At 42.0% G+C, this 144,179-nt stretch overlaps 1 protein-coding gene across 3 annotated transcripts; it reads left to right on the forward strand.

Annotated features, from left to right (window-relative positions):
• KLF7 (Kruppel like factor 7) lies at positions 6,172–109,746 on the forward strand. 3 transcript variants are annotated; one of them, XM_018060367.1, is made up of 4 exons: positions 6,172–6,743; positions 47,908–48,541; positions 95,475–95,598; positions 103,633–109,746. In XM_018060367.1, the coding sequence occupies exons 1-4, from the start codon at positions 6,642–6,644 to the stop codon at positions 103,682–103,684; spliced, it is 912 nt and encodes a 303-aa protein (XP_017915856.1). In that variant the 5' UTR covers positions 6,172–6,641; the 3' UTR covers positions 103,685–109,746. The 3 variants fall into 3 exon arrangements, with proteins under 3 accessions (XP_017915856.1, XP_005676483.1, XP_005676486.1); XM_005676426.2 differs by having other exon boundaries at positions 47,908–48,538; XM_005676429.3 differs by having other exon boundaries at positions 47,908–48,336.

The raw sequence follows: 144,179 nt of genomic DNA on the forward strand, positions 1-144,179 counted from the left end.
TTCCGTTACTAAATCTGAGATGCATTCTGCTGCTAAATCCCATTAAGTGTATACCAAACCCTTTGGAAATGGCATGTTTAAAAGAAAAATGATAATATCCTGAAAAACATTGACAGTGATATTTATATATTAATAGTAATGCTGGGCTGTATTCACCATGTCACAATAGAAATTGTTCAGGATGAAACGTGACACAGTCCTATAAATTGCCTTACATACTGCAAAGGGCAATAATCCCTAAAACATGAGCAACTTAATTTTTCACTAGCTTCACAACTGCCTTGGCATTTCTATCATTACACAGCCAAAGAAATCCTTCTTTTCATTATTTAAAATCTTTTCTCATTTTCTATTGGCCTCTTTTCCAAAATCATTGTCCAGAAACCCCTGAATAGCTTGTGACTCTATTCTCAGATGGGGAAAATTAGCCAGACTCGATCGTAGTAGTTTACTCCAGTGCCTGCTGGGATTTACCCATCATTGGAGCATCTCCTGGAAGGAATGTTGTTGAGGGAAGTGGTAGCTCTGTGAAAGTAGGACTGGAGACTTCAAATGCTTTTTTCTCACGTCTGAAATACAGTTCAACTACCTGACATTAGTAAAGTGTATGTGCTTACCATTCTACTTTCAACCTATGCACTTTGTATAATGTTAAATGACCAAATGTTTTACATAAGATATGCTGAACAACTGAATGTTTTGCATAATATATGTTGAATGACTGATTGAATTTAGGTGATGATTTTGCTTTTCATTAGAAAATATTGACAGTTCTAAGTGCTGGTAGCTCAGGCTGGAAAAGTGGCTGTAGACATTAATCTTCACAGGCATTATGTACCAAAGGTCATAATGGCATTACATGTCCAACAGTCTAAGGTCTGGACAGGACATTCCTGACAGTGATTTCTTGCTGAATTCTTGAATTCCCTACCGACATCATTATGGTAAGTCAATTTTTATTAAGCAATAAATTGACTACTTAAATCAGAGTAACATGCCCATCACTGGTGATGTACCTCAGGTGTCCCCTTTAATTCCTTTAGTATAATCCACTGCAGTGCAGACTCAACATTCAGGGCTGACTTAAACATCTGATTAAAAAAAGGAAATGTTTTTATTAAACTATGACATACCCACAGAATTCTGAAAAGTCAATGGCAAGAGGCTACATGTTAGTTTACCAAGAATTCTTTTTGTTTCTGTTGTTTTTTTACTCATCATATCCAGAAACCTAAACGTGTTAAGAGTCTCAAAACTGGACACACCCAGGGAATCAGACCCATACTAACTAAACTCACAAGGAACACATGTACAACTAAAAGGACTGTGTGTGGACAAAAACAACCAGAACTGTCACAATGACCACCAGACTCCTGTGGTTGTAACCAGCACATTCTTTCCCTGGAGGCAGAACAAGTAGGAAGCCAAATTATGAGCTGAGAGTAAGCGAAGAATGAAAACAAGAAGAGATGTGTATTCTCAAGGAATATTTTATCCGGAACATGAGAGGCCTGATGAAGCTGCCACTTCTTTTTTCAGTCATGAAATAACTCTCTGGTTGTATGTATGTATGTATGTATGTCACTGTGTGTATGACCACATACATTTTCTTTTAGATTCAAATTGCCTCTCACAGAGTCTCTGTAGCATCTCTACTTCCATCTCCTTGGCACTCTTGTTTTCTCTGATACAAGTAAAGCCTGCTTCCTAAGTTCACATTTTCTTCTGTTATAGTAAGACTGTAAAGAGAAGCAAAAGTGAATACTATATGAAAGTATTATTAATGACATGGCCACTTATAAATTAGTGCCCCCTTCAAACATCTCTTTTAAATACCACACTCCTCGCCCCTCCCCCTACGATGGTAAACATTTATGTGTGTGTGTGTTAGTTGCTCAGTCGTGTCCGACTCTTTGCGACCCCATGGACTGTAGCCCACCAGGCTCCTTTGTCCGTGGGATTCTCCAGGCAAGAATACTGGAGTGGGTTGCCATTTCTAGTACAATGCAAATACACTCAATTCTGTTACAAAGTGAAGGGGCAAATCTTGCAAAAGGTATAAGATCAATAAAAGTGAGATCGGTAAAGCTAGCAGATGAGGATTTACAGAGTTAAACAAACAAATGAAGGTAAAATCAACGGGGATGACTACATGGGTTCGTCAGAAGAGAATAGTTTGAATATCAAAGGATTAACTGAGACCCTTGGGAAAACTGAAGAAGCTCTCACACATTTTTACAAATGTTTTTGATGATCCTATTTTTGATTATTCTCTAAAAGTCAAACATGAAATAAAGCATGTTGTTAGGTGCTTCATATTGTCCAGGAAAAATTAAGCCAACAATAATCGTCTTGATGTACTATTTATTCATTCCACAATTTGCACATAGTTGTACTTATAAATTTTGTCCAATATAGGATAGAATGTGTTTTAAAAACGTTGAGTTTTATTTTCAAAAAAAGTCTTGGCAAACCTTTTTTCACTAATGGCTCTGAAATTTGGTCCCTGTTTCAAGTCGACTTACTTTAAGGAAGCTTTCTCAGTGCTAATCACACTAGGAAAATAAGCACTTCCTGTACTTATGGCACAAAACTTTTCTGGTAGTAACAGTCTGATGTCTTGACTGTTTCTATTTACATATAAAATTTTTACTATTTTGGTCATAAATATCCTCATAATAAAATAAACTTATTATTTAATCTTAGGTGTTTCCTATATGATGATTTTCAAAGGCTGATATTTTAAAAAGTATCATCAGTGTCTTCTAAGGCAACACATGCGGGGGACATAGATTTTGGAGTGAACTTGGAGTCAGACCTATATTTCAATCCCCTTTTGCCACTGAGACATGTGACAATGGGCAAATTATGTGAACCCCCCGACTTTGGTATTTTCATCTGTGACAATGGAGCAATAATAGCTCCCTCAAAAGACTGTGGTGAAGATCAGACTTGAACACATTTAAAGTACCAGGTATAGAGAAAGCATTCAGTATGCAATAGTTATAGCAGTGCTACTTATTTTTGCTTTGTTATTTTGTTTGACTGCCAAAGTTCCCTTGTGATCTTAATTTGTTGATTATTTTGTACCTTCAGATCCTTTGCATGTGCTTTGCAATATGAACCAAGTGTCTCTAGGCTATTAAAGTTAGCTAAACATGACTAATTTTGAAAACGTGCCTTTAGGAGAGCCTTGTTGGAAAAATCTCTTAGAATGAATTCTAGAAACTTTGAAAAAAGTCATAATGAGTATTTTAGGATTTACACTAAGATTTTGGTTGACTTCTTCTATTAGTATGGCAATTTACATGAGAAAAACCTCAGTGGAAGCCTCCCTTTTCCACACTGAATAAGTTTTTTATAAACAAATCTTGACTTAAAATCAAGAAACTCAGTCTTTTACCTTGCAGAAAGCCCCATTCAGAACAGTCTTGGAAGTCAGGTGCTCCTAGGTTTGAACCCGTTTGGCTGCTTCCTGGTTGTGTAACCTTGAGCAACTTAGTATTTCCAAGCTTGGGTATCTTTACCCATAAAGTTAGGAATAATAAAAACACTTACCTTGGGATTGTCATGAAGATGAAAGGTGAAATTGCATATAAAATGTTTATGTGCCCATGCAGCTTGGCACATTGTGCTTAATAAATATTATGTGCAAAATCTTTGGACTCCTAAGTTAACAGGTATGTCATATTTTGTTCAAAATGGTAATAGCATAATACAAAAACAAAAAAAAATTTCACTTGAGTTTCCAACATCAAACTTAGGTTCTTTGGTCTTCCCTTGTCTTTTGCCTCCTGGGTTTCCTATATTTAGCTTCCTTTTCTTCCCCTATTACTTTTGAACATATCTTCTGCCCCAGTATTTCTGGGTGGTCTCCTCCCTATCCCCACCCAATGAGAATAGCATGTGGGGTGGGGGTGGGGGGTAAGGGGAGACAGTATTCCAAATAGGCAAGCGGTTTCTATCTTCCTCCTTCCCTAAGACTCTGGTAATATCCCCCACATGAGCCTGATTAGTTCAGATTTATGTACTCAGCTAAAGCCAGGAGATAAAAACATCTAACATTTAGTATTCACCTAATAGCACCAGATACAGTATGTCAGGTGAGTTACAAACATTATTTTAGGACATCTTGACTGTTCATAAGGATCAGGCAAGTAGATCTCATTATTCCTGTTTCTGAGAAAGGTAGTCAGAGGGTCTGAGCCAGTAATTGGCTCAAAGACACACAGCTAGAAAGTGGCACTATCAATGGTCATAAGGAGCCAGTTAATGCATTAATTGGGGTGTGATGGCTCTAAGTGGTTTTCTGCTTACAGGAAAGGCCCACATAGCCTTTGCATACCGGCACTTATATGTGTGCTATCATAATATCACCTTATTCACGTAGGACTTTGAACCTTTTTATACCATTTACCTCCTAGTACCACGAATGTGTATACATAACACTAAGCGCACCAAGATCCTTGTGCATTTCTTGTGCATACACTTGCAGTAAGCGCACCAATTTTATACACATACACTGGATGCTGTAGATCTGACCAACAGAATTCAGGACATCAAAAAGTAAATAAACTTTCCTCAATTCAATAATTCCTGTTTAATTTCCCCTGGCAAATATTGAATTTCAAATTGTGTTTGTCCTATAAAATAGAATCTTTCAAATATTGTGATGTGGAGTTCCACATTATCAGGAGAGAGTTGAGAAGGGCGATTAACATGGATGCGTTTCTTCCATTATGAGCTGAATTAGGTTTCTCATTTCTGAATAAGTACCAAATTCTGCAATCATTCCAAAAGTGGAAGTTCAGCTCACAGTGCATTTTGGGGAAGCTTCAGCCACACTAACCATTTAAGGTCAAGCAAAGAACTGGTCAACCCCAGCAACTGGCATAGCGCAGGGCTTTCAGCTAAGAGATAATAGGGTCTAGATCTATACATCTCTATACGTTAGGTGTATCGAAAACACACTCTGGGTCCTCCTCTCACCACCGCAGCTTGGCTGACACTTTATCTCCAAGTCACAAGAGGGGCCTCACGTTTTAAGACCCCAAACAAGTTGCCTGCTTCTGCCAGCACCTCACGTCTACCCGGATTCCCTCTAATGCCTTTAACACACACTTCTTCTAATACGTCCCCTTCCAATTAACTCTAACTGGCACTCCGACCCTCGCCGGGTCCCCAGAGCCGGGTCAGAGGGCTGGGGAGGAGGTGGGGGGCGCGGCGGCGCGCTCCGTGGCGCCGGCGGGCTGGGGGCGGGGCCTGCGCGCGGGGCGGGCCCCGGGCCGCTGTCTGCGCCCCGCTCCCCTTTGTTCTGCTCCATTGTGTGGCACTTCCTCCTCCGGCGCTTCTTCTCTGCACTCTGGTAGCCGGTGGGGAATTCGTGAAGGGGTTTTGGTGACTTTTTCTTTCCCCCCGCCTCCGGTTTATTTTTTAGGAAGTGTGGAACTCTTCTGCGCTGCCCCTCCCTCGCGGTTCCCCGCCTCCGGGCCTGGGAGGGAGGCGGAGTGGGAAGTGGCTGGCCCTCTTCCCCACGCCGGCTTCCTCGTCCTCCCACCTTGCTCTTCCTCCAGGAGGCATCCTAACCCCGCATTCTGGACTTTCACCTCCTGACCGGCCGCATCCGAGCCCGAATGGTTATACGCGACCCTCTCCCTTCTGAGGGGCGCCGGCTCCGGCCGCCCGGGGCTCCATCTGGCACCAAAGCGAAGGTCGAAGGCCGGAGTGCGGCCCGAACCCAGCCGCCTCGGAGTCCCGGGAGCCGGCGAGAGTGTCGCCGCGACCCTCCCCGTCCCTCGCGCTCACGCTACCCGGCCGCGGTGCGGCCGCCTCAACCCCCTTATATAGCCCTCTAAAAATAGCTCGCCTCGCACCGCCTTGTAAGGCAGCGGGGAGATTCGCAGCTCGCCAATCGGCGGCCGCCGCCAGGGCCGAGCCCCGCCTCAGGTCCCGCTCCGCGCTCCCCATTGGTCCTGAGTGACTTCATGAGCCCCCTGTTTACCTTACATGGTCACACGCGGCCTAATGGACGCCCTCCTCCGAGATCCCACGGCTGCGCGGAGAGCGGGGCGGAGGGAGGGAGTTTGGGGAGGGGGAAGAGCAGGAGGAGGAGAAAAGGAGGAGGAGGGGGAGAGACTACAAACTAGCAAGGATGGGGTGGGGGGTGGGGAGGGAAGGAAAGGGGGGGAGAGAAGCGATCGCGAGAAAAAAAATGCAACCTCCCAAAATAAAGAGCAAAGATTGCATTAGGAGCGAACAGCGCTGCAGAAATAGATGGCAGCTTCGTATCAGTGAGTTTGCATCCCCCTTCCTGATCCACGAGCTGGAGTGATTAGAGCCCTGGAAGGGAATTGTTACTCCCGTGGAGAAGTCCCCTTTTCCTGGCAGCCGTCTGCACTGTACACGCTGGATGCTTCTCTCCATCCACCCCACTCAGTCTCTCCTCTCTCACCTCCTCTCTCCCTCTCTCCTGCATTGATTTTTTTTTTTTTTTTCCTTTTTAGTTGACTGAAACAAAACAAAACAAAAGGGCCACTGGATGTCTGCCTTCTTGGGGGGTGAGCCAGACAGACTGACAAACAAACAGACCCAACTGTGTTCGGGGGAGGGTTTCTCCTCCCGTTTTGCCCGGCAGCAGCAACATGGACGTGTTGGCTAGTTATAGTATATTCCAGGAGCTACAACTTGTCCACGACACCGGCTACTTCTCAGCTTTGCCATCCCTGGAGGAGACCTGGCAGCAGGTGAATGATTTAAATTACTTGTGTAAATCGTGTGGTGGCGGCGGACTCGCAAGGGGCTGCGTTGGTGTGGGCTTGGGGTTGAATTTTTTTGTTTGTTTGTTTAATTTTTTACCCCCTTTTGGCTGTTTGTTGTTGAAAATGTTTTCGGAAACAGTCATATGCTTACCTCTCCACCCACCCCCTAACCCCGTATAGTGTGCAGAGCTGAGCAGCCGGTCCGAGCTGCCTGCGTTTCAGTCACCAACACACATCCTTGTGCACATTTTGTTGGGCTCACTGTCCCCCAGCAGAGACCTGCCTAACTTCTGGGGTTCGGAGGAGCCGGGTGGGAAGGTGGTTCGGGGCTTAACGAGCCATCGCAGACAGCTGCCGCGTCCCTACATGCACTAGCTGTACCTGCTTGGTACCTTAAATCAGGTTCATCTCTTTCAACTGGTGCTGACGGCCGTCAGATGCGAGGGGGTGGGGGGTGGTAAGAGCAAAGCGGGGTGTTTTCCTAGTAATTAGCGAGTGTCAATAAAGAATAGGAACTTGATTTTAAGATTAGAAGGTGGGCAGGAGGACGAAGAACCCAGTTTTAAAAGGTACTCAAGGATATCGTGGAAGAGGACGGGAAGATATATCTATCTAATGCTGACCATGCATTTTTAGGTTTCCCCAGTGCAATATCCACGGAAAGAGATCACTCTCTGCGTGTGTCCTTGCTTCCCTCTTTCGTTTGGTGTCCCTCTCCACTTAGCACAACCTCCGACAAAGGGTGGTGTGTGCTTCCATGCCTCTGACTTTGTCTTAGAGGACTAGTTAAGAAACTCCTAAGATGCTGAAGGGCACCAATGCCAAGTTGGCTAGATGTCCCAGGGAGGGGGAAGTGGGGCTGGTGACAAGTTCACTGGGCTTTGTGAAGTGGAATAAAGAAAGTGCTGGTCAGTGGAAAGTGCCAGATCTGCTGCAGAAACAGTGGTTTTTCTCAGTAAGGATTGGGAGCTGCTGAGGGGACATTCTTCAGGAAAGATGGTGGATGGGGGGAAGGTGGAGGGACACGAGTATGCTTTAGTATTCTTTCAAAATTCTACAATGTGTATCATGGAAAGTCCAAGAAGACAATTCAGATTTGCACGGTGGAACTGTGAACGTTCACAATCCATCTTGGAGAAACGTGCTTGCCCTTGGGGAGGGCTGCGAGAGGCTTGGTGTGTGGCTGCTCATGTAACTTCTCTGCTTCCTGACAGCAGCTTGTTAAGGCTAATGAACGGCTGGATTTCCTCTGCCAGGATCCAAAGCGGGATTTGCCGGCTTGAGTCTAAGGATGTAACAGTCGCTGCTTTAGCGAGTGAGGTTTGGTTTTCGGTGTAAGGAGGTGATCCTCTGTACGATTGTTACTAATTGCTGTTATTCCCCTGATTCTTCCAGGCTGGAGTTTCTCTGGATACTGGTCTCTGGTGTCTGTGGGTCCACACATGCATTCCTGCCTGAGGATGCTGGCAGATGTGTTTGACTTTGTCTTTCTCTAAAGGCACACACAGCGCACGCTTTTTCAGCATAAGGCATTTCTCCAGTGCATCTTTTCTTCCATCCTTGATGAGACTGCCTCATGAAGGGTCTCACTGGAGCTTTTTCCTCCTTTTATTTCACATGCTAATTAAACCAAAAGGTTGCCAGAATTTCATTTTCAGAAATAGTCTTCATTTCACACTGTCAGCCCACTGGTGTTGAATTGGTTGCCTATTAACAACAGTCTAGACTGGTTAGGGAAGAGAATCTGTTGATTTAGGCAGCCCTTGTTTGTGACTAACTGTTAAGTAGGCTTGGAGGAAAGAAAGTTGGCTTTATTTGTTACAACGTTCCCCCCTGATGAATCACCCAACTTTGTTTTGGTTCGAGTTTTCACAGTAGTAAAGCCTGTCTTGGGGGGAAGGCCTCTCCAGAGGAAACCTGCCTTTCTAGATCTGGTTAGACCATCCATGAGAACATCTAGATCTATAAGGAAATGTCATTGGTTTGATAATTAGAGGATGTATTAGGTCTATTGTTTCCTCAGAAGACTTCTCTCCTTTTCTCTCCACCTCCCAACCCCCCTCCTCCTCATTTCATCTCACCCCCTGCAAGGGACCTCTAGTTTAGTTTCTATCTGTGGGCAAAGGAATTTCAGCCCACTGAACCTCCTTCCCTATTTCTTGCCTTAATCCTGTCCTACTGCCTGTTACCCTCACCTTCAGATCCTTTACCACGCTCTTTCAGAAGCATGCTCATAGTCCATGCTGAAATGTAACTTGTGAGGACACAGTCCTAAATGAGCTGTTACTCCAAGGAGCTTTCTTCTCTGGACTCCTTAATCACAAATGCTTTCTGTAAAGGTGGCTGTGACTCCCAAGTTCGTACTGGTGACATATCTCTGACTTCTATCTCTTCCTCTCTCTCCCTACACCCTCCCCTGTGCCGCTTCAGAGTATAAAGGAGGGAAATGTGGTTACATGCAACTGTTGGTTCCAAATCAACCATCAGATGGTGAAATTTTAAGTCTCCTTTGCTCAAATCAGCTCAGGAAGGTTGCTACAAAGAACCCCAGGCCGGAGGAAGTTTCCTGATGCTCTGGGGTAATCAGATTTTAGAGGTCAAATGAGGAGCAATTATTAGATGTACTCCTGAAAGTGAACAGTGTACCTTGAGATGAGCGAAATGCAAAGATTCCAGTAATCTGATTTGGTTCCTAAAGACTAGCTTGGATGATAAACCCAAGAACATCTGTGCATTTGAAAATTCAGGATGGAGGTTTTATTTTAAACTCTTGCCTGAGATAATTGTCCTGCTTAACTGTCAGTGAGCTTGTCATGGATCTCCTGTCACAGGGGTCATCATTTTGACATTGGGTTTTGGGACAATCGTGTCTTCTCCACATCCAGCGCCAACTCTGAAAATCGTTGCCGGTATAATTTTTAAATCCAGATGGACATCCTACATTAACAGTTCTCCATTCCTGGGCTCTGACTGCATATTTAAGCACTTGGCTCAAGTAACATCATCCCTGCCTGTCATATAACTGTAAATTACGCTGTGCTTATGTGGTCTATTATTTTATGGAATTCAGCTGACGCGCAACTCCTAAGGCCACCAGCCTTAAGCCCTTCGGAAACTTGCAGGAGATTTTCCAAGAGCTGTCTGAGCAAAAGTAGAAAAAAGTCAACGATAGGACAGAAGCTAGCGCAGTGCATAGGGTACCACTTGATGGATAATAGGGGACCCATTCATGAGTTTTGTCGCCATCAGAAATCATGGTTTTTCTGGATGCGGTGCTGATTTGGAAGAGGAAGAAGGATTTAATACAATATTGATGGTTATTTTTCTTTGGGAAGCTACAAGCATTTCAAGAATTTTGATATATTCTTCACACCTAGACTGCTGTTTCATGAGTACAGGTCAAGTAATGATGTTCTAAGTCTTATTTACACTTAGCCTTGCTTTATGCCATTGAGGAGCATGGTGTGTTTACTGGAAAACTCTTATGGAATTATGTTTGTTGTTAATGCTGATTCATAATTGGCAGATGGGGTCAGTTTCAGGCCTCCCTTGTGCTCAGAGAAAATTTTCCACTGCTACTGGAAACAAATAAATAAATCATAGAACATTCCTCCCTCCTCCCCCACTCCCCCATTGTTTTAAACTAATGGCATACTTGGCTACTGTAAGAACTGCAGCGTCCCCATAACACTGCAATTTCATCTTGGTGACAGGCACCCTGAACCACTTTTTACAAGGGCCTTTGGTATGAAGCATCTCTAGGGGACAACCTATAAAAATGGTTGCCTTCCAAGAACAGCCTCATGGTGCAAGGGATAGGATTTGGTCTGTGAGCTACATTGCTTCTCCTACACAGGGATCGTGCCTTCACACTGCCTTCTACAGGCCCGAGCAGCCAGGTGCTGTCTCAGCCAGAAAGACAAAGCAAACTGTAGGGTCCCTGCACCCGCAGGTTTGCCTCTGTCCCCAGTTTGCAGAAAACCTTGTCGTGAATTAGAATTTCTTGGCAACAGCACCACCCAGGGAAATTTGTAGACACAAAGGAGCCTTGCTAACCACACTGAAAGGATAAAATAGCTGGCTTTTTATTTATTTATTTATTTATTGTGTGTGATTTGTGCGTTCTTTAGTTACCATAAGCCTATTTTTCAAAAAATTTGAAACAGTGACTTGGCAGATGAAAAAAAAAAAATTGGAACTGCCCCTGTTACCCAGATTTCCTTTATAAGGATGCAGTCACTAAATAAATGTAGCTTTGCAAATGAAAGCACGTGTGAATGCCATCAATCACACACTTAGCCTTTCTTTAACAGATTCATTTCCATGTTCTTCTGAATAGATACATCTCTCTGTAGATTTAGGGTCTCTCAAACATGATCATTAAGTCTACCTGTTTCAGTTTGGTATTTTAAAGTGAATGAATGTTACAATGCAGATTTTTTTTTTTTTTTTACTACATCTGTCTTTAGTTGCGGGAGAGGGGGTAAAGGAAGTGGTGACTTCTTTGTTCTCCATGTAACTCCCACCCCCACTCCCTACCCTGAGGAGAATGTGATGTTGGGGTCCAATCCATTTAAAGGGCAGAGCAGAAGATGCACTGTGACACCTCACCCTGAAATGATTTATGTATGGGTATGTCAGAGACCTTCAGTGTTCAAAATGCGCTCTTCCTCTCTCTCAGCCCATTCTAAATATAAATGCCAGTGGGGGCTATTTGCCTCTCCACTTAAATGGGAATAGTTTAGAGAGGGTCCTAATGGCGCTTTTAGTTGCCATTCTCTTATAAATCTTCAGATTCTTCTCCCATCAGAGAATTCCCGCATTTTAACTTTGTGCATTCAAGAAGGCAATGCAGAGTTCTTTAATCAGCCTATGCTTACTGGGGAGGGAAGGCAGTTTCCTCCAGCCAGCCCCAAATGACTCATGTTGATAGGGTAGCTGGCCACACGGGGTGGCAGACACCCCCTATCTCTGCAGTTTGGCAGTAGCACACCAGGAGTGTTCAGTCACCTTTGCTGGCCTCCATGATTGGCAAATGCAGAGAATGCCTCTGTGATTCCAGTACACTCAGTCTATCAGTTAGCCTGTATGTTGGGACAGAGATTTGCTGAAAGTTTAGGACAGCTCCCCAGCGTAACCTGAGTAGTGCCAGAAGGGTGAGGGGTGGAGATGTATCTCTCTACAAATAAACCCCTTTGTTTTCCTAGATGAGCTGAGTGCTTGCTTTGCATGAACAGGTAGAAATATTTTAACCCAGATGGCCAGATCTTACCAAGAACAGTGATTAGGAAGCTCTACAAGCACTAAAGGTGTTAAAGTCAGTGGAACAAGATACAGCAGCTAATCATTAATGTTACGTGCAACACCTGCAGGTTAAGAAATACTCCTCTGCCCAGATACATTGTGTGCTTATTTTATAATATCACACACCCACAGGAGAAACCCTCCTCATTCAATTTTAAGTGTTCCCCAGATCAGGTCCTGCATTACTAGGTCAGGCTTTTACTTAAAATTGGTCATCATCCTGTTCCTCTCCCTTCTTGTTCTTTCACTTTGGTTTTCTGCTGCTAATTTGGAGAAGCATTTCTCCTGCCTTGGTACCCTTTTGTTTTCCTCACTTGGTATTTTGTTGTGACCCTGAGAACTTGGTCCTGCTGAGTGTATTGTGTCTGCTGCACTCTCCATTAGAGCAGCTTCCAGCTGTCCCCATCCACCACGTGCGTGACATACAGAGGGACAGCTGAGGGTCAGCAGCAGCTTCGAGATCCATCTAGGATCAGCCTGCTTGACATGGGAGTGACATGATTTCATAGTGATTCACACTGCTGACTGAGCTGGTCGAGGCACTCAGTCACACCTTGTGGGCTTTTCTCTATAAGAAAATATGGAAAATATTTCACAGTCAGTACTTCATTCCTTTACTTTGGTTATGTGCAAAATACTGTTTGGGTGATGTGAATTTGAATTGGCTATAGGCTCTGCCCTGTATGAGCTTGATTCCAGTAGGGGAGAGTGAGCATGTTCAAAATTAAGTAATGCACTGTTAGAACACCATTGCCAAAAAGAGAGATTTTAAAAGTAAGCCCTGAATTTGAGTACTGACCCATGCCTCTCTATATAGCCTCAGCTTGTTAAAATCTTGTTTATAGAACATACTTGAGATTTACTAAGTTCTGTTGTGCTTTTGTTTTAGCTAATGGGGTAATGGGGCTGGTGGCCCTTTGGCAGATGAGTAGACAGTGTAAATACACATGTCCGTAATGGCCAGGAAACAGCATCCGTGTCTGTGTCATTCGGAAATGATTATAGGTAATTAAAATAATTAATGTAGAGCTGTATGCAATATCTATTTCTGAATATGGGTTTATTGACATTTCCTAAGGGTCATATTGAAAGTCAGGCCCCAGGCCTGTTATCAAAGCTAGATGCAGATAATCTTAGAATTTCAAATCCTGAAAGACTGTTGGTTTCTTTAAAACACTAAGCTAGGACCAAGTGATTGTTGAAGCGAGATGAAGCACTGAACCTTCCAAGGTCCCCCAGCTGTTGTTAACATGGATGGCGGTCCTAGGCCCCAGACTCTTTCAGATGTGCACATGATCCGTTTGCTTGCTTTTCATCATGTTGTTCTGAATATATTTTGAGTGAGTTCTCATCTTTCCTCCTCTTTCTTTCCCTGTTTCCCCTTAAAAGGAGGCAAGAAAATCCCGTTTTTACTTTGAACAGCACTTGTACATGGAATTTGGGGATTATCTGGGCCCTAAACCAAGCTATTGATATCTTGGAGAAAGCTTATGTGTATCATTTTATCTCTTTTCCACTTTTAATAATGTGTGGTAACCTGGAAAATGTACACTGTACTAAAAAGACAAAACAAAAGCCCCAATTACAACTCCAGCCCTATGAAAAAAAGTGCTGTCACTTAAATGATAACAAATGGAGTGAGAGTAAGGAGGTGCATTGAGATGGATGTGGTAGGGAGCTGGATGGATGGTGGAACTGGGGTTTTATGTGGAAAGCGTCAAGTGCGAAATGGCGAAATGCTTTGTCTCTGACAACTTGCCAACTAAGAGACTGCGTGAAACTGTAGCAGTTATCATGTGCCAATTCAGGAAAAGCTTTTCTGAAGTGTTTTAAGATTTCTTGAGAGGGTTGGATGGGCAGTGAAGTTGTAATGGTTTACAAATTTAAACAAAAAAATATTGCACATTGTGATAAGCAGTTGGGAAGAGAGTCAACTTCTGTGTGCTTTTTAAAAAGTCCTGTGGGGCTGGAAGGATTGTGCTGGCCTAATTTTGAGTGACTCTAGTGAGGAAAGGAAACTCGGAGTGCTCTTCACTCTACTTCCCAGCAACTTTTGGCCCTTCTCCACCCAATCTCTGGTACTGATGATGGTGAAAATTCTCTGTTGGAACTTGTCTCACAGACTGGCTTCATCTCTAAGATCTTAGAAACTGAAGTTTGCTTCCCAAATGGAGACTTCTTTATGTCGTCAAAGCCGTAATCTACATGTCCAGCTCCAATATCTTCTGAGTTCAGGCTCACAGTTTGGAATTGGAAACATGGGGGCTGACGCTAAAGACTTTTGGGATTGTCCTGTTATGACCTCAGCTGAATATGCCCCGAAGTGTGAGCTCATCCAGTCTGTCCTCCTTTTCCTGGCTTCCCTGTTTCTTTTACTAATCGCCTTTCTTATGGGATCCAGGTTTGAAGGTTCTAGCATCTTTGGCTCCTCTCTTTCCCTTAACTGTAATCGGTTGAAAACCCCCCTTGACTTGGTTCTTACCGTACTGCACCTGGTCTCCTTTCTTCTTGTTCTGCCATTGCCCCAGGGCAGCCTGGCTACCTCGCCTGGATTGACTTACTACCTCAATCACCCTGTTTCCGATCGTAGGTGTTTCCCTCTTTTGCGTATGATGAAGCCAAACTTCTAAGAGTCACAATATTCCTGGACTGAGTCTAGGTAGTAGTCACAAGTTTCCCCCCTTGTTACCATGTGCGCTGCCATACAAATTGAATGATTGTACTTTTTCTGCTTCTGTCTTCATTTATGTCATTTCCTTCAGACTTCTCCCTTCTTTTTCCTTTTCCCTCGTGAGTCTCTTTGTCCAAATTCTACCCAGCCTTTGACTTTCAGATGGTTGCCACATCGTCCAGGAAACTCCCTCACATTCCCTTTGCCAACAGTAATTGCTACTATTTCTACACTCTTGTGTAGAACTTTCTACTTCCTCGTGATGCTTTTCAGTTTTGTCCTGTAGTATAGTTTTTCTTTTTTCCCCATTACCCTGTTTTTCCAGGTAGGTTGTATGATTTGGAGCAAAGTCCATGCCTTGGTTATAATTCTGAGAATAAACTTTTAATACATAACCCTTGAGGTTCTTAGAAAGCCATGTACATGGTAGACAATCAGTGGATATTTAGGACTTAAGATATGACTGTGACTTAAGATTTGACTATGTGTGCAGTAATGATTCACAACTGTGGTTGTACCCCAGACCAATTATATCAGTATTCCTTTGGGTGGAACCCAGACATCAGTGTTTTTTTTTTTTTATTTTGTTTTTTATAATCTTCTGGGTGATTCCAATATGCAGCCAAGGCTTTGAGCTCTTAATCTATGGAAGGTTAATATCAGATATATCAGAGTAGTAGTTGGCTACTCCTTATATGGAAATATTTTATTTCTTGTATAACTTGGAAGCTAAGTGTAAAAGAGGTTTATAGTAAAGCAGGGTAGTGGTGGGTATACTTCATCCAGCTCCTTGGTTAATAGCAACTGTCCAAGTGTTGTTTGATCTTTCTTGTTTTGCTTTCCTTTACCCTAAAGTGTTGAGTACAGTCTCATTTAGCTTACATTTCCTCTGACCCACTAGAGGTTTGCTTAACCTGGTCAAATTCCATTTCTGGTACTTTTGTGGTGGTGGGCACTAAACTCCAGCCGTGCCGTGCTTCAAATAATTCATTCTCGGCAGGCTCTCGACCATGATTTTCCACTTACCTCAGCCCGCTCTGTGGTTTTAAAGGGATGGATGCATGCATGAACATCTGTTGGATGATGCCAGATAGGTATTAGGTAGCAGTTCAACAGATTTCTTCCTGACCTCACTGTTTGCAAGTAGACTCTGTTTATAAAGAATTTCAAAGGACCCATGTTTCTAGTAAGAGGAGCAAAAATAAACTGTAGAAGAATTGCCACTGAGGACATTCAGGCAAGGAGGCCGCCTCCTCGTCCATAGAAGGCTTTAGCTCTTGTGGTAATGACTGTAGGCATGTGGTGATTTTCACAAAGAAACCTTAGAAAGGCCTCGATTTCAAACTGTGATGTTTGCAAAAATGTATGTGCTGTAGCTGCATCCTTTCATCTATAAACTGTCTTTGATGGGGGTATGGTTGGCGAGAGAGAACATCAGGAGAGGAGCTCAGAGCTCAGGGTTGAAGGATATCTTTTGGAAAGCTCAACCCAGCTGTGAAAACGGCAATTAGCTGTGGAGCAATCGCTCGGCAAGGGAGTGCCTGCCTGCTCCTGACCCTGCGTTCATGCTCACCTTCCAGAGCTCAGGTTGCGGGAATTCAATGGCCTGGTCACAGTGCTGGCTCTTATTTTTGGAGAGGCGGCAGATTTGCTTGGCATACAAAGGAGTGGAAATAGATGGCCCCATCCCTCCCTTTTGAGCTCTTAGTGTTTGTTCATAGGGCCACTGTAGACCCTGTTCATAGAGCACAGCTCCTGTCTAAGAGGTGAAGGATGTCATCCGCGAGGAGTCCGCGAGGAGCCCCCTGTGCAGAGCTGATTCTCCTGTGAGCTCCCTGAGATGCTGCTCAGTGTCACACTGAGTCTTTGGCTTTGCCTTCTGCATTCCAAAATGACCCCGCCCTCCCCTGTGCATTTACCTCCCTGTATTAAGCTTCTTTCTTTCTTTAATATGGACCAAGAGATGGTTTCCTCTGTGATGGGGATGTTCATGTTGCCTTGTAAGAGTCTAACAGACATCTGTATTGAGCTTTTGTTCTCAAGGACTCAGGGTGTTTTGATCAGGATCTCTTGTCACTGGCACATTCTTTCTGTAACTAAGGAACACGCAGATATTACAGAATTTCCCATTCAGAGGTGAGAAAAATGGGGCAGAGGAAGATGAAGCAAGTTGTCTTCATGTGGCTGCAAAGCAGATGAGTTGCAAAACCCTTGGTGGAACATTCTTTCCTCTTCCTTCTTTCAAGTTGGCCATTCTGTCTATCACCATAACAAGCATCATAATAATACCTGTGCTAAGTTGCTTCACTCGTGTCTGACTCTTTGTGACCCTGTGTACTGTAGCCCGCCAGCCTCCTCTGTCCATGGGATTCTCCAGGCAAGAATACTGGAGTGGGTTGCCATGCCCTCCTCCAGGAATAATATCTAATAGATATCAGATACTTCCTAGAGATGATCTCATCTGAGCACGTTATATACATCATTTCATTTAACCCTCACATGAACCCTGTGAGATACATTTTCTGCTTAATCCTCCTTTTACAGATGGATACATTGAGGTGAGAGTTATTAAATGACTTACCTAAAGTCACACAACTTGAAAGTCTGGTTGAGCCAGATTGGGCTCAGAATGAGCCCAGGCAGTATGCTCAGGAATCTGAATTTCCACATTTATACTGAATCCTAGTTAGGAAGGAGACACCAAGGCAGAAACCAAAGGTCATGGCTTGGGACTCAATGGGGCTGTATGGATTTGAAGGCTTTCTGGCCTATCTTCTTTCTGGGACTTGGTTTTCTCATCTGAAAAAGAACTGGATTATATTCAGGCTCCTTAATGGCTCAGATGGTAAAGAATCTACCTACAGTGCAGGAGACCCGGTTTGATCCCTGGATCAGAAAGATCCCCTGTAGAAGGGCATGGCAACCCATTCCAGTATTCTTGCTTGGAGAATCCCATTGACACAGGAACCTGGTGGGCCACAGTCCATGGGGTCACAAAGAGTTGGACATGACTGAGTGACTAACACTTGTGCTAGGGTTTGTTAAGGTCATAGCATTTGTATTAGTCAAATTACATGAGGTGTTGAAATCAGGCAGAGCTGGAGCCTTGAGAAAGTCACCCAGCATCTCTGAGTCTATTCTGTCGTGGGTGGAATGGAGATAGTAATGCCTCAGTAAGGGCAGGCATGTTGGCTCTCTGGCCCAGTGTCTGGCACATAGGATCCACTCAACATATTCTTTTCCCATTTTCAACCATCCTTCCTTCCACTGAAAACAGTGCTCTTTTTCTAAATAGTATCACTGGTTTCTCTAAGGCCCTAGTCATCTCGAGTGTCTAAGAGAAGGTGAATGATGGAAAGGCATGGTATTTCCTTTATCCATCCCACCAGAGCAGCTTTCATGAAATCACTTGTGCTTAGTAGTGGGGAAACACTCGCAATATCCATTGCCCCCCAAAACTCAGCCTCCTTTGATACTGTTGGAATTTGCTTGGCTTGCTCATGCCCATGTCCAACTCATTCCCTCTCTTTCCAGTCTGTCTTAGGACTTTTCCTAAGTTTCTCCAGCATGTGGATATTTTTCTTTGTGAGTCAGAATTAGGCACATATACTATAATACAGTGCCGGTTACTATACCTGCCTTTTCTGCCTTACCTGATGACTGAGCTTACAGCAGCTTATGAGAGTGAATCAGGTTTTATGAGATCTATAAATATCTCCGATAGGATTTTTATTTCATTTTCCCCCTTCAAATAAGACATAATAGAAGCACTCACATACACAAGGAATATTCTTTCTGTGATAAAGTGGGTGTTTTTGAATTGGCCTCTGAAAAGCAATAATTTGATGTGGTTGTTCACGTTGGGAGTTTTATGCGGGAGGGGGAAGAATCATGCATATGCTGCTATAAAACTTGAAGATTATTTCCTCATATTGAAGGTTTAGCCCAGTACCTATGGAGAGATTTATGTCAGAGATGCCAGCTGTGTGTATAGACTACATCTCTTCCTTCTGAGGAGTGTGTGTTTGTGTGTTTCTTAGACACACAGAAACCAGGGAAGGAAAGTCCCATTGGCTGACAGAAGGGGGGCTCCCAGAAAGAAGACTTCTAGTTCTTTGTCTCATTTGCTTCTAGCTGCCCCATGGGAGGATCTCGTCATCCTTCTCTGGACTTCATGAATTTCCTAGGGAGATTTCACACCACTTAATATATCTCAATGAAATTTTTTCCCTTGGAATTTCACTTTTTTTTTTTTAAAGAGTCTTAAGCTTACCCAATTTTTAAAAAATGTACATTCCCCAATACCAAGAATGGAAAGGATTTTTCTTACCTTGCTTTTTGAGGAGTATCTAGAAGGAACCTTGAGCATATAACTTTAAAGAATCCATTAAAAATAAAACTGTGAGGGTTCTATGTCCCTCGTTTTTACTGCCTGGAAAATAGAAGTCAGGAACTCCACTTGCCATCTTACTCAGGACTGTTGTGACAAAGATAATTATGGACTTAACACTGGTTTTTGAAAAACTGAATATCTGACTCTGACTACTTAGGATTTTTGTTTTGTTTCTTTGCACACCTCTTCCTTGCATACATCTTCCCCCAATGCTCAGTAGCTTTATGTTTTAACTAGATGATAATATAATTTGGCCTCTGAAAAAATAAACTATGTGAACTTAGTACACCTGACCTAAAGGCATGCAGGATTTTTGCCTTAATGTCATTTCATTTTTTTCCATTTAACATCATCTCGGTGTGTAATATAATCCTAGCATTTTGGCTCTGCTACATGCAAACACTATTGCATGCTTATCATCAAATGATATGAGTTCTCTGGTCCTCAGTTTCCTCATGTGTAGACAGTAGGGTAGAGTTAGGAGCAGTCAGATGATCAGATACAAACAGGAAGCTCCTAGGCTAAACTGGCTTCAAGAGCTGTTTTATTTGGCCAGCATACCTATTTCAGTTTTCTTTTTAATTGACATGCTTTCAGACACATCATACACTCTTCAATTAACCTTGTCTCCACTATTTCTACCTTGCTTTGTTTCTGATCTCTAGCCAGGTGAGCATGCATTTGAGTTTGTGACCCCCAGACTGTCAGCTCTCTAAGTCACCTTCCCCTCCAAAAATGCTGTGATTTGGGGGACAGCCTCAATTTCTTCATGAGTCTCAAGCTGGCTTGATTTCTGTTCTTACCCGGAATCCATTTTCATTCGTTTTTAGACTTCTCTGCCTTGTTGAATGTCTTTGTTTGGGATTCTATTTTATAAAGCAGATTCCAAATTGCATCTCAATTTCTCCGAGTCATCCAGGTTCTGTTGTAGATGATCGAAATCTGGGTTGGAAAAGACCATCTGGTTTACCCCTCTCCCCGCCTGGGCTGAGCAGTTGCTGCCTAGCATGTTTATTCCTTATTGGTATTTGCAACATTTTCCAATTTGGAAACTGACTCTTAAGTTTCCTGAGCTTGCAGCCTCTTCTTGGTGGAAATGGGAGTGAAGTGAGACAATACCAAGAAAAAAAGTTCTTCTGGTCAGACAACCCTCATTGACAAATGACTGCCATTGTCTGGGTTTCTTTTGTCACTCACGAGACACAACTGATCAGAGGTGGGGAAAAGTCCTTTTTGTGGAAGAAAAACGTGTATCCATTGCTGAGGTTTCATAGTCTTGATATAGAAGCATGTTGTATAGAAGAACCCCATCATCTGCTTTAACTGCTAATTTTTTGTGGAAGTGGATTTTATGTGACTTGTTTCACTGAGGAAGTGATGCTTTTTGTGTGAAGAACTCTAGGGTATTATAATAAAGTACTTTCCTGAGAAGCAAGTAATTGGCTTTTTTTTTTTTTTTTTTTTTTTTTTTGCCCTTGGCACTCAAATACTGCCAGCAAGGCACTTGGCCTTCATTTTCTAATGCTTTCAGGATGCTATTCTACATTAGGGGCGTTTAAAAAAATTTATTCTTTTGTATTGGCTCCCTGATATTACTAAGGATATCATTTAGGTTGACCGGCTGGTGATTTTCAAGTCATTCTTTTCCTGTTAAAAAAGCCAGTCATTCCATTGAATTACTTGATGCTGGGTATACCTCCTTTGCTACAATCTCCAATTACTTTTTCTTTTTAAAAAACTCTGAGTGTTAAGTAAAAGTCCAGCGTCATTATCTTGTTAGCATATATATTTATTAATTTTTAAAAACTAAATAGTTGTTTATCTTACTATGTGAATTGACAGCTATTAAAATATTTCTGGAAAGTATCTTTAGAAAGGAAGAAAGAAAGGTAGAAAATAAAAGCAAGAAGAAAAAAGCAGGCAGACCTTATGTGGCCCTCAAATGTCCTTGCACAGTTCTTCTGTGAAAGAGAAGCAGAATGCAAATCGTTTGTCTTCCTATCCAAGATGTGTCTTTCCCTCGTTTCTGCATTCATGATCTCTTTTTTTATGCACCCTATTCAAAGAGTTTAAGATTTTACAAATATTAGAATCTGAGGACTATTAGACATCTCATCGCAATCTCTTTTCTTTCTCCTTGATTTGCAGATAACCTGCCTGAGCTCTGTTGTTTCAGTCGCAAAGTCGTGTCTGACTCTTTGCGACCCCGTGAACTGCAGCACACCAGGCTTCCCTGTCCTCCACTATCTCCTGGAGTTTGCTGTAAAGCCTGAGCTTTAGAGAGCATTATTTAAGTCCAAGCCAGTATTGGACCTTCAAGTAATTTGCTTTACTTGAAATAATTTATTTTAAAATTTTTATTGTAGTATAGTTGATTTACAATTTGGTATTAGTTTCACGTGTATAGCAAAGTGGTTCAGATATATATACACGCATATATATTTTCAGACACTTTTCCATTATAGATTGTTATATGATACTGAGTATAGTTTCCTGTGCTATATAGTAGGTCCTTGTTGGTTATCTATTTTATATATAGTAGTTTGTATATATTAATCCCAAACTCCTAACTTATCCCATTTCAATATTTCAGATGTCTTCCCATGTTAACTTAATGCATGGTGAAGCATGGCTCAAGGCAATGCTTCTCAAAGGATGAGCTACCCTCTGTGGGCTCAGGAGCACAGTGTTAAATAACAAAATCACCTTGGGAGGCCTTATTATTATTCCCCGTTCATTTTTTCTTTCAGTCCTTCTGACTAACTCCAGGAGAAAGTCTCAGCTTTGTGTCCTTAAGGCTTGATAATCTTTTCCTTCTCTTCCTCCTCCTTCTCTGTCCTGTCCTCCATCCTGCCCTCTCTTTATTCCATCCTTTTTTTTCATTTTTCTTCCTTTCTTTCTTTTTAATGAAGAGAAAACAGAAACCAAACCCAGAGTTTTTGACAGTCAAATGTCCAGCTATAAGTTAATATTATCATTTTGGTTATATTGTTTTTAATTTTATGGTTATTTTTTATTGATGATCATTTATAGGAAAAGTATTTTAAAATATATTCAGCCTTAAATTTTTACTGTAGTATAGCTGGTTTACAATGTGGTGTTAGTTTCAGGTGTACAGCAAAGCGGTTCAGATACATATACACACATATACACGTATACTTTTTCAGACACTTTTCTGTTAATAGATTGTTATAAGATTCAGTGCCTTCATGAGGCAGTTTTAAATAATAGGGAAATGATTATACAGATGGAAAGCTGATTTGGTAAAAATGTATGAACGGGGGATGAAATGAAATATGAAGAACACTGATGTGGTAGAGAATTCAAGGGACTTGGAGTCAGAAAACTGGAATTTAGTCCTGACTTTGTAAATATAAACCAGGGCAAATCGCTAAACTGCATTTTCCCGTCTGCAGTGTGGGGTTTATAATAATAGGATTATTATAATCAAATGATACATGGCTGTGAAAGTGCTTTGTAAACTATCATATGCTACATAATGTTATTGTTTTCTATTCTGTGGTAGCGGAGGCTTTAGTTTCAGACTTAAACTAGCACTCTCTGTTGACTTTCTTCTTCCTTATGATTTCTATTCAGTGTTCTGAGCACGGATATAGTAGCTTCTTACTTGTTCAAGTGGGGCTCTTACTTGTCCCCAACTTGCAGCACTTTGAAAAATCTTCCTACTTGTTTTCTAGTGGGGACATAATTTCTAATTTCTTTGTGTGTGTGTTAGCTTTTAAATAAATTTTGAAAAAGTAAATTTAGTAAATAGTTTATAGTATGTCAAAGCTAGATTAAGATAATACATTTGGCTTAATTGATTCTTTTCAGATAAATTTTTAAAACTTAAAAAATATTTTATCACACTCATGAAAGAATTGTGTGTGTGTGTGTTGATGCCCAGAGATGAAGGAAGTTTGGATTTTGTGTAGAAAGGAGAACCTTGGGGACAGTTTGCTCCTGAAAGTAGAAGTCTGTGTGGCTAAAATGACTCATTAACAATGTCTGTCACATGTGGTTCAATGATAAGATGGGAACTTGACCTGGTTAGGAAGTCCTAGACTTGCCAGGACCTTTCAGCTGACTTCCAGAAAAGCCTAGCTTATGCTGCACAGTGATTGGAGTGACGGAGCAGCATTCATGGTCTCAGGGACATGGACTTTTATCCCACCCTAGACAGCCCAGGTCGGAGATAACTGTAGATAAGAAGGGAGGTTGATCTGTCTGACACGAGGACCACACTGACTGCGTTGGTCAAGCTCCATGAACTCTTCAACTCAGGATGCTCAGATCTCCATGCTGCTTCAGATGGGTGCCATTTTGACAAGAATTTGGGAACTCAGACTGTGAGGTCCAAAGGCCCTCTCTCATACTGCCTCATCCTGAGCACTGGTGGAAATGAGGGAGTATCTGGATCCCTGTCTAAGAGAGGGCCACTAGGGTTTTAGCCCATCCCTGTTTTAGGGGATTGAGTAGCTCTGTCCTTATTCAAAGACATCCATTCAAAGCGAAGGTTTGCAGGAGCAGCCCATGTGGTGGCTTAGCACAGGCCTCTCTTACTCTCTCTCATCATGGTTGGATGGCAGACATGGCCCTCCTCTCAGCCTTGATAGAGTTACTGCTACTGCTGCTGCTGCTAAGTTGCTTTAGACATGTCCGACTCTGTGTGACCCCATAGGTGGCAGCCTTCCAGGGCCCGCCATCCCTGGGATTCTCCAGGCAAGAGCACTGGAGTGGCTTGCCATTTCCTTTTCCAATGCATGAAAGTGAAAAGTGAAAGTGAAGTCGCTCAGTTGTGTCCCAACTCTTCGTGACCCCATGGACTGCAGCCTCCGTCCATGGGATTTTCCAGCCAAGAGTACTGGAGTGGGATGCCATTGCCTTCTCCGTTAAGGGGCTTCTTAAAACTCACAGCTTCCAGTTTGCCCTTCTTCGGACTTTAAAGCGGAAGTGGAAATGGAGAGGGACAGAAATCTACTTCTGTAGGGATCTGTCAGGACATACCTTTGGCTCAACCTCCCACATGAGAAATTTGATTCTGGGGTCAGGAATGTGACAAAACACTTGAGTATGCAGCTGGATTTTTGCCATCAATATGATTTGCAGGGAAGTGTGGCCATAAAATGCTTGAGATCATGAATTGGATGGACTCCCCATCTGGAGAGCCATACCTTTCTCTGCAAACTTAAATATTTATGTACTTTTAAAGTTTAGTTTTGATTTTTTTTAAAAAAGAGGATAGAAACTTAATCATCTATTAAGAAAAAAACAAAACAAAACAAAAATTGCTTCAGATCTAGTGGTAACATTTTCAAGTTTGCAACAAACAGTTTTATTGGAAAATAATGTTTTGTTCTTTAAGGAAAATCAAACCTGTCCTAAGACATTGCAAGAACTGGCCGATGCTACAACCCTGGCCAGTGAACAGACACAGTGGAAAGAAGCAACAGAGGCTGGGGCTGAAGTTGGCACATTGTATTATCAGAGAAATTTGTCATCATCTGTTGCTTATTGTCCTCTTACTTTCAGGTTCTTCCACTGTGGTTTTCCCTGTTGAGTGCTAACTTATTTCATTTTAAAAATGCTTTTTATTTTGAAATAATTATAGACTCACAGTAAGTTGCAGAAATAATAAAGTCCTCTGTTCCCCACAGTGAGGGCATCTTACTCCATAGCCATCAGATGACTTAGTTCTATTTGAGGGACTTGCTCTGAGGGAGTGGGGTGGATGTGGTAAGTGGGGATACCTTGGAATACAGGGATGATGTTATTATGGGGCAAAAGGGGCTGTAGGCAGAAGGCAGGGGTAATTGAGAAGGAATCCAGGTCATACCTCCCCAGCTTGTTTGTAGCTGGGGCCTCTTGGCTGTTAAAAAGCCAATTAGCTTTTGTGTAAATGAGAAAAAAGAAGAAATAAAATTGTCTATATATACATTCAAATAAAAGGATATACTTATTGACAGTTTGAGGGGGAAGGAGGAGAGGGTGCTGGGAATTAGAAAGGGAGATTTTATTTTTTAAACCTTTTCTGTTCTGTTTAAATGTTTTTGACCTTCACGTGTGTTCATTACCTTCAATTTTTTTAAGAGCAATCCTGTGATGAAGTGATGGGCCACTTGCATTTTCTTTGTGTTATTTTTTTTCTTTCAGTCTTATGTTCATTTAAAAGAATACCCAGCCTCTTGAGAGGATCAATAATTTGGACTGCTGACAATTGTCTATAATTATACCATGATTGCTCTTCTTTTAGTGGGGCCAATAAATTAACTCCACTTCTCCCCTCCCCAACCCATTTGAGAAAATAGATACGGGAACCAGACAGATTAGAGGTTAAATATCAGGTTTCAAGTGGGTAAAACTGGATTGAGACCCAGTTGGGAAGTGCCATCTCATCCTGGCGTCCCAGTAGCTACTGTGGAATCCTCTCCCCACCCTCACCCATGGCTTGTAGGCTGCTCATCCAGGGGAAGGAAATGTGCATCCAACTGAGCAGGTCGCCTGCACCTCACTGCCCACCTGGCCCTTCAGGGCTTCCCTCACAGCAGGGGGTTTCCAGGAAGGGGTTAGGATGAGAAGAGAGGAGCACAGGCTATAGTGTTTTTTTCTTTTTTCTTTTTTCTTTTTCATCTTTTCTCTTACAATACCTTTCTTGGGCAGGAGTGAGGGAAGGTGGTAAAAAGAAATTTGGAAGCTTTACTTGCAGGACATCCTGGGAGATACTTACCTAAAAGAGGGAGCCCCGTGCCTCTGAGGAATTCCAGGGGAGGAAGGGAGGAGTCTAGTACAGCGCGGGACAGGCTCCAGCATAGAAGGAAGACTGGAAGCAGCAATGATGGTTTTATCTTGGTCTGACTCAGGGGAAGGGGCTCAAGGGACCTTGGTCCTAGGCCCTGCTCCTTGAGGAACACTGGCCAGAAAGGGACTGGGAGCAGCTAGGGAAGGGGAGTGACCCAGGGTGTGTTCAGTTCTAGTCTGTCCTGAATTCCCCTAACCTCACCCTGCAAGTAAAAATGGAAAGAATTTGAGGACTGCAGGCAGGTATCCTCAAGGAAGAGTGGTGGAGGTAGAGAGGGGAACAGAAGAATCCTGCGTCTCCAAAAATGCTGGTGTGGGGACTGCTTTGTCCCTTACCTGTCCACCTGTACACTTGCCTCTTCCTGGCCACTTCGCATCAAAATAGAACTCACTCCTAGTCCCTGAAGTCAGCTGGCTCTTGCCGATCAGAGTCTGTCATCCACTAACAAGGGATGAAGGAGTCGGAACAGTCATACTCCTCTGTAATTAACCATTGGGATGCTTGAGAAGGAAGTAAGGAATGCTCAGGTTTGTAGTTATGCTTCATTTTTCTTCTGTGACTTTTGTTTGGTTCTCTTTCTTTGTGATTTACTCAGTTTCTATCTGATTTCTCAGATAACAACTATTATCTCATGAATAGTTGATAGTGGCACTTCTTGTGAAGCCGGGAACCACCTATGTTGCTATCCTGGTGACATCACTCTCTTGGTTCCTTTTCTTTAATTGATTAATTTAATTCACCCCTCTCTCTTTCTCTTCCTTCCTCTCTTCTTTTCTTGAAGGCTTTTGATATGCCAAGCATTGTACTCGGTGCTGAGAATGTATTAATGACCCAAACATGAATACTGTCCTTGCTAGAGTCTAGAGGTGGACCCACAAGATAAATAGATATGGACAGATGCATTGTGATGGGCATATAAGGAAAAGAACAGGGTGTCAGGAGAGAATATTTCTTCCGTGACTTTCCCAGTCACATCTGAAATAGTTAAGGAATTTTCCTGCTCATCTCATAGCTTTGTTATATACTCCCCAAAATGTTCTTCTCAAAACTTTTTCCTGGAAGTATGTAGTTGACAGTCGAAAAAGAAATCTAAAATGGAACAAATATTTTGGGTTTAGTATACTTATGACCTTTGTTTCATTTATTGCATATATTTCATTTATCATGAGTCTCCTCTTGAGTGTGTAAATTTCTTGCTAAACGAAAAGGCTGTCACACTCCATAATACTCTATGTATTGTCAGTGTTTGAGTAAGTGTATTATTGTTTGGAGGTTTTTTTTTTAACTTCATCTTCTTTTCCAATAGATTTATTTTATTCCTTTCATAGGAAAAAGTGAGGGAAGTAAAGAAAAGGAAAAGCTAATGGTCTTTTCATGTCACAGCAAATCATGGCAGGCAGGAGATTCTGACTAAGCATGTCAGTTAAAGCTTTAATGGTACGTTACTATGCAGCACTTCCTTATAAAATCTGTATACGTAAAAGCAGGAGGTAATTTATAGTCATCAGTGGTGGCAGTTTTAAAAAATATAGATGTGATAAGCATTCTGTTCCTTAAGTTCTGCCTCAGGACTGATTGGTGAGTTGCCATTGTGTCCTGTTGAGTGATGTGAATAATACTGATTAAATATATCAGGTCGTATTTGTTTGATTCCAGCTAAAGGAAAAAACCTTTCTGGAAAGAGTGATGCTTCTTTAATAGCAAATGGATTGAATTGATGTAAGTATGGTTTGCAACAAGGGATATTTAACCTTCTATCTAGAATCAAATGCCAGAATCAGAGGCGCTGAAGACAACGATGACTTTACAGAGAAGACTTTCGCTTAATCTGCATGGTGGGAGGAAGGCTTTGGGGATAAAGATGCATCTGAAAACTTACTTTGCTTACCTTTGGGCTGTGTGCTTAGTCGCTCAGTCATGTCTGACTCTGCGACCCCATGGACTGTAGCCCGCCAGGCTCCTCTGTCCATGGGATTCTCCAGGCAAGAATACTGGAGTGGGTTGCCGTGCCCTCCTCCAGGGGATCTGCCCAGCCCAGGGATTGAACCCAGGTGTCCCACGCTGCAGGCAGATTCTTTACCGTCTAAGCCACCTTTCAGCCTTGTAGTGACAGTTACAGGCATTCCTGAGAGATGGTGGCAGGATACTGTAGAGACCAAGGTACAGCCTCACATGAAGGAAGGGTGAAATGAACCCTGTTCCTCAGGCATGCCTGAAATGTGTTGGTGAAACTGACTTGGTGATAGAGGCAGTTGAATTGGGTCACGTGACCTCTTCGAGGGAAGCTGTGACCCAGCTGGTTGGGAGTCCTAAGCAAATCAGAAGGGACACAAGGATAGGGCTGGTGGTTTCATTTCCCTGCAGGTATAACAGAGGCTCTGTGTTCTCTTCTGCTGACATTTGAAAATGTTCATTTTGGTACTTGTCGGTGACCCAGGAAAACAAGGTGAAAAATTAGCAACAGTGGGATGCTATAAAGCCTGTGACTGAACATTTCTATGACGTTTTTGAAACTTTTGCCTTGGGTTAGCCCCCTGGCGTGACTTTTTGGAAGTCTAAACCAAACAATAACTCTTTGTCATTCAGACCTAACTTGTCTCCCTCTGTGACTTCTCCTTGACCAAGGGCACACTTTTTATGGGAGTGGAGGAGGTGCCGTATCAATACTGGGTTCATCTGTAGAGCTTAGATGAATTTGCCTCCCGAGAGTTCAGACTTTAATGAAGCATCCTTTCCCTTGGAGCCAGCCTGCCTTTCTGCTGTCTTCACTCTCCACTAAGGCAGAGAGCAGAGCCTTCTCTTATGATATTGCCGAGTTAATAATGCTGCTCTATTGATTTTGTGAGCCTCTCAGTCACAGGGGAATGTGGGGGCGGGGATGGGTCCAGTGCTCATAGTACGCTTCCTCCAACTCTCTTTCCAGCCTGGAGCTGTTGTTTTGAATCTGGAAGCTTCTAACCAGGGCTGGATTTCCAAAGGTCAAATGTGCCTGCACATTTTGTCCTTAATGAGTTAGCTCTGCCCTGGAGTCCTCCCTGAACTTGCCAGCGTTCAACCTGAGCAGTAGCAACAGCAAATTCATAATCAGGTCCAATTGCTTGACGCTCCACCCTTGAGAGGTGCCAAAAGGAGCCGCTTTGTGTTATTGGCCAGGAGAATGTGGTCATAAATGCATGTCTACAGGAATGGGTGAGGTTTCCTCTTTGCTTAGAAAGCCAGAAAAACATCAACAGAAAGGGGCTACAAAGGAGAAAAACACATCCAGGCGCTGAACCTTCGGTCCCCTCACCAACAAAACATTTGATGGTTTTAGTGAGGAAATTCCTTTTTTTTTTTTCCTTAAAAAAATAGGGAGATATATTTTTTAATCATCTCCTTTTTTCCTCTTGTTCTTTTTGTTTTATTCCATATTTTGTCATCTTCCAGCTCTTGCTTTAAACCTGGCATACACAGATCAACTGATAACTGATGTTTCTTTTTCTTGATGATAAGTTCTTAACTTATTGTTGATCATTTTGCCTTGACTGCCAGGAAACTCAGGGCTGAATTTCATTTTATGCTTCATATACTAGCATTTTTTAAGCTTTCTTTTTAATAATATTTATCTCTTCTTTCATTCTCATTTGAGGGCTTATTATAGGTGTGTCTTAAACTATGAGTATAAATCTGAAATGGAAAAAGCCTCAGATAACTTTGTAAAACATTTGGTTCAGAAGTATTACTTGGTAGCATTAATATGACCATTGGGCCTCACTAGTGTTTTTTGAGCTCTTCATCTTTCCCTGAATTATCCCAGATGTGCTAGAGAAATAGCCATTGCTGTTTAGTAAATTATACTGGTAAAATTGAGCCCAGAGTAAACAAACAGCATCATTTTCAGCCGGAAGCTGCATTTTCTAGGCCCTGGGGATGCTGTTGCTGCCCCTTTATAGCTATCCCTGTGTATCAGAATCACTAGTCTGCTCATCCTTTCCAGGCACACAGTGGGGCTTTCATGCGTCCGTGTGCTCTTTCTAGGATGTCATTATCCCCTTTCTCCACTTAACAGAAGCCTGCTTATTTTTCAAGGTCCAGCTCAAATGTGACTTTTTCACGTGGCCTTTACCAACCTCTCCAGGAAAGTGAGTTGGTTCTTTTGCTGCAGTGCCATCATACGTGGTTAGTCCTAATTATCAGTCGTACACATACTTTCTTAGAGTTGAACATATTTCTGTCCCTCTGTCCCTGCTATACTGTGGGCATCTTGTAGGCAAATATTGAGCCCTAGGACTCCCCAAAATCTCTAGCAAAGTGTCTGATGTAAAGCAGAGACTGAGTAAATAATAATTCAATTAATTTAAAAGAAGGACAAGACACAGTACCTGCCCCTAAAAGGCCAACCGAGTTCAAATGGGTGTAACCTGCATATCCCAGCAAAGTTCTTTCTCCCTGGCTGTTATCCTGCTTGACAAAGCTACCAGTTTGATCTGGTCACTTCTGAGAAGAACACAGAATGATAAGTAATAGTGGCTCCTAATCAAGATTTCTTTTAAAAAAAATTCATTTAAGAAGAATTTACTGAGCAACTGCTGATGATACCGAGCACCGTGCTTAGCCCGAGGGAGGTTTAAAACCTGGTGCCTGGCCTCCAGGCTCCTGTAGATTTGTCCGCGCTTGCCTTGGCCTGCTTGACATTTCTTGGTGACATCTCTGCACATTTCCCTTTTTGCGTCAAGATTCTTCTCGAGAGCAGGGATTCCAGCTGTGTGGTGCTGGGCAAGGGTAGCTGAGCAGAAGGTGAATGAAAGTGCTGCTCACTTGTGATTTCCTCCAGATGGGTCTCTCCTCAAGTAAGCAATTTCATAGGAAAACTGGGTGGAAGGTTTACTGCAGTTCCCACCTATCTCTGTTGTCACATTCTTCCCACTAAATCCTGGCCCCTGTAGGTGTTTGAGTGTGTAAATCCTGACCTAGATTTATCAGGAAAGGCATTGATACCTACTTGAAGTGTGTGTGTGTGTGTGCACACGCACGTGTGCACGTGCACGCTCAGTTGTTCAGTCATTTCCAACTCTCTGTGATTGTATGGACTGTAGCCCATCAGGCTCCTCTGTCCATGGGATTCAGTTCAGTCGCTCAGTCATGTCCGACTCTTTGCAACCCCATGAATTGCAGCACGCCAGGCCTCCCCGTCCATCACCAACTCCCGGAGTTCACTCAGACTCATGTCCATCGAGTGAGTGATGCCATCCAGCCATCTCATCCTCAGTCGTCCCCTTCTCCTCCTGCCCCCAATCCCTCCCAGCATCAGAGTCTTTTCCAATGAGTCAACTCTTCGCATGAGGTGGCCAAAGTACTGGAGCTTCAGCTTTAGCATCATTCCTTCCAAAGAAAACCCAGGACTGATCTCCTTCAGAATGGACTGGTTGGATCTTGAAGTGCAAGGGACTCTCAAGAGTCTTCTCCAACACCACAGTTCAAAAGTATCAATTCTTCTGTGCTCAGCTTTCTTCACAGTCCAACTCTCACATCCATACATGACCACAGGAAAAACCATAGCCTTGACTAGACGGACATTAGTCGGCAAAGTAATGTCTCTGCTTTTGAATATGCTGTCTAGGTTGGTCATAACTTTTCTTCCAAGGAGTAAGCATCTTTTAATTTCACGGCTGCAGTCACCATCTGCAGTGATTTTGGAGCCCCCCAAAATAAAGTCTGACACTGTTTCCACTGTTTCCCCATCTATTTCCCATGAGATGATGGGACCAGATGCCATGATCTTCGTTTTCTGAATGTTGAGCTTTAAGCCAACTTTTTCGCTCTCCTCTTTCACTTTAATCAAGAGGCTCTTTAGCTCCTCTTCACTTTCTGCCATAAGGGTGGTGTCATCTGCATATCTGAGGTTATTGATATTTCTCCCAGCAATCTTGATTCCAGCTTGTGTTTCTTCCAGTCCAGCGTTTCTCATGATGTACTCTGCATAGAAGTTAAATAAGCAGGGTGACAATATACAGCCTTGACGTACTCCTTTTCCTATTTGGAACCAGTCTGTTGTTCCATGTCCAGTTCTAACTGTTGCTTCCTGACCTGCATACAGATTTCTCAAGAGGCAGGTTAGATGGTCTGTTATTCCCATCTCTTTCAGAATTTTCCACAGTTTATTGTGATCCACACAGTCAAAGGCTTTGGCATAGTCAAGAAAGCAGAAATGTTTTTCTGGAACTCTCTTCCTTTTTCGATGATCCAGCGGATGTTGGCAATTTGATCTCTGGTTCCTCTGCCTTTGCTAAAACCAGCTTGAACATCAGGGAGTTCACGGTTCATGTATTGCTGAAGCCTGGCTTGGAGAATTTTGAGCATTACTTTACTAGCATGTGAGATGAGTGCAATTGTGCAGTAGTTTGAGCATTCTTTGGCATTGCCTTTCTTTGGGATTGGAATGAAAACTGACCTTTTCCAGTCCTGTGGCCACTGCTGAGTTTTCCAAATTTGCTGGCATATTGAGTGCAGCACTTTCACAGCATCATCTTTCAGGATTTGAAACAGCTCCATTGGAATTCCATTACCTCCACTAGCTTTGTTCATAGTGATGCTTTCTAAGGCCCACTTGACTTCGCATTCCAAGATGTCTGGCTCTAGATTAGTGATCACATCATCATGATTATCTGGGTCGTTCCCAGGCAAAAATACTGAAGTAGGTAGCCATTTTCCTCCTCTAGGGAATGTTCCTGACCCAGGGATCAAACGTGGTTCTCCTACGGCTCCTGCATTGACAGGCGGATTCTTTACCACTGAGTCACCTGGGGATCCTTAAAAACAACACCTGTCTACCCCAGTACCTCAAGGACAGCTGTGTGGCCTTGTTTCCTGGGATCTCACCTGGGAGTTTGGGAAGAAACTGCAGTCTACAATCTGAAATGGAGATACCTGAAGACTCCTGTAAGCGGAGGGATCAGAATAGTAAAATTTCATCTTCCACATGCTTTGCTTCCTTTAGACAAGCAAGATTTGGTCATGAGAAAGCAAGGACCAAACAGGATGTGACTTGAAGAAGGCCACAAAGCTAATTACATGGGAGGAGCTGGTTAAAGTCCTCCTGATGTCGGTCTGTGTTCTCTCTGTGACCCCACATTGCCTTTGATATCTGTAAAAAGGTCCCAAAGTGGAAAGGTTTTGATATCCAAGATTGATTAGGTACCCCATCCCAATAAGATCCTTAATTCCTTGATTTTTTAATAAAGATGGTCTTCCACAGTCACACCTTTCTGAATCACAATAATGTTCCAGCCATCTTTCTTCTTAGCTGACTACCAAATCATTATAGACAAAACCACTTTAAAATTAAGGTTTAGTTTCCATGTGGGGAGCAGGGCCAAGTGTCTGTTTTACCCTTGAGTTGATTTGCTGCCCAAAGTTTGACGGATCTCCTTGGTTAGAGGTATGTCACCTAAGAAGAGGTATTGGCATCCAGGGTTTCTACACAGGAGTGAGATGCTTGCTGTTCATCTGTTTTGCATGCTGCTGTTTTTCCTCCTCTTCTTGCTGCTTCTGTTCCTTCTATGTCCTTTTTCAAGCTGCATTTTTTTATTTGAATCTTAAACAAAAGAAATGAGTGATTGATAGTACTGGTGTTGAAAATAGCTTAAGATTGAGTGTTCTGAAGGGCACTGGTTGAGAGGGATGTTGAATCTGGTTTGGTCAAATGTGCATTTTTATGTTTATTACAACCTATGAAAATTTTTTTTAAAATGTTGAATGGCAGGTTCAACTACCCTTTTAAAAAAATGTATCACTTATAGTTTCCATATATTTGTCATTAATCCAATAAAAAAATAAAATTAGGTTCTTAGTAAACCATGATTATAAATTTTCTTAGTTCAGATCTTAATGATACTGATTCTATTTCTTTTTATTTCATTGATGACACTTGATGTTGACAGATTGGAATGACTAAAAATCTAATTACTTTTAACAGTCCAGCCAAGGTTTGGAACAGCCAGAGAAGACTCAGAAATTTCCTAATAAAGGGTGTCATTGAAACTAAGACCTCTTGTTTCCTTCTCAGCAGGAAAAATTACACAGAAATTACACAAATAGTTGAAAAGCTTGTGGAATGATATTTGGGTATTGTGCTTACAATTTGGGAAGATCCTGAGCCTTTGTCAGGAATCCTATTCCTTCAAGCTTATTGCGAATGATTTGTTGAACTTTCTGTGTTTTGAGATCGTGATAGAGGGTTCAGAGTTGGATCAGAAAAACAGCCTAAGGGAAAAGCCCAAGAATCCTTTGGTTCTATTTCTGGTTTTGTTGGTAGTACGGCTACAGAAGTATGGAAAACCCGTTTTCTTTACCAGAAAGGCTTCCCCATTAATAGGAAGGGAATTTTAATCCTTGTTGTCTAGTTAGACTCATAGGAGGACTTTAAGTTTACATGAAAACATTGACAACCATTTCAGAAGCTTTGCACAAAACAGTTCTCTATAAAAAAGTTATATGTCATTTCATATGGATTGGATTGGAAAAGTCCCAGTTTCACCTGGCTGCTATATTTATGATTTGTTCCTGATTCTGTTAGCCTGTTTTCTAGAGAAAATGGAGGGTTTCTGTGGATCTCTGATTCAGTGAATCGTGGGTTCAGAGCTCAGAGTGTGTTTTCAAGAACAACATAGATAATATATCCCTGCCTCAGCAAACATAATCCTTTCATTCATATAATTGTTTGCAAATCCTGATTGTGTGGATGTCATTTTTATTTTCTTTTTCCAAAAAGCACATTCAAGATCTCAATTTGTTGAAGAGCAAGCCAGATATGACCAAATTTTATGACAATTGCAAATATAGACACAACATCAGAATATCTCCTTAATTAAGGCTGTGGCTCTGCTGGGGCCCACATTCCGGGATTCTCAGTTGAGAAAACATGTTTTCTTTATAGGGGAGTTTTATTAGCAGCAATGTTCCGGTATGTGGTTCAGGTTAATTAATGATGTAGTCACACTGGTGTCTTGCCATGAGTTTTATCCCAGTAAGCAGGGCACTAGGAAATCTCATTGGCATATCCTGTCATGCCAAAATGGAATCCTTAATTTGAAGTATTAAAATACATCTCAGTGAGGTCTGTCCACAATGTAGTTTTAAGAATTTTTAATGTGGATACCACCTTACACTGAGATTTCATCCACCATAAACTATTAAAAAGTATGTGTATTGATGTCAGTAAATATATGCCATTTTGAAATATTTTGTTGGCTGATACGATTGAGATCTCAAAGACCGAGACCACCCACAAGCTCTGGTGGAGTTGACCTTCAATTGTGTAAGGAGATTTGTACCAAAAACCACCTTTTCCCCATGAGAGTTTTTATTAATTTTAAATCATGGTGGCATTTTAAAACTTAATTTATGTTGTGCATATGTAGCAACCTTTCTTGGAGGTTGAAACAACAAAGCAACTGGATTGGAAATTAGATTTTCCCCCTTATGCTGCTAATGTAGTTCTTGTTCCATTGGGAGTTCCCCTTTGCATGGGCTGATGATTTCTTTGAAACTGTATGGAAATTGGTTCAGACAGGAACAAAGAGGAGAGGGGATGGCGGTGATGATTCAAATTAGTGTCTCTTCTTCAATGAGAAGAATGGTGTGCCTGAAAGTGCGTGTCATGCCGTACCAGGCCAGCCACCTAGGGTTAAATGAGATGCCAGAGCTACTGGAAACCAAACTTCAGGGCCTCAACACTTGATTCCTGCCTGTCAAGTTGGGTTGAATTGTTAATTTGAAATCTGCAACACTGGATTGTGGTTCAGAAATGGGCCGGGCACAGTTTTCTTTTCTTTACATGGTGGAAAACCATCTCTTCCTTTCTCCCTCATCTGTTCCCAGCCATCGTTGAAAGCTTCCTATTGCCTAACATAATAAACAAGAAAGGGAATGGCTCTGGGATTCTGGAAACAACAATGAGTTTAGGGAAAAACATCTGAAAGACATGAAAAAGACTCTACATTTCATTGTCGGTGACACGTGCACACGCTCACATACACCGGGACCCTATACAGCTATATTCAATATTTTCACCCTTAGCTCTTGCCTAGTTCAAACGCCATACCCTCTTAATTGGATTTTGGCTTACTTCCAGGTTCAGTATTTGAGAGCTCGGTATCTCTGAGATAATGATACTGGAATAAATAGCATCTCTCAGTAGAGATATCTTTTTATGTAAAATTCTTAAAGGGAATGGAGAGGAACAAAATGTTTTGTGTTTAGGAATTTATGGGAAGGTCACCAGAAGGGGCCAAAATAGGAATTTCCCAGGGCCTCACCTATGTAAGTGGAGTGTGAGGCTATTTAAGGTGACAAAACACAGGATCCTCGCTGCCTGTGAAATTGGAATGCACTCTTTCATGGAAAGACTAGTGAATATGGGGAGACCCACATTGGGGACCAAATGGATATGACCCTCAAGGGCTGCAGAGACCAGTGACCAGAGTTGCCTTTCCCAGGGAGGCCCTTTTGGGTGTAGAAATGGGAATAAATGATATAAGGTGCTTGAGCCTCTGCCCTTAGTCTGTTCCCTTGGGGCACCAGTTAACAAGCTCCTTGTGCGGCAGCCTGGAGGGGGTGGGTTTGCTCATCTGAGTGACACTCTGAACACATGATGCAATACCGACTTCTGAGAAGAAATGCCCTCCTTGCCTCTGTTTGAAATGGGCAAGTGTGGGACCCAAGACTGATCCCTTTGTCTTGAGCAGAGACTCCATTCTGCTCTGTCCGATGAGAATGACTCATCAGCACATGCTTTCTCGGTGCTAACGTGAATGGAGGAGAAATGTTGGTGGAGCCCTTTGACCTAGTAAGGTACACTTTTTCGAATAGATTTCTTGGCTAGAGAGACCAGCTATCATTCTCTGTAGAATTTGGCATTGACTAATGGCTTCATTGATTCCTTTACCCATTAAACTAGTATGTGTAGATCGCCTTTTCCAAGCCCTGTGTTGAGTGTGGAGATTCACTGGCACATAAGCTGGAGGTCCTTGCTCTGCTGGAACTTCCTTAATAGTAGGGAAGATAGACAGTAAACATGAAAACAAATAATTTGGATCTTTCCAGGGCTTGGCAAGTAACTGAAAAACAAATAAAACAAGGTAGTCTGATAGAGAATGAATAGGATGTTTGAGTTATTTAGGCAGATCAAAGGACTCTGAATAGGTGGCAATTAAACCAGAACATCATGGGTTAAAAGAAAGCAGGTAATAGCAGGCGCTGCGGCTCTGAACTTGGTGTGTTTGTGTACATGGGAGAAGGGTAAGAGGTGAGGAAGGCAAGACAAGTTCACGTAGGATCTGATTGGCCATGGCAAGTAAGTAAATGTGATGGCAGGCCACTGAAGGATTGTCAGCAAGTAATTTGAGCTGGGAGGAGTCTCTTCGAGGATGGTTCACACATTTTGCAGAGAAGGAAATGAACTCTCTGCTCAGGGTTAGTAGTTTAGTGGGAAGGGGAGAGGCAGCATCAGAAAGGGAGTCATTGAACCTGATTCCCAGACCAGGCCCTTTTACCAACAAAAAGTGAGAATTGGACATAGCAGCTTGTCCACTTGTGTTTTTCTGGCGTCTCTTCCTGGTGGTTTCCGGAGACCAGAGGAGAAATGATGAAGTGGCCAAAGGAAGAGGAACATTCTCTGAGATGAGGAAATGACTTTTACTTCCTACACAGGGCTGCCCTATGGCCTTTTAGGAATCTAAATATGCCTCTCATTTAGGAATGCTGGGTGTATCCCAGATAGTAAGCAGTTTGAGAAGTGGATTCCAAGTACCTCAAATGAAGTCAATGTATAACCTTCTATGTCAGGAAAGGCAGCTCAGGGCTTGGTTTTCATTATGTTTTTGGTTGTCACTTTTGCAGTCTGAGGAGCAGAACAAACATTCCTTAGTACCTCCACCTTTAACATTCCACAGTGGAAGTTCTTGAAAACTCTCTTGGTTTTGAAAATACCTTCTGTGATCACCGGTCAATAAATTGCATCTACCACTGAGGGCCCTGGTAAGAACTGCACCCGTTGTTCTTGGGAGATTCAAGCTTTGACTGGGTATGTGTATGTGTGTGTACTGTACACATGGGCAACTGTGCTTCAGGGTAAAAAGAAGCAATCATATATGTATATGTAATTTTTATGGGAGGTAGTGAAAGGATATATTTAATATACCCGACTGAGGAGGATATAACAGTTGTCCAGAAGGGAGTCCATAAAATGAGTTTGCTTTAAAGAAGAAAAAAAAAAATCCCAGTAGCCTGAGTCAGCCTGTGCAAGTGATTTGGGAGAGGAAGGGGAGATGATGTCATGGGTTCGGCATGTTCCCATCTTGGCCTCTCGGTGCAGAGGGGCCCAGGGAGTTTGGGGAGGGTGTGTGCATGTGTGTGCAGAGTTCACGGGAGTGAGTGGGGGAGTGAGTAAGAGCGCCTTGTGAAACAGCATTAATAACCCCTTGTCAGACCTTTCTCTGTTACTGTGTTTTTCAGCAATTTTGGTTTGAATGAAGGCTCTCTAGCCAATTAATGTTTATTTGTTTCCTTTGGCAAGACCCGTTGGGGGAAGGGATGAGATTGGTGAGTTGAAACATTTTTGTTTTGTTTTTGCATTTTGGAAGAAGAGGCAAGTAATGTGAGTCTGGGTTTTCAATGAAGGCTCCCCTGCCCACCCCGCCCCTCAGCCCCAACCCACCCCTTTAAGAGGCAGGAGGCAAGACATGGCCAGCTGGTGCCTTGAACTGACACAGGTGCAGAGGCTGTGGGGGGTGGGGAGCCAAGAATAATTACAGGTTTCTGAAGCATCAGGCCCCTCCTGACACAAGCGCTCGTTGCAAAAACTGCTCTTTATGGAAAATTAATGGTGAAGCTGAGCAACTGTCAGGATCACTGTTGTTCCCAGGAAGCATCACTCCTTGGACGGCATGCCTTCTCCCAGGTCCGTGGGCCCTTGTGAGTCACTGGGACAGGACTTAAAGCAAGAACTGTTGGCACTGCCCTACATGGGGGTGGGCTTTTCCTTTAGGGGTATCTCTTCTGCAGTTTTGTCTTTCTTAATCCACACTCTCAGCCCAGAGCTAGGTCTTTGCTCTAATGGAGGATGATTTTTAATTGACTATTATTAAGGCATGAATTTTATTTTGTCCATGAAAGTGTGATGACTGAAGCAGAGACATCTAATGAAACGTCTTTTCAAGCTATAAAGTAACAAATGGGATTTCCTCCAGTGTGTGTCAAGCTAAATTGAGGCTTCTTTGGGAAGTATGTTGATAGCAGACCCAGGCATCTTCAGTGATCTAGCTATGATGAGCAGTGGTGTCTCTCTACCACTCGTAAGTTCAATTTAGTTTTAGTTCAGTGGCCAAGTAATAGTGAGTACCTCTCCTAAAGGGCTGATGGAGGGTAGTTGCAGTAATTGTGGATAGAAGCCAGAGTGATAGACTTCTAATTGGTGTGTTCTGAAAAGTAACATGGAAAAACAACCCTGAGCCAGATAGGAAGACCTCGTATGCATGGACCTCCTTATCCCTGCTGCTGCTGCTCAGTCACTTCAGTTGTGTCTGACTCTATGTGGACCCCATAGACGGCCTCCCACCAGGCTCCCCCGTCCCTGGGATTCTCCAGGCAAGAATACTGGAATGGGTTGCCATTTCCTTCTCCAGTGCATGAAAGTGAAAAGTGAAAGTGAAGTCGCTTAGTCATGTCTGACCCTCAGCAACCCCACGGACTGCAGCCTTCCAGGCTGCTCCGTCCACAGGATTTTCCAGGCAAGAGTACTGGAGTGGGTGGACACTTAATTTTAAGGATTACAGACACTGTGAAGGAAGAAAGTGCTATTCTAAGTTGTTGGAGGTGTGGGGAGCCTTCCTTCAAGGAGTATAAGACCTGGATCCCAACTCTGCCTAGGTTATGTGACTTTAAAACTCGCCTTAACACTTAATTTGGATTTATGTTGAGGTTTTTTTTTTTTTAATGTACCACAACTAAGACATCCTTGGGAGATGAAACGGATATTTGAGGCTGTTTATTTTGAAATAAACAGACATCACCCTCTCCCCAAGCCTTTAATCTGGTCTCTCTTCTCCCCAGACTCCCCATTGAAAAATATACAATACTTTTTTGTATGTTGAAAATAGTTTGGGGAGGAGAAACACTGAAGAGGTTTTGGTAGAAATTTCCCAACTTTGATGTTTGTTTAGAATTCAATTAATTTTCATAGTACTGTCTCTCAGAATGTACAAATTACTAGAGGGAAATATTTAATTTGGTTTCAGCTCCAGCAACCAGTTGATGTGAGAAACAGTGGAAAGGAATGCGATGTTACAGTGATTTTAGTACTGTGGTTATTTTGTGGAGTTCAGCAGTTCTGGTAGTGATGTGTAATTCTGTTGTACCTCTGGGGTGTGCTATTGATGTGGTTTTTTTTTTTTTTAACCTAATAACTGAAAAATGCAGTAAGAGATTTTCACTTACACCGCATACTTGCTTACCCACAATATCTAGATAGAATTTATTCTCTCCTAACCTCCCACCCTAATGTTTTCCTGCAATGGAAGTCAAGAAAAAGTGGATGTTGGTTTAAAATCATCAGAGAAATCACTTTCTAGATCCTACAAGGTTAATTCTTGTCACTGGTTCACGCATCCTGCCTGCCATGAGTTAGGTTCAGTGTTACCCTCTCCTCCTCAAACCTGCTTTGAAATGTTGAAACCCAGGAAGATGGGCAAAGAGTTGAGGTGCTTCTTATGTAAGATTCTCCCATATGCTTACTGAGCTTATCAATCATGGTGCTTCCTTTCCCTCCTCTAGTTCCTGAGAAAAATGGTACCAGAACTCTCTGGCCATGCTTTCCACTTCCTTTTCTAAACTCTAACCTAATTTTAAAAGACTAGAAATATGACAGAACCATTACATCATATCATCCTTTGAAGGGAAAAAAGAAATCACAAAGTTCCCATAAATATCAACTTTGCAATCCTATAGAGTTTTCAAGTTGGCTGTAGGAGTTAGAAGAATAAAGATTTTGCTAAAAAGTGTAAAGTGTGAGCATAGCTAATAATATGTTAGAAAGAATGAGTATTTTAAAAGATTGCTTTACAGAAGGCCAAATTACTCTACTACAAGTAGGCTTGTTTTATGTCACTTTGAATTTCCATTCTGGGATGTGTGTGACGATTTCAAATCACAGAAAAGTAATTAAGCTTTGGGATACTCCCAGGAGAAAGGTAAGAGGTTCTTCTCCCTGTTTCTATACTTCAGACTCTTTGGGGACTGTGGCACCATGGTTAATAGCATGTGACCAAGCCACACATAATAAATGTCACAGGGAGGGACTCCCACGGGCAGCCAAGTACAGTTCACTTGTGTGTGCAGTTACCTGGGTGAGCATTCTTTCTGGGAACCAAGGTTCACCTCTTTCTTCCTAGAAGCATCGTCATCATCATAACCTTCAACATCAGAAGGTCAAGGTCTGACCTCAGAAGAAGCATGACTTTGCAAGTTTCCGCAAAGGAGAATGCTGTGTCTCCCCATATTTTTGCATCTGTATTCTTTCCCCAGATTGTTTTATCTGTTTGTATTTTTAACTCCTACATTTTTTAGATCAGTGAAGTAAGTGGGATACTTGGAATGAAGGGCAGATGGCTAACGGGAACACAAATGACTGATGATTGAAAACATAGGTAGTAGTAGGTAGCATTTTATTTTGATGACTGTATGTTTCCAGAAAGAAATCATTAGCAAAATGCAATTTCTTTTTCTTTTTTACTCACTAACTCAAGTATATGTGGATACTTGAGTAAAAGTACAAAGACTACAAATAGATATTCCTAATGACACAGCTGTTGAGTGGTGCCAAGAATATTGGACCACTGACTTTGTCTTATGTTCTAATTAAAAGATACAGAAATATTTACAGTGGTGGCGATGGATGGGGGTTATGAGGTCAGGTTAATTTTTAGAAAGTTCTTAACAACTCTACACCACTTCAAATACTTAGATATATCTCCCATCTGAGATAACAAAGGTAGTGTTTAGCTCTAAAAGATTATTTTTATTGTTTGAGGCTTAATTGATTTAAACAATATGATTATTGCTTTTAAAGAGATCATAAATCTTAATAAACCAGACATGTCACCAATTTGTGGCCCCTTAGATTCATTTTGGAGATACTATTTAATTGTCCAGGATTGAAGAGGAATGTTTTTCAGCACTTGACAGCCAGCATATTTTCTTAACTGTATTTCCTAGACCAGGCTCCTTAAAGAGACAGACTTTATGTTAAACTTTGAATGAAAGGGTAATTAGTTGGGGAGAAAATAAAAGATTGTGTCAAGTATATGGGCATGAGGGAAAGTTAACGAGAGGAAAAATAGGTGAGGGAAACCCTTTAGGAGAGATGGCAGAAGTGCCTGGAGATGTTTGTAGTCTTCCCTGGCAAGTTTCGTGTAAATTATGGTGAGATAAGGACTGGTTAAAAAAGAACTGTTTGGTAACCTTGGCATCATCTTGCCTGCATATGACAAGTTTCTTGCATACTTCTTGATCCTATGAAAGTAACTACCGCAGGGAGATTTTGGTGAACTGAATTTGTGCTGCAAGACTTGGATTATCTTGTTTTCTATCAGCTTATGCCTTTGGAGCCTATCATAGAAGTTGCAGATATGGCAGTAATAGATTTGAATTTTTTTTTCTTTTTTAGAGACTAGATCTTGGATTGGGGCTTCCTTGGTGGCTCAGATGGTAAAGAATCCACTTGCAAGGCAGGTGACCCAGGTTCGATCCAGTATTCTTGCCTAGAGAATTCCATGGACAGAGGAGCCTGGCCAGCTACAGTCTTTGGGGCCACAAAGAGTCAGACATGACTGAGCGAATAACACTAATAACCCTGGGTCTTGGATGATGGTTTTTAATAAGTATGTTTCAACAAGAGGGCTATGAAGAGAATGGAGAGAGCATATTAAAATATTTCAGAGTGATCAGTTCAAAATCAAATTCAAGTGATATTTGTTAGAAAACTCAAAGAAGCCATGCATTTTGAAATCAAGTATTAGAGAGCCTTCACAAAACTCATCTGTGACTAATAAATAATAAGAAATTCACTTTGCACTTGGGCACCTTTCCTTCTCACTGCTAACGTTAGTAGATTTTTGAGATGGTGGAGGCTGATACAGTGTCTCAAGCCTTAAGCTGTACTGTAAGCTCAGGCTGAGCAAAGCCTCATTTCTCCAAGGTGAGGTACCAGACAGCCATGATTTATGTCATTAAATTGACATCTGCTGACTCCAGTTTGGAGTTTACTGGCTAGAGTGTCTTTGGGACAGAGTAAATCTCTATTTCTGGTAGAAAAACAAATATTCAAACTATATCAAAATTGACAATCTGGAGACGTTCCTAGTTTGCTGATGGGTATTTCTTTTTTCTTTCTTTCTCATTTGAAATAATTTAGACTTAACAGAAGTTGAAAAAATTGTACATAGAATTCCTACATACATATTCCCAATTTACTTTGATATTACATAACTGTAGTACAAGTCCTCTGGAGGAGGGCATGGCATCCCCACTCCAGTATTGCCTGGAGAGTCCCATGAACAGAGGACCCTGATGGACTATGGTCCACAGGGTTTCAAAGAGTTGAACACTACTGACATGACAGCATGCACACATGCATGCTTGCAAATCTCTGGTTCTGATGGAAAAACAGACATTCAAACTCTATATCAAAATTTGCAATCTGGAGACACTTCTGGTTTGCCAGTCAGTATTTCTTTTTTCTCTCTATTTGAAATTATTTACATTTACAGAAGTTGCAAAAATTGTACATAGAGTTCCTGTATACATATTCCTAGCTTACCTTCATATTACATAACCGCAGAACAGATATCAGAATAAGAAATTAACACTGATAAAATACCATGAACTAAATCTATACACTTTCTTTGAATTACATTGTTTTCCCACCCCTGTTCTTTTTCTCATCCAGGATCCAGACAGGGATCTGTTGCATTTAGTTATCTTATCGTCTTAGTGTCCTCCAGTATGTGACAGTTTCTCAGTCTTTGTTCCTCATAACCTTGGTACTTTTAAAGAATACTGGCCAGTTATTTTGTAGAATGGCCCTCAGTTTGTATTGGTCTGATGTTTTCTCATGATTAGATTGAGGTTATGGAACTTTTGGCAAAGAGTGGCATAGAGTAATGTTGTGCCCTTTTCAGCCTATCGTACCAGTGGAATATGATATCAATATGCTGCTAAATTTCATCATATGGTTAAGGTGGTGCATGCCAGATTTCTCTGCTATAAAATTATTACGTTTTGTCTTTATAATTAATGTCTTATTGGGGGGATACTTTGAGACTAGACAAATATCTTGTTTCTCATTATACCTTCATCTATTAATTTTAACATCCATTGGTGATTCTTGCTGGAAGTCATTATTTCTTTGTTATTTGACTAGTAGTGATCTTCTATTTCCATCAATACTTCTATGTTTATTAATTGTCACTTAACTATAAGGAGCTGATCTGTCTCCTCCATTTTTTTATTCCATCATTTTTTTATGTCACTGAATTTCTTATATATTAATTTTATTCCATGGGTTAGAATCTGTTATTATCATTATTCATTTTTATTGCTCAAATTCCTAAATTTGGGCTTTGAGAACTCCTTCAGGTTGGCTCATGTGTCTTTTTGACATACACTCATCACTTTATGAGTACTTCTTTATCTGATAGTACAACAAGGTATTGCAGACTCATCTTTATTTTCTTTGCCTCAGGCCTTCCAATCAACTTTTCCCTCCCAGGTTCTCTTTATTGGATAATGATATTTAGAAATGATATTTAGAAACCAAGATCTTGATGCCAAGTGTGCTAACTACTACTGGGGTGTCTTTGCTTGTGGATTCTTCTGATTGACAGAGCCAGGAAGTACATACATGTATACACATACATGCAAACACTCCTTTGTTACTATATATATCTCTGTGTGTATATGTATTGAAATCTCTAAATAAATACTGAAACCACAAATTCCAATTAAACATCATAGGTGTTTCTTAAGGGACTTCTTGTAATTATTTTTTTAAAGTATGGGAGATAAATGATCTCTTTTGCTTGGAAATAATCTAACAATGAAATAAATACTCCTCATCCTTAACATTTTATTCTCCAGCACTCCTGATGAGTTTCTAATTGACAAAATCTTCTTTTCTATCTAAGCTTCATCACCAGCAGATATTACAAGAAGTAGATTTCTCAAGACAACAATATTCCATAATGATTTCAGAGGGCTATCCAGCATTTTTTTTTTTTATCCAGCATGTTTTGATGGGTTCTCATGCTTCTGTAGCTCTCAGATGGAATAGAATGCCTTGTATTAGGACTGCAAGAGATAGCCTCTCTTAGTGATCCAGATTTTCCCATATTTAAGTGATGAGAAGTATCTCCATCCTTAGATGATTAGTATGATCCATGTGTTCTGGGATTCAAACGAGGGCATACTGGGTAGGTTAATGTTTATCCTCCCTGAAGAGTGTGTAAATGCATTTAGAATATCTCAGTTCCTCAGAACTTTGAATATGAAGAGATCTGAGCCTCCTATTAGTAACAATCACAGTTTGTTAGTGACTTTTGAACCTTTGAGCTAAAAACCATACAAGAGGGTAGGACATCCAGAAGCCCTATCGATAGACACTGGTGACTGTGAAATAGTTCCTGTGTGTGAGGACCTGTCCCAAGGACCTCTTCTAACCCATGACTCAGCTGACTTCCCCCTGGAACATATTTGTATCTCAAAGGTCTGGTTCTACTCTTTGAACAAAGCTAAAGGAGGATTATGTTCTAGAAGACATGTATTAGTGGTCATATCTAGCTTCAGTGTAGTCCAGAGTAAGGTCAGCAGGTAGCTTTTGTACAGTGGAGTGGAATAGAATGATTAAAAGTAATAGTATATAGTTGATTTATCTTTGGTTGATAGATATTATGTACCTGATGGGTGCCAGACACTGTTCTTGGTAGGTGATGGTTTAAAAAGAGAAGGGGAGGCTAAAGGGAGGTTTTTTGGGGGTAATATAATTCAGAAGTGAATTGACTGGGGCTGAGACTGGGGGTTTTAATACTGGAAAGAAGTAAATGATAATTTTTAGCAATGAGGTGGAAAAAGGAAAAATCTTTGAAACATAGAATTCAGAAAAGGGACAAATAAGGATAAGAGAAATTTCTAGACCAGAGAAGATGGAAGTATTGGTTTTAGATATAAAGTGGTGGGAAGCTACTCAGCAAGAGCTATTATTTAATCAATAAGCAAAATAGAATCAAGCTTAGTTTTCCAATAAGCTTTCCTTGATTAACACCTCCATAACATACGAGTACAGAATTCATTGTCCACTCGTCCCTTAAGAACTTGTCAACCTACTTTATTATATTATCTGGTATCACCTTGCTTGTAAATTCATGTAAATTTTAGCTTGTAACTGATTATTCTGTATGTATGTCACATGGATCTGTTACTGTGTCATCCTCTAACACAGAAAGGCTTGTACCTTGCTGTGAACACAGTCGTTGAATGAACACTTGTGACATGAGTATTGAATGAAGATTGGAACCATTCATTAGTTTATACTATTAAAAATCAGCAGTGAGACCCAAAGGTGATTCATCGTTAAAAATCTGCTCTTCTTATTCAGTAATGCAGTTTTACCAGAAGGCTGATTAAAAACCAATCTTTTGAAATGTCACCAAAATAAAATCGTTGACAGATACAACACAACCAGGTATATCATTAAAATATATTCTTAACAGAATAAAAGCCTAGAATCAGAACACTGGTTGAAAACAAAACTGCTGGAGAGCCAGAGAATTAGGAGCTAGTCAGATTTTACATTTGCCAGCAGTGTTTCTTTGTTGAAGCCCCAGAAGTTACAACAAATTGAACTGATGGCATGAGTTAGGACTGGGCTTCCCAGGTGGCACTATTGGTAAAGAACCTGCCAGCCAATGCAGGAGACATGAGAGACACGGGTTCAATCCCTGGGTCAGGAAGATCCCCTAGAGGAGGGCATGACCCCCCACTGCAGTATTCTGGCCTGAGAATCCCATGGACAGAGGAGCCTGGCAGGCTGCAGTCCATAGGGTCACAAAGTATCAGACACCACTGAAGTAACTTAGCACACATAAGTTAGGACTATGGTTTTCTACCACATTCTGAAAGAGCAGGATTAAGTGAGGAGAGCTTTCAGATTATAAACTTAAATATCCATTTTTGCCGTAAAAACACTTCTACCATCTTACAAAGACTTACGAGCACCATGGATGAAGATTTGTTGAAACTCTGAACTTTTCTGATTATATTTTTCTTGCCTCACTTCTTTACCAGGTGAAAACTTTATATTGAAATAGATTAGTGTCTTTTTCTTTAACAATTCAAATAGCTGTGTTTGAACTTATTTTTATCACGTAGACGGAGATGTCAGACTATTGTAATGGGACTCATGCTTCTTGCCTTGCAATACGTAACGATTGTGCTTAGTGATTTGCCAAAGTCTGTTTGAAAAATGAAGTTGGACTGTGGGGAGTCTTACCTTGCTATGAAAACCTCATCTGATTTTGTTTGCTTCTTGCTTGCATAGTGGCTCCTAGGGAGGCTAAGAGCATCTCACCTACCGAATTGGATTGTGGGATGTGAGATCATTTTAACATTGAATGTTCTCAGGGAACTTGATGGTGTGAGATAGCCTTTCTGGGTTTCTAGTTCCCCATTAACTGTAGTAGTTGAGCTCATATGATGTGACCCTTTTGAACCCCTCAGAAGTGTCCAGGGAGAAAAATAACAAGGTCAGACCTTTCACCAAGAAAATTTCAGATATGAGCCAGGAAACATCCTCTGTTCCTTCCTGTAGATTGCTCCTCTGCCTGTCAACATGTGGTCCCCTGGTGTTCTTTGCTTCTGATGGCTGTTTCTCTCGCTCCCCCCTTGCCCTCTGCAGACATGCCTTGAATTGGAACGCTACCTGCAGACGGAACCCAGGAGGATCTCAGAGACCTTCGGTGAGGACTTGGACTGTTTCCTCCGTGCTTCTCCTCCCCCATGCATCGAGGAGAGCTTCCGGCGCTTAGACCCCCTGCTGCTCCCTGTGGAAGCGACCATCTGCGAGAAGAGCTCGGCCGTGGACATTCTGCTCTCTCGGGACAAGTTGCTATCTGAGACCTGCCTCAGCCTCCAGCCAACCAGCTCTTCTCTAGACAGCTACACAGCCGTCAACCAGGCCCAGCTCAACGCAGTGACCTCATTAACGCCCCCATCGTCCCCTGAGCTCAGCCGCCATCTGGTGAAAACCTCACAGACTCTCTCAGCCGTGGACGGCACAGTGACGTTGAAACTGGTGGCCAAGAAGGCTGCACTCGGCTCAGTCAAGGTGGGAGGGGTGGCAACAGCGGCGGCAGCCGTGGCGGCAGCTGGGACAGTAAAGAGTGGACACAGCGACAGTGAGCAAGGAGGGGTAGGGGCTGAGGCGTGCCCCGAAAACAAGAAGAGGGTTCATCGCTGTCAGTTTAACGGGTGCCGGAAAGTTTATACAAAAAGCTCCCACTTAAAGGCCCACCAGAGGACTCACACAGGTAGTGGTACAAGTTGGCCGCACGTGGTTTCTTCGTTTTTGTCCTTTAGCCTTGGGGGGGAAGGGCTTCTCTCTGCTCTGAGAAGTGGCATCCATGCCAACGAGGAGGTGTAGAGAGGCAGGCGGGCCTGGGAGGGAAGCCCAGCGACTCACCCATTAACCTTAGGATCTCCAGGTGTCCCGGGCATCAGACGTGGGTTTGCCACTCGCTGGCTCGGAGATCCTTCCAGAGGGCAGGGCCAGCCTTGGTGTAGTATCAGACGCTGCTGAGGAGGCCTGAACAGGGGTTCTGGTGGTGTGACTCACAGCCGTACGTGATGTATGCACCTGTCACTTCCCTGACACTTTTCGTTGTTTTATCGGTGTGATTCGGCGGTTTTGATGAACACTGGAATCTGAGAAGTTACCTTGGAGAGAATTGCAATTGAACAAGGTAGCCAGGGTGTCCCTATTTACTCTTTTCCCAGCATCCCTGATTTTTCATCAAAGTCACCAACAGCAGGAGGGTTTCAGAGTTCATTAGATGTGATCATTCTGTAATTAATTGGCATCTCCTCTTTTGCATTGTTCTGTGGCGCGTGCTTTATGGAGAGATGGCAGAATTGCTTTTTAACGAGCTTGTTACTGCGAAGTTGCTAAAGTGATTACATTGCTGTGTGTGTGGTAAGGGCGGTGGGGACCGGCAGGGACCGTACAGTTTACTCAGGACTTCTGTGGTGACTCCCAGGACTCATACTGATCTTGGGAGTGATGGGATAATTTAGAAGAGTGGGGTTTGTGAAGGAAAGAATGAGATTAGCATTTTCCTTGAATCTGGTCTTTGTCCTCTGCTTTGAGGCAGAAACTTAGGGCTGGTGTCTCTTCTTGGGGTTAGCATTGTAGGAGCAATTACTGTCATTAGTGGTTTTTAAATGAGTCCCTGAAAGTACATTGCCAGGATGGTTTTTTCAATCTGCGTGCACAATACCAACTGAACTGGGAAGAGCTCCGAAAGTGTAAGTAGCAGAATCAGAGTGTTGCTGGAAAGAAACGGGTGATTAGATCTAGGCTGGGAGATGTGTCTGGAGAGAGTTCCTCTTCTTGGGCTTGCTGCTTGCCTTCCGGGTGCTCTGGGGTGACTTGCAGGATGGGTCACCAGAGAAGTGTGCAGTGCGAGGATCAGCGGTTGGGAAATGGGGAGACCTAGGCTGTAGCCCTAGTGCTGTCCCTCACTAGCTTTGTCTCCTTGAGCACATCCCCATACCTCCCTGGTGGCCTCATTCGCTACATCTGCCAAACAGTTTGGCTTTTGAGGCCCCTCTCAGCTCGGATGTTCTTGGGGGAGGCGGTTTTGGGAAATGAGGCGGTTTTGGGAAATGTCTTTGTGTAGAACAGAGGAGCTTCCCTGAGATAGGAGTGTATAATGTGTGTCTAGAAACCATCACCACCTTGAATTTCAAAGTCATTGCCATGGGAGGATGATAGTGGACAGTGTTTCCTCACAGCATAAGACTTAGGCACATTCTCCTCTCATTTCAAACTGACTTTTGCTTGTGGTCCTTGCTTGCTTCATGGAAAGTTATCCAAAGGTTACTTTTGAACCCGTGGCTCAGGTTCAAGTCCCACTCGTGGTTCCTTTTGGAGTTTGAGTTCGAGTCCTCTAGTTCACGTACTTCAAGGCAAAAGCTTCCTGCTACTGTCAGCTTTTTCTTTTTTTCACCTGTCTGGTATTGTTCTGGAGGTTACTTATTTATTTGTCTTTCTCAAATCAGTGAGTAAAGTAACTATAAGATATTGCAGTGCTCCCAGACTTCAGCCATGACTCATCTCTTGTTCCCCCCAGGAAACCAGAGAAGGCAGGATGAGGCGAGAAGGTTGAGCTTTGTTGAGGGTATGGAATTCATGATGATGAGCACATTTTTAAAATTATTGACATGAAGACAGGCTATGTCCTGCCTAGTTTGGAGGCTGGGCATCTGTGGGAAAGCAGAGATTCTTTTTTTGGGGGGTGAGTCCAGAGCATTTGCTTCCTTTTCCTGACTCCTCTTTCTAATGGATGTATTAGGAAGATAACTCTGAGAAGTGATACATCTTCTGTGCCTTGTTGTTTGGGCATTGTCTACTCAGAGTGATTATCAAGGTGGAGCTCATTATGTTTCCCAGCACCTGCAACCACTTGCCCTATAGTGGTTTAAAGTGGAGAGAATCCTCCCTGTGGGGAATTTATCCAAGAAGGCATTTTGCATTATTGGAAAGGCAGTACTGCAGAGCTGTTAAGAGCAGGGCTTTGCAGTCAGGGAGACTCAGGTTTGAATTCTGGCTCTACAGCTTCCTAGGTTTATGACCTGGATACCTGATGCATCTTCCCTGAGTCTCAGTTTCCTCATCTGTAAAACAGGGATAATTTGCCCTCTAGATTGTTTTGAAAATTAAATGAGTAAATATATGTAAAGTGAAAGTTAGTCGCTCAGTTGTGTCTGACTCTGGGATCGCTCCTCTGTCCATGGAATTCTCTAGGCAGGAGTACTGAAATGGGTTGCCATTTCTTCCTCCAGGGCATCTTCCCAACCCAGAGATTGAAACCAGGTCTCCTGCATTGCAGGCAGATTCTTTACCTTGAGCCACCAGGGAAGCTCAAATATATGTAAATTACTTGGCGGAGGGTAAGAGCTTATTAAAGACAGTAATAGGGTTGGTTGTAGTCCTGACTATTGCCGATGATATTGATTAAAGATGATTTTGTGGAAAAAAAGAAAAACAGCTTTATGTAAACTAGAAATAAACCACTTAAAGTTAAATCCCACTGAAAAGCAAGAAGCTTTTCTTTGCTAACTTCCGTAATTTCAGGGTTGGGGTGGTGATGCACAGCCCCTCGTCATAGAGGTTGAAGTTGGACATGCAGGCATTGGCCCATTGAAGTTGGCAGTAATGTAGAGCACAGCTTTCCTAAAACAACACAGGAAGCAATGACCTTGCACCCTCCAGAAGCATTTTGCCAGTAAAACCTTCTGCAGAGACAAACATGGAGGGAAAAGTAGGTGCTATAAGAAAGAGAAACAGACAGGAGGGGAGGCAGAAGTGGAGATGGGCAATGAGGAAAGGGAATCTGAATTAATTTGGATTAAATAGATGAGAATCAGAAGTATTTATTTGGAATTGGTGTGAAGGGGGCACAGGGGAACTGAAAACAAAAGTGATAATTTATGTGGTGTGGATGAACTAAGAATAATGAAAAAAGCATGAAGGATGGGATCAAATTAAGTGCAAACATATCAAGGAAGTGGACTAGCAAAAGCTTGGGGGCAAAGGTATATGGTGATGAGAATTCAGGTTGGAGATGAGGCCATTGATAGAAAGAAATGAATAAGGGAGGGCTGCTGACCAAGTGTTGAAATGAAGCTCTGGTTGGATCCAGGCAAGCTGTTTTAACACAGGGCTCACTTTAATTCAGTGAAAATATTTTCTTATCTTTCAGCTGGGGAAGTGTTTTGGGACATAAAAAGAGAGAGAAAAAAAAATCCAAGAGAAAGAGAGGAAATACTGGCATTTTGTTCTCTGGAGTTATATATATGCTCTATCTCTTCTATATGGTAATATGTTGAAAAAGAGACACACTTGCAAAAATGAAATAAACTGTGTGGGTCTCAGTCTATGCATAAAGAAAGACAATACATTGTTGGTAACATGGATTTCCTTGCAATGAATAATTTTTAAAAGTGTTATTCGTTTCATCTTTATATAGATAGAATTTACTGAGCTGGAAAAGATATGCCGCTGCTGCTTCTTTTTTTGTCCTTCTGTGCCTGTTTTTTTGAGGATGCTGAATCCTTCAAACTTTTTGCCCTGGAGGATGTTAGGCAATGAGGTGATTTTTCTTTTTTTCAGGTAGCAGATGTTCAAATTGGTAGCTAGGGCACAAATACTGGTTGCCCAAGGAGCTGAAGTGAGGGATAGGGGAGCCAGGCTGGGGGTAGCTGAAGATGAGGCAGGGGCTGGGACAAAGGGAATATTGTGAAGTAGCAGAATCTAAGTGAAAGGAAGCATATAAAAATGGACATATGGTTTATTCATTGGGAAGAGCACTTAGTGCTGGCATGAGGGTAAAAATGTGCTTTAGCAGCCAAGCCATTACAGACCTTTCTCTTCCACTGTTTTCTGGTCTTTGTATAATATATTTTTCTTTCTCAATAAGTCAACCATTATGTTTACAGTTTTATTTGTCCTCTTGGAGACAGCTAATTAATCCTAAAATTTTGTTGCAGGGAAATCCCTCACTTTCAGGTTTTAAAATACTACTTAATTATGTTTATTTTCAGCAAAAATCAATTTGTTACAATGTTGGTAGTTTCTATTCAAAAAAACAAAGAATAATTTTCCACATTTCTTCTTGATCATTTCTGAGAAGGAAAAAAAGCCTGTGATTGAAATGAAGTACTATGTTAAGTGAGCAGACTTCTCTAATATGAAAATTCATATAAAATCATGTTCACATTTACACTGTTAAGATGAGTCATGTTGGTAAAGTCAGGACAAAGGCCAGCAGTGAAATCTTTGATTGTTGGTCATAGAGGAAGGAGCAAAGAGGCCACGTCCTGTCTTCTGCTACTTGGACAAGGGCTCTCCATAGACTGGAGTTGCTTTTGCCTAATCCATGGGTGGTGATAGAACATTCTAGGTTTTGCACTGAAAGATGTAACGGTATGCTTTTTAGGTGAAAAGATAAAATGACCATGCAGTTTACTTAGCATTTGATACCTACTTTGAGGCAGGTCATAATGAATCATAATGTGGCACAATCGCTAAGTTTAATTAGGATTTAGGGAAATAGTTTATTTTTAAATGGAAAGGTGGCTAAAAAGATTATGAACAAAAAGATGGGTATCAGTTCAGTTCAGTTGCTCAGTCATGTCCAATTCTTTGTGACCCCATGGACTGCAGCACACCAGGCCTCCCTGTCCATCGCCAACTCCTGGAGTTTACTCAAACTCATGTCCATTGACTCCGTGATTCCTTCCAACCATCTCATCATCTGTCATCCCGTTCTCCTCCCACCTTCAGTCTTTCCCAGCATCAGGGTCTTTTCAAATGAGTCAGTTCTTCACATTAGGTAGCCAGAGTATTGGAGGTTCAGCTTTAGCATCAGTCCTTCCAATGAATGTTCAGGACTGATTTCCTTTAGGAGGGGCTGGTTGGATCTCCTTGCAGTCCAAGGGACTCTCAAGAGTCTCCTTCAACACCACAGTTCAAAAGCATCAGTTCTTCGGTGCTCAGCTTTCTTTATAGTCCAACTCTCACATCCATACATGACTACTAGGAAAACCATAGCTTTAACTAAACGGACCTTTGTTGGCAAAGTAATGTCTCTGCTTTTTAACTTGCTGTCTAGGTTGGTCATAACTTTCCTTCCAAGGAGCAAGAATCTTTTCATTTCATGGCTGCAGTCACCATCTGCAGTGATTTTGGAGCCCCCCAAAATAAAGTCTCTCACTGTTTCCATTGTCTCCCCATCTATTTCCCATGAAGTGATGGGACCACATGCCATGATCTTAGTTTTCTGAATTTTGAGTGTTAAGCCAGCTTTTTCACTCTCCCCTTTCACTTTCATCAAGAGGCTCTTTAGTTCTTCATCATTTTCTGCTCTAAGAGTGGTATCATCTGCATATTTGAGGTGATTGCTATTTCTCCCGGCAATCTTGATTCCAGCTTGTGCTTCATCCAGCCCAGCATTTCCCATGATGTACTCTGCATATAAGTTAAATAAGCAGGGTGACCATATACAACCTTGACATACTCCTTTTTGTATTTGGAACCAGTCTGTTGTTCCATGTCCAGTTCTAACTGTTGCTTCCTGACCTGCATACAGATTTCTCAGGAGGCAGGTCAGGTGATCTGGTATTCCCATCTCTTGAAGAATTTTCCACAGTTTGTTCTGATCCACACAGTCAAAGGCTTTGGCATAGTCAATAAGGCAGAAGTAGATGCTTTTCTGGAACTCTCTTGCTTATGTGATGCTCCAACGGATATTGGCAATTTTATCTCTGGTTCCTCTGCCTTTTCTAAATCCAACTTGAACATCTGAAAGTTTACGGTTCACATACTGTTGAAGCCTGCCTTGGAGAATTTTGAGCATTACTTTTCTAGCTTGTGAGATGAGTGCAATTGTGTGGTAGTTTGAGCATTCTTTGGGATTGGAATGAAAACTGACCTTTTTCCAGTCCTGTTGCCACTGCTGAGTTTTCCAAACTTACTGGCATATTGAGTGCAGCACTTTAACAGCATCATTTTTAGCATCATTTGAGCTATTGAAATAGCTCAACTGGAATTCCATCACTTCCACTAGCTTTGTTCATGGTGATGCTTCCTAAGGCCCACTTGACTTCTCATTCCAGGATATCTGGCTCTAGGTGAGTGATCACACCATCATGATTATCTGGGTCATGAAGATCTAGTTTGTACAGTTCTTCTATGTATTCTTGCCACTTCTTCTTAATATCTTCTACTTCTGTTAGGTCCATACCATTTCTGTCCTTAAGCCCATCTTTGCATGAAATGTTCCCTTGGTATCTCTAATTATCTTGAAGAGATCTCTAGTCTTTCTTCTTCTATTGTTTTGCTCTATTTCTTTGCACTGATCACTGAGGAAGGCTTTCTTCTCTCCTTGCTATTCTTTGGAACTCTGCATTGAAATGGGTATATTTTTCCTTTTCTTCTTTGCCTTTCGCTTCTCTTCTCTTCATAGCTGTTTGTAAGGCCTCCTCAGACAGCCGTTTTGCCTTTTTGCATTTCTTTTTCTTGGGGATGGTCTTGATCCCTGCCTACTGTACAGTGTCAGGATGGGTATAGTTTTTAAGAGATAAACAGAAGTGCTTTATATTTTATTTATTCAATAAACACTGATAAAAACTTGTTATATGTCAGATAATGTTCAGAGTATTAAGAAACAAAATTAAACTGAGTAAATTTTAAAGATCTCACTGGCTTTATTCAGTGATTCATGAATTGGGCAGCATCTCATCTAGCATTTATAGGAAAGAGCTGTGAAATGTTATAAGAGAATTCCCTGGTGGCTCAGATGGTAAAAACGTCTGCCTACAGTGCAGGAGACCTGGGTTCGATTCCTGGTTTGGGAAGATCCCTTGGATAAAGAAATGGCAATCCACTCCAGTACTCTTGCCTGAAAAATCCCATGGATGGAGGAACTTGATAGGCTCCAGTCCATGGGGTCACAAAGAGTCAGACACAACTGGACGACTTCATTTTCTTTCTGATATGCTATGCAAAGTGACAGACTTTTATAGGCAGAAACCTGGACAAGGAAGTTATACCAGGAAAGACCTGATGGTTTGTGGCAGGGTCAGCTTCCTTTAGGGAATGGTAGGGTTCTGTGAGTCAGATAACCTCACTAGTTCTGACCTGGCCATTCCAGATTGCCTGGTTTAAGATTCTATTCCTGGGAGAGGCTGAATCTATATTAAATTTACAAGTTTTAGCTTGGTGAAGTAGGGCTTAGCACAGTTCAGTTCAGTTCAGTTCAGTCGCTCAGACATGTCCGACTCTTTGCGACCCCATGAATTGCAGCACGCCAGGCCTCCCTGTCCATCACCATCTCCTGGAGTTCACTCAAACTCATGTCCATCGAGTTGGTGATGCCATCCAACCATATCATCCTCTGTCGTCCCCTTCTCCTCCTGCCCCCAATCCCTCCCAGCATCAGAGTCTTTTCCAACGAGTCAACTCTTCGCATGAGGTGGCCAAAGTACTGGAGTTTCAACTTTAGCATCATTCCCTCCAAAGAACACCCAGGGCTGATCTCCTTTAGAATGGACTGGTTAGATCTCCTTGCAGTCCAAGGGACTCTCAAGAGTCTTCTCCAACACCATACTTCAAAAGCATCAATTCTTCGGTGCTCAGCTTTCTTTATAGTCCAACTCTCACATCCATATATGACTACTAGAAAAACTATAGCCTTGATTAGATGGACCTTTGTTGGCAAAGTATTGTCTCTGCTTTTGAATATGCTATCTAGGTTGGTCATAACTTTCCTTCCAATTTCATGGGCTTAGCACAAGTGACTCCATTTGGGCCAGTTGTGTCTTTTTTAGTAATTCTCCTATTTTGATCAGACTTAGCCTCAGAGATGTGATAAAAATTTAAGGTATCAAATGCCACTCCCAGCCACTGCTCTGAAGATCTCCCAGTTTTTGCTGATTCCCTGTGTGCTATTCACAGATCATGACTTAAGGTTCACATGTTTTAAGTTGATCATTCTCTTCATCCGTTTTCTGACATTTCAGTCTTAGGGTATCGTTTTGGTGGTTAGTGGCTACAAACATGCACTTAAACATGCATTTAAAGTGCACCAGAAAGACTATTATGATTATTATAAGCAAGACAATTCCCAGTGTCTGGAGTGCACTTCAGAGCCATGGTCCCCAAGACACACGCCAGTCAAAACTAAATATGTCAAAGAAAGATCTTGTTAAAGCAATCACTTTTTAAAGCCAACCTGCTTGTTCAGTGATTTTATGAAGCTGAGTTTCAGCTTCCCCAGAAAGGTTAATGCAAGTGGTATTGGATGCAGCACAGACATCTTCTTGTTAAGCTACAAGATAATCAACAGCTGTCCCATCATTAAGAGCAACATTGGTTGGAAAGTCTAAGGAGTTTTCTTGGGCAGCTTTAGCAGTGGATTCTGAGTTAATGACAGTTTCTGATCATTTGTACTCACTCCTAACCTGGAAAGTAGGGTTCAATCTGTGAGTTGGTAAGATCCCTTGGAGGAGAGCATGGCAACCGACTCCAGCATTCTTGCCTAGAAAATTCCATGAACCTGGCAGGCTATAGTCCATAGGGCTGCAAAGAGTCGGACATGACTGAAGCAACTGAGCATACACACACACACAGGCGTAGAGAGACAACCTAAGAGGCATTGCCTGGTTACACACCAGCCATCAAGGCATGTATAAGCCCAAGGAGAATGATAATCAACACAGACAAAGATTAATTATGTTGGGGCACAAACCATTCCTACTGATGGATTCATTTGCAGGAATTTGTTACATTTGCCCATTCAAACCAGGGGTCAGCTAGGTTTTCAGTGTATTGGAAAGTAAATCTAGCTCAAAATAAAATGTTGTTCTAAATTTCTGGCAAAGATGGGTGCTGCTGGTAAGATCTTTTCATGACTGGGGAAGAATCATAGGTAGATAATCTTAAGAATACGGGAGTGCAGATATACTGTGATTTCTCTAGGCATTGTATCTAGTTGTGTCTAGTGCACCTATGATAAGAGAAAAGTAAAAACGAGGCACTAGTTGTTCTGGCCATAAAAATTAGACCCTCTAAATGATTTCTAAAGGAGTTTCAATTGTAGTTTACAGGACATTCGGAATAGATGAATAAGTGGTCACAGTAGTCTAAAAGGTTATCACCCTTAGTAATGGCCTGGGAGATATGGATGATAGTGTTACCTTTTTAGGATAGTGCCAAAGTAAAAGAAAGAAAAGAAGAAAAGGTTTTTGTTGTTTAGTTAAAGTATGAAGTCTTGATCCAGCATCTTGGGTGGAGGCAGTCTACATTGATTTCAGCTACTTCTCTTCCTAGTCAGTTTTATTTGCATGCCTCCAGAGTTTGCCCAAGTCTAGATGCCATGTGGAGCCTTCTTCAGCTGTAAGATATATACTCAAGGTTTATTACTTTCTAGTTTTGTAGCAGTGTCAGTGGTCAGGAGCACTTGGTAAAGTCCTTTCCATGAGTTTCGTTTTTGCAAAAATATTAGAGAAAACAGTAGCTGTGTGTAAGTTACAAAAAACTTTAAAATGCCCATTGTTGAAGATCTGATGCCAACTCATTTGCTAAAGAGGTATATTTATTTCTGTGATATACAGCATTTTAAGATAGTAACTAAAATTGTGACTGATAATATTTTACCAGAACATATGAGAGTTCCAGGAATGTTATACAGTTTCTGGAACACTTGTAACATATACCTATAAAAGTACAAAATAAAGAAGACTTAATATTACCTATTTGACAGTGCTTCTTCGTTAATTTAACACAGTAAATAAGCCTATTTAGTTTAACTAATCTCTTTTTTTATAAAGAGAGAGAACAAATCTCTTGAGATGTTCCAGGGGCCCTCTAGAAAATTCCAAAAATATTTGAAGTAAAAAAACTTCATTTAGAATTTGGTTTGGGGGAAGTTTGTCAAAAATATCCGTTTAATAAAATGACAGTAGATGTTGTTAAAGGCAAAACAGAAAGTTACATAATTGTGAGCAAATCTTAGCTCTTTAATTTTGAGAAGATTGGGTTTTCTTAAGTAAAAGACCTGATTAGGACAGTGTGAAGCACAGTAAGTTATTTTGGTATGACGTAAAATCTTCACTGTTCAGGCAGATTACTTAAAAGATAAAGAAAATTTCATAGTCTGTTATCAAAAGTAGACCAAAAGTTCAGCAACACCTTAGTAATGTTAACAGAGAGAATAAAATTCTAATTTTGCACCAGTGTACTTTTGATAGTAAAACTCATTTTTTAAACAATTAAGTAAATTTATTTTAATCCTAGCCGTCCTGACTACACATAAAACCAAGGTTCCTCTTACACAAACTGTCTACAATTTTGTTCCACTTTTTTTCTCTTTCTTATTCTAAAACAATGAGTCATTGCTTTACCTACTCTTCATACACAGTTATTTTCCTTCACCTTTATTTTTCTAAGTAGTTCTAACTACATACTTGATTAGAATGACTCTTAGAATGGTTAATTCATAGTGAAAACGGAGATGTAGGAAGTTGTGGACTATCTCTGGACTATCTCTTACATGGGCATTCTGTGGATTGGAAAATTTAGAAATACATGTCATAATTTTTAGAAATACACATCATAATTTCTAGAAATACATTCTTCCTCATAGTAAATTTTCCAATGTGGCAAACAAAAAAAAAGTTTACTAATAAACCCAAATATCTGAAGTTTCTCAGTAATAGGAAGCCAAAAGTAGATAAACCTACATTCAGGACTAGTGTTCCAATATTTATTTGGAAACAATCTAGATGTTCAATTACATATTCATCATTTAAAGTAATATAGAAAAACTCTAAGGTTTAAAGTTACCAAAAAAAAAATTGGGGCATATATTTAAATAAACATACCATAAACTATAGTTATTACTGGGAAGTGGAAATACTTATCACACTTGTATCTATTCAAATCATTTGCTCTTAATAGTTATGTTTAGATTACTCATGATAATTTTAGTATACCAAATTTTTTTTCTTGGTGAAAAATTGTGTAATAGAGATAACCCAGGTAGAATAAAAATGGTATGCCTGCATTATTTTCAGTGTTGATAACTTTATAGACATGTCTATTTTAATTAAACCAACAAACTTAAACTACCCTTTATTTAGTGGAGATAGTAGGTCTTGTGGACTTGAAACATTTGGGATAGTTTTTTTATTTCTGAGACTATACTTCATTTATGTAGCATTTGTTTGTTTTAAAAGCAATTGAATAAAGCCCTTTACAAATTAATTTTAGCCTTACTATCCAAAGGTAGATAATACCACACATGTATAACACATACACAGTTGACCTTTGAACAATGTGGGGTTAAAGAGAGCTGACTCTCTGCATAGTCTAAAATCTGTGTATAACTTACAGTCTGCCCCCTCTACATGGTTCCAGTATATCCGCAGATTCAACTAAGTGCAGGTCATGTAGTACTGTAATACCAGCTATTGGAAAAAACCTATGCATAAGTGGATCTACACAGTTCAAATCTGTGTTGTTCAGGTGTCAACTGTGTGTAGTAGATACGCATACAGACAGGTCGGTTCAGTTCAGTCGCTCAGTCGTGACTGACTCTTTGTGACCCCGTGGACTGCTGCACACTAGGCCTCCCTGTCCATCGCCAACTCCTGGAGTTTACTCAGACTCATGTCCATTGAGTTGGTGATGCCATCCAGCCATCTCATCCTCTGTTGTCCCGTTTTCTTCCTGTCTTCAGTCTTTCCCATCATCAAGGGTCTAGCTTCCATTCTCAAATTTTAGCCACAAATCAAGTACAATAATATAAAACTCACTAGTTATATAAAATAAGTTGGATCCAAATTGTGTATTTGCCAGGTAAAATAAATTATGGCTTAAGTGGCTAAAGCTTTTTACTAATATTGGTGGAGAAGACAATTAAGGTTTTTCATTTGTCTTAAGTTCCAAATAACTCCATACCCCTACCCCCCTTTTTTCCTTTAATAGGAATTACCTCCCTGGAGTTTTCATTTAAAAGAGATGGCCTAGATAAGATTTCCTAGAGATGACCAGGTAGAATATTAACATCTAAAAGCCCAGGGAAAGAATGCAAGTTCCTCCTAGAAGGACTCTTATTTCCAAAGGCCAGGATTGGGGAACCTGCAAGTCTTTTGAGACGAATAAGAAAGGTTTGGGGATTGGACTTCATATTGTTTCTAGAGCTGCATTTCTGGTTTTGCAAAAATTTGTAAGATATAGACAGTTGCTTTTAATTTCTATTTCTCTAAAGAAGTTATAGCCTAAATGATTTTATTAAGGGGTTGATTTGCTTATCCAACCACATTACGTTCAATTTACTTTTTATATATTGGGGAGAAGATTTCCAACTAAGATGGAAATGAAAATCTTTGGAACGTTTTAGTAAATCTTTCCATAAAACCATCAAAAAATTTTTTTTCCTTCTTCTGGGTACATGGTTTCATTTTATCTTAGGGGAGAAGGTTTAAAATTTTTTTTCCATCAGGCTCTGAATATCAGCTTCTAGTTTGGCCAACCTCTGATCACAGAGCTGCTAAAAAAATGCTTTCAAATATCTTGTCAATTTTCAGCTGAAACAAACAATAAATATAAATAAATAAATACTGGCAGTATTGAATAATCCTATGGACTAAAGAAGCGTCCCCAAAGAGAGAGCAAAAGATATACCCTCCCAAGATCCAGAGCCAAAGATAGCCAAAGGAAAAAAAATAGGAGGAAAAAAAAAATACAGTTCCCCTGAGGACTGGCCATATATTGGAGCTGCAAATGAAGTTCAACCATATTTCCTTCCAACCATATCTAACTGCAAATGGGGATATAACCTACATTTTCTGCCCAGTCATGTTTTGGGGCACCCAAATTCCGTGGTAGCTCAGTCGGTAAAAATCTGCTTGCAGTGCAGGAGATCCCGGTTCCATCTCTGAGTCAGGAAGATCCCTGGAAAAGGAAATGGCAACCCACTCCAGTATTCTTGCATAGGAAATCCTATGGACAGAGGAGCCTGACAGGCTACAGTCTGTGGGGTCGCAAGAGTCGGATACAACCTAGTAACTAAAATGAAAGTTGTTCAGTCGTGTCTGACTCTTTGTGACTCCATGAACTATACAGTCCATGGAATTCTCCAGACCAGAATACTGGAGTGGGTAGCCTTTTGCTTTTCCAGGGGATCTTCTGGAGTGGGTAGCCTATCCCTTCCCCAGCAGGTCTCCCAGACCCAGGAATCAAACTGGGGTCTCCTGCATTGCAGGTGGGTTCTTTACCAACTGAGCTATCTGGGAAGCCTAAACCACTACCAAATTGACAAACCAAGCTCTCAGGATGTAAAACAAGACAAGTAAGAAGGTAACAGCTGTCCTTGGGAGAGAAAGAATCAATAACCAATGTATCTGGATTTAGAAAGGAAAGGACCATGTGAAATTTTAGTTTCCTTTTTCATCTGGGCATAACAGGCATACAGGAGAGCTGATCCTGTTAAGAATTCTCACCCTTTGCTGGTCTCCCAGTTTTGCCATAAACCCATCTGCAGGCTTCACTGGTGGCTCAGATAGTAAAGAATCTGTCTGCAATGCATAAGATGCTGATTCGATCCCTGGGTTGGGGAGATTCCTTGGAGAAGAGAATGGCTACCCACTACAGTATTCTTGCCTGGAGAATTCCATGGATAGAGGAGCCTGGCGGCCATTGTTGTAAGATATTCATAGCTTCTGGGACCACAGTTCTTAGACATAAAATAAGCAGGTGTGCCAGAATGTAGTGTACTCAATTCTTTGAAACTTAAGGATCTCAGTTTTTTTTAGTTAAGCCTTGGGTCTCTTGGAGCCAGAATTAATACCTGAGAGGAATGTGGCTCTGGATTGGGGATTGTGTGGTATTTTACAGCCTACCTTGTTGTATGGAAATTTCCTTGGGATTGGCAGGTGACCTGGTATCAGCCTAACCCATTTTGTGACCAGTTTGTCCTAACACAAGAGTCTTTTGAGGTAGGTGACAAGTGCTCTGACAGCTTTTAAGTGCTCAACCATACCCATCAATTTTGTGACTTTGGTCTTCTGAGATTCCCATTAGCAATAGTCTTTCAGTTCAGTTCAGTCACTCAGTCATGTCTGACTCTTTGCGACCCCATGAACTGCAGCATGCCGGGCCTCTCTGTCCATCACCAACTCCCAGAGTCCGCCCAAATTCATGTCCATTGAGTCAGTGATGCCATCCAACCATCTCATCCTCTGTCATCTCCTTCTCCTGCCCTCAATCTTTCCCAGCATCAGGGTCTTTTCAGATGAGTCAGCTCTTCACATCAGGTGGCCAAAATATTGGAGTTTCAGCTTCAACATCAGCCCTTCCAATGAACACCCAGCGCTGATCTCCTTTAGGATGGGCTGGTTGGATCTCCTTGCAGTCCAAGGGACTCTCAAGAGTCTTCAACATCACACTTCAAAAGCATCAATTCTTCGGTGCTCAGCTTTCTTTATAGTCCAACTCTCACATCCATACATGACTACTGGAAAAGCCATAGCCTTGACTAGACGGACCTTTGTTGACAAAGTAATGTCTCTGCTTTTTAATATGATGTCTAGGTTGGTCATAATTTTCCTTCCAAGGAGTAAGGCTGACTTCATTTTTTTGGGCTCCAAAATCACTGCAGATGGTGATTGCAGCCGTGAAATTAAAAGATGCTTACTCCTTGGAAGGAAAGTTATGACCAACCTAGACAGCAATAGTCTTTACATGCATATTTACATACCAGCAGTAACCAAACTGATGGTACAGTAAGCTGGCCAAGAGAAAGCTTTAGGCTCACACCTCCAGGTATTCTCAATGAGGAACTACAGGCTAAACTAACAAACCCTAACAAATGGGGACTGTGGACTAGCCAAAGGCTAGGGACTTGAGTGACCCACTGAGGCCTGGCCTGGGACCATGGACTAACCAAGGGCTGAGGACTGACATGCTGTTAGAGCCTCCTGTCAATCTCCAGGGGCTCTTCCCCACCCAGGGATCGAACCCAGGCTTCCCGCATTGCAGGCAGATTCTTAACCAGCTGGCTTCCCTGGTGGCTCAGCTGGTAAAGAATCTGCTTCACTATGGGAGACCTGGGTTCAGCCCCTGGGTTGGGAAGATCCCCTAGAGAAGGGAATGGCTACCCACTCCAGTATTCTGGCCTGGAGAATTCCATGGACTGTATAGTCCCTGGGTTTGCAAAGAGTTGGACATGACTGAGCGACTTTCACTTCAGTTCTTTACCACCTGAGCCACCAAGGAAGCCCTCTGTCAGTCTAGACTGGCCCATTAACCCTAGTCTGGAAAGCTAATTAGATCAGGAGCTCAACGCAAAGAGAGTGGACCTCAGAGCCCAGAGGAACTTACCCCACAGCACTTGGAAATGATAAGAAAGATAAAGAACTCAAAATTTACAGGTACCAGCCCCTGTGTTTCTTGTTCTCTGAAACTGGCTGAAGTTTCTGCTGGATCCCACCACTGCCCCCAAATTCGTTTTTTTAAAAAATTCAACTGAGTAAATTTACGATCTTATTGGCTTTATTCAATGATTCATGAATTGAGTGGCATCCCATCTAGCAAATAGAAAGGAGCTCTGAAGAGCCGAGCAAAATGTGAGACTTCTATAGGCAGAAAATGGCAGGAAGTTATACCAGCAAAGACCTGATTGTTTATGGCAAGGTCATCTTTCTTGCAGAAGATGGCTGGGGTCTATCAAGTGGATGACCTCGGTAGTGCTCACCAGGTAATTCCAGATTGACTGGTTTGAGATTTCATTCTCTAAGGAGGATGAAACTGTACTTTGTTGTTGTTGTTATTCAGTCGCTCAGTTGTGTCCAGCTCTTTGCAACCCCACTGACTGCAGCATGCCAGGCTTCCCTGTCCTTCACCGTCTCTTGGAGTTTGCTCAGACTCATGTCCATTGAGTTGGTGATGGCATCCAGACATCTCATTCTCTGTCTCATTCGTCTCATTCTCTTCTCCTCCTGCCCTCAATCTTTCCCAGCTTCATGGTCTTCACATCAGGAGACCAGAGTATTAGAGCTTCAGCATCAGTCCTTCCAACGAATATTCAGGGTTATTTCCTTTAGGAAACTGTACTTAAGTTAGTCTTGGTTTGATGATACGGGGCTTAGCACAAATGACTCCATTTTGGCCTGCTGTCTTTTTTCTAAACAGAAGTTTTTTACGAATATAACCCTTTAAGCCATATTAATCTAATGACACTGGTACTATTCTCGTTTCACAGATGAGAGAAATGAGGCCAGGAGAGGTCAAGTAACTTGCCCAATATCACACAGCTCCTAGGTGGTTGGGCCAGGATTTGAATAAAATCCTGTTTGACTTTGTTTCTCCATTTTGAGCTTTTAACTTCTTTGCTAAGTCATAAGGGGAAATGCTGTCATTTAGATATTTTTCTTAATAACCCATTATTTAGAGGAAATGAGAAACTTACAGTTTAAATACAAATTGACAGTGAAACTACTTTAAGTATCTTCTAAACAGATAAGAACTGGGAGGATCCTTAAACATATTGCTTCATCAAGTGACTAAGAACCAGAACAAGGAAATTACGAAGGAATGATCTTCTGTTTCCAGTCCCATTATTGTTACTGCAGTAGTTACTATTATTATGATCATTACTGTGAAACCATTTTTTTACTTTAGTATTAAAGAGACTCTTGTAATATTCTCAATTCACTCATTAAAATGATAAATGTTAGTACTCTATTCATATGAAATAATATAAACAAGCATTATCACCTATAGGAAAAACCGAGGACCAAAAATAGGTAAATACCTTAACCCAGGCTATACAACCTGCCACTAAATTAAAATTTGTCCCATGTCCCTTCAGCTTGTGTTCTATTTAGTATTAATATGGGTTAGTAGTATTCTTACTTTGTTCACTCAGCCATCTTACCATCAGGTATTAAGTGCCTGTAGATTTCAGGTGCTGTGCTATGGAATAACCAGCAGTTAAGATAGGAAGGGCTGTTCAGATAAGGAAGGCTAAAGAAAGACAGGGCATTAAATGAGATTAGGGCTCCTGTTAGTGGTCAGAAGCAGCATGGGTGATTCTGAGATACAAAGTCACTTTTCTCCTCTGGAAAGGGTGTTTTTTATTGACGCTGTTCATCTTTTTAAATTATGCCAATGTGATAATACACTAATTTATATAAATAGAAGCCCTAATTCAAGGTCAGGCATATCAGCAGGACAAAATTAAATACCTCAGTCTGGAACTGTAGGGGGCCTATCGACCACTTTCAACCTCCTCAGTGCTATAGATAAGAATTCTTTGAATTTATACAATAGCAACTGAAATAGGGCAATTTTAAGACATTAAAAGGCCTTTAATATGCTGAGACACATGGCTGCTAATGAAGTTTATCCTTGTGTTGAGGCAGAAACTCATTAAACCCCTATTATGGGATGGAAACTAGCATAGGGGTTAACTGTTCAGTTCACAAGGTGGAGAGAGTTTAATAGGAGGGTTTGATAGTTTGGATTTAGCATATTCAGGGACTTAGGAGAAAGAGTTTGAAAGAAGGGGTGTGAGTGAGGTTGTGGAAAACAATTGATGGGAGAATCTTAGAGCTTCACCATATGATGATTTAGCAATATGCTAAATCTTCATACTATTTATGAAGATAAATTTAGGTAAACGTATATTGAGTCGAATGGCTTAAACTCAGCATATACACAACAAACACATTTATTTTATTATTATAATATGGTAATAAACATAGGCTTTGTAGGATGCCTATTCCAGATGTCCTTTTAATGGATAATTAGTAGTCACAAAGTGTTAAAATAAGAATTGAAGAGAAAGGAAAAACCGTGAAATAAATACTGCACCATAGACAGTATTTATGGAACACTCACTGTACTAGACACTATTCCTTCCCCATCTCTGAGAACCTCATTTTTTGATGCAAAAGCCTGAAATATGGTTTCATAAAGTCTAAATATAATATTTAGAACCTGATTTCAAAAGAGAGCATGGATTGAGGTTGGGAGGTAGGAGAAGGGAAAAGAGGAACCTCATTTTAGAAAAGGCTGTGTAAGTAATGGAATGTTATAAATTCTAAGATTTAAAAGTTAGGCCAGCTCTGTTTGCTCGAGAAGAGGAAATGAGGGTCATGAGAAGTCTGTGCCAATGACAGATTGGCATTGGGAAGGCCAACTTTAAGTGTTGCCTTTAATAAATAAATAATGTATAGAAGTTGTTTCTAATATAATAAGAGTATTAATAACCATGATCATCAGGGTTATCCTGTATATATTATAGAGAGAGATTGGAAGAAAGTTAAATAGAGCCTTTGTAAAGACTGCAGGTGAAGAGAATATTGTTAAAAGCCATTGGTGGTAGGCATTACTTCTGTCTCCTGAAGCTGAAACAGTAGTGGAGTGATTCTGTTTGAATCAGGAAACCAAGGGGAGTTTAAGAAAGTCATGTGTAATAAAACCAAAACCCTTTTTTCCCTTAAACTTTGGAATAATCCTTTTGAAAAAAATTAGTTGAAATACAAGCACAGATGAAAAATTATTTGTTAAATGATGTGTCTTTCTATGAAAAATATACATTTTTAATTCTGTAGAAATTATAGTTGAAGCCCCATAAATAGATCATGAGGAAACAAGCTTTTCATATAAAGAAGCTAATTCTGGGCAGCAAATGGAGTTCTGGGAGTCCAGCCTACTTTGGTTATATGTATTCAGTTCAGTTCAGTCACTCAGTTGTGTCCGACTCTTTGTGACCCCATGAATCGCAGCCCGCCAGGCCTCCCTGTCCATAGCCAACTCCCAGAGTTTGCTCAAACTCATGTCCATCAAGTCGGTGATGCCACCCAACCATCTCATCCTCTGTCGTCCCCTTCTCCTCCTGCCCCCAATCCCTCCCAGCATCAGAGTCGTTTCCAATGAGTCAACTCTTCGCATGAGGTGGCCAAAGTATTGGAGCTTCAACTTTAGCATCAGTCCTTCCAAAGAAAACCCAGGACTGATCTCCTTTAGAATGGACTGGTTGGATCTCCTTGCAGTCCAAGGGACTCTCAAGAGTCTTCTCCAACACCACAGTTCAAAAGCATCAATTCTTCAGCGCTCAGCTTTCTTCACAGTCCAACTCTCACATCCATACATGACCACAGGAAAAACCATAGCCTTGACTAGACGGACCTTAGTCGGCAAAGTAATGTCTCTGCTTTTGAATATGCTATCTAGGTTGGTCATAACTTTCCTTCCAAGGAGTAAGCATCTTTTAATTTCATGGCTGCAATCACCATCTGCAGTGATTTTGGAGCCCCCCCACAGTAAAGTCTGACACTGTTTCCACTGTTTCCCCATCTATTTGCCATGAAGTGATGGGACCAGATGCCATGATCTTCATTTTCTGAATGCTGAGCTTTAAGCCAACTTTTTCACTCTCCTCTTTCACTTTCAAGAGGCTCTTTAGTTCCTCTTCACTTTCTGCCATAAAGGTGGTATCATTTGCATATCTGAGGTTATTGATATTTCTCCCGGCAATCTTGATTCCAGCTTGTGTTTCTTCCAGTCCAGAGTTTCTCATGATGTACTCTGCATAGAAGTTAAATAAGCAAGGTGACAATATACAGCCTTGACGTACTCCTTTTCCCATTTGGAACCAGTCTGTTGTTCCATGTCCAGTTCTAACTGTTGCTTCCTGACCTGCATATAGGTTTCTCAAGAGGCAGGTCAGGTGATCCGGTATGCCCATCTCTTTCAGAATTTTCCACAGTTTATTGTGATCCACACAGTCAAAGGCTTTGGCATAGTCAATAAAGCAGAAATAGATGTTTTTCTGGAACTCTCTTGCTTTTTCCATGATCCAGTGGATGTTGGCAATTTGATCTCTGGTTCCTCTGCCTTTTCTAAAACCAGCTTGAACATCTGGAAGTTCATGATTCACATATTGTTGAAGCCTGGCTTGAAGAAATTTGAGCATTACTTTACTAGCATGTGAGATGAGTGCAATTGTGCGGTAGTTTGAGCATTCTTTGGTATTGCCTTTCTTTGGGATTGGAATGAAAACTGACCTTTTCCAGTCCTGTGGCCACTGCTGAGTTTTCCAAATTTGCTGGCATATTGAGTGCAGCACTTTCACAGCATCATATGTATATGTATATTATATGTACAGCATATGTACAGCATTATATGTATAGTGGGACTCAAAGCCAGACTCCTCAGGTACCAAATGAAGAGGGTCTGGCCATTTCCAACAAGGCAGTCTCAGTTTTTCCCACACTAATGGGGGTGAATTCGCTGGCCTTGGGCAAACCTGTTTCCTAAAAATTTTGGCTCCTTCCTTCTTCATGGCCCACCTAAGAATCTTATACTTGATGCTTTCCTATACTGAGTCACTTCCTGCCTTTTTGGCCTTCCTTTGACCTCTTTGGGGCTTCCCAGGAGGCTCAGTGATAAAGAATCCTGCCAGCCAATGCAGGAGACTCAAGAGACTAGGTTCAATCCCTGGGTTGGGAAGATCCCCTGGAGGAGGAAATGACAACTCACTACAGTATTCTTGCCTGGAAAATCCCATGGACAGAGGAGCCCAGTGGGCTACAGTCCACGAGGTCACAAGGAGTGGGACACGACTGAGCACAGCAATACCCTCTTTTACATCAGAAAGGATTTGGTACACTACTCATTGATAGATTACATATCCATTAACCAGTATTTTATAAAATAAGAATAAGAAATATTTTACTATTTTTTTATTCTTCAATTCTAGAAGCCTCTTCATGGAATTTCAGGAATCTGCAGGCAAGTAGGCAGACAAGATGGGGGAGCTTTTAGAAGCTGGAGCAGCATTCTCTACTTCCCACTCATTCCCTTCCCCCTGCTACCAGATTTTCTACATTTTCTAAGAGTAACCTATTTTCAGCCATTAAAAAAAATAACATATTGAATGTTAATGGAAACAAGACCATTCAAAAATAATCAAAAGGTAGTGGCTTTTTAATGTGCTGGCTATTTGGGCCACCAGTGACAGAGTCACTCCCCGTTTCTGCAGTGTCCCCATATATGGTTGCCAGTGTAAGGACCTGCCTAGCTTATATAATGGAGGTCAGCCCATTTAAATTATTTAAGGGTGTCTGCAGAGAGAATACGCTTTCCTTGGTCTGTCCCATATTTCTCTTCACTTTGTCTCCTCCTTTACCATCTGTGCTTATTGAGGTAGGTGAGTCGGGCACAGATGCAGGATTGGACCCAATAAGGTTTTAGAGGTAGAAGACTAGGGCACCCCATTATTAGTTTGGGCCTTGGGTCTTTTCCTTTCTTCCCTTCAAAAGTTATCTGTATTCAGGTTAGATTCCTTTTATTTGCAAAATAAATAGAACTTATAATTTAAAATTCATTTTCTGTAAGTCACTCATCTGGTTTTAGCAGACATATACTTTAGGCTTCTTTTGTTGTTTCTGTCTTTAGAATGTATCTTCTCTCCGTTACTGTAATTGACATTTAACTTATGGAATTCAGTAAAATGAAAATTCCCTGTTTTAGAAAACAGGTTTGACATTTAATTTATGGAGTTCAACATTGTGCATTGGAGAAGGAAATGGCAACCCACTCCAGTGTTCTTGCCTCGAGAATCCCAGGGACGGGGGAGCCTGGTGGGCTGCCGTCTGTGGGGTCGCACAGAGTCTGACACGACTGAAGTGACTTAGCAGCAGCAGCATTGTTCATACTGTTGTCAAACAAACAAGGTAACATTTTTTTTAAATCCCAAATGTATTGGGATAGAATAGTTTGAACCATTTCACTAGTGAGCTAGAGCTGACAAAAGCTATCAGTCCTTTGGTGGTGGGCAGGAAGCCAAACACTGTCCTCAGTGGGGAAGGTTCTTTTCCTTCATGGGAGATCATTGCCCACTTAAGTGTGTTACAGTGTCTAACATCATCTTCTGGAGCCTTTACAGTGTTCGGAACAGGATAATTTTGTGAGAAGGATAATAGCTGGTTCTAAGAAGATACTGTTACGTGAGAGAGGTTCTAGGAGTCTAATGGATGCCTTAAATAAAATGTAGACATACATAAACTGTGCCCTGATGACTAAAACCCAGGAAAATGGTTGATGCCACTACATGTCCTAGTTTATAAGAGGCACAGTATGCAGTAGAAAATAGTTTAGAATAGCAGTGCAGTAGGCATGTTTAAACATTTTCTGTCTTCGTTTTGTATGTTCATGTAGTTTAACATGACCTCACTGGAATTCATTAGTGTGATTATGAACCTACACATGGTGTTTGAATCCCCCAACTGCAGAATACACACTCTTCATCTGTCCTCCGCCTCTGTTGTAACAAGGAAAGAATGATTCCTCATGTCGAATTCTCAATTGGTCATGAGCTTATTGAATCCAGTATCGGTATTTTAAAAAGAGCAACAAAAGATACATCTCCCTTCTCTGATATAGGTAATAAGACATTTTATGTTCCTCATGCTCAGGAGAGAGTGTCAGAAAATCAATATGAATAAATTCAAGTACATAGAGGATTCAACCTATTCGAAAATGTAGTGTGTAGCAGAATGACGGTATGCATTATTAAATGTTTTTTGCTTCACTCACATGTAAATATTAGCATGAAGAAAAGGTACCATAGGTTACTTAAGAATTTAGGCAGAAGGCGATTTGCTGGCTTTTTTTTGTTTTTTGTTTTTTCGTTCTTTGTTGTTGTTGTTTAGTGTCTCAAGGCTTACAGCTAATCTGAATTTGAAACTAAATACTGTCATTACAGAAGATTTTTTTCTGAGTTCTTCCAATTTCTCTGGGGACAAAATAATGGCTGCTTGAAGCAGTGGAGAAACAGTAATTAGGGCAAATAGTAATACTGTGCATGATTGAGGAAAATGTGAGGAAAGGAGGGAGAAAATGCAACAGACAGACTTGTACAGCCTGTTACTAGGAAACCACATCAGCATTAAATACAGTGTGCTAATTGGCTATCCTTTTTCTGCCTGGGTACCAGCCTGGGCCTGCTACACAGCTGTTTCTGCTCCTTCTGGTTGCTAGGTAACTGCATCAATTTTTTTCTCCCTCTTTGTATTCTGGAGGCTAATTGGCTACTTCTGCTCCTGGTGTTGCTGCTGGGTACCAGTCTGGGCCTGCTGCTCTGCTGTTTTCCAAAGGGATTTAACGGGGGGAAGGGAGGAAAAAGGGAAAGGAAGATATGCTGGCAATTAATGGAGCATAAGTGCAAATTCTACGCAGTGTCTGGCACCTGCGTCCCCTCAGCCTGCTTTCTCAACTAAATCCTTTTGCTGTGAAAACACATTAGAATCTTGAAGTCTTTCTTCTGCTTACCTTTTGAATATCGTTTAAAAGAAACAAGACATTTGAAGATTTATTACTTCAATGATGGATTTGATCTTCTTAAGAAAGAACTGGCAAGTCATTACACATCTATAGTTGATATGGGCACTAATAGAATTTGTGCAAACATGAACTTTCCTAACTTAGTAACAAAGCAGCATCTTTAACATCTTAAGGAGAGTGCCACTTTATCTCTTAAATGGAGCAAATTTCTTATAGCCATTCTTGATATCACACAGAGTATAAAGTAAGAAATCAAATGGACTGAAAGCAACTATAGGATTTTCCCAACTGTTTTATTCATGAAGAAGGAGTAGAGAGAAGCTTCTAGACCCATGACTTTCCATTATGGACATCATTCGTCTGATGTGTGCAGCACATGTCCTAAGTGCTTTTTGCTGATACATTACATCTACATAGAAATAAATACGTTTGCATACCTTATTTGTCTTTCCTTATAGGAAACAAACAAATGTGGTGCAAAGTAAACCCAGAGTCAGTTTTGTGATTTTTTTTTAAGTGTAATTACTTTCTATATCATTGCATTTCCTATCTAAGTAGAGGTTTCTATTTCATCATTATTGAAATTCTCCCTGGAAGTGTGAGAAGGAAGATTCTGCAGAAGTGAAGTGATGCTTCAAGGAGGTTTCACTTTAAATGGTTGAGAAAGTGTATGTAAATTGAGGTCCCTTGAAGAGGCAACTTTATCACCCTGGGAAGGAGCTGTTTTATTGAGAAAACTCAGAGCATGTTGTGTGACTGTGCACAGAAATAGTTAGCAAAGGCAACTCTTACTCGGCGCTAATGGCTGGTACTGGCTTCCCATACTAATGAGATCTACCCTCCACTGTTGAAAGTGAAGCAGGAGAAGCTCTATTCTGAGCAGCAACCCTGTCACTAGTAGATCAGACCAGACTCTATAGAGTCATTTCTGCTCAAATTATCCTTAAAATAGGTAGAAGCCCTCACACAAGGATGATGGAGAGAAGAGTGCAGTGTTTATAGTTCTCAGGGCTGCCCCCATGGCTCAGCGGGTAAAGAATCCACCTCCAGTGCAGCAGATATAGGAGATGTGGGTTCGATCCGTAGGTCAGCAGCATCCCTGGAGGAGGGCATGGCAACCCACTCCAGTATTCTTGCCTGAAGAATCCTATAGACAGAGGAGCCTGGAGGGCTGCCGTCCATGGGGTCACACAGAGTTGGACACGACTAAAGCGAGGTAGCACACACACACACACACACACACACACACACACACACACACACACGCATGCTTTGGGGGTTGAGGGAATGAGATAGTCCACAGCGAGGTAGCACACACACACACACACACGCACGCACACACACACGCGCGCGCGCACACACACACACACACACCCAACACCCAACACACACACACACACACACACACACCCAACACACACACACACACACACACACACACACACACACACAAGCATGCTTTGGGGGTTGAGGGAATGAGATAGTCCACAGCGATTTCAAACTTTGCATTCTCCTCAATCACAAAACACCCTGGCATTGCTAATTCTCATCTACATAACAATATTACTTCCTGTATGAGGTGCATCAGTTCACAGACCTGGAAAAGAGGAATCCGATGGCTGCTAGCCACCCCGCAGGGCTGCTGCTGTCCCAGATCTTGCTTTTGTGTGAATCAGAAAAAGGTGCCCTGCTGTGGAGCAGGTGCAACCTGTACTTGGGTAGCAGAGCTAGCGTCAGCCCCCCTCACCCTTCAGCTGGACACCCGGTGCCCACTGCCTCAACATGGCTGCCTCCTCACCACAGGAGCTGATCCACTTGGCCGGCCTTCCCTAACCCTCCATGAACTTGAGAAGCTAATGAGGTTCCGGCAGGAGCATGAAAGTCCCATGACTGTTCAAGGGTGGATATTGGGACCTTCTCTTCAGTGGTTTGCTTCCAAGGTGGTGCAGTGTGGTAAAGGATCTGCCCGCAATGAAGGAGACACAAGAGAGGCAGGTTCCATCCCTGGGTCGGGAAGATCCACTGAAGTAGAAAATGGCAACCCACTCCAGTAGTCTTGGCCTGAGCCTGGTGGGCTACAGTCCAAGGGGTCTCAAAGAGTCAGACACAACTGAACACGTATGAAACTCAGTGGCTAAAGAGGCCAGCCGTTATGTGTGAGAGGAAACCTTTCAGCCCAGCCACTAGCCCCAAATATGAGATCATTAGTTGCCTAATGTTGTGATTCTCAACTTGGGCCCATTTCCCCCGCACCGGGGACATTGGACAATGTTTGGAGATACGTTGGATTTTCACGTCTTTGAGGAGCATGTGGTTGCTACTGGCTTCTGGTAGGTGGAGGGCAGGGATGCTGGTCAGTCCACCACACAGTGCAATTCAGTGCACAGGACAGCTTCCACAGCAGACGCTCGCCGGGCCCCAAGTGTCCACAGGGCCGAGATTGAGAAACCCTGGCCTCACGCAACTTTAGCTGGCTTTCGCTTCTTCTCTTTGGGCTCCTCTGCACCTCTTTCAAAATATTTCTTCATCCTTTTAAGATTACTGACCACGTCTTGCCTTCCCTTTTGTGCCTTTTTTTTTTTTGATGTGGACCATTTTTTAAAGTCTTGATTGAATTTGTTAAAATATTGCTTCTGTTTTGTGTTTGGGTTTTTCGGCCGAGAGGCATGTGTGATCTTAGCTCCCCCCAACCAGGGATCGAGTTTGCACTCCCTGCATTGGAAGGCGAAGCCCGAACCACTGGTCTGTCAGGGAAGTCCCCCTTTTGTGCTCTTATAAAAATCGACTAAGTATGACTATTGAATAATTATTTCTTTTGGGTCTTAGAAGACGTTCTGTCCCCCCTCCCCCATTACGATATGAGGGAAGTCTCTCCACCTCTACCCAATGCTTAACTTCCTTGAATGAACATTCATTATTGTAGCTGCTCACAGGCAACATCCCCTCCCTTCTTGCTGAAGGCTTCTGACCTGTAACAATTTGAGATTTTGCTGAGGCAGGGGTTTAAATCACATGGGCTGCCAGGCTGGCAGGTGGAAGAGAGGCTTTTAGCCAGGAAATGGGTCCATCTGACCAGGCACTAACGATCGTTCTCTCCCATCCTCTCAAACAGCAGTCTCGCCAAACTGTAACAGTTGCTTCCTTATTGTCAAAGAGAAGGTTGATTGTTAGGGCAGAAATAAGGCTGAGAATAAATATTTTTAGTCAGAAAGTCAACCGCAATTTTACTGGGAAAACTGTATTGCACTGGTGTGTGCTATCTCGGTGCGTTTCCTACCATTCACGGCTGGGTTCACGCCAGTACCGTGAGGCAAGGACCTTCTCAGGGAGAAAGGTGCTGCCTGAGGTGGGAGGATCTTAAGTGGCACTATCTAGTGGACACACACTGCAGGCTTGCGTTTGTCAGGAGATGTGAATCATGCATTGGCCCTTTCAGCTGCATTCGCATGCATAGAAAATAACATTGTCAGACGTGTCATCCCCAGATACAATGGACAATATGCTATTATAATTGGGTGGCATTGTCCTTGCTGTTTGGAGATAATACTGCTGACATTATTCCTCTCATACATGTGAATGTGGCTGTAGGGAGGACGTGACATCTGTGTCTTTCACACAGATTAGCTTATCCCTTGCCACTTGGAGAGACTGCGATTAGTGAGCTGGCCTCCTGGGGTCACGGTGAGTGCCATGTTTTGGATCACAGTTGTTATCGGACCTTAGTTTTAGGTTCAGTAGGGAATTAGTAAGATTTATCTTGATGACCTGAAGAGGCAGTGGTTATTTAGTTAGCTCCCCAGAGCAGATGTGCTAAAGAAAGGGTAGGCTGAGACCTTCCTACTCAGATTGGAAATGATGAAGGCAGGTGGGGACCAAGCCTGGGAATGGTTGCCTGCGCTTGATTGCTTTATCCAAGGAAGTGAGCAGCAAGATATCGCTTACACTGATCGTCGTAGCTCACCAAGTGCTTTCACTTACCTCATTTTATTTAAGCCTCATTCACCTATGAGGTGTTCTCATTCCCATTCTATAGATGAGGAAACTGTGGCTCTGAGAATGATTTTTCAAAGATTTCTGTGATGAAGCCTAGTGTGTACCCCATTCTGTTTGTCCTTTGGAGATCAGGTTTTTTTGTGGGGCTAGAGGGAAGGGACTAAATTCAGACAGAATATAAAGGAGTTTAGTGGTTTAGCAAAGTAAATGACTTAATACTTACCATCCTTCTTGTCTCACACATATGCTTAGTAACTGATGAGTTGTTATCTTGGATCCAGTATGACAAAGTTAGAATAGATAAGAAAACTGAAGGATTGTCTCATCTAGTCCTATATTCGGTCTTGATTGAACTTAATGATCTTTAATCTTGGTTTTGGGGTGTTTTTTTTCGATTGTAAGAAATAAAGCTAGTTTTGAAAAACCCAACAAACGCAAAGCATTGATTCTCGAGATGATAGCTCAGTACTAATACACTTACATATTTAAGAAAATTTGAGGAGAGAAATAAATCATAAATAGGAACTTCTCTCCAATCCCTTAAAAGAATGCACTTTAGCAACCCTCTTTCCTTACTAAACTGTAAAATCCAAGTGGAGGTACCTTAGATAAGAGATGGGAGAAGCTATGGATGGATAGATCTTGCTGTGTAGGTTGCACGTTGCTGTCTTAGGCATACCAGGGCTTTGCTTGGGGAGTTTGAACAAATAATTTGTGCTCTCATTTTTATTCGTATGATCCTCTTGGAGTTAAAATTATTTCTGTTTATCTCTTTTTTTTTGCCACATTTTTTGGAGGATGTTTATGGATGTGTAAAATATCTTAAGGAGAAAAACACGTGGTCGATACGGAAATTAGAAATCCCCTAGTTAGCAGAGATCCCAACACAGGTGAAGATTCTGCTGCTGTGTGCAACGATCTTCCGTCTGTATTCAGGAGAGCATGTGGTGGAGAAGAATAGCTGCTTTCTAGCATTCTGCCTTAAGGATCTACAGGAACCTCCGAGTGACAGGCACTTGCATTGTCTTCCAGAGATCTGAAGAGTGAAATGGTTTCAACACTGAAAGACAAATTCCTGGAAGGTGGCGGGAACAACACACGTGACCCCAGAGGGCTCTGCTTTTAGCGGATTGTTTGCCTGTGGATTTTCCTTTGTCTGATCCTGGGTTCCTGTACATCTTTATATTTTCAGATTTACTTCCCTCTTCTATTTATTCTACCTGCCAAATAATTAACCAAATAAATCATTAGAACTGGCAGGGCCCTCATCCTCACTTAATATGCGTCTCTTGCTTGCTTAGAATTTGCTGCTAAGCATTAGAATGCTTTCTAACCCATGTGTGTTTTTCCACTTCCCCACAGTCAGATCTTGAATTTTTTTGTGTGATTTTCCTTGGTGTCCATCTTTTCCACAAAGAATGTTAAATAAGCAGTGACAGGGACTGGAAATAATCCTTTCAACTAAGGAAAACCTTTCATGCATCCTTCCCACTGCTGTCATTGCACAAGTTAGAAGAACTATAGGCACCAAGTTTGCGGGATCAATTACAACGAGCTCACTGTTAAACATTTTTTTTAAATCTGTTGTGAGAAGAATAAAGCAATAATTAAAATTAACTGAACAGCTTTTGCTCTATTGAGGCGTTAAACCTTTGTGTAAACACAATCATATTGTGCAAACATGGGTCTTTTCACTTGGCTGATTTAGACAGTGAAAGCACTGAAGTTTTGAGGTCTCTGGGTCAAGGGCCCTTTTTGACACGGTTTGAAAGGTCACCTGCTGCACACAGGGCCGGGAGTGGGTCTGATTCCTTTCCCCCCTGCGGCACAAAGCGGAGCCGGCTGGCATTTGGCAGATTGTGGGTCTGAGACCAGCACACAAAGCCGGAACGCTTCCCACGGGGCGTGGGGGTGTGTTTGCGTGAGGGCAGACACTGGTGCCTCCCGGCCCCTGGGGCCCAAGCAGTGAACTGGTTTGAGCGTGGAGAAAACAGCAGTTATAAAATATAAATGTGTTTATTATTACACTGGGCCCCATGCTATATAATTTTACACATACTCATATCGGTGATTTGTGGCTGCAGCTCTGTATGGAGAAGCTTGCTAATTCACCCAAATTGATAGGGAGGACTCTGAAGATGATCAAACTGGAAGGAGCAGTAACTGAGAAAAAATGGTCTCCTAAAACAAAAGAAAAAAAATTGTGCCTGCTATGTCAGAGGCATCCTTTGTTCATTTATTTTGATAAGCAGAGCTTCGCCTTAATTATTCACGCTAATGCTTGCTCTGAGAGGAGTGTCCCCCACGTGTCCTGGCAGCCTGGTTCAGTGCTGGGTGCTCTGGGAGATTAATGCCAAAACATCCAGCCCAGCTTTTCTTGAGCTTTTCTTGAGATGGTGTTGTGAGAAGTGAAGACAGGTTTGGGGATGGCAGGTGTTGAATGGGTTGGAGAAGAGAAGAAAAGAGGGGATGTCCCAGCCCCAGTTTGGGGCACTCCTGTGCAAATCAAATCACCCTGAACCTTCCCAGGGTGGGTGGTGATTTTCCCATCCAAGGGATGAGAAACAGAAGCCTGGGAAAGCCCAAGGGTACCCAACTAGAGAGGGGCTGAGCTGACTTCTGAGTCAGAGTCTGACTCCGGAGCCCATTCTCCTGCAACATTCTTCAGGGTTTTCTAGGAAAGAAGCCAGGAAGGGGCTCAGGAGCAAACCGCTACCCCCCCACCTCCACTGCAGTCCATCCCATTTGCTCTGCATTCAGCCCATTTCCTGATCTTAGCAGCAATTATCATCATTTCCTACAGCTTTCCCAAGTGATTCTTGTCTTGGCAGAATCTTGAGTTACTTCTTCTGGGAGCTCTTCAGAAGGAAAGCACTTTGGAACAGCATGCGCTAGTTCCCAAGTACTCAGAGCATCCATGATTCATGCCTCCTGCAGAGGAAGCTTCATGCACACACAGCGCTGAGGCCCTGGGATGACTGGATGGGCCGTTTTTTCTTGGATGTATAATTACTAGAGGGTGGTACCAAATGGCCCAGCCACTCTATTCATAGCAGAGCCTTGGGAAGCATCTCTGTACACAACCTTTTGTTTCCCCCTTATTCAGTCGTCTTCTATAGTTTCTAACTATATTTTTTATTTGTTCAGCTCTCTGCCTCTCTGCTGCTAGGAGTAGTGCCATCCGTGGTCCAGCCACCATCTTCTTTCTCCCAGATGGTTGTAGAACATCCAAGAGGGTCTCTCTCATCATCTCATTTCCCTCTGCAGCCCATTCTCCATTTTGTAGTCAGGGTGATATTTTAAAGATTCAAATCTGATTGTGCTATATGCCTCTGCTTAACAGCTCACAGTGGCTGCCATTGTTTTTAGGATCCTGTCCAGATTCTTAAACGTGGTGTATGAGACCACTGTCCGATAGAAATATGTAATACAAACCACGTGTACTTTATTTAAAAAGTGATTAACTATACTAATTAATTTTAGTACTAGACTTTAATTTCCACATCATCAATATTAACATTTATTAATGAACACTTTACATGTCTTTCCATAGTAAGTCTTTGATACCCAACATGTATATTACATTTAGAGTGATCTTTATTTATATTGCTCACATTTCAAATGTGAGCCAGATGGGATAAATGGCTTCCAAATTGGACCAAGCGGTCTGGCCGCTGCCTGATCCTCTCTCCCCATTGTGTCTCTCCCCCAGCTGGACTCACGCTCCAGATACCTGTCTTTGGCTTTCTAGGCTAGATGTGGGAGATGTGCCAGAAGGTAAGAGTTGGAGGAACCAGCCCAATATGGAGCCTTCTTCAGGCTACCTTTGAACCTGCAGGGCCTTCAGAAAGTCAGAGGTATGGGTTAAGAGTGAAGTCCTCCCTTGTCATTGGCCTTGGGGGTTTCTATTTTGGTTTATCTAGGGCTGAACTGATGCTTTTTTGGGAAAGTGAAGGGAATGAAGTGGAAAACCACTGGTGCAGTTGATATGTGGTATCGACTTTGACTGCCCACCCCACACAGAGGTCCTGCAATGAGTAGTAGCATTATATGAGCTAAAGATGAGACCATGGGACCTGACAGGAGTGAACAAGGGGTGGTTCACACCTCTGGCTTCTAGTTTCAATAGATAATATTCCTTCACTTATTCATTTTAAAATAGTTAGAACAGCTATTGTGTGGGTGCCTCTAAAGATTTGTGACATTCTTTCCAGTTGAAAGATGTATTTTATCAGAAAATATTTCCAAAAGGAATATGAACATTTATTTTTATTGTTGGCATTTAAATAAGAGGCAGAGTGAGATAGAAGGTATCATGTGGACTCTGAAGGTAAGATTGCCAGGGTTTAAATCTGTGCCACTTTCAAGCTGGTGAACTTGGGCTGAATTTCTTGGACTCTCAGTTTCTCATCTATAAAATGGGGGAGGTTGATGGCCTGTATCTCATAGGGCTGTCAAGAGGATTAAAGTAGAGAATAGCCCTTAGTGGCTTGAAGTGACAACACATAATGAGTGCTCAGTACATATTAGCCAATAGCTTGTTTCCCCAGGATTTATAAACCATCATTATCAATTGAGGACTGATAGAATTGGGCCACAAGTCTTGGCTCAGGATGATCATTCAAGATGTTTTCTCAGGGAAGATACATTTATTGTCTGTTTGTATATACAAATGTTTTGTGTTTTTCTCTCTCACTTGGTTCCCTACTGTGTGTGTGTGTGTGTGTGTGTGTGTGTGTGTGTGTGTGTGTGTGTGTGTGTGTGTGTGTGTGTGGAAGGGAAATAGAGACATCTCATCAGGGTTTGATTTTGCCATCCGTGTATCCAAGAGAAAAAGTCGAACATATTTCAGTGGATGAGGTGTGAGACATGGTGAAATACATACCATGTGTTAGTGATATATGGACTATGAGCTATTTTTCTATTAAAAAGGTTTTGCTCTTTGGTCCAAACACTTTGTCTTTCTAATCAATGACACAGTACCAGTTGAGAAGTAGGGGCTTAGGGTGATATCTCTGATCATTAAATGGAAGACGAGCCCTAGGAGGTGGTCTGCTCATAATACTATAACACTGATCTCTAACCATCTTAGGTAGAAACAGGTGATTGCAGGCCGTTTACTTACCAGGATGGTATGTCTGGGCACTCAGCATTGGTATGAGCCACCTTGCATAAAGAAGGAAGTTTATTTGGGAATATTTTAATAATAACTTTGTTTGCATGGTGTGTTATAGTATACAAAGCACTTGCCCAGACGTCATCTGTCTCAGACTTCATAGAGATCCTGTGAGGCCAACTCCAAAGAAATTAGCCCCATTTGGCAGAGGAAGAAAGTGAGAGTATGTAACTTTCTAAGATTAAATAGTAAGTAGAAAGAGTTAGGTTAGAACCCAGGTCTCCTGATTGCAAGTCGTGTATGTGAGTCGACACATAAGTGTGTTGTGTGTGTGTTTTACGCTACTTGCAAGCATGATACTCCATTTTCAGAAGTTCTGGCAACCTTTCTGAATTTAAAAAAAAGTGAGATTGGAATGTAAAATAAGGTTTGTACTGTGGGTTTTCCATTTGGGCATGTATCATTTTCATTCATTGGTTTTTGTTACCCTTTAAATTAATAAGAACATAAATGAAGCTATTTGTGACAGAAACCCAAGCTAACAGAGATTTAAAGAAGATGGAAGATTTTTTCTCTTTGAGTCCAGGCTCCCAGACAGGTGTTTTCTGAGAAGCAGTCAAAAGCCCAGACTCCTTCTGTCCTGTTGGTTCCCATCCCTGGGGTTTCTGCCCTTAAGAAATAGCCAATATCCATGCAGTTCAAGATGGCTATTCCCAGGCCTGCTTTCCAGGCATCTAGTTTTCATGCAGCTATTTGGAAAGTGGGAATGGGAAAGGATGTCCCAACCTTTAAAGTACAACATGGAGTGGCACTTTTCACTTCCACTCTCATCTCGCTGGCCAGAAGTTAGTTATATGTTGACATGCAACTGCAAAGAAGTTGGGAAATAGAATCCTCATTGTAGATGGTAAGGAGCCCAGCTAAAATCTGGGGAGTCTCTTATGATAAAAAAGGGGAGAATGAATATAGAAGGAATGAATATAGAAGCTGTTGCTTCTCTGTCCTTAGTCTTAAGAATAGTCTCTTTTAAAGACATTTAAGCATGAAGCACTTGGGTTCAGAAATTCTAAATGTATAATAGGGTAAGAAAAAAAAATCCGAGTGCATTTTAGTTTGTAGCATATTGCACAATCCAAATAACTGCAGGAAAACTAGGTTCCTGTGATATGCCAGAAGTTCTGAATGGAAATTTAATTTACATTTTGCATTTTATGAGAATATTGCATTGTTGGCATAATATGAAGTGACTGGGAAATGAATAACTTTGACATAGTAAGCCTGTAGGGTCAAATTAACCTCATCTTAATATTCTTGCACATTTTTTCCCTTCCAAAGTATAAAGTCACATTGCATTGACATTTTTGTCCCAGGATGAAAATTTAGTAGGAGAATGAAAAGTATTTTGTAGCTATGGGTTTAGCACAGACAAAATTAAGACTGTTTGAGGTTAGAGGTATATAGGCTGACAGATTGTGTGGGGGTGTTTTTACATATGTGGGTGTCAATATGTTTGTGCTGAATTGTTTGCAGATTTGAGGGGAGGTGGGTGCGTGCGTGTGTGTGTGTGTGTGTGTGTGTGTGTGTGTTATTATAGACTCCATGGGTAGCTTCAATCATTGTGTTTTCTTCCTAATTCCTACTACAGAGCAACAGAAAGAGAGTGTAGGAGGATCTAGGTTACAGAGTTTTGAAGGAAGATTTGAATAAGGACTAGTCACAGGATGCATGTTTGTTCAGTCAAATTCATCAAGAGTGTGTGGAATGTCTCCAGTATTCTCAGTCTTGGAAATACTAAGGTGAATAAACCCAGCCTCTGCCCTTGAAGAGACCAGTCTGTGAAGCTACAGCATGTAAACAGATCACTCAAGTAGTAAGATAAGACTCTTCTAAAAGAAGTTTCAGGAGCAGAGAGGAAGGGGTGCCCACCTCTATCAGAGCTGGCATAGAATCACTTCCCCGAGAAGGTGCTTTGTGAGGTCCTTGTGCCGCACAGTAGATGAGGCTCTGAGGATCCGGCTATGTAAAGACATGGGCCTTGTCCCCAAGGCAGTCAGCCTCCTGTGAGGGGGTGGTAGTATGTCATCAAGGCCCCGAAGGGTGTGGTTCTTACCACCGCTTCAGGCCATTCTTGCAATTCTTCATATCCTCATCCTTCACCTCAGCTATGACAACCCCCTGTTCCCCATCTCTGGCCCTGTGCATCTCGTGTTCCTGCTTCCTGAAATGTCCACTGTCCTTGTCCCCGACATCCTTCAGTTTTCAGTGAGATGTCTCTTTTCTGGGAAGCCTTCCCCAGTGGTTCTGTGGAGTCTTGGGGATGACTTTTTCCACACATCCACGCACTGATCAGACACACTGGGCCTTGTGTCATTTGTGTGCACTTGTAGGGCTTCCCCACCTGGGAGTTCTTCTGACACAGAGACCCTTGCTGCTTTAATCTCGAGCATTTTCATTGCTCAGTGCATATTAAAATCAAGAATTAATATTGGTTAGATCCATGTTGTCACACTGAAGAGGCCAGTGGTATTTTTCACCATCAGTGAGTTAGACCGGAAGTCTTGCTATTTAACTTTGCCTGCTCACCTGCAAACAGAGATGAGGTGTGTCGGAAACAAAGCCTGTTAGGGCTTGTTCATCTGGAAGACAGTATGTTACTGTTGATTTCTGATTGATCACTGACCCATTCATTAACAGGTGCCATACTGAGTGCATATAACGTGCCTGAGCTGGTGCTGGACAGTGGGTGATGACGAAGAGGCAAGTGAGAAAGCATCCAGCCCTGTACCCAGACACACATTGGATACTCAGTTGAATTTATTGAGTTGGAGGTGTAGGATGTCCCTGCTTTAAAAGCAATTTCCATGTAATGTGGGTAGGGAAAAGTAGGGTAAATGATCAAGGCATGAAAGGATAAATATCTACAGGAAATAGCAAAAAGTGGCCAGAGAATGAAAACTCAGACAAAGCTATAGGTTTCTAAGGGGAAGAAATGCTTGGGCTGGGGTGACGTGTAGAAGACATGTCCTGAGTAGATGACATCCCAGTAAGCAGGATGGGCTGGGGAGGGCTGCTTGGGGATGTTGGAGAGTGAGGGGTTTGTGGAAAGAGTAGTGGATAGATGAGGGTAGAAAAAGAAGTGAGATGGTTTTGTGGACATTTCTTCTTAAGTCCAGGGAGTGGTATTTGAAGAGCATCTTGTTTAGGTTATCAGTTGTCAAAGTAAGAAACAACTATTTTCCTTTTGTGTTAGTCTTTTCTTAAACTTCATACCTGGATAAGGTACATATTTGGGATGCTTTATTTAGTGGGAAAATTCAGTTTCTGGAAAAAAAAAAACTGGGGTTAATCTTGGAAGAGAGTTAAGTTATATAGACAAATTGATGTTTTAAATCTTGACTCAAAATCTCTAGGGAATTGGATTCAAATCTATTAAACTTGAATGGTAACTGGTCCAGGGGAGGGCCCATGTCTCCATCACCTGTATGTAAATGATCAAATTTGGGCTTTTTGAGGGTTGATAAAGTTACCTTTTTGTTTATTGCTTTAAGGCAAATTACGTTATCAAATATTGATTTGCTTAGGCCACCTCTCTACCATCTCTACCGTCTACATTAGGGAATAACAATTAATGATTGCATTAGCTTAATCAGAACAAATTCAAGATGCTGGCACTAGTCATTAGATAATTACCAAAGTCAGATCTAACATGGTTTTTGGATTATCCACTTTTACGGGTTTTGTATACCAGTGGTTCCTCTCTTTTCATGTATACCACCTGTGTAGCAGAAAATTAATTCTGTACTCTAATAGTAAGTGTTTTTAGCTTATTTTTTCATTAGGAAAAAAGGAAAATTACAGTTATTCTAAGACAGTAGACTGGGCATCATCAACTGATGTGATATGTGCCAACTGATGACTGCCATGTGTCTGGGATCTGGTCAGATGTGTTTCAGCCTCCCCTCCCTACACCCTGGTACTGGACCTCCATATATCTGTTTTTGCCATGAATCCCAGATACACAGTCCTCTCCCAGTGTCCTCAGGCTCCCCCAAATCCTCCCCAATATCAGGTCTACTCTCCTTCAAAGCTCCGTGCTCCGCAGTTACTCTTTGTCTTACTACTTCCCTCCATACAAGAAGAATAAATTCCTGCCGATTTTCACTTGAAGTTTTACACCTGTGTTCCCAGCCTCTGAAACATGTTGCATCTTTGGGGGGAAGGGGTGCTGTTCTACGTTGGTTTGCTTCTGAAGGGCACACTCTTGTATTAGAGATATTGTTACTCTTACAGTGGGTTGGTGATTCTTTTCATGTCAGTTAATGTTGTTTGTGGCTAAAGTTACACTGTTTTTCTTGTCATTCTTAAAATTAAATTTTTTAAAATGATTAAAAAATGAATACTTTAGTCATGGTTATAGTAATAGACTGTTCCTGCGTAGATCTTTTGCAATCATACTATCTTTATATTTGAATATGAAAATTGAAGATTCGCCATGAGTTTGAAATTTATAGGTCTTAATCAAATTCCTACCTAAATATCACATTGAATTGTGGGGACCTGATTTACAGAGTAATATCTTTATTGCTAAATGGAAGAAATGTCCTATGAATTAATTTCAAATAATTCACATCGTGTAGTTATGGTGACATAGAAAGAGACGAATGTTTTAACAACTTTTCAAACCTAATTTCTATCTAGTTTTTAACTTTATTGTAACTTTGGTAATCACTAAAATGTACTTCGGTTTCCAAATTGGTATTAAACTTTCTTTGAATTTATCCTTAAAAAGCTGATAAAACTATTTGTAAAAATTAATATTGGGTGATAACAACCAAATTAAACCAGTGAGAATCAAAGCAAAATAAGAAAAAAATACAGAAAACATTAATCATGTTGCCAGAAAATAGTTTAGATCCCCACAAGTAAAATATGAGAAACTACTTGTTTTAAAACTTGAGCACATATAATTTAAGGTATGAGTGTTGAGGTCTGAATTTTTAAATGAGTTTATAATAGTATGAGAATTATTCTCTTAAGAGTTTCAGGAGTTTGTTTTTGTTTTGTTGGGGGAATGGAATTAATTGTACCTCACTGAAAATATTAGAATACTATATACATTTTGATGAAATTTTAAAAAAATCAATTTGACTTTGAGAATATTGTGATACTCCTAGCCTTAGGGGAAAGTGAAAGTGCCCTCAGTCATGCCCGACTCTTTGTGACCCCATGGACTATAGTCCATGGAATTCTCCAGGCCAGAATACTGGAGTGGGTAGCCTTTCCCTTCTCCAGGGGATCTTCCCAGCCCAGGGATCAAACCCAGGTCTCCCGCATTGCAGGCGGATTCTTTACCAACTGAGCTATGGGAGACATGCTGCAGTATCTAAAATACTTATATTGGAATCACAGGTTATACACTTGCAAAAATTCTAATTGCTGAGAGCTGTACAAGCTCCAGCATCTGTGATGGTTGCTGACCAGTTACAGGACCAATCCACTCTTCCTTCAGCATTTCAAACAAATTCACCAAGAATCTGACAGTTCACCTCCAAAAGGAATGTTTTGGAAAAAGTATGTTAGTTGCTCATTTGTGTCTGATTCTTTGTGACCCCATGGACTGTAGCCTGCCAGGCTCCTCCGTCCATGGACTTCTTCAGGCAAGAATACTGGAGTGGGTCGCCGTTCCCTTTTCCAGGGGATCTTCTCCACCCAGAAACCGAACACGAGTCTCTTATGTCTCCTGCATTGGCAGGTGATTCTTTACCACTAGCACCACCTGGGAAGAAGTCCCCAAAGATTTGTTTCATCCTGTGTATTTCCTGGCTGTGTTTCACAAAGCTTGGTGGGTCTGAGGAGTAATTTGGTGCGATGCTTAGGCTCCAGCTTCAGTCTCGTGGAGGAGCCCTTGTGCCCTTGCCTTGCACGTAGAGGTGACACTGGTCTCTGTTCCCATAGTCTTCCCTGGCCTCCTGCACATCTGTGAACTCCCTTTTGACATCACCATCATCGTCAAAACCTTTTATCCATCTGGGACTTTGTAATTGACCAATCACTTCTATGTATTGGATTCCACTGAATCTTCGTAACGACAAGGGAAGCAGGACAGATCTTTTAAAATATCTTTTCCACCCTGGTGGTTCAGATGGTAAAGTGTCTGCCTGTAATGCGGGAGACCCGGGTTTGATCCTTGGGTCGGGAAGATCCCCTGGAGAAGGAAATGGCAACCCACTCCAGTACTCTTGCCTGGAAAATTCCATGGGCAGAGGAGCCTTGTAAGCTACAGTCTGCGGGGTCACAAAGAGTCAGACATGACTGAGCCACTTCACTTCACTTCAAGAACCGTAAGTTGAGATGAAGAAGTTAACTGACTGTACAGGCCATATTGCTGATATGTAGCAAAGCCAGAATTAGAAGCATCTGTTTTTGGATGTCTAGTCCATTTTTCTCCACCAAACCAGTGATTCAGGTTTCACTGAGACATCAAGGGATGCCTACCCTGATGGTCCTAGAGAGTCATAGGGATGGTCTCCTCCACGCATCCACACACAGGCGTTTCTTGGGTTCGTATTATCTGTGTGTACACATGGGGTTTCCCAGTCTGGGAACACCTCTAATGCTGAGACTTTTTCACTTTAGTCTCCAACGCTGTCATTGCTCAGTGAATCTTATTAATAGAATCAATAATTTAGGTTGCTTGCATCCAGATGGTCACACTGAAGAGGCTGATGGTATTTTCACCATCAGTGAGTTAGATCAGAAGTTTCATTATTTGACTTGACCTGCTCACACGTGAACAGAGATGAGATGTTTTGGTGATGATGCATGTTAGGGTTTGTGAATCTGGAAAGCAGGGTAGTAACGTAAATTTGGGGCTGGGCATTGGGAAGAGTTTAGAAAGGATGAGCCCTTACACTTGAATTAATGGTGGGAATTCCACATAGAAGATATATTTTAACCCATACTGTCCAAAATAGAAATATATGTAAGCTCTATATGTGACTTAAATTTTTCTAGTAACCACATTTTCAAGAAGTAAATAGAAATAGTGATAATAATTTTAACAATATACATTAACTAACCAAAAGTGTGAAATATTCTTTACATTGCTTCAATTTTTAAATTTTAATTAAAATTAAGTTAAAAGTTCAGCTCTTTAGTTGCCTTAGGCTCACTTTAAGTGCTCACAGCCATATATGATTCGTAACTACTGCACTGGACACCACAGGTGTCAACAGTTGTGGGATTAAGTAAAAATCCTTTCTCACCTCTCTCCACGTTCTAAAATAGGAGCTATAACTACTTAAGGACATAAAGTTTAAATTCTAAATTATAGATTTTTAAAGAACCATTTTAAGGTGGTAATCCAGGCAATGAAGGGGCTTCCCAGGTGGCCCTAGAGGTAAAGAACCCACCTGCCAATGCAGGAGACATGAGTTGCAGGTTCGATCCCTGGGTTGGCAAGATCCCCTGGAGGAGGGCATGGCAACCCACTCTAGTATTCTTGCCTGGAGAATCCCATGGGCAGAAGAGCCTGATGGGCTACAATCCAAGGGGTCGCAGAAAGTCAGACACAACAGAAGCGACTAAGGACACACGCACGCCAAGCGATGAGGATTTAACCTAACCTAGGGCAGTTTTTATTTTATTAGTTGTTTTAAAAATTACAAAAATAGAGTAAATGTTTGCATGCTCTGTAAAGTGACTAGTGCTTTTTGTAAATTCAGTAACTCGGGTCGTAGCATCTATTTGGCCTTTGGATGAGCAAGTGATTAATGAATGAAAAGAATCAACATATAGCGTAAATAAAAGAGTATGTGTTTTATTTTATGTAGTCATTAAAATAAATGCTTTTGAAATTATGGACAATAAAGTCCTTGTCTCATTTTTCCATCAGTCACCTAAAGAAAGTATTTAAGATTCATCTGGAATCTAAGAGGAACTCTGAGACAGTTTTCCAAAGCAGAGTTAAGAACTTGGAGTATTTTCTTGTTGTAGCAGGTACCCCCTGAGAAGGAATTGTCAAACTATGGAGTGATGTTTACTGGTTACTCTTTTTTCCAATGTTAAGAAAGCGTAGTGACATTTTCTCTCTCAATGACTTTATTCCCCAGGTAGCTTAAATTCTCTAGTGCTGCTGAGTGTGATGTGAAAGCAATTGATAGGTCTTTGCTGGTTCCCTCTAGATGTACTCAGTAGCAATATAAACTCATTACAGAGTATTCTTCCTCCTTTCCATTTTGCTTTTCTATTTCCTGATCCTCAGAATTACAAATTCCTAATTCAGGTCCTAAGGGGACTAGGACCCTAACATGCCTAGACAACAGAAATCTAGTAGCTACATTTTTTTAAAAAAGAAAAGTAAATAGATGAAATTAGTTTTAACTGAAACCTGGGTACGTCAAGGTCCTAGTCTCCTTAGGAATTGGATTAGGAACTTGAAATTTTCAGATCAGGAAATGAATGCAAAAAATATGCATTAGCAATGTCTATTTTCAAGAGACTTTTAATGCAAGATTCTGATACCTGTTCATACTTCCTGCTTCATACTTCATACTTCGTGTCTTTGTCTTAAAGGCAAATGTATAGTGCAATACATTTGACATATCACTTAAACTCTCCCAGACTCATCTTCAGTGAGAACCTTTACAAATGAATTCCATAAAATGACGCACATGGTTTCCCAGAGGAGATGTTGCTCAGGAGACCGATCCCAGGCGTGAGTTGAAGGTTACAGGAAGATTTTCAGGATACTCCTTTTTTAGGCTCAGGTGGATAGGGAAGAAGTGGGGAGTGATCAATGATGGTGAAGGAATACTTAATCCATTGTAGAGTTTCACACTGTGGTCTCTGACACAGAGGTATGGCCGGGTTTAAACAAGCCAGCAATCATTTTCTGCTCTTAAGTCAGGTCAGAACATAGAGAGGGACTGAGATTGCTTAGACCTCCTGCTCCTCTGTGTGGACTTGGGTCTTTGTTGCAAATCAGAAAGGATGCCTCATTCATGCAGTGTGTTCTACAGGGTTGAGCCAGCCCCCATTTTGGTACTATTGGTATCACAACAAACAAAAGAGATGCCTGCATGAAGCTTATACTCTCCTAGGGGAAGCAGACAGTACTGCACACAAACAATATGCAATCTCATTTCAAAGCGACTCAGTTCAGTTCCGTCGCTCAGTCGTGTCCAACTCTTTGCGACCCCAAGGACTGCAGCACACCAGGCCTTCCTGTTCATCACCAACTCCCGGAGTTCACTCAAACTCACGTCCATTGAGTCGGTGATGCCATCCAACCATCTCATCCTCTGTCATCCCCTCCTCCTCCCACCTTCAGTCTTAACCAGCATCAGGGTCTTTTCAGATGAGTCAATTCTTTGCATCAGGTGGCCAAAGTATTGGAGCTTCAGCTTCAGCATCAGTCCTTCCAATGAATATTCAGGACTGATTTCCTTGAGGATTCACTGTTTGGATCTCCTTGCAGTTCAAGGGACTCTCAAGAGTTTTCTCCAACACCACAGTTCAAAAGCATCAATTCTCAGCATCAGTGAGAATGATCAGCTCATCAACTGAGCATCAGTGCTCAGTTTTCTTTATAGTCCAACTCTCACATCCATACATGACTACTGGAAAAAACATAGCTTTGACTAGACAGACCTTTGTTGGCAAAGTAATGTCTCTGCTTTTGAATATGCTGTCTAGTTTGGTCATAACTTTTCTTCCAAGGAGCAAGCGTCTTTTAATTTCATGGCTGCAGTCACCATCTGCAGTGATTTTATAGTCCAAAAAAATAAAGTCTGTTGCAACTAAGTGGTCCCAGAAGATGACAGAATATGCTGCTGCTCAACAGAGAATGCCGAGGGTAGATCTCTCTGAAGTGGAGACAGTTGAGCATTGACCTGGTGGCAGTGAGGGAACAGGAGCATTCCAGGCAGAGCAGGGAGCAAATGCAAAAGCTCTGAGGTGGGAGCAGTCAGGTAGGGCACGAGTAATTGAGTTGGCCATGGCAGATCATGGGGATTCTATACAATAGGACCTTACAAGCTTTTGACTTCTATCCTTAAAGCAGTAGGAAACCATTGGAACATTTACGTTTTAATTTCTTCTTAACCTTTTTTGGGTCATGAACTTCTTTAGCAGTCTGGTGAAGCCTGTGGAACCCTCTGTAGAATAATGTTTTTCAATGCATAAAATAAAATCCCAGAGGGTGTTAAAGAAAATAACTATATGGAAATAGAAAGATTAAAGTCCCCTGTAAGAGACATACATGCTCCGATTTATATTTTCAAAGGGTTCTTCTGGCTGCTGCAGGCAGAACAGACTGTAGGGACCAACGCTGGAAGCACAGACACTAGTGAACGTGGAACTAAGATCTTCTCATATACCCTGTAGGTTAGTGGTCTCGAAGTACAGTTGTGCAACACTGTCGTTTTGAATGCAGGAAGAAAATTTGATAACTTCTGTTTATATTTGTGTGTTGGGGGGGCGGTTAGTCGCTCAGTTTTGTCCAGCTCTCTGTGACCCCATGGACTGTAACCCACCATGTTCCTCCATCCATGGATTTCTCCAGGTGAGTTTCTGGAGTAGGTTGCCATTTCCTTCTCCAGGGAATCTTCCCAACTCAGGGATCGAACCTGCGTCTCCTTCATTACAGGCAGATTCGTTACTGCTATGCCGCCGGGGAAGACCCTGTTTATATTTAAATGCCCTAATTCTTTTAAATTTCCATATTGAGTGTATGTTTTATAACGTCCTAACGTATTAGGACATTAGTACATTTATATAATTCGTGGATTAATCTACATGTATTGGAGGTGCATATTCAGAAGGCAATGGTAACGGTACTTTTTGATCAACCAAATGTGATGATCACGATGTAGGGAGAGTTACTCTGTAAGAAACTGAATAAAAGGCCACTCTGCTTTGGGCCACATTGCATTTCAGAGGTCATTTTGTAAGGAAGCCTGAATTCGTGCCCTGCAGTATTAGTGAGCTTTAAACATGAAATTGTATTCCCCATTCTACTTTTCTTGTCCCTCTGATTTCTGAACTTCCCCCTGTTTCAGGCACTACTCCTTCATTTGGTTGAGTTCTTTCTTGGTTATTTTAATTTTTTATGAGCATTTGCAGAAATGGCAACTTGTGGGTTAATTAATCAGATGTTGGAAAACTAGCTTGACGAATCGCTGTAGCATGGCGTGGCTAAACTGGCAGGGCGGGGGGCTTGCCCTCAGTGGTGCTCTGTGCAGTGCCTGCTGAAGCAGGAGACAGTGTTAGGCAACGCGGTTCAGAGCCAAGTCCAGCTGCCTGCAGCTTCTGTCTTTGCAGCTGCAGCAGGGACACGGCCACTGGAAGCATGCTGTGAAATAGCTACTGGGCAGAGTGGCTTGGTTTGTTCTGGGAATTAACAGAGCATCCACATTATCCTCTGGGAAATAACTAAATCCTTGACATTATTTGTTAGCATAAAACAAAACTAATTTTTAAAAATTCAGCAAGGGAAAAAGCAAACACTTAGAAATTAAAAAAAAACCCAAAGACATCCGCTTTAATCTCCATTTTGTCTCTGTCCTTCCTGTGTCCTTCAGAGTGTGGTTGCCTATGATGGACGGGTCTGTTCGATTGTGGGATTGATTTTGGGGACTGGATGGCTCTGCTTGTTGCTGCAGAATGTCATGGCATTTCCAGATGCCTCGTTGTTGCTTTGGAGCTGTGCTTGGTACCCAAGGTTCCAGGACCCTCCAATGTTACTTGTACATGAAGGCCTTTGGGCGTAAGGGGCATTTGGAATTTTGAAGTCTTTGGTGCCTCATTCTCCATTTCTTGTTATTGTGTTTGCCAGATTTCTTTGAAGTAACAGAGGCTCATGGGTGATCAGTAGCATTAAGTAATTGATGCCAACAGTCCTCTCTGGTACTTCTCTCTCCAACTTGGGTCTCTTAGTTCCCCTTCAACATCCCACTCATTCAGAGCAGATATAAAGGACACGGTCTTTCTGGTCCATTCTCCATCAGTATACTGAGGTAACACTGCAGACTGAAAAAGACTCTCCCATTTTTCAATATTTCGGTTGCCCAGAGTAACTCCAGGCTCAGCAGGCTGGAGCCTGAGTCCTGGAAGTTTGTATTGACCACCACTTAGACCTGTCTCCTCAGCCGCCTCTGAGAATGCAGGCTAATGGGGAGGGGTGGGGGTTCAGATTAACCATTTACCTTGCTCCAGGCTCCAGAAATGCCTGATACACAACACCTTACGTCAGCCTCGCAATAGACACAGGAATCTCACCCCCATTTGACAGATGGGGACCCTGAGGCCTCGTGTCTGTAACAAACAGAATAAGATCCCAGGTGTGCTAACTCTGAAGCTGACCTGACCCCATCACACTTCACCCTCTCTCTCTGCAGCAGGCACACTTTTCTAAAATTGTGGCTGTAAGGATCTAGAAGGTGAACTTTTAACACTGCTTAGTGATTCTTTTTTTTTTTTTTTTCTGGTTTCCAAAACTGAATGGGTTTCCTCCTGCGCCTCTGGCCCTCCTTCATGTCCTCTTGGTTCAGTTGAAAAGAGATGCCTGTATTTCTCATTCCTCTTCTCCATGGGCCTTACAGAGCAGCGGCTCACTAGGGCACCGATTTAATGAAATAAAATTTTCAATCCTGTTTGGTTCAATTCTAGGTGATACAAATAAAGAATCGTGAACACTTTGTAGTTAGGTTTAAAGGGAAGGAGAAAGGTGGAAAGAAGAAAGTGGGTCAAGTATAGTATCTGGGCAAGGTCTCCTAAACTGCTGCCTAGTGAAAGATTGAGCTATTAAAAATGGAGAAATAATGGGGCAGCCGTACTACTTCGGCACTTGTGTATCTGGAAATTTTGGGTTTGGCAGTTTATACTGTTTGCCAGTTACATTAATCGTATCTATGCCAGACATTGTTCTGATTAATATATAGTACATGTGTATATTAATTTACCCTCTCCCTTTGAGGTACATACTACTATTATTTGTGAAGAAGACAGAGGCACAGAGAGGTTTATCATCTTGCCCAAGGAGAGATAGTTAAGGGCAGAACCAAAAGTTGAGCCTAGGAAAGTTGGCTTCAGAGGGCTGTTGACTTCTATGCTAACAGGTCTCTCAGTGACAGGGCTCAGTAACTCTTAAGATTTCAGAGATCACTTTCTTTTCTCCTTTGTTTTTTTTTTTTTTTTTTTGCTTTTTAAAATTTTATTTCAACATTACTATGCTTACAGGAGTACACTCATATGGGTTAATAGAATGCAATTTAACTTATCCTACACAATTGGGACCAAAAACCTGGTCCCACCATACAGTTGGAAGGGTAAATATTTGTCATGTTTGGTGACAGACATTGATGGGTTAAAGAAAAAAAAGGTCTTAGGAAAAGTCATGTACTTTCTCTCCCATATTCCTCCATCTGTATTTACTGTGCAAAAAGGTCACTTGAGCACAGAGCTTGGATTTCATGCTTCTAAGTAGCTTCAACGTGGCTGAAACCTTGCTCTACAAATTGACTTTAAAAATATTTTGTAATAATGTGTATCGCTCTCGCATATGAATGTGCTGGAGTCATTCAGTGATGATCTTCTTAAATGGGACTTTTGTGACTATATTTTACATAAATACCAGGAATCGTTAAGTGATTTTTTGTTTTACTCTTAAATTGTAGCCTTTCCTCATGAGTGTCCATCCACTCATTTACTGGAAGGAACGGAGGTTCTGGGAGCCCTGAGCTCTTTGCCTTGTCAGTCAGCTGCCTGGCTACACTTTGTGGTAGGAGGGAAGAGAGGGGAGAAGACTAAAAAGGCTGAAATGGTAAATTACTCTCGGTTCTGGAGAAAAATAGAATTAGAAGCATTTGTGGTTCTGATGAAAATAGCACATTTCCTTTCTGCTTGGAATGTGGGGGGTCAGAGAGCTCCAGAGAATAGAAAATAAATAAAAATTGATCCCTCTCCAGTCAAAGGAAATGCTTTGACTCTGGGAACTGAAATGACAGCTCTAGATTTGAAGATCTTGTGAAACCACTTTTGAAGGTTAAAAAAAAGAACAACAAAAGTACTAAGAGGCTTAAAAAAATGTGACACACTATGTTAGGAAATTTAGCCTTTCAGGAATGATTTTATAGCCCTTTTCCAAGACTGAAGAGTAGGCAACAGACCCAGATCATGTTGTTCCTGTCACTGACCATGGTCATTCCATCTCTCCTTGCAGGTGAGAAGCCTTATAAGTGCTCATGGGAAGGGTGTGAGTGGCGTTTTGCACGAAGCGATGAGCTCACAAGGCACTACAGGAAACACACAGGTGCAAAGCCCTTTAAATGCAACCACTGCGACAGGTAAAGAAACGTAGAAGCTGGCGGGAAGGGAAAGGGAGACGGTGAAGTGGGTGGGAGGTTGGGTTGGTTGTGCGCTCCTGGCTTCATCACAAGCCTCTCTCGAAGAGACTCGGGCCTGGGGATGCCTCGTACTTCTCCATGGAGAAAACCAATGAGATTAAGGGTGCCTCCTTGCATACATTTAAGAGATGATATGGATTCTTAGGTCAGTTACATGAGTATTTCATGAACACCAGAACTATGATGGTCTCTAGATATCAGTGAGACCTAACTCCTACCCTCGAGGGGATAATGTGACAGATAATTTTAGTATAATAAGAAAATTAATAGACTAGAGAGAATGGTCGCCTGTAGTTTCTGATCTTTTTATTAATATCAATACCGTTTTTCTCAGTGTGAGAAGTAGAAAGCCTGCATGAAGGAGGGGAAATTAGTTATAAGACTCCTTTGAAGCATTGTTAGAAATGAATTTACTGAAGAGAGTTCCCATTCTTTTGGGGGGCCTGGGCCATCCTTTCTTCTTTGAAAGTAGGTACAAAGGTCTAAAAGATGGTGAGGCTTTGAGAACTCATCCTATAATTCAATTTCAAACCTTCAGCATTTGATAGTGGAAGAAAGAGCACGTAGCAACAGACACTACACAAGTAATAGTATCTGACAGCCCTGGCATTATCAACCAATAAACCCCAAAATGGAGACTCTGCAGGCCAAGGTGAAGGCAGGATTAGGTTTAGACGTAATCAAATAATGGGCTTGCATCTGAGCGTGTTATCCTTCTAATCCTATTTCTGTGTTTAAAAGGAAGCTTAAGAAAATTAACCATCTTTTTAATGCAATATTAAAGGTCTCGGTTATGATGAGAAAAATGCTTCTAATACGATAAAAGCCCTGAAAGCCTCAGGGTTCCCCGGCTCAGCCCCTCGCTCGCAGGGTGGCAGGAGGGCTGTGCAGGATGTCCACAGAGGCCTGGCTCTCCAGTGGAGGAAATGCGATCGCTTTTGCATCCTGCCCCTCCCCCAGCCCCCTCACCAGACCTTCCTCTGGTGCAGAGCAGGACAAAAGTGGCCACGTTTCATGGGTGGCCAGTGCCTTGGTGCTCCTTTAAGATGCTTATAAAGAAGCATTCACTTTGTTCCTCCCCTTTTTTTTTTTTTCCCCTTTTTCCTGAAGAGCCTATTTTCCTCTTATCTTCATTCTCAAAGAACTAAATAAAGCCCCCATGCCTCCTGGAGCCCAAAGATAACCTCCCACCCCAAGGCTGAGGAAGTATACTCCATGAAGCTATTGTCTGTCCGTCCCTTAGAGCTCTCTTCTGCTACTCCAAAATACAACCTGTTTGTCATTTCTGCCCCATTCACCTCAAAGTCCCCCTGAATTTATAGAAATCAGCAGCTATTCTCCTATAGATTATATTTCAGTGATGTTGATGTTCCTCCACAGTCCTTTGAGGAAGGGCATTATATCAGTGGGGATGAAGATATATCCTTTGTGAGTTATCAGAGTGTGGTGGTAGTAGGTACACATGAGTCGTCCTTCCCTGAAAGGTGGTGAGGCTATTACTTGGAAATCATGCTTTATGGATAGCCATAAGCCTTGGAAACAGGCAAAGAATTGTTTTTGGGAAATTGCCAGACTTCGTATTCCTCTTAAGTCAACTGAGTTATTAAGCAGTATTAACTGTCTGTACTGGAGAAGGGGATGACAGAGAATGAGATGGTTGGATAGCATCATCAGCTCAATGGACATGAATTTGAGCAAGCTGCAGGAGATGGTGAAGGAGAGGGAAGCCTGGCATGCTGCAGTCCATGGGGACACAAAGAGTCAGACATGACTGAGCGACTGAACAACAACAATGCATCTTTCCAGCACTTAACATATTAGGATTAAACCTGACTGATGTACATGGAGAAATAATTTCAAACTGACCAGATATTTCAGTGTAGGAGATGTCAGGGATGGGTAGTTCAGTTAGTCTTTTGCTTGATTTTCCTCATCAAAATATACTCTGATTTCTGGAGCTAGAAGTTTGCTGAGCAGATGGTACAAACTCTGTGACATGGTATTTGGGGCAGCTGGCGAGTAGCTCAAACTTCTGTGGCAGCAGAGTCAGTGCTTTTCACCAGTGTCAGAAACCAGGGGGTGGAGCCTCGTTAGTGTCTCCTGACAGGCAGCACCTTGTACTTCAGCTGCAGGAACTGTGCTGAAAATAGAGCAGGTCTGGGAGGTGGCGGGGGGAGCTGGAGTGGTCCCAAAGTGATGGAAGGGAAGCCTGGAGTGACCGCGGACTTGGCATTCCTTAGAAGACTTTTACCTTCAAAGAAAGAGGACATTTATAGCCCTTAGCGCAGAGCACTGGATCCTGTTGGTGCCACAATATGTATGAGCCTGGGAAATCTATCTCTTGTCTCATATAATTGAATAATCAGACTACCCTCTGGGCATACGTGCTAAGTCATTTCAGTCATGTCCGATCCTTTACGATCCCATGGACTGTATAGCCCACCAGGCTCCTCTGTCCATGGGATTTTCCAGGCAAGATTATTGAAGCAGACTGCCATTTCCTCCTCCAGGGGGTCTTCCTGAACCAGAGACCAAACCTGTATCTCTTAGGTCTCCTGCATTGAAAGGTGGGTTCTTTACCACTAGCGCCACCTGGGAAGCCCTCAGACTATCTACTTAGAGGCTGAACTAAGTAAGATTGGGGTTTCTTGACCTTAAAGCAGGTACCAAGTCTAACTTATACTTTTATTTTGCCTATAGAGTAAATTTAAAAATACATGAGTTCTTATTTGTTTTGCTGACATTTCAAATTGCTAAATGTCACAAAAATCTCTGTTTCTGGCTTTGAAAAATTGGAAGATCTGGTAACAGTGGACTCACATTCCCAGGTGGCCATAATTTTCTGGAGCTGCCTGTGGTAATGGTCCTCTGATTATTCATTTCACTCTGTTCCCCCTCCCTCACCACGGTCTCCCCAGTGTGAAGGCAGAGCATCAGTTGCCGTGTAGCATGTCCAGTTATCTCCTCTTAATGAAGAGCAACATTTCTTTATATTCACAGAAGTAGAATCAAATGGTTTTAAAATGCTATGTGTTTCTTACTCGTGACCCATTGCACCCATTTACTTTATCTGCCTGGCCTTAAAGACATTAAGTTTTGTGACCTCTGGCTTCAGGTTTGGGGAGAAAGCAATGAGGTGTTTCTGCTATTTTACCATCAAAGTACGCAGTACAGCCCACTCAGTGATCAGCTGCTAAAGGGATGAGTGTTGTTTCTCAGCCCATAGAGCAAGAGGCTTCTGATGGTAGTAAGCAGGGCTATTTCCCCAAGTAGCCATATGCAGCTATAACCCAAGGAGCCTGCTCCCAGGGTTATAGTCAGTCGCTCAGTCATGTCCAACTCTTTGCAACCCCATGGACTGTAGCCTATCAGGCTCCTCTGTCCTTGGGATTTTCCAGGCAATAGTATTGGAGTGGATTGCCATTTCCTTCTCCAGCAGATCTTCCCGACCCAGGGATTGAACCCGAGTCTCCAACATTGTAGACAGACGCTTTACCGTCTGAGCCACCAGGGTAGTACCTCCAAAATCCTAGGAAGTTTAGAGGAGGCATTTTGATCTTTGCTCTCTTGGTCAGCCCACTTATAGGTGGTGAGAAACATCAACCTATATCTAGCACTTTGGGGCCCTGGTGCGTTGCTGTTGGCTTAATGCCCATGTGACTTTAGGGGGCCTTTTTCATCAGCAAGAGAAATGACAATAGGAGTTTGACTAGTTCTCTGCAGTAAACAAATTTTAGTCATTAAGAACTTTCTTATTTAAGGTCACCTGGCTGCTGTACAGTCCTAAATACCCTCTGGGGGTATATTACCCTTAGAATGACTAGATTCTGCATTTCTAGATGCAGAGTTTATCTATTACTTTCCACTTTGCTATTCCTATGTGGAACTCAGTAAGTATAATTTAATAAATATAAATTAATCATGACTAAGTATCCTACTGGTATATTGGATTTAAATAAGACCTCAACGGTGAGGGACCCAATCTCATTCTAAATCCATGAACTTCCTAGAATTTTAACAAATAATGATGCTAGTTTGATTCAGGAGGGGTGTGGTCATATTTTATACCATGTTAAAGAATTGGTTGGTTTTTCACTTTTTTTTTTCCTGAAAGAATTTAAAGAGTAAAGATAGATGCTTGTACAGATTGCTAGGTACTCAGCACAGGTTAAGCAGTTGGTTAAAGGAGAATGCAAGTATGGAACACATACAGTACTGAGTGGTTATTTCAAATGAAGTCCTAAATCAAGAATGCTGTTGTTCCATGCAACTTCCCTGGTGATCCAGTGGTTAAGAATCCACCTGCCAATGCAGGAGACGTGGGTTCGATCCCTGGTCTGGAAAGATTTCCACATGCCGTGAAGCAACTCCTGAGCCCCATGAGACCTAATGCTTGTGCTCTGCAAAAAGAGAAGCTACCGCAGTAAGAAACCTGCATACCTCAACTAGAGAGTAGCTCCCATTTGCTGCAACTAGAGAAAGCCCACGTGCAGCAACACAGACCCAGCACAGCCACAAATTAATTAATTTAAAAAAATACCGTTGTCCCGTATGTTCTCAGGGTGTGGAAAAGAAAAGAGAAAGATTTTGTACTAGTAGCAAAGACTTCTGCTTTGCTCCTTACCATCTTGAATCCCCACTTGCCTCTTTTGGACACACAGGGTTCTTGGTACGTGCACTGTGGCTTTCTTGCAGGGCCTTGCTGCTCAGGCTTGACCAGATTAACTTCTGGATTTGTTTTCTAGTTGCTGACATTGCCAGTTGTCACGAGTTTAGTATCACCCTTATTTATCTTCACAGATTTATCATCTTACGGTTCCTTGGGTTAGACATCCAACACAGATCTCCCTGGGGGTAAAATCAAGATGTGGGTTGCTCTCCATTCCCTTCCTGAAGCTTAAGGGAAGAACCCATTTTCTTTGCCTTTTCCAGCTTTCAGCTTTGTCCATGTTCCTTGGCTTTTGACCCCATTTCTTCATCATCAAAGTTATTGAGTCCTTTTCATGCTTCCATCTCTCTGGTTTTCTCTTTTAATTCCCTTTTCCATTTTTAAAGACCCTTGCAGTGACATTGGGTCTACCCAGATAATCCAGAGTAAGTTTCCTATTTGAAAGTCAGCTGACCAGCAAATTAATTCCACCCACAACCTTAATTCTCCTTTGCCTTTGAACCTAACATATTCACAAGTTCTGGGGATGAGGTGCAAGTGTTTGGGGAAGACCATCCGTCAGTTCTGCCTACTACCAATTCTTTAAATGGACAGTTCAGCTTGACCTTCTGCTCAGCCTGAGAACTGGGTATGGCTGAAAGCATGGGGTTGGAGTCAACGCTACTTGGGTTCAGATTTTGGCTTTGCTTCTTTTTGATGAATATCTTGTCTGGTAATGGGGCTAAGAATCATACCTTCTTTAAGGAGTTCTTGTAAGAATGTTAACTTTAGAAAGGAAATACCTACAAAAAGAACTTCCCGACTTAGATCTTCTTTCTCTCTGCTGTTGAGATGAAGAAAGGATAGAAGGAAGAAAGGAGGAGGGGAAGGAGAAAGGGAAAGAAAGAGAAGAGGCAGTGGATAGTACTAAGTGTGCCCTTGGCACAGGACAGTTGAATACTAAGTTCCCCGCAGGCTGTACTGCTTTTTCTTGTACCAGTGACATCAAGTACTTGCTTTTAAAGAAAATTTATCACTCTTCTATAGTAAATCAAATCCCCTTTAGATGCTATGCCAAGGAATTATTCGAGTATCTTGCTTATACCAAATCAGAGCCTGAAATAAGCAGTTATGGTTAGAATTACTGCTATTCAATATGTTACTGAATTAGATCACTTTCTACCCTTATTGTTCCTGTTATGGTAATTTTTTTTTTTTTTCATTTTACTTTGTTCTATTTTGCTTCATTTTCTTGAGGTTCTATCTGGCATGTGTATCTGAGAAATGAACACAAACAGTGCGTGGAGAGTGCTGGGGTCAGCAGATAGGGCCAGGGGTTTTCTCTTTCTTTGTTTTAGGAATGAACAAATACAGGGAAATTCTGCCCCGAACAAGAACTCTTGCTGACCTGAGCAGAACAGCTTGCTAACACACCAACTAGAGTTTTGAACTGGAAGGATGTCTCAGGCAGTGTCTCAGGGGACCTGGGGACTTTCTCCCAGGTAGGATGGAGACCAGTTTCTAGAGCTGGATCTGAGGGAGAACTCACACCCAGAACTCAGAATGACTGCTGTCTGATGCACTGACTTCCCTGGGATTCCAGCCCAAGAACCTGAGACTGTATGTAGGCCTCAGAGATGCAGAAATGGCCACTCTATTAGTTATAAGTAGAGAACCCTGACTCAGTCTTAAGTTAGCTTCCAGGGTTTTTTATTAGCTCCTATAACTAAGAAGAACAGAATTCGATTTGTCTTCACACTTGGCTGAGTCCAGGTGCTTAGATGTTGTCCTCAGGACTAGAAACTCTCTTCCTTCCTACCCCTTGGCCTGTTTTTCTCTGTTGAGTTCATTCTCAAATAGGCTATTTCCCCTGTGGTCACATGGACACCCGCAGCTCCTATCTTAGTGTCTAAGCCCCAGTGGAAAGACAGCATCTCTCTTCCAATAGTTTCAGCAAATGTCCCAGAACTCGCTCTCGTTGACCTTTGTGGATCACATGACTGTCACTCAGCAGATCACTGTGGCCATCACTTCAGCCTTAGGAGGTGGGTTAGCCACATACAACTGAGAATGTGGAAGAGTTACTACCCAGGGCATAATCAAGTGGGTGGTGTTAAAAGAAAGGGGAAGGAGTCAAAACAGCCACTGCTTTCACTCTGAGAAGGGGATTCAGTGGCCAACCTTGGGTACTAGAAACAGTTCAAAGAATGGGTTTACACATCTTCCTGGCTTCTCACCCAATGACTGCCACTCACTGGCTGTGTGGCCCCAGCCTCCGGTTCCCACCACATGCCTGCCCACGAAAAGAGTGTGAAGATTTACCATGGAAGGTTGCTGAGGATATTGTTGTTTCTGTTCAGTCGCTAAGTTGTGTTTGACTCTTTGTGACCCCATAGACTACAGCATGCCAGCTTCCCGGTCCTTCACTCTCTCCTGGAGTTTGCTTAAACTTATGTCCATTGAGTCTAGGGTAGTACTGGAGAAACACCAAGCACATGCCTGCATATGACACCATTATTAATAAACATGAGCTTTTCCTCCCTTTGAATGTGGAGTGCCTGTATAGACCTTCAGATATCACAGGCAGCATTTCTGGGCTTCCACTGTAAAACTTAAGACTGAAATCTGGGTGTTGAAATGTTAGGAGTGTCATCATTTGATAGTACAGGCTAATCGTTCTTTGTAGTGTGTGAGCATGACACAGATTATTTCCAAAACACTTTTACGTTAGTTTCTTCTTTAATAATGACAATCATAATAATAATAGTTAATATTAATCAAGATTTTACCATATGCTGGGCAATTTTCTAAGTACTTTACATAGATCATCTCACTTAATCCTCACAACCAATCTATGAAGTAACTGCTCTCATTTTCTGCATTTTATGGAGGAGGAATTAAGATACCAGGCTTCCTTGATGGCTCAGATGGTGATCTGCCTGCAGTGCAGGAGATCCGGGTTGGATCCCTGCATCAGGAAGATCCCCTGGAGAAGGGAATGGCTACCTACTCCAGTATTCTTGCCTGGAGAATACCATGGACAGAGGAGCCTGATGGGCTACAGTCTGTGGGGTCGCAAAGAGTCAGACAGAACTGAGCGACTAAGACTTAAGACACTGAGAGGTTAAGGTGCTCCGTCACACAGCTATTGCAGGAGGTGAACCCAGGCAGTTTGACTGCTGAGCTCACCTGCCCATTTACCTTGTTCCTCAGTACACATGCACTGCCTCTCTCTCTTTTAGGGCTAATCATTTTCTAAGGGGTGATGGAAGTTGAGTTCTTTATGCAGAGCTCTCTAATATCCTTGTTTTTCTTATCTTCCCTAGGTGTTTTTCCAGGTCTGACCATCTTGCCCTCCATATGAAGAGACATATCTAAAAAACCTGAAGGCCAGAGTTGCCATGGCGTCGGCCGGCCGTTGTCTGAAGGAAATGCTATGAGGCAGGGGGCTGGACTTCAGGCGGGGACCCATTGCCTCGCAGAAGAAAGTTCTCACTTATTAAACCTCTGTGTACACACACACACAGACACACACACACACGCACTCACACATAGACACACACACACAGTCATGCACTCAGCTATATTTAAAATATATACGTCTATCTTTATGCCTTGCCCTAGCCAGATGGTAGAAGAAGAAGAAGAAAGAAACCAGGTGAACTCAGCAAGGCAGTCTGGCTGCTTACTTCAGCGCTATTGGAATTATTTCCCGCTGTTGCCAATGGAAATCAAAGAAAATGGATGTGACGTCTCTACAGGTGGACGGCAGTAAGAGGGGCTTATTTAACTTGCTTCTCAGTGCAACTTGATAGGAGAATACAACGTCTTAAAGTTGCATATGTGTAGCACTAATGTTTCTTTTTCAATAGTTGGGGGAAAATGACCTAGCAAACCAAATTGCAGTTTGGTAGCCAAAATTAACTCTCGGTTTATTTGTCCTTTGTGTGTGAAAAGTCCTACTATTCCGTGCGTCCGACTTCCTCACAGAACTGTTGATCAGTTTTGGTTCTTAGTACTATTGAGATCTTTCCAGTCGATACCAACGGCCTTAGCGGCGGCAGACTCCGGAATAACACCTTACACCTTTCTGGCCTGCATTTCTCTAGACTTCACTCTCCAGGTCTCCAGGGAAGAGTGTTCTTTTCTTACTTTTTGACTCTTGCACACCATATGCACTAGGGATTCTGGAAACTTCTAGCATGACTGCAAAGTGGCCAAGAGAATAAAGTCCTTGATGATCAATCACAGTGTATCCCTTGAGCCTCACCTTATTGCCAGTGCTAGATTTTTTCTTTTTAATCTCTCTGTTTTTTGCTAACGAAAACTTGAAAAGCTTATTTGGAAGCTTAAATGTTTTATCTTTTCTCCATGGACTAAACCTCTCCAGGACTCTCTCTCTCGTCACCTGGATGTCCAGCTCTCGAAGCAGCCAATCAGATGGGACATCACACTTTTTTCATCCCCCATGAGGCATCCTGACCTCAGCTCATAGTGATCAACCCCGTGCTGTGTGTCACTGCTACCCTAACAGCCAGTTTCAGCATAGATGTCGCTAGTCTCAAAGGGCAGCTGCATACTGAACGTAACTCTGGGTTATGACCTAACAAAAAAGCCAAAAATATCCCTTTTTCCAGGAATGGGGAGAATGGAGGATGGCTCCCAAGTCTAGTGGCTTCAAAAACCATCACCCTCTCTTCCTGTCTCATACCCACTGAGTCATGTCACCCCACTTGTTAAAACACACAATTCAAATGCTGTTGTGGGAATAAAGGGTGGACATTTAAGGAAAGGGTAGAGATATTTCTCTCATGGTCTGTCTAAAAGGAGAGACAAATTTCTGATTTTTTTAATTTTTTTGGCTAGGCCCACCATGACTTGTGCCCTAGAGCACCTGGGATCAACAGAGGCCTCACTTTTACTCTGCAAGCTGACTCCGAGGGGGTTCCATGCCTCACTTTCCATCCCCCACACACATCTAATATCGGTCTCCATCATCTACCCGCATTCTTAGCTAGCTGGCACTGGCCTCAACTCCAAAGACTGCCTTTAGGACCATTAAATGGCCTATGCAAGCAAGTGGGGTGGTTATTAGGGCAGATTGTATATTTTGTATATTCTGGGACCATCCCTTCAAGACACGTCTAAAAAAACAGAAATGGCATTTGGTCCGCCCATGGTTGCTGCTCCTTCATACCAGCTGGCTCCTCTCCTGCCCTCCTTTGACTGTTTGACTCATTGACTGTTAAAATGCCACCCCATACCTATTTGGGATGCAAAACTGAAGTCTCTGAAAGGAAATATAAGAAACACAGATTCATTTATGACAGCAAACTTCAAGATCCTTGGCATTTGGTTTCTCAGCTTTCTGCAAACTTTGATTTCACTGAAATGTTGAAACTACTCGTCTGAGGGCAGAGGAGCCTCCTTATCACAAATGCTGTAGCTGCCAATTGGACACTTGGGGCATTCTGAGGTCTGGCCCTTCAAGTTTTCTTTCTCTCTTTTCCTTTTTTCAATTTAGACCAAAAACAAAAAAGAAAAACCACCCTAAACACACAAAATCTGCCCATTTGCCAGAGGCAATTATGTATATGTTAGTCAGAGGGTATTTTAAAAAATCAGTTTTATTCCAAAGATTTAAAACTAGACATGACTTAGAAACATTTCTGGAGCACTGCTTGCTGACAATCTCGTAGTTCCCGACTGCATTCGAGTGCGTTTGTAGCCAGTCCATCAGGGCGGACCATGGGATTACATTTGAATGTGTGGTTCATCCTTTCTGGATGAAGGATGTGTGAGGGACCTTGAACCTCAGCTGTATTAAACTGTAGCGCCTCCAGTCAGTGCACTAGATGAAACTTTAGACACCCCAGATTTTGTTGGTTCGTTGATTTCCCTTTCTAGAGCAGCCTCCAGCACGACTGCACGCACGGTCCCAGTGATGGCATTAGCCGTGGCTGCCACGATTTACAAATGTTCTCTCCCCTGCTGGAGCTGCTCTTGCCTCTCGAAATGCTATTATTAAGGGTTTATAATACTTAATTTAATTTTTGAACTGACCAATGCAAGGCTCTATTAAAAAGAAAGTTTAAAAAAATGCAAAAGAGTAATCATTGCTTGTTCGCTCCCCGTTGTCATCTGTGGTCTTGAAAAGATCTCATTTGAATGTGACAGAACAAAGGCCCTTGGGTCTTCATCGGTGTCTGAAATATTGGGCAATTCTTCTCTCTTTTATATCAGTGAGGTCCTTTGTAATCTGCTCCTGACCTTTCTCCAAGCAGGGTGCACTGAACCTTGATGGTGGGGCTTGCTGGCTCCAGGCATTTGTTGACCGAGAATTGGCCTGAGAATTTGGTGGGTGCTAAGCGTATGGCTTTGAAACTGTTCTTGTGTAGCCCGATTGACACCTCTGAACAATAACCAGTCCTGTCTGTTGCGGGGTGGGGAGAGCGGTAACCCCAGTCATTTGGGCATGTTATCAAGTATCCATCCTCTCTGAAATGGCAGAGATGGTTGGAAGAAGCCTGCTGGAGTAAACAGGCTTTCTGGGAAATAACCTGAAGCTAGTTTGCTTCCAAGAGGACAGGTTATTCAAAGTAGTGCTTTAGTGGACAGTTGAAACACATTAAACCATTTTCTCATTTAAATTGTTAACTCCCAGCATTCCAGGAGATCTCCAATTTGAAAGGAAAAACCTGTCATGGTGTTTCTTATAGTGATCCTCCGAAGCACGCTTTATCCAGGGTTCAGAGTGTAATGTATAGAAAAAGAGTGTTTCGAAGCCATTGACAGTTTTCTTTATTTCAATTTGTGCATCTTTCTCCTACCACATGACTGTAAGTCAAAGATGTGGAAACCTGAAATTATAATGCTGCTCCTAGCTACTGGCCTCCTGCCCCACTGATGGTTCATTGGCCCAGCTTAATGCCTGGTGGTGATGAGTATTATGTCCAGAAAAAGAGATGTTTGGATTCCACGACAAAGCTGCGTTTTATAAATATATCGGAGACCCCCAAAATGAACTTCATGCTGACCATTTCCTTCTCCTCTCTGTGCTCTCCCTTGCAAAGCCCTTCAAGTATCCCTTGTCCGCCCCTCCTGCACCTCTTGTGCCCTTTTTACATCTTTGATTGCCTGACGATAACAGGGTAAAAAAGACAGCCAACCTCACGCATGATTAGTAGAACTGATTCCTATGTTTTAAAAAAAATCTTCTTTGAATCTAGAAGCCAGAGAAGATTTTTTTTAAGGACATCAGTTTGGGATAAGCTTCCAGATTAGCCATGTCTATTTGCATCAAAGGGGAAATAAATGGGACCTGCAGGGCGGCTCACCCAGTGCATTCAGGACGTCTGCCTGTAGCCCCAACTCCTGAATTCTGTGGCAAAGTCAAAAGACATGAACTCAAATGGCAAGAACAACAGAGCTTAGTGATTAATGTTACTGGTTCATCATGGTTTCCTGTATGGAAGTCACTTCGTAAAATATAAAATACAGTGCAAAGTGCAAAATGGCTTTCTTTTGCATGAGTTGGTTTTAGGAGAAGGAAGGTTGGAAAGTCGGAGATGCAACATGTTAACTACAAAAACCAGGTTCATTGTTTTTTCTTTTTTTAAATCTTATGAGGTCCAGCATTTCTGGCCACAGTTTTGCACCCAGATCTTTGCCAAAGTGAAAATTCATTAAGTAGAACCTGGTTGACATCTACCTGGGGACACTTTCCCTGGCATCTTCCGGAAGTGGCCACTGCCAAGTGGGGGGTGGAGGCAGGAGGAGAGAATTTGCATTCCAGCTCTGGATTGGGTTTCGGTAAACATGGTGATATCTCAGTTTGAAAACTAGAGGGGCTGTTCTGAGTGTACATCAATGCCTCTTTGATGGTCTACTTTCCTCAGTGAGGATCTTTGGGAATACTTGAGATGGAACAACGAAAATGTGTCAGAGGAAGCAAAAACTCCTTGAAAATGTGAGATCCCATGACTAACTGCCTGAGGCTTCAGGGTTTTCTCTTGCTTTTAACACTCGCTTAAATCTCCTCTGTTGGTTCCTAATGGATCCCGGTAAAGGGAAAAATAAAGCTGCAATTTAACTTTCTTACGTGCACCCTTCCAAGATAGTACTGTATTCTTCAGGTGTTTTGCATTTACGCATAAGTGCTCGGGAAACAGGTATCAAAAATGGAGAGAGAAATCCCAGGCCGTCACTTCACAAATATCCCAAACGAGATACTCTTTTTTCAAACAGGGCTCCCTCTCAGCAGTCACGAGGGGACGTTGATGCGTTCTTTGTTGGGGACTGTTTATACAATTTTTTTTCAACTGTGAGCTTTGGAATCGTAAACTGCTTTGACTCCAGCTTCTGTCTACTGCCATAAAAAAGGACCCCACATCAGAATAATGAGGGTGGTATGTGTGCATGCAGCTAGACACGTGTGCACATGTACCTAATGTACCTTCGCAGAAGGAAAACAGTTAGGCTACTGACGTTTACGAGGAGTAGCCACCAGTGCCTAATATCTTTTGGGGGGATGGATGCTTATAATTGCCAGTATATTGAAAACACACTGGGAGTTCCACATAGAGGGGAGGGGCTGAGGGTGGGGAGAGGGGACATTTTAACCCTAGGCCTTTGGACTCCAGGCAGAAAGATTTCTGCAGATCTCAGTCCTGAAAGGCTTTGGGGCTCATTGGCTGGTCCTCAAGCTTTTTAATTTTTTTTTTTCTCAGCATGCATTTTCGATCTGAACCCAGACTTAGTTGAATTTCTTTATCTTCCACTTCTGCTTCATTCCAGGGAGGAAAAATACACCTGTTATGGCCAAGATCTTGATAACACAGAGGCAAAAATAAATGTTTAATGTTTTTGAAGCCTCCCCCTTCCTTTCCATAAATCTCCCCAAACTCCTCCTCTCTTGTCTCCCCCTCCCTCCTCCCACCACATGGCTTCCTAGCCACCACCACTTTTCTTTCAAATCTCTCTTATCCTCTTAACAGTTGCTTGAAGAACTTTGTTTTTGCACTATACATTTTCTTTTTGCCAGATGTGTCTAACAAGTGTGTTTGGAGAGACCTACTCCCAGCCCCCACCCCTCCCCCACCTCCCTCGGTCACATGCTCTCAGGCCTTCTCTGGTATTTATAATATATCACAGAAGTACCCAGTCTTATAGCCCTCGGTTATGCCTTTTTTTGACATTTTATTTTTTTTAAGCTTTTTATATATATATATATAAATATATTACTTTGTCAAGTTTTTTTGCTGTACAAAAGTCTTAAGATTTAAAACTATTATTTGTATTATATGATGGTGGTATGTTAATGTTACAAAATTATTAATGAAGAAAAAATTTATTTTTGTTACTGGTCTGTTTCATAATTCTTTTTTAAATTGGTATATTGTAAGATATCTATGCAAAAAATGTTATGTGACGCATTTTTATTTAAGAATGTAATATGTGTAATAAACAGTAGAATGTGTTTGGCCTTGGAATGCCTTACTGTATTTCTCCTTAGCTTATTTCATTGGAGAGAAAAAAATATCCTCAAAGAGACTAAAATGGGCCCTTATATGCCTCATGAGAGTTTTCTTTCTCAGAGAGAGAAAAGGAAGGCGAAAGATTGTATTAGGTCATTTGTCTTTGTTTTGGGAGGCTGTTGGGGGTGTGTGTGTATGCGCATGTGTGTGTGTGTATTTTATGGTTTCAGTGAGGTAGCTCAGAGCCCAAATAAGAAGGAACACTGAAAGCAGTTTATTTCTTCAAGGAGAGGAAGACAGCAAATGGTTGGAAGTTATGAAAAGCAATATTTTAGAACGAAGTGGATTGTGGGATGTTATTTGTTTTGGGGGTTAGGAGCAACTTATTGAAAGCAGTTTATTTGATGAGAGAAGGGGAAAGATTGTTATGGGATGGCATTAAATACAGCAGCTTTGGAAATGATAACTTGAAGCAGTTGGTGGAGGAGGGAAGAAGGACAGAGGTGAGTGAGAAGGAATAATTGAGGTAAGGGGTTGGTGAGTCAATATAAATTGAAGGGGAAGATCAGTGACAAAGTGGGGACGAGATGGCTCACCAGAGATAGAGCCATTATGTGGCTAGGCATAGTACAGAAGGTAGGTGCAAACATAAGCAGCCTCGAACACTGAAAAGGAGGAGCTGGAGAGCCTGGGAAAGAGCCTCAGAATAGAAAACAATACTTACTAAAATTTTTCTTCCATACACTTCCAGGAAAGCACATCCACGTTAGCAGGAAGGCAGAGAACCTAGTTGATGTTAGAATCCTGGGACCCCTCACAGAGCAAATCTCTGAAAAAAGTGCTATCGTTAACTGGGAGCAGCAACAAACTCCTCGCTTGTCACCTACCAAGGACACAGGGCTCTCAAGCTTTCTTTTCACACTTCGGGTTTATAGAAACAAATACAATGGCGAATCACTTCTATCCCTCCTCCGATGAATCTGATGAAAGAGTTTTCTATTTTCCCATTGAAGATCGTGACTATAGTGGCTGAACTTGCTGCGTGGGCCCAGGCATGTCTCTGAACAGGAACACGGGTGTGAGGAGTGTTGCAGTGAGCTTGGAAGGGAAACTGAGTGATGTGGCCTCACTCCAGTAAAACTGAAGGGGAAAGAACAGTAGATGCTTCAGGGGTCAGGAAAATGTTTGTGACCGTTGTAAACATCTGCGCCCACATCTTTTGAGTAAGCAGGTGAGCTGGGCAACAAGGCAACCAGGCAACTCAAAGCCTTCTGACAAAAAACTACAGGCTGTGATGGGGAAAAAACCCTGGCCCCAGAGTCTGTGGCCCCACCTCCTGGTCTCTGGTCATTTAGTAGATCCGTGACTTGTGAAGTCATTCAACCATCTCATAACCAAAGTCATTGGCTTAGAAATCAGTCTGTTCAAGGAAGCATAGGATAACATTGCTGTATTACTTAGAACAAGGCTTATTTTTCTGTAAGAGTGAGCCTGACATGTCAAAGCATATCAAATTGAACATTTCAAGTGGGCGACAGCATACACTGTGCTGAGATAATAAGAGGGGAAGCTGGTAAGTCTAATCTTTTTGCCATAAGGAAAGGAGATGGTTTACATAATTGAATATTCTCAGTTCAGTTCAGTCACTCAGTCATCTCTGACTCTGACCCCATGAACTGCAGCACACCAGGCCTCCCTGTCCAGCACCAACTCTCAGACTTTGCTCAAACTCATGTCCATTGAGTCAGTGATGCCATCCAACCATCTCATCCTCTGTCATCCCCTTCTCCTCCCACCTTCAATCTTTCCCAGAATCAGGGTCTTTTCAAATGAGTCAGCTTTTCGCATTAGGTGGCCAAAGTATTGGAGTTTCAGCTTCAACATCAGTCCTTCCAATGAATGTTCAGGACTGATCTCCTTTAGGATGGACTGGTTGGATCTCCTTGCAAGGGACTCTCAAGAGTCTTCTCCAACACCACAGTTCAAAAGCATCAATTCTTCGGTGCTCAGCTTTCTTTAGAGTCCAGCTCTCATATCCATACATGACTACTGGAAAAACCATAGCTTTGACTAGACGGACCTTTGTTGACAAAGTAATGTCCTACTTTTTAATATGCTGTCTCAGTTGGTCATAACTTTTCTTTCAAGGAGCAAGTGTCTTTTAATTTCATGGCAACAGTCACCATCTGAAGTGATTTTGGAGGCCCCCCACCCCAATTAAAATCTCTCACTCTTTCCATTGTTTCCCCATCTATGTGCCATGAAGTGATGGGACAGGATGTCATGATCTTAGTTTTCCGAACATTGAGGTTTAAGCCAACTTTTTCACTCTCCTCTTTCACTTTCATCAAGAGGGTCTTGAGTTCTTCACTTGTTGCCATAAGGGTGGTGTCATCTGCCTATCTGAGGTTACTGATATTTCTTCCTGCAATCTTGATTCCTGCTTGTGCTTCTTCCAGTCCAGCGTTTCTCATGATGTACTCTGCGTATAAGTTAAATAAGCAGGGTGACAATATACAGCCTTGACGTACTCCTTTTCCTATTTGGAACCAGTCTGTTGTTCCATGTCCAGTTCTAATTGTTGCTTCTTGGCTTGCATACAGATTTCTCAAGAGGCAGGTCAGGTGATCTGGTATTCCCATCTCTTTCAGAATTTTCCAGTTTATTGTGATCCACACAGTCAAAGGCTTTGGCATCTTCAAAAATGCAGAAGTAGATGTGTTTCTGGAACTCTTGCTTTTTCGATGATCTAACGGATGGTGACAATTTGATCTCTGGTTCCTCTGCCTTTTCTAAATCCAGCTTGAACATCTGGAATTTCACAGTTCGCATACTGTTGAAGCCTGCCTTGGAGAATTTTGAGCATTACTTTACTAGTGTGTGAGATGAGTGCAATTATGTGGTAGTTTGAACATTCCTTGGCATTGCCTTTCTTTGGGATTGGAATGAAAACTGACCTTTTCCAGTCCTGTGGCCACTGCTGAGTTTTCCAAATTTGCTGGCATATTGAGTGTAGCACTTTCAAGCTTCATCCTTTAGGATTTGAAATAGTTCAACTGGAATTCCATCACCTTCACTAGCTTTGTTCATAGTGATGCTTCCTAAGGCCCACTTGAGTTCGCATTCCAGGATGTCTGGCTCTAAGTGAGTGATCACACCATCGTGATTCTCTGGATCATGAAGATCTTATTTGTATAGTTCTTCTGTGTATTCTTGCCACCTCTTCTTAATATCTTCTGCTTCTATTAGGTCCATACCATCGCTGTCCTTTATTGAGCCCAGCTCTACATGAAATGTTCCCTTGGTATCTCTAATTTTCTTGAAGCTATCTTTAGTCTTCCCCATTCTATTGTTTTCCTCTATTTCTTTGCATTGATCACTGAGGAAGGCTTTCTTATCTCTCCTTGCTATTCTTTGGAACTCTGCATTCAAATGGGTATATTTTTCCTTTCCTTCTTTGCCTTTCACTTCTCTTCTTCTCATAGCTATTTGTAAGGCCTCCTCAGACAACCATTTTGCCTTTGTGCACTTCTTTTTCTTGGGGATGGTCTTGATCACTGCCTCCTGTACAGTGTCACAAACCTCCGTCCATAGTTCTTCAGGCACTCTGTCAGATCTAACCCTTGAATCTGTCTGTCACTTCTACTGTATAATCATCAGGGATTTGATTTAGGTCATACCTGAATGGTCTAGTGGTTTTCCCTACTTGCTTCAATTTCAGTCTGAATTTTGCAATAAGGAGTTCATTATCTGAGCCACAGTCAGCTCCTGGTCTTATTTTTGATGACTGTATAGAGCATCTCCATCTTTGGTTGCAAAGAATATAATCAATCTGATTTTGGTATTAACCATCTGTTGATGTCCATGTGAGGAGTCTTATACCTTGTGTTGTTGGAAGAGGGTGTTTGCTATGACCAGTGCATTCTCTTGGCAAAACTCCATTAGCTTTTGCCATGTTTCATTCTGTACTCCAAGGCCAAATTTGCCTGTTACTCCCGGTATTTCTTGACTTCCTACTTTTGCATTCCAGTCCCCTATAATGAAAAGGACATCTTTTGGGGGTGTTAGTCCTAGCACCATTCAGCTTCAGCTTCTTCAGCATTACTGGTCAGGACATAGACTTGGATTACTGTGATATTGAATGGGTTGCCTTGGAAATGAACAGCGATCATTCTGTCATTTTTGAGATTGCATCCAAGTACTGCACTTCGGACTCTTTTGTTGACTATGATGGCTACTCCATTTCTTCAAAGTGATTCCTGCCCACAGTAGTAGATATAGTGGTCATTTGAGTTAAATTCACCCATTCCAGCCCATTTTAATTTGCTGATTCCTAAAATGTCGATGTTCACTTCTGCCATCTCCTGTTTGATCACTTCCAATTTGCCTTGATTCATGGACCTAACATTCCAGGTTTCTATGCAATATTGCTCTTTACAGCTTTGGACTTTACTTCCATTACCAGTCACATCCAGAACTAGGTGTTGTTTTTGCTTTCTCTCCGTCTCTTCATTCTTTCTGGTGTTATTCCTCCACTGATCTCCCATAGCATATTGGGCACCTACCGGCCTGGGGAGTTCATCTTTTTGCCTTTTCATACTGTTCATGGGGTTCTCAAGGAAAGAATACTGAAGTGGTTTGCCATTCCCTTCTCCAGTAGACTACATTTTGTCAGAACTCTCCACCATGACCTGTTCGTATTGGGTGGCCCTACACGGCATGGCTCATAGTTTCATTGAGTTAGACAAGTCTGTGGTCCATGTGATCCGATTGGTTAGTTTTCTGTGATTGTGGTTTTCAGACTGTCTTCCCTCTGATGGATAAGGATAAGAGGCTTATGAAAGCTTCCTGATGGGAGAGACTGACTGAGGGGTAAAACTGGGTCTTGTTCTGATAGGCGGGGCCATGCTCAGTAAATCTTTAATCCAGTTTTCTGTTGATGGACTTCTGTTTAGGGCTTCCCTCATAGCTCAGTTGGTAAAGAATCTGCCTACAATGCAGGGAACCTGAGTTCAATCCCTGGGACAGGAAGATCCCCTGGAGAAAGAAATGGCAGCCCACTCTAGTATTCTTGCCTAGAGGATCCCGTGGACAGAGGAGCCGGGCAGGCTACAATCCAAGGGTCACAAGAGTTGGACATAACTTAGCGACTAAACCACCACCACCAGTATCATGAGTCTTTCTGAGTCTGAATATTCTAGATGACCGAATTTTCCATATTTAGAGATATAACTTTTGTTTAAAATATGTCTAAAAATACATTCCCCACTTCACAACACTTCAAGCATCTGTTTTTGTCATATAACATAAATTTAGGTATGAGTACTAACAGGTTGTCTGACCCAACACTAAATGACTCCAGTCTTAACAATGAGTGATTTGATTCTACTTCCTCTGTTACAGCCTCCCTATTTATAAATTACAAGTTCTTTGTGTTTCCCTCTAGCAATGTTTATCTCCTCCTCAACTCACAGATCAGGAAAGCAAGCTTGGTAACTTAGTAAGTGCAAAAAATAACTATAATTCTAGTTTCAAAGGCAGTAGTCACAAAGTGTACCCTGGGTAACCTGGGGAGTAAAGTGAATAGGTTTTGTGACGGCTCTAATCTGAGGTTACATATTTGATTGGAAATTCTGTGCTAATAGAAAAGAACCTTGTAAAAAGCAAAGCTCAGTGGAATGGATAAATAATTTAGTATAGCTAGCTCATCTTCTACTTAGGATTATAGATTTCGAAGAAGACATTAAAACTTTTAATTGAAAGAGGATTTTGAGGTGATTGGTGAATGATGATGGGTTTGGGGGATACCCATTATGAACCAACTGGTGATTCCCTCTTCAGCATTAAACCTTTTATCCCTGCTGTTCAAAACTATCAATATTGACTCACTTGAATGTAACCTATTGTTTTCTTAAAAATTCTGCTTAACCATCATATGGTTAGATACCACCCCACTATATTTAAAAATACTGAAACAACAAAGAGCTACAAGAGGTAGCGGAGAATAAGATTTGTATTTGATTAGAACTTTCCATTCACATGCATTGCATATGAGCCATGCAACAAGACTGCGTGATAATGGCATAGGTATCATTCACTACCATGGCCCTTCACCTTCACAGACAGAGACACGGGAACTCAGTAGGTAGAGGGCATGTGACTTTGATAGAGGGCCCACAGATGGCATGTGACTTTGTGAAGGTCCAGGGGACAGCGATGGCACATAGGTCTTCTCACTCAGGATTTTCCTCTACCCCTTACTCTTCTTTAGTGACTCAGGAACCAAATTGCTGCTTCTGCATGTTTAGCCATGACATCCCCATTGACAACAATGACTTAATTTCCCAATTTCCTTCCTTTTAGTCACAGATGGTAACCTATAGTGTAGATAAATCATCACTTGCTAGAATTGGAACAGATCTTGGTGATCTCTTTTAATGCCACCATTGTATATGAGTATACTGGTGTTCCTAGAGGAGGAAATGGCGACCCACTCCAGTGTTCTTGCCTAGAGAATCCTATGAACAGAGAAGCCTGGTAGGCTGCAGTCCATGGGGTTGCAAAGAGCAACTTGGCAGGCACTCATGCACATACTGGTGCTCAGAGAGGTTTTTTACCCTCCCAGTGTCATACAGCACATCCTTTGCAGAACAGGAGGCAACCCAGGGTTGTTGATATGCAGTAATGATCAACTAGCCTTGGCCACGCTTCTTAAACTTTAGTCGCTTGAATATGGCCTTCGAGATTCTTGTGATATCCTTGCACAAATACTTCCTTAATATTTTTCTTCAAGTCAACCCCATTTTAAAAATCTTAAACATCTATTTTAGCTTTGTCCTAGGCAAAAATTTCCTTTGTCCTACGTAAAAACACTGATTTGACTGTTTCCCCTTTAAGTATAATTGACAATAAATGTATAACTCAAAAATAAAAAATTCACATAATTGTGTTACATTGTAAGACTCAATTACTACTGGCAGTATTGGAGAAGCATCATTCTGTGCCATTCTCTAAAATCTATTCTGTGCCATTTCTCTTTAGCTAATTATTTAGTCCATATGATGCTCCTTGGAGCACATTTCAAATTGAATCTAAGACTAAGTGCATGTGAAAATTTAATAAAGACTGATTTGATGACTGGGAAGTTACTTAAGGACCCAGAGGTCTCTTAGGAGGAAGAAGATAATGCAGCCGTGAGTGGAGTGAGAGTGTATTCTCCGCCTTGCTTTCCCATCCTTGGAACACCCATCTTCCTTCATGGAAAGGTGCTCTCCGTGGACGGGCTTATGGCCAGGTCATGCCATTATTCTGGGAATGCAGCCCTGAACATCAGGCGTTGACCACATCAAGGAAATCACCCTTTCCTTTTGTCCCCCAGTCAACAATCAATGCCTAGAAACAAATGCCTGCCATGAAATATGGCACCAAAGATGCATTTGGTTCCCTGCCCACCACATGTATATGCACATATACACACGATTCAGCCCCCAAAATATTCTTCTAATTGGCTTTCGGGTGCCTGATATTCTACTATTAAAATCTTTTTATTTGCCTAAACACTTCACTATTTTAAAATTTCAGCCAGCCCAGAGGAGGTAACTCTATCCATGATCTGTACTTTAATGTGAATAAGTGCATTCTGTCATTTCACAAGAAAAGACTTCAACTGCAAAGAAGATGAGTGACATGGGGACCATGGATAGGAGAGTAGGTGGCTAACCTCAGGACTCAAGGGTGGGGAGGGGGAAGCAGTCAGTCAAGCAGTTCTCTGTCTATCACTGCAGAGCTACAGGGTAGGCAAATTACTTCATAAAGAGAAGGAAGCAATTATTTTGTTGCCAGCAAAGTCTCCTATGTGATCAAAATGGAAGTTTTCAGGAAATTGGGTCTGCAGAACTTAACACAGGAAACAGCTACCAGCAAATTTGTGGCCTCTCGTTAGATAGCAATGAGAGATTACTGGTTGCTGGGCTTGATTCTGTTCCTTGAAGCAACTACTTCTGGAGGCCTGGTCTTGTAAGCAGAAAGTCAAGGTCCCTTCATGGAGATGGAAATGTACTTGAGTCTCTGTGAAAATAGTTTTTAAAAAATCATCATTAACAGACACTAAGAGACAAAGCAATAATAATATATTTTCTGCATTTCTACATCATACTATGTTCTTAAGGTTAAGCTTGCAGACTGTTCTGAGAAGTACATGGTGATGGGATTACCTTTCAAAGAGCCCAGGCTGTAAGAAATAAGCATCTAATCGTACAAGCTCTGGTGAGCTCATGGAAACAAAGAAAGATTTGCCACTGGAAATCTTAAATGAGTTGACTCAGTGTCACATCCATACAAAGTTATTTTCTATTCCTGCTTAAAAATATCTAATCACACTATTTCTCATGTTAATATGACTATATTAATGAATGGCCAAAATTTGAATCTTATCTTTGGTTCATGGAACTTTTAATATCTTTCTGTTCCCAATCTTTATGTTTTTCTTCTCATTTTTGTTCCTATTTATTCTTTTTTCCTCTTTTCTTTCTCCCTCCTCTCTGCCTCCTAGTATCTGGTATTAGAAAGTAGCTCCCAAGCCCATATTGGACTTCTATCTGATTCTGTCCCAAAGACCTCGCCCATCGTCCCATAAGCTCCTCTTTCCTCCTCCCCTCCTCCTACATACCTTTGTAGCGTCACTATATCCCAGTTGGATGGTGTCCATTTTCAGCATTATTTAAGATGGCGCTACTAAGAGAATGGTTGTGGTTGTTTTCCTGGTTTCCTTGGTACAGTTAGAAATAGAAAACTATAGGATGACATGGAAGTTTCCAGAACATCTTCATTTTTTAAACACTATGATCTGCCAGGCAGTAGGTCAGTGACTGCTTTGTGTGTATTGTGTAAGATGTGTCAGCCATATACACACCCACTTGAATGTTTCTAAGACACATGTGCAATAATAAAATAATAATAAAATAACTACTTGATAATCTTAGACAGTCAGGATTGTAGAATACTGAATATACATTTTTCCTGCTACAGTATAGGCGGGTTTTGATTATGCAATATAATTATCCCTCCCCCACCCCCAATAGAAGTGTTAGTTGCTCAGTCATGACCCCATGGACTGTAGCCTGCCAGGCTCCTCTGTCCATGGGATTCTCCAGGCAAGAATACTGGCATGGATAGACATTCCCTTCTCCAGGGAAATCTTCCTGACCCAGGGCCCCACAATAGAAACTGACTCTTAAATGTACACAGAAGCTGTGTGTAGTATTACTCAGGGTGCAAACCAATGACCACCTGCATCAGAATGACCAAGTGTGCTTCTTAAAAAGACACTTTTCTGAATCTCCTCCCAAACCTGAATCACATTCTTTGGGGGTAGGTCTGGATATCTGCACTTTGAGAGGTTTTCTTAAGGTCATTTTCAGAGCATTTCAGAGTCTGAGAAACATACGAAACAAAGCCACATTTAAAAGTAGATGATTTGCTATTATGTTCTTAGTTTTGATTCTTAAAAATACGGATTTTCGTAGGTACCTATGACTCTGATTTGCTCAGAGTGTGGTATGTCTGTTCATCACACTGCATATGTTTGGGATCTGTCACAGTAAGGACAGCCTGTCTGTCATCAGTTACACTGGGTGACGTCCAAGGAGGTAGCGGATCAGATTAAGTCCCAGGAACCCTCTCCCGAAAATGTGCTGAGATGGAGGTCTTCGGTAATTCTTTGGGATAGTGCATTTTGATTTTGGTGGTTTTGATTCAATCCTTTCAGTTGGCCTTGGCAGCTCATGCCCTGTGTTGAGACAGTCCCTGGCAGAGTTCCTAACTGGGGCATAGGAATACCAGCCTGTTATTTGGACCTAACAACTTATCCACTTTGGGCTTAAGGCCTCTGCCTGGGCCCTGTCCCTGGCTTCTGAGACACCAGCGACACCCTCTCTGAGTCAAGCCTTATCTGTTTCTTAAACCTTTTGCAGCGTTTACACCATTGAAGTTCATCCATAGAGTAGAAGTCCCCTGCAACTAAGGGCTTGGAGGAGCCTGTAGGAATTCGCTGTCTTGTCAGCAAAGCCCCGTGAGCTAAGCCCAGTTTCCCATCCAGATTTTATCAACTAAACTAGTGGAAGGAATCTATGTCACAGTTGGAGAATATGGGCTTTTCTATATTCTGAGAAAGTTGTTCTAAAAATAGGCCCGTGGAAGACCTAGCAGGGAAAAATAGGAGCAAAGAAGGCATTTTAAAAAATGATTGTGAAATCTCTTCCTGAAAATGTACAGATACAGATTCCTGTTTATCTTCTTCCTCTGACCCGCAGCATCCCACCAATGGGGGTGGGGTGGGGTGGGGAGTAACTCAGAGAACAGGAAGGGGGAAGGGAATCACCATAAATCTGAGCTGATTTGGAAAGGGAAGGATGGAGCAGATACTCCTCAATCGATAGAGCAACGACTTGTCTTGCGGTAAATGTTTACGGCTCTGTTGCTGGAATGAAATCCTGCCGCATCAGAACATGGACCATTAGAGGTGAAAGGAGTTCACCTAATGCCCTCGGTGTGTAATTGGTATGCATCCCTCCTCCACAAACAGCAGCCCAACGTCCCTGGTTTCCAGCTAGAGAGAAGGTTTTAGATGATTTTTGACATCTTATTTACCCTTTTATTACTTCAGGATTCCACAGAAAGAGAAAAATGACCAGTGTCTCTTTCCTTAGCCCTTGCTTACAGGACAGGATGTACAAATGGCACTTAATTCTTCCTTCCACTCCTGAAAGTGAGGAAATACAAACAATGAGAACAGGAGGTGGTTTGTTCCTCCACTGCCTACACTCAAGGAGTGAGGCCTTGCTCAGCCTCGAGGGGAGAGGAAGCCATGCCTGTGTCTCCTTGTCATGCAAACCGAAGGGTGTGAAAAATGCTTTGACTGAAAGCGGAGTGCACTAATTGATTGTTAATGACTACGCAGCCCTAAATGTCTGGAATTTGGTTTAGATTCAATGTAATTTGACATTTGCCAACCATTATTAAATCCCTTTGATGCTCTCCCTGTGCAGCAGTGATGAGCAGCTGATTGGCTCTTGGGGTTGGAAAATGAGCCTGGCTGGGCACCGAGTCAATGGGGTATCTGGAAGGCGGCCACCGTCACCCAGCTCCCCTCAGCCTCGCCAGCCTTTCGCACGCTGGCATTCCCAGTGTCCTATCTTCTCTGCCCCTTTCCTGCCTCTGTAGGCTCTCTTCCCTTCCGTTTCCCCTCCTCCAGGTCATATTCCCTTTCAAGCTCCAGTTCACCTGCCCCTTTAAAAGCAAACAATCTTCTATTCCTTTGCTTTCTCTAACTCAAAAGCCAGCCTCTCTCTGGAAACCACAAAAACAGTAGAATTGTATCAACATTAAAAGATGAATAAAATTTTGTAGGAGGTTTACATGAAAACCCACTGTGGGAAAAATAGTCCCCGAGAGAACGGGAGAGTCCTAGCCTCCTTCAGATTTCATCTCTGTTTTCCTCTGCCTATTTGCTCTGTCCTTCCTTCCACAAACAAGCTTCTTTTCTTCCTCATCCATTGTATACTGTCCAGCTTCCCGTTCACCTGAGCCACCCCTAAATATTAATAGAATTCCTTAGTTCCAGCCTCAGCAGAACCTATCCCCTGGCTTCCCACAGGAACCGACAATGGTCTCAGGGTCCTAATTCTAATTTCCTGTGAGAAAGAATTTAATGGGCCAGGCTCAGATCTAGGGCTCATCACTAGCTGCATCAGCTGTTGCTGGGGTGGAGTGGGGAAGAGAGGCAAGGCATGTTGCGTTCACTTTTTCAGAGCTGAGAGTGGGGAAGTAGGAATGATGGCAGACCCGGTGCAATGTCCAAGAGCCAGCCTCTTCATTTTGGGATCAACTATCTTAGTATCCAGCACGACCTTGCATACAGTTCTGTGTTTTCTGTGTCATAATTTTTCATATATCCATCACTTGTATTAACCTATTTACTTTACCAGAACCAATCCCTGTCCACCTACACTTCTGCCAGATCTCCTTTCAAAAGATTTAAAAGGCAGGGGGACGGGGAGAATCAGAAGATCCTTCAAGACAGATCCCTGAGAATTAAGAGAAGAGCTGCACCAATGAGAGGAAAAAATGCATAATTCCATGGCAGTAAAAACAAAGATGGATTTCCTTATCAGTTCATCTCTGAAGCAGCATGAAAGGGGTCCAGGCAGAAAGGACAGGGGAGGAGTCAGGAAACTTTTTCCTGGTTCTAACTAGGCCTCTGATGAGCTGTGTGGCCTGAGGCAAATCACTTAACCTTTCTGGGCCTCACTTTCTTTTCTTGAAAAATATAAAAAATAAATTAGATGAATTTTTAAGTTATTTCCTCTTCTTCAGTTCTGGGATAATATAACTTCAAGAAATATTTGATAGAGAAATTATAGGACAGCCAAAGAATATGATTGGTTCCAAGGAGGTATTCGTCTTTCCATTAATTCTTTTAATTCACTAAGCAAAAATTAGTTTTTTCATGTTTTAATTCATTTAATTAGGGCCTTCCCTGGTGGCTCAGATGGTAAAGGACCTGCCTGAAATGCAGGCGACCTGGGTTTAATCCCTGGGTCTGGAAGATCCCCTGGAGAAGGAAATGGCAACCCACTCCAGTATTTTTGCCTGGAGAATCCCATGGACAGAGGAGCCTGGAATTTTTTAATGCTAGCTCATCTCTGGGCTAGGCTCTAGATGTGCAAATGGCAATGTGCAAATATGATCCCTATACTCACCAAAGGCACAATTTAGCACTTTAAGGAAAATCTTTATCATCTGCATTGCAGTGTTTCTGAGATAAACCTTCTTTTATGTAAATACAATGCTGTTTTCTCCTGTAGCACTCTTCATACATTGATGATGTATGGCTTCTTTTTCTTTGTCTAACTGGGCTAGAAGCCTTCCCTCTCTAGGTGAGACACTTTGAAACCATAACACTCAGCTGCTAAGGAAAAACATGGCTGTGACCAGATAGAGAAATTTCCCTGTTTTTTCATCTTCTTAAGTATCAGGTCTTTTTAAGCAGACTTTCTCTTTAGGTTCGGAAGTTCCAAAAACGTCAGAAGCCTTTATATTCAAGGATAAATATAAAAGCATTGTGAAATACCAGCAGACACTAATTACAAATTATCCCCCACGTGGACTGTCTTGGTCTCTCTGAGCCACCTGAAGATCATTTCAAGAATTACACAGATGAATCCATGGCAATGATGGGAGTGGGGCCTGGTGAATGTTGCCTACTCACTAGGTACTGGAGTCATTATCGGTACTAACAGAAAGCTGACATTTTTCAGGGCAGAGTTTCTTAGTGTGTATTGCTCAGTCATGTCCGACTCTTTGCAACCTCATGGACTGTAGCCCACCAGGCCCCTCTGTCCATGGAATTTTCCAGGTAAGGGTACTGGGATGGGTTGCCATTCCCTTCTCTAGGGGATCTCCCCTACCCAGGAATCGAACCCAGGTATCCTGCATTGCAGAGGGATTCTTTACCACTGAGCCACCAGGGAAGCCCACGGAATCTAATTCCAGCCCTTGAGAAAGTGGATCCGCTGCTCACATTTACCCCAAGACCTGGATCAGGGGCCTCTGCTTCGGGCTCCGGGAAGGAGAGAGGGCATGCTGGCCCCTCTCACCCCTCTTCTCCTGCAGCCACCCCAAATGTGTGCCCCTATTCCTCGGCCAGCCCAGATCCCCCATCACTGGGGGGACCAGTGTTTCCCAGTCTCAATCCTGCTTTTCATCCCCATGAAGCGGATCAATGTGTTCTCAGAAAACACAACCCTGGTGGAAATGTTTGCCATTCTCTTGGCTAAGTGTTATTTTTTCCATACTAGAGGTCTGATTTCCTGCCATTCTTGGAGAGTACCGGGAGGAAGAAGGGCCAGGAAGCTGGGCCCAGAGGGGAGCAGTGATTAAGCGCCCACTCATTTCCATCCTTTTCCTTCACAACTGCGGGAAAGGACTCTGCGGTGTTTCTGCATCGGTTATTTTTGTCCAGAAAAGGACAGCGTCTTTGTGAAGAGACCCTAGATGAGATGCACAGCAGATTCAGCATTTTCCCTTTGGTTCTGTCACTCACCAGCAGTGTGGCTTTCCTGAGCGCCGTCTCCCTGGGCTAGTTTACTCAGCCCTTAAAAGGAGACAATACCAGCCTCAGAAATGACTTGGATTTCCTTCCAAATAAAATGTCAGGCAAGTCTAACGTACTATTATTATTGTAAAAGGCTTCTGTCTTGAGAAGTAGCACTCAGTTAGAGGTGAAGAAAAGAGAGGGCAGCCTTGAGAAGGGAAAGGCCGCAGACAGGGTCACGGAAGAAATATTCTGAGACATTGTCTCCTCCAGCCCTCCCCTCTCTCTAAGAGGAACTTAAGAGTCGTTTTCACCAGCCAGTCACAGACTGCACTGCTGGCAAGAGTAAGGCTGTTTTAGCCTAATGGACCTGATTGATTTGATTATGTAGATTTTCAGTTACAGCTCTCCACTCGTGTGGTTCAGTGCTAAAGAATCTGCCTGCCAAGAAGGAGATTTGGGTTCAATCCCTGGGTGGGGAAGATCCCCTGGAGATGGAAATGGCAACCCACTGCAGTATCCTTACCTGGGAAATCCCGTGGACAAAGGAGTCTGGCAGGCAACAGTCTATGGGGGCGCAAAGAGTTGGGCACAAATCAGCAACTAAACAACAACAACTCCACCCACAGGTGCAAAATACAGAGAACGTGATTTATCCAAGTGTTCACTAGTGATATAATGAAATTATGGAGAAGGCTATATACTCTTCTTGATGATTGTTTTAATACTTTGTCCATAGCTTTAATATATTATCTCATTTAATATTCATAACAAACATGTAAGGTCAGGAGAACAGATCTTACCCAAGTCCAATTCCCCATCTCCTTTTTGCCTTTTGAATGAGGAAACACAAGCTCCAGGGGGCTTGAGTGACTAGTCCAAAGTCCCAGAAGTGCTAACCAAAAATCAGCGAAGGGGTACACGACTCTGAACCAAGGGAGGGAGAGGCTGTAAGAAGGGGAAGGGTGCCAACCCTAGGAGCAGGTGGTAGAGATTTGACCTGTGAGGACCACAGTTGCTCTTGAGGCTGCATACTTGGGCGCTCTCCCATCTCCTTCTCATTGCGTTTAGATGCTCCTGCTACTTATCTGGTCTTGTGCCCACAAGCTCCATGTATTTCTTGGTCACCAAATCATAAGATTGTATCCAGTGTCAAGGTCCTGGAGCCTGAGTGATGGTTGAGTATCCTCAAAAGAGATAACAATAATATGAAAGCCCAGTACACTGGCTGAAAGAGTAGAAAAAAACCATATTTCACTCTTGTTAATATGATTAATATGGAGCCTGTTCTGGAAAACAGACTGCTTCTCTTGAATAGTAAACTCTCAGGGACCCAGATTCCTGGCATAAAAAGGAAAATCTATTTTCCGCCCAGCGCATAGCGCCTGAAATGTAGTAAGAGTTCAGCAGATGTTAGCTGTTCTTATTAATATTATCATGAACAACTTTCCCCCAGGGGGATAAAGTCGTCGGCCTAGAAACATCATGACTGATATTAGACCACAGGGCTGGTGATCATTACAATAGTAGTCTAGGACTTTCTATGGGAGGGCAGGGGGAAAGGAGGAGGAGAGAGAAGGCAAGATGACTGGTGGCCTGGGCTTCTCTCTAATGAACAGGCTCAAATTGATACTTCAATCATTTCATCAAATGAGATGGCATCCTCAAGTTCAGAGTCACCCTGGCAGAACCGAACAAAGCCGTTCATCAAACAATTTTAAACTTGCGTTCTATTTTCGGATCAGACTGCCTATGGTTCCCCAAGAATAAATATTTTTCATAAATCTTTAATTATCTTGTGAGATTAAATTGCATTACAATCCTATTTAACTCTGATTAGGTTAAATATAAACACAAGTTATGGGATTCAAGATGTGCTAAATTTTTAAATGATTTTGAAGGCCCGTTTTGACTTTCCTTCATTTTTACAAATATCACATAGGTGCTCCCAAATGTCAGAAATGATTCTGAGAGTTCCTGGCTAGAGATTACCTAGTTTAGTGATTTTTAACGAGAGGTGCACATCTGAGTCTCTAGGAGAAATTCTGGAAAAACAGTGCCCCACCCGCCCCAAAAGTCTGATTCAGGAGGTCTAGGTGTGTCTAAACCTACACTGATTCTGAGTTTCTGGTATTCTGACCTCCAGTTTTGATTAAGATCCACTGATGGGGTCCAGTAGGCTCCGCCAAGTCTCAGTCCAGGGCTCATCCCTCTAGCTCACAAGCAAAGTGTCAGGTACCGACATATGCCCTGACCTGGAGGGCCTGGGGCAGGTGTGTTGCACTTTTCCAATATTAGCAAGTGGAGTCGTTTGTTTCTTGCCATCCTTATTAAATCAGAGCCCCGAAGCAAGACATGATGGGGGAAGGCTTAAAAGCCACGTGTATCTGATCTCAGAAACAATAAAAAGAAAAGGCCATCTCTCTCTCTTTCTTGAAATTTGGATTGGGAGGCTTATGTCCCCAAACTTGAATTGCTGATGAACTGGGAAGCTTGCTTTACAAACGGACTTTAGTTTCTAATGCCACTGGGCACAGAATTGTGAGAGGTGAATTTCTGCTTTCTTTCTTAGAGTTTCAGCCACCACCACTCCCCCCAACTCCAACTCTGTGTCTTGCCCTAGGGTCACTCCTCCGGAAGAGCGGCTGAAGTCAATAGGCTCAGCTTCTCCCCTCCAGGACACATAGGACAGCTGGCCTTTGTGCTCCAGGAAAAGATAGGCATTTGTTGCTGTGCCTTAGATTCCTGAGGGAACGGTACAGGACACAGATGCTGCCTAGGAAAGATTGACTGTGTGGAATCCTTGTGCTCTCAGAAGGTCATGGCACATTAGCATTGGTCTTGGTGACTCTCAAAGGGACAGGGCATTCTGTCTCCTGATTTCATTCAAATTCTGGACTTCATGTCTGCATATTTGACACTAAATCATATCCTGCCTCATGAAATCAATGCTTGTGTCTTCTGTTGTACTGTAACTTTATATGAGTGACTCTCGCCTCCCGCATTCGATGGTGGGCTCCCAGAGCAGGAACTGTAAGCTGTTTGTCTTTGTGTCCTTACAGTCGACTGCACAGTGTGGGTGCAACTGATTTCAGATCAAATGAATAAAAGAGCTCAGGAATTAGCCCCAGTTTAGTTCCTAATTACTAGCGCTAATAATATTAAGCCATATCCAAAGATGTGATCCTTAGGCCTTGTCTCTAGTTGGCAGAAAAGTGCAGATCAGGAAAGCGGATCATTGAATACAGCCTTGTCGTTAAGGGTGGGACTTTGCCAATAAATAGATCTGGGCTTTGTCCATTATCAAGGAATCATCAATGGACATCACTATTTCAAGTTCCTGAAGTTTCTTGAATATTGGAAAAATGAAGAAGAAAGATAAGAATGAACGGTAATTGAGGTGTTAGGCTTTGGATTTTTCTTACTTGTGGTCCAGGCTAGGTTTACATAGATGATCTGTCAGTTGCTGAGGGCCTGAGGAAGTAGCACTCTGAAACACAACCGGTAACAGTGTAGATCAGTATCACCTGGTGCAGTAAAGGTTAGCACATTTAATCCATCAATTCTACTTCTAGAAATTCAGCCTGAGGAAGTAATAGGACAAGTATGCAAAGACAGACATTAAGGAAAGTGTTGCGGTAGTCGCTCAGTCATGTACAACTCTATACATCCTCTATACAACCCACCAGGCTCCCCTGTCCACGGGATTTCCCTTCTCCAAGGGATCTTCCTGACCCTGGGATCAAATCTGGGTCTCTTGCATTGCAGGCAGATTCTTCACCATCTGAGCCACCATTAAGGAACTTCATGAAAATTTGAAAATATTAGAAACAATACAAATGTCCACTAATGGGGGACTTGTTAAGTAATTTATTATATGGCCACACAATGCAATATGCTGCAGCTCTCAAGAAGGTTAAGTAGAAATTTTAATACTGTATGTCATTATTTATAAGATGTCTGTTTACTATCTTAACATCTATGAAATTAGGACATGTCTTAGAATCCATAAAGGGCTTCCCAGGTGGTGCAGTGGTGAAGAATCTGCCTGCTAATGCAGGAGACACAAGAGACATGGGTTTGATCCCTGGATTGGGAAGATCTCCTGAATGAGGAAATGGCAACCAGCTCCAGTATTCTTGCCTGGAAAATCCCATGGATAGAGGAGCCTGGCTGGCTATACAGTTCATGGGGTTGCAAAGAATCAGACACAACTGAGCACACACAGAGTCTACAGAACCTGCTGATTATAATCTATAGCAGTTTTTCCTTCCTACGTACAAGGTGCATAATCTTAGAGTCACAAGCATCTTTCACTCAATGAAGTATGGCATATTGACATGGAAGCATGGCCATCGCACATGAAATTAAAAAAGGATCCTACAGAACGCTACCTAGATAAGACCCCATTTATGTTCATGCCGCTGCTGTGAAGTCACTTCAGTCACGTCCGACTCTTTGCGACACTATGGACTGTAGCCAGCCAGGCTCCTCTGTCCATGGGATTCTCCAAACAAGAATACTTCAACGGATTGCTGTGCCCTCCTCCTGGGGATCTTCCTGATCGAACCCAGGTCTCCTACAGCTGCTGCATTGCAGCAGGATTCTTTACTGCTGAGATACCGGGGAAGTCCTGTTTATATTCATATGTATGTTCATTTCTGGAAACATGCATAAAATTATTGACAGTGATGGTCAGGTTAGGGTTATGAAAGCTTTCTCTATATTTTGGGGTAATAATTTACAACATTCATGTACTACTAGGCAGAATAAAAATATTTTCAAATTTATCCATTGCTTTGCCTTTTTCTTTCCACTCACTGTAAGAACTTCTGGATGGATTGCCTATGAGTCCGGGGAGCAAAATGTCTTTCTCTCCTCCAACGACCATCAGCAATGTAGTCATGGCCACAAGGCTATGGTTCCTGGCTCTCAGTGACTTGATCCCAGCAGCTTTTTGTGAAGGGAACCTGCAAGGCTGAGCTCTTATGTGACTTGTTTTATGTTTAGCTTAACAGGATTGGCACCATGTCTTTATTGTAATGACGGCAGGGAGGTGTTATCAGGGGACCTGCTTGGTGAGAGGAGGAACGAGAAGGAAACAAGGTAGTCATTTGAGGACAGAAGCCACCTATTCTGATAATGGGAAAAAGAAAGATGGAGAAGAAAAAAATAAGGTAATTTAGAAGCTAAGTTTGCCATTATCTTCTGATTCAACAGCTACCTCTGTTTGGTAAAAGTGTAGTCAGTAGGGTATTATTACCTTCACCAGGACTGCAAGATTGAACAGTAAATGCTTCAGAGAATTCAGAACATAAGAGTGATCATTTGAAATTATTAAGGCTTTTTTTTTAAACATTTAATTGTATCATATTATTTAAACACCATAATTAGATGATAACCAGAGTCATTTAAATTTATTTAATGTGTGATTTTTAAATTCCAAAGCATTATGCTAAGTATAATGTTATTATCAATTAAATTAGCATTCTTACCACTTTTGCTCTCCATAACTTTTCAGCTGCTATTATCTGGAATTTTAGTAGCATCTCATCAGTAAAGTCTCATTGTGGCCGGCCCGTCTGTTCCATTAATAATTTCTTAATTAAATGAGATGACAGCTGTCCCTCCTTGTCCTCACTACCTTGTCACTCTCTTTCTTTCCAAAGTAATTTTTTTTTTCTGGTCTTTCTTATTTTTTTTCCCCCTACAGACAGCCTCAGCTCCTGTTGTCGTTCACAAATGGATCTGGAATTTCTTCTCTGATCCTCACTCCGCCTACCCCAATCTGTTCCCTCTCTGTCTTCTTGATTGCAGTTCCATATTCATTTCTCCCCTTCAGAAGCTTTTCTCACTTTTTGCCATCTCTCATCCTTTCAGTTGTCTTTGGTTTCTTTTCTGCTGAGCTCTCATTTTTTCCCCTCAAACAATTTAATCATGTTACCTTCCTTTTCGATTTCTCTGTGTATTTCACCTTATGTTCTAAGTATCCAGTAATAGGAACACAGTTCTTATACAAAGAGACAAAATTAGTGCCAGCTTCATCATGGAAACCCCTTATGACCTGGCAACTGTCAGCATCGTATAAACAATCCCCACTGCAGACATCATTTATTTATTCAATTCCAAATATTTTTCCCCTGGTGATTCTTCTTAATGAGAGACGGAGAATGTTAACTTTGGAACAAGTATTATACTTGATATCAAAATATAACTCCCAGGAGAATGTATTCCATAAGTAGTTCATCTTCTAGGATTGCCTTTTACCTGAGACTGTGTTGTCATTGTTTTAAAGTCTTTCCTCTTGTTGATAAATAAACCAGCTATGTATAGAATTATTTTTGATTTAAGAATAAGAAAAGTAACTCAGGATTCAGCTTTTATTTTATCCAAATTGGCGTACCCATTTCTGAATTGTGTATGTAGAAGCAGAGATAGACCTAGAAAAGACCTTTCAGTTCAGTTCAGTCGGTCAGTCGTGTCCGAATCTTTTCGACCCCACTCCAGGCCTCCCTGTCCATCGGTCCTTTGCAGTAAAATGAGAAAATAGAGCTTTGGATTTGTACTGGGCAATTCAGTAGCCACTAACCACATGTGGTTATTTAAATTGAAATTTTAAAAATTAAATTTAAACATAGTGTTCCTTTGTCACAATGATCATGTTTCAAGCACTCAATAGCCACAATGACTAGTGGCCACCAAGTTAGACAGGAGAGATACGTATTTCTGTTTCAGCAGAGAGGTCTATCGGACTGCACAGGTTTTGACTATATAAGGCAGAGGTTCAAGAATCTGGGACTCAGTCTTCCTGTAAGCTGAAGATCCCAATGTCCTATAATAAAATTTATTTTGTGATATTGTCTTACAGTATAGGAACCTGAGAGGTCATGTACAAAGGGAAACTGAATTAAATACAGTTTCATATAGTTGATTGCTCATGCAAAGATGCTTTTCAGCTTACAAAGCATTTTCACATACATCACCATGTTTGATGCTCACAATAACCCTGTATGTAGAAAGGACAGGGTGTTTACAACTTCATTCCCCAGAGGAGGAAGCAGAAGCTCAGAGAAATTAGAACTTGTCTAAAGCCATCACTGACTCGATGAACATGAGTCTGAGTGAACTCTGGGAGTTGGTGATGGACAGGGAGGCCTGGCGTGCTGTGATTCATGGGGTCACAAAGAGTTGGACACAACTGAGTGACTGAACTGAACTGAACTGAAAGCCACACTTCTTAAAAACCAAGACATCAACCCAAGTCTCCTGCTCCAAGTCCCTTGATATTTTCATCGTGTTGAAAAAGTACCAGAAGGATGAGTATTAATTTTTAAGAATGTGTATTAAAAACATTCTCGAAGTCAGGTGCTGTGCCAAGGGTTTACGTGTGTTATCTCATGTAACCCCAGCTTGAGATTAAGTTTTAAATGTTCGACTTCCTACCTCATCACCTCTCCCCTTGAAAGTCTGGTCAATTCTCACACTTACAGTGTCTAAAGTAGCCTTGCAATAGCTTAGATCAGGAAAGATAGATTAGAGTGAAAGTCACTCAGTCGTGTCCAACTGTTTGTGACCCTGTGGACTATAGTCTGCCAGGCTCCTCTGGAGAAGGGAAGGGCTACCCACTCCAGTATTCTGGCCTGGAGAATTCCATGGACTCTCTATAGTCTAAAGGGTCGCAAAAAGTCAGACACGACTGAGGAACTTTCACTTTCACTTTGCATGTTCACCCTCTTCTCCCTGGACATTCGTCCAAATGTCACCTCTTTAGAGAAGGCTTTTCTTACCATTCTGTCTAAAGCAACCTACAAGTCCACAATTGAGTCTGCACTACCCTGATTATTTCCTTACAGCGCTGCGTCACAATTACAATGAGCTCATTCACAGATTTATTGCCGTGTTTATTACCTGGGGCCCCTGTCTCCTGTGTTTTCCGAGCTATCTTTCTGAACTTTGAACAGTGCCTGGCATATAATAGGTGCTCAATAAAATTTTATTAAATAAATAAACAACCTTGGGAGCAAGTTCCATTATTCATTTCACAACTAAGAAGACGGAGGCTTAGGCAATAACTTGTCGGTTGTTGCTTATTGAATATGTGGTACAGCCAGAAATTGTTTCCAAGTGTATCTGACAACAAGGCCTGCTCTTCACCATAGATCTATATTGTATTCTTATTTTTAAATATTTCTTGTGTTCGTTTATTAATTTATTTGTCAAACATTTATTGAGCATTTATAAAGTAAAGACCAGTTACAACAGCTACATTGGGCAAATTCTGGCTCTTGAAAAATGTGATATATCCCCTGTCTTCATGTAGCTTAAAATCTAGCAGGCTTTTTGTTAAGGTGGAACTCAATCATCAGTTCCTTTTATGTGTCTATGAGACCTATTTAAACCTTCATGTATTGGTTATAACTAAAGAATCACAGGAATGGACAAATTATTGAAAAGTCATTTCTTTGTCCTCTTCCCTTCCCATGCTAGGTGACAAGGCTCTCTCCTTTGAAAATCTGAAAATGGAGGTTTTGCAAGATACTTTAATAAATGACTGTAATTAAATATATACAATTCATTTGGGACTATCAGAGTGGTTTGTCATAGTAAACTGAATGATTAGTGGCCCAGGTGTGATCCCTTAAATTGGCACTAAAGGAAAACCCCAAGAAGACGCAGAATGAACACTGAGTTGGGAACTGAAAACCTGGGTTCGAGTTCTGGTTTTATCCCTAAACAAACTTTAGTCAAGTCAGAGTCCTTTAAAATTTCTTTTCTCATCAACAAAGCAGGTGGGGCGTGGGGCAGGGAGGTGAGTTCTAGCTGCTGCTGCTGCTGTTAAGTCGCTTCAGTCCTGTCTGACTCTGTGCGACCCCATAGACGGCAACGCACCAGGCTCTCCCGTCCCTGGGATTACATCATGGCAAATTTGTGTGAACCCAGTGAAAGAGTTAATGTGAAAGTCCTCTTTTTTCCTAATTTATTTTTTGACTGGGGCAAAATTGATTTACAATGTTGTCAACACACCATTTGTTTTTGTTGTACAACAGGGCAAATCAGCCATAATCACACATAAATCCTCTCCCTCTTAAGCCTCCCTTCCCTCCTTTCATCCCACCCTTTTAGGTCATCTCAGAGCACCCGGGTGGACTCCCTGTGCTATGCAGAAACTTCTCACAATACTATTCACAATAGCCAGGACGTGGAAGCAACCTAGATCTCCACGGACAGATGGAAGGAGAGGTGTGGCACGCACATACAGTGGAATACTACTCAGCCACAAAGAGAACAAATTTGAGTCAGTTTCAGTGAGATGGATGAACCGAGAGCCTGTTCCACAGTGTGAAGTAAGTCAGAAACTGAAAGATTTCTTTTACATAAACAAAAAAGCCAAAAGTGCCACACAAGGTGCCTCTATCATTTCAGAATCTCATTTGCTTCTCAGAGGATGGAGAAGGCAGATGGGTCAGAGGTACGAAGGGACATAGGGGTCTGTTCCCCTTTGCAGCCTCACCTTTTCACTCTTTTATGTCATGATTTCAAGCCCCTCAAATTTTCGACATGCTGGTCCCTCTGCCTGGAATGCCCTTTCCTCCTTGAAGATCCTCTTGACATTTTTTGAGACTGAGCTTGAACCTGACTTTCTCTGTACAAACTTCCTGATACCCTCTGTTTTTAAAGCCATCTGATATATTTCTCTAACTGAATTCATGTAACTACAGTGTCATTATCTGTGCATAGATCATGAGGTTGGAAGCTTCATGAGGGTAAGGATTGTCCATTCTTGATGGGATTGTCTTTCCCACATCCCTCGTCTAGTGACAGCTTGTTCCCCCTACAGCCATGTAGTCATCAGAGGATCCTCCATGCTAGTCCAATGTATTCCCTCCCCTTTACCTGCATGGATGGATGGACTGCGAGTGAGTACCTTCCTGAAGCAGAGTATCCCATCTTGAAGGGCAGTCATTTGGTTTAGGGTGAGCTCCTGGTCCAATCTGGGAATTGGAACTGAGAAAAAGAAGCATTATTGGCATCCATGTTTTCAGACATGAGAGCAAAACAATGGGAATCTTGAGAAAGAGAAGGATGGGATAAATGAACTGAGAGGAAGAGAGCTGAGATGGGGGCCCCCAAGCTCTTCAGTCCCCATTTTCAGAGTTCTGGAAGGTGTGTTCCACTTCTAGGGTTTCCACAAAGATACTTTAGTGTTCCTATAATAAATCATGTTGTTTAGTCACTGAATTGTGTCCAACTCTTTTGTGACCCCATGGACTGTAGCCCACCAGACTCCTCTGTCCATGGGATTTCCCAGGCAAGAATACCGGAGTGGGTTGCCATTTCCTTCTCCTGGTGATCTTCCCAACCCAGGGATTGAATCCACTCTTCTGCACTGAAGGTGGATTCTTTACTGCTGAACCACCATGGAATTATACCCCAATCCTCATCATGAATTCCCCTTTGTACACAGTGGAATTTCTGTCACCACCAAAAATAAATAAGCAAACATAAACATACAGAACTAAGTGATGCAGGCTGCCTCAGACATCTCTTGACTCCCAATGTTGAACAGTCTTGTGCTCATACGTCAATAAATTAAGTAATCCTTATCCCAATTCTTGTGCCTTATAGTTTTCACAATACTGAATAAAAATGCCTGGTCTTATATCATTCTCTCAGAAACTGCTCCAAATGGTGAATGTTGCAAAAAGTTGCATAATTACTATATTTCCCCCCTTCTGTTTTATCTTCCTTTCCAACTTAAGTCTTACCACCTCTTTGGAGATTTCTGTGACTTACCCCTCCCTGAGATTATCAAATTCCACATTTGTCCATTTAATTTTGCAAAGATGCACTATCCTCTTGTAACCTTTACGTTCATCCCCACCCTTCCCCTAGTTGATTGCCAGTATCCTCAGAAAGTTACCTTGATGTATTCTTTCATTATTGTTTGGTTGTTAAGTTGTGTCTGACGCTTTGCAATGCTATGGACCGTAGCCCATGAGTCTCCACTTTCCATGGGATTCCCTAGGCAAGAATATTGGAGTGGATTGCCATTTCTTTCTCCAGGGGATCTCCCTGACCCAGGGATTGAACCTGTGTCTGCTGCATTGGCAGGCAGATTTTTTACCACTGAGCCATCAGGGAAGCCATATTATTTCATAGACAGGTGCTTATAGAAATGTAATTTGAACAAACTAATTCACTGATTATGACAGTTGCCCCTATGATACTGGGATCTTAGAAGAGGGGGGAAAAAATTCTTGGGAAAATAAGAAATGTTTAGTCTAAGGAGACATACTATCTCCTTAGGATGTTCTAAAGTGCAAATATGGCCCATTGTTTACCCCAGTGCTACAAATCAATCTTCATGGAATTTCTGGAAGCCTTAGGGAGAGATTTTGGGTGAAGGTCTCCTACAGACAGTGTTTCCACCGGGACCCAGAAGCCAGGCACTAGCCATTTCCCAGAGACCAGTTCTTGCCTCAGGCATGTTTGGATGCCACCCATCAGGCACTCTGGTAGGTCTGAAATGGTCCCAGTAGCACAATGCCTGATGTCTGGGTCTTGTTGACAGGCTCACAGAGCTGGGGAATATGTTTTAATTTCAGGTGATGTTGGAGGGTTGCCCAGTTCTGAAAAGCAGACTTTTCTGTTAAACGCAGCCTTTCTCTTCCTGTTTCCATCCTCCCAACTCTAGGTGTATCAAGGCCAAACTTGCAATTCAGAGAAAGAAGAGCACTAGAGGACCCAATGGGACTTTTATTTCTTAAGTGCTTGTGCTGTGAGAGGTCAAAGCGGGGAAGGGAAGAGTGTTTGGAGAAGGCAGAGTAATTGTCACCTGGGAAGCCAGTTATTCACAAACTCCAGGAAGTAAAAATGAAAAAGCCCTTTTATATCAAGCACCGTCTCCCCCTGTCAAGGAAGAATACACCAGTAATAATTGCTGCTAAGGTGAGCATCTCAATGCTAAGACATCATTTATTCCTCTTTCCTTTGTCTTTCAATCCACATTAATGTTTCTTCAGCTTTCTCCATCTGCTATTTTTCTTTTTAACGATAATTGATATAGCAGGCAACTATCTTCTATAATGTTTACTTTTGAATTTTTTTTTCATTTCTTCATCCTTTTCTTTATATGAAAATGCTTTCTTTTCATAAAAACTGCATTTTCCATCATTCTGATGATCGCAGTGTTCAGTCATCATGGCATTTGTTAGCTTCGGATGTGAAAAGATGTGCTCTTAGGGCCTCTCAGGCACTAACACACATTACCATTCACCAGCTTGTGCAAAGGGTCAGCAAGAATATCTTCCCATTCCCCCTTTCTTCTCTTCACACAGTCAAATTGAAAATATGGTGTCTGTTAAATGCAGAAATCTAAACAGGAATTTGTGGATAGGGTCACCTGTATCTACTGATTTTTTGATATTCAAAAACAACCTTTTGTGTACTCAAAAAAGAAACAAACAAAAAAAAAGGACAGCTAAACAAGCAACACCAGTGTTGTTAAGAAACCAGTGAGTAACCGTAGGCCAACCTGCTACCATTGGTATTTCTCAAGTCTTTCCCATTGCCCGCTTTTCTGGAAGTGTTGAAGGCAAGTAGCCAGTGGGAGAAACAAAGGATTTCCATCCACCACAGAAAGTTGATTGTTCTTATTTCTGGACACACCATTGAGCTGAAGGACCAAAAACATTTGGTACACCTCAAAGTAAGCGGGGGGGTTGGGGGTGGGGGGGTGGTGGAAGGGTGGGGTGGGAGTGACAGAGGAGGGGCGGAGGGAGGTGGCTTGCAACTTCTCACCAGTGCTTGCTTCCCAGAGGCCAAGGTGACGTATTCATATGCTGCGTGACCATTCTGGACTTTGGACTTGGCAGGTTGTCATTGCTTTTGCTCAAAACCAGACCCTGAGAGGAACATGAACTTGATCCATGCCATAAATCAAGTTCTAATACAGGGTGAGAGTCTTAACCCCTCTGCTCCCAGCTCCCCCTCCTGGGGCACTCATCCACATGCCTCCAGTGCTATTGAAATGATTCAGACACCAGGCTGTTATTTTTAATCCCTTGGTCCCAAAGGTGCAATGGTCGGCTAATTTGGTTCTTATTCCCACCCCCACCCCCCACCCCCATATTTAGACATGGAAGGGGAAAGACAAAGAAAGGAATGCTTAGGCAAATCAGTCTGAACACAAAGCTTAGGAAAAAGAGGAAAAACGGAAAAAGAACCAGCAAAGAGGATGCAGCCCGCGTCTAGACAACCCCCCTTTGTTTTCAGAAGCCTTTCTTCCTTCACTCTTATTAATTTTTCTCTGCAGTTTATCTCTCAGCCCTTGGGTAGGGAGAGATCAGAGCCTGTGCACTGGTTCCAGAGGCAGGTGGCTCCGCAGGCAGCCGGGACCTGGGGGAAGCACCGGGAACACACTTTCCGACTGCCCTCCTGGAGTAGAGGGCAATTTTCTTATCCCTCACAAGCACCCTGAGGGAGATTAATGGTCATCCTCGGTTTCAGGCATTTGTTCCTTTCTCTGTGTCCTTGACACATACAAAAGATCCATTTTTATACCTCTAAGCAAAAGGAATACGCCCCAAAGGTTAAGGCTGAGTGGACAGAGTCACTCAAAGGTTAAGGCTGAGTGGACAGAGTTACTCAAAGACACACTGCCTGGAACCTTTAATGATTACACTCTAGAGTTGCTGTGTCTTTGCTACTTGGCATTGGTTGTTATCGAAGTGTCCAGAGGGGAAATGAGCATACTTTCAGGTCAATGTTTTGCTACTTGTTATCTGCATGACCTTGATCAAGTTACTTAAACTATCTCAAGCCTCAGTCTCCACATCTAAAAAATGGGAAGGATAATACTGCTGCTGCCGCTAAGTCACTTCAGTCATGTCCGACTCTGTGCGACCCCATAGATGGCAGCCCACCAGGCTCCCCTGTCCCTGGGATTCTCCAGGCAAAAACACTGGAGTGGGTTGCTGTTACCTTCTCCAATGCATGAAAGTGAAAAGTGAAAGTGAAGTCGCTCAGTCATGCCCAACTCTTCGCGACCCCATGGACTGCAGCCTACCAAGCTCCTCCGTCCATGGGATTTTCCAAGCAAGAGTACTGGAGGGGTTGAGTGGAGAGGAAAGCTATTATTACTGCTGTGTTTGTGCTATTAATTTTAATTATTTGTAAGGTGATTTGTAAGGTGAAACATGATTAAGTTGTTACCTGTATCTGTAGCCAATGAAGAGTCTCAGAAAAAAACAGACTGGGCTGCAATTTCAGGGTCCAGTCAGGAAAACAGAAACCATTCAAAGTATTCTAAACGAAGGGAATTTAATACAAGAAATGGTGATGCAGGTGGTAGAAGAAAGGAGAAGCAAAACAGAAGACAGGGAAGCCATCCAGAGATGAAAAATAGCAAGAAGCTGCTGCCACCCCTAGGACTGAAGAAATACAGGGAAAAGTTGATGTTACAGAGGCCAAAGGGCTTCCCCTGTGGCTCAACAATAAAGAATCCACCTCCAATGCAGGAGATGAAGGAGACACAGGTTCGCTCCCTGGGTCAGGAAGATTCCCTGGATCTGCTGCCCTGGAGGAGGGCATGGTAAGCCACTCCAGTATTCTTGCCAGGAAAATCCCATGGACAGAGGAGCCTGGTGGGCTACAGTCCATAGGGTTGCAAAGAGTCAGACATGACTGAAGCAACTGAGATGAGCACAGAGGCCAGAAGCCAGGGTTTCCCTGGTGGGAGGTGGGACCTCAGAGGGAGGGGAACCACAGAGGAGTTCAACCATTACTGTATACTGCCACCTGAAGCAGAAAGACAGCTTCTCCCTTCCCTCTACCCTCCTGGGCAGTGATTGAACCTGGCCAGATGCCAGTGATGAGGCAGCTTGGGAAATGTAGTTTGCAGACTCATCAATGGCTATAGACTCAATGGAGATGTATTCCAAGCATGGAAGAGAAAACTTTTCATGGCTGTGAAGTTGAAGAAAAAGATCGCTTGATACACTGAGAAGAAACCATTTAGATTCTGGCTTTCAGCTTTTAGCTGGGGATGTCTAAAGATCCAGAAGTTTGAAACCAAGTGATGATTTTGTGATGAATGTATCTGAGATATAAGATATTAGGAACACAAGAAAAGGAGGTGAATTGACAATCCCACACCTTTGAGGAAGTTTCTTTTATTCTTTACCTATTTTTTTTTTCTTATCAAGAGAGCTCTATCCACAATCATTTCAATAACTTTCACCAAAAACTCCATTTTATGTTTTAATTAGGAGATAATTACAATGATGTGATGGTTTATGCCATACATCAACATGAATCAGCCATAGGTATATATACATGCGTCCCCTCCCTCTTGAACTCCTCTCCCACCTCCCTCCCAACCCATCCCTCTTAGAGGGATGTCACAGAGCACTGCACCAGCTTTGGGTTCCCTGCATCATAGATCAAACTTCAACTGGCTATCTATTTTACATACGGTAATGTGTATGTTGCAATGCTTTTCTCTCAAATCATCCCACCCTTTCCTTTCCCCACTGTGTCCAAAAGTCTGTTCTTTATGTCTGTGTCTCCATTGCTGCCCTGCAAACCATTTCATCAGTACCATCTATCTAGATTCCATGTATATGTGTTTATATACAATATTTGTCTTTCTCTTTCTGACTCACTTCACTCTATGATAGGCTCTAGGTTCATCCACCTCATTAGAACTGACTCAAAAGTGTTCCTTTTTACAGGTGAGTAATATTCCATTGTGTATATGTACCACAACCTCCTTATCCATTCATCTGTTGATGGACATCTAGGTTGCTTCCATGTCCTAGCTATTTGTAAACAGTGAAAAAGCTCTATTATAATTTATCAATGCTGGTTGTGTATACTACTGATCAAACCACAATTGATCACTGCAAGAAAATGACTTTGCCATTGTGGAAGGCCAACAGGGACTCTCTGACACATTAAAGAGTCCAAAGAGGAAAGAAAAAATGCCAATATCTTTGCTTTATGCCGAATTGCTTTCAGGCTGGAGGATGTTGCTTTGAAAATGTATCAGTCTTAAGTATGCGAGATGGCACTAGGTAAAGACTCAGTCTGATCCTTGCTGGAAATGTTTGGCTTCATCTCTCTGTCCTAGACCATAACACTTGTTTCTTATAAAGTGCCAGTATCTGGCTCTCTTCCCAGCACAGAATGGACTCCCTAGCCATTTCATTACCAGAAATTACAATGATCATCTGCCTAACTGGGAATAGCATATCTGAAACACAATTATAAGTAAACTCATGGAAAGTCTAGGTGGCCTGGTGATGACTAATTAGAAATATTACTGCCTGGCACCTCATATCAGATCATAACTCAGGATCATCACAGACACTCATCATTTTCAGAAGTACCTCAATTACCATGAACATGGCTGGAAGGAATGAAGCAGTTGATAATATCTTCAATTTGGGTGTCCAGGAATTGAAGCACACAAAGGTCCAGGGGCATTAGGATCAAAACTGGTCAAAACATTTCCTTAACTCCACGTACATGATAATAATTTGATCTAGTGCGATTTCAACTCTGGGATTCTCACCCAGTGGGAGTGGGAAGAAAGTAACCCTGAAAAATGGGACTGCTCAGGACTAGAGTAGCACCCAGTGATTTAATGAGGTCGTCGGACACACACTTCAGGAGAAATGAGCTACAGGAATTTCCCAGGCTATGGAAAGCACTGGAATCTGGCTTTTTTCGCATCTGAAAATCAAAGTAGGAAAAAAAAAACCCCCACCTTCATAGGACTTCTGAGGATCTAGCCTCAAGTTCACTGATTCTGCCAAGGCCGAGGCTGTCTTCTCTAAGGCAAAACAAACTAACCAAAAAAGCAACTGCACACATTTGCCATGATGGAAGAGAATATTTGTAAGTAGATTGTATGTGTTTAGCTTTATGATCATGCAGTCATGTGACAGCAGAAAGATTTCTTGTTGTGTTTTATGTCTCACCGTTGGGCCAAAGCTTGCTTCAGGTTAACCCGGGAGACTGAAGACCAAGAGGGCAGACAGGAAAGTCAGATGCCATATCCAGTGCAGTCCAAAAGATTAGAACCAAGAACCTTGGCCATCAGTGTAGAGTCCCTTTTTCTAAACTGTAGGGATCATCAGAAGAGGTGGCAATAACACTGTGTAGCAGCATCACTGAGGCACTTCTGGAGCCGCCCAAGAACAGCCATGACGGCAGATAAGTCTAGCCATCCCTGTGACCAAAACAAGGGTGAAGAATAATAAAATGAAGACTTAGTTTGTATCGGCACTCCCCAAGCATTAAATATAAGAGAAGTGTCCCCAAATGAATTGCAGTCTTTTTGAAAATGATGCTCTAGGAAAAAGAGCAAATATTGACACTTCAATAATGTTTGCCCAGCAATCAGTGAGCTGTATACAGCACTCAGGGTATCTATGTTACTGGAATCAATTAGGAAAACGGAGAATTGATATCCTCCAATGAGAAATATATGATAACTGCTGACATTACAGATAATGTCAGCTTTGCAAATCATCTCTGAAGTCATAGACCTACCCAACAGTTGTCACTGACGTTTGGGGAATCTGAGAACACAGCTTACTTCAATTATGCCGCACGTTGCTCTTACCAGACACTGTCTCCCCCGATGTGCAGTTTCTATCCCCTGCAACTAATTCCTTCTATTCATTCATTCATCCATCCATTCATTTATTCAGTAAGCTTATTGACAGCCTACCTTGTGGTAGCACTATTTTAGGATGGACTGTCTCTGGTTCTGGTAGGGTGGCAGAAACAATGGAAAAGTGCAAAGTAAGGCATTTTCATAGGAAAATGAAATGAACAAGTCATGTGAAGGCCGGAGTAAGGAGCATTCCAGCTAGTGTACCAACGAACGTAAAAGACCTGGGGTATACTCAACTGCCTTCTCTTAACCTCCTGGTGTGTTTCGTTGTTCTCTAGTCTGTGGTTGCTTCTCAGACTAGTTGCTCCTCCCTTTCTTCCCCATTTCCCCACCTTCTTCCTTCCTTCTTTTCTTTTATTATTTATACTGTCAGAGGTCATTTAAGAAAGTCTTATGGCCAGGAAGATCTTACATCATAAAGCCTTCTCTTCCCAAACAGAATTTGGTTGTCATTGTTGTTCAGATGCTGCTCTTTCTTCCCACATAGATTTTAAGTTCCTTGAAATAAGGACACACTGAAGTATCTTACATTTTTATGGATTTCCCAAAGTGCCTAATATAACCAGGGGCATATAGGAGAGGCTCAGGATAATAAATGTTGCCTCAAACTAAAATGTTTCTAGCTGGAGAAGGTTGTTGAGATAAATTTGCTCACCCAGGACATTTTTTGACTATCCATTCCTGGTCTCTGTCTTTCTGTTATTTATTTGTATTCAGTTTATCTCCAGAGAACTAAAAAAAAAAAAAAAAAACTTAAAGCACTCTGGGGAAGAAACACTTAGATGTTGCTAATGGTTTTTATTTAGCTGCATTTGGGGTATCAATTCTTATCCTGTGAAGTCTTCATGGATAAAGGCAGTCCAGTAACAAGCAGATATATGCAAGGAGTATATATGTATAGTATAATCAGGCTGGCCTAAAGTTGAAAGATAAAGTTCATTAGCTGCTGTTAGTAGGAAATGATTCCAAAGAGTCAACCAATGATTTATAGTATGTTTGGGAAAAGCCCTAATCCTTAACTTTTGGAACCAGAGAAAATTTTTCTCTGGCTGCTCCTCTTTTAAGAGAGGAAAGATATGACCCTGGGTGAGACAGAGTGGGGCGTTAACATAAATTCTCAGTCTGTGGCTTTCAGGATCACAGCTTTAGCCACCTAACCTCAAACTAGTATAGATGAAAAGGGTTTTTATAGCAGCGGGCTGGTGCCATAGTGATAGGATGGTTGCTAAGGATGTCATTATCACTGATTGCAGGAATCGGTGAGTTAATTGGCATGACCTCATTCAAGTCCTCAGGGCCTACCTGTTCACAAATTACAAAGGAGACAAAAAGTTGATCTTTTTATAGTGTCAGGAGGCAGCACCTGTTAACATTTAACATAGCATTTGAAACAAGATATAACACACATTATTTATCTACTTGTTACCTTTTTCTCACCCTGTGTCCTCCTTTCTCTTCTTTACTACAGGGAATTAAGACTTGCCCTTCTCAAAAAAAAAAAAAAAATTATTCCACTATTGTTCCTATTCCCTCTAAAAGAGGGGGAATTTTTTTTTTTTTTTTTTTTTGGTCTGAGAATCAGCCGTTAAACTGAAGAAGGCTCAAGGAAATGAACTGCAATGTCTTATAGGAAGAAAAATAGCACTATGAACATGAAGAGAAAAAAAAGGCCCAGAATAATGGAGATTGATCACTCGATCTATCTATGGCCTCAAATAAAACTGATTGAATTTAACATGTTAGGTTACAGTTAAAATGCTTAGTTGTTTCAGTCAGGGTAATATAGTTTCAAATTTTCATAGGGAGCCATTTATTTATTTTTGCATTTGTGAGTCATTTAGTCATTCCCTTGTGAGTGAGAATACATTTATTTTCCAACTCCCTGCTGTTAGGCGTTCTATTAATACCACACTAGTTGAAATAAATGGAGCAGTAGAAACTGTTTGGTGGTGAATTTGTTTTTTCAGATTTTTCTTTTTTTTTGATATTGCTATTTTGGTAAGTTGGTTTCCCAACCTCTTCAGTGGTTTAAATAGAGTCTTAACTTCTCACCCTGTCCCCTCTCTGGCTGCACATTTGATTGTTGCTTTGCCTCAATATTGCCAACTTCAAGGCAACCTGAAGCCTTATAACCCAAGAAATGCATGAGAGAGAGGGTGTATGGTAAAGTGATTCTAATCAAGCAATGAGGCTGTCAAAAAATATGAACAAAATGACAGCTTTCTTAAACACAAGTTTTCTCTCCACCTCTTTGTACTCTACCCCAAAGGAAAATCCAATCTAATAAAGAGGAAAATTGTCTCTCGGTATTATGAGGAAGTGCAAGGGTCATGTTTTCCAGGATTCTAAAAGGGGATTTTCAAATGTACTTTAACTGTGCTTAAGCGCAATAAGGTTTGCTCATGTGCCTTTGGAGTAAAGCTGAGCAAAGATAATGTCCTTGTTATTCTGGGCAGCTAATTACTGTCAGTAATGTTATTTGTAGTGAACACGAAGCGAGGTAAAGGGGATGGGGTGGCGTGGTTGGGGGGCGTAGTGCTGGGAGACGGGTCCACTCGGCTTTGAAGTACATCCAGCCCTGATTCCACGGAGCCACAGGAGGGCTCCATCCGGAACAGG

Source organism: Capra hircus, chromosome 2 (assembly GCF_001704415.2).
Source record: "Capra hircus breed San Clemente chromosome 2, ASM170441v1, whole genome shotgun sequence".
NCBI lineage: Eukaryota > Metazoa > Chordata > Mammalia > Artiodactyla > Bovidae > Capra > Capra hircus.

Excerpts from the sequence above, each read along its gene's own strand:
- KLF7 (XM_018060367.1), top strand. The coding sequence starts at position 6,642 with ATGGACGTGTTGGCTAGTTATAGTATATTCCAGGAGCTACAACTTGTC. Across the intron at positions 48,542-95,474 it reads CCAGAGGACTCACACAGGTA|GTGAGAAGCCTTATAAGTGC; the intron begins GTGGTACAAGTT and ends CTCTCCTTGCAG. Across the intron at positions 95,599-103,632 it reads AAATGCAACCACTGCGACAG|GTGTTTTTCCAGGTCTGACC; the intron begins GTAAAGAAACGT and ends TATCTTCCCTAG.